The 144,179-nt window shown below is 43.1% G+C and overlaps 1 protein-coding gene across 1 annotated transcript; it reads left to right on the top strand.

Moving 5' to 3' along the window:
• The first annotated feature begins 37,427 nt into the window (after positions 1–37,427).
• Positions 37,428–113,944, top strand: LOC135405164 (splicing regulatory glutamine/lysine-rich protein 1-like). The gene is made up of 12 exons (XM_064639868.1): positions 37,428–37,812; positions 47,874–48,007; positions 55,407–55,522; positions 58,704–58,868; positions 59,830–60,008; positions 60,589–60,719; positions 62,089–62,203; positions 86,472–86,591; positions 89,227–89,784; positions 110,869–110,955; positions 111,677–111,812; positions 113,174–113,944. The coding sequence occupies exons 1-12, from the start codon at positions 37,547–37,549 to the stop codon at positions 113,324–113,326; spliced, it is 2,160 nt and encodes a 719-aa protein (XP_064495938.1). The 5' UTR covers positions 37,428–37,546; the 3' UTR covers positions 113,327–113,944.
• The last annotated feature ends 30,235 nt before the right edge of the window (positions 113,945–144,179 follow it).

The raw sequence follows: 144,179 nt of genomic DNA, 5'->3' as shown, positions 1-144,179 counted from the left end.
GTCCAGCTTCACAGGCTTAGGTGACATGATAAATCTCTGCAGTTCCTGCAAAGCAGATCTTAAAACATTAAACAATTCTACAGACAAACCTCTTTATGCAACTAGGGAGTCGATGAAGTGTGACTCTCTGTTTGATGACAATTTCACAGGACTTTTGGATCTTGGAATTCCTGCATTTCAATCTTCTGAGAGAGGAGCTTGTGCTTTTATCACATAAAGCGATTAACTGCCAGTCACAGATCTAATAGGCCAGTCAAGAGCTTACCTGAAGCAGACTGCGTCTGGATGCAAACAGCACCCTGGCAGTGCCAGTAGCCCACCACAGAGAGCTTATACTCTCTGGACAAATTCTAGGCCTTACCGGGGGCAGGTTGTCCTGTTCCAACCTGTCCCAGACTGCAGTCAATCATCTTTACCTCATGGAGTAGTCTTACAGGGACTCCTTGCCTCCATGGATAAAAGCTGCCTCACCTGTTAAAATCGGTACATTTATAGATATATGAATATCAACAAAGCAATAAAGCTAAGAAAGCATTTTAGCAAACTATTTAAGCAACTTAAACCTGTTATTTCAACAACGATGTTACCAGATTGTCTCAAGGATTGTATGCAATGGTGCAAGCCGGATTTTTGGGGTCTTATTGGAGGGTTCACAAAACCAGTGCTGTAATTCCTGGTTAGCAGTCAGAAGCAGGATTCCCATGATGCAGTGTTGAACCTGCTAGAGCAGTACCGCTGCTTTACAGAAGCTGTGATGGCATCCAGGCAAAGGGTCACTCTGTGGTTTCTCGGCTCCGCTGCCTTTCACTACAGCATTGATGCCACTTTCTTATCCGTCCTCTGTTTCAGTGTAGGACTTCCTTTGCAAATTCAGGTTCACACACATTCCTAGATGACACTAGATAAAAAGCATCTTAAAAACATAAACAGATTCCACAATCACATGCAAATTTTACAGACCCTTCATCAAACTGCTTCAGGAGAAATTCTTCCACAGGCTGCAGAGAGACATAGATGTTTACAAATTGTCGTTGGAACAAGATAAGTGCAAGTACAAACATTGCAGGCTTCGAAGCAATTCATGTAACAAAAGCAAAAACAATATAAGCTTTCAATTCTTAGCAATTAAGCTAACAATAAGCGAAGCTTAAAACAATGTAAAATAGAAAATAACAAAGAAACACAATAATTGCAATATATGTATACGTTTCTGTACCACCTTTTAGTGCAAATTGATTTCAATTGTGTCAGAAGGCCTTTACCTACACACTCTTGGTCTGGTGTATTGCGTTTGCAGTTGAGACGTGTCTACTCTTGCATAAAAGTTGTTCTCATGGCTTCTCAGTTTGAATTTTAGTGGTACAGTTTCCAGGGTTGTTTGCTGGAACAAACTGCCTGTGAACATTTAACTTCTGACACATTGGTAGTTTACATTCAATTTTTGCAGTATTCAAAGCATCACCTTATTACTTTGTGACATATATTGCACTGGCAGGTTTTAGTTTTTGGGTTCGCCGGGAATTTACACTGCTTCTGTCCTCCCTTCCCCCCTTTCGGTCTGATGGGGGGAACGGAGGGTCCTGTGTTAGACTGGGCTGGGATTCTAACCACAGACACCGCTCTTTTGTTCGCAACCGCTAAGGTGTTATGAGTTGCAGCTAGGAAATTATTTGCTTGTGCACTCTCTGCAGCTCCCGTTCCATCTGCAGAGGTGGCAGTAGCTCCTGTACTAAACCTAGATTTTGTTTGTCCCACAGTTGGACTCACTCTTTCTGTGCCGGTGGTTAACTTTGCTCCGGCACTCGCAGAGCAGTGCTGGCGCCTGCGACGGTCACATGATTTCTCCCTTCCTTTCCTATACGTTGGAATAGGCTGGGTACTGGCCACTCTGGCTCTCGGCTCTGCTCCGCTTGTTATGGGAGCAGGCATCTTTATTGTTACAACAACTATGAATTCATCGGGTGTCATTAAAATTCCTATACCACTTGCACTCACTACAGCTGCCTGCGTGCGGTTAGATGTTACGGGGGAGGGAGGTACCCTCCCCGCTTTTCTCGCAGCTCTCGGTCTTTTTGTTCTTTGCCGACCTCTGGTTGCGTCTACTACACTTGGGGCGATTCCCGAAACAGCAGAGGCAGAGCTGGGTCCCGCCACTCTTGCGAAATCTGTGGCCCCAGCTCTCTCTCGCGCTGCTACACTCAAGGGTCTCATAGCCTTCCCGGCACTCACATTTGCCGTCTCTGCCTGGACCATACCAATAGGAGCCAAAACCTCCTCATTGGTCGGAGTAACAACTGGGACTAGCTTTTCCTGTCCCCGCTTTTCTGTGCTCACTACAGTTTTAAGTTTCGGGATCGCTCCCTGCTCCAATCTCGCTCTCTCTGTCACATGCATTCTCACTGTATCACACACAGGTAACACTTTTTTCTTCACCGCGCCAGTCAGCTCTGTCGCCGTGGTAACGGCCATTCCAGAAACCTCCCCTGCTCTCTGAGCCGGGAGTTCCGTTGCCGCAGAAACGACTGTTCTTATACCGGTGTCACCGCCCACCGTATTAGTTTTCTGCTCTCTGTTCTGATATACTGCCCAAGCTATATCTAATAATTCATCGATGTCCCTTTCACTACCACCTGCCTTTTGCAATTTTCTTCTTATATCGTTTGTGGACTGTTCCACAAACAAGTATACCAGATTTTTCTTTCCCATATCTGACTCTAAATCAATATCAGTATATTTTCTGACAACATCTTTCAACCTGTTCAAAAAGTCTGTGGGCGACTCATTTGCTTTTTGCTTAGTTTCATACATTTTTACCCAACTCATATCTCTTGCACTTGGGGCATGCAACTCCGTTCTAACAGTTCTTATATCGTTATCACCACCGATAAAACCAGCTGCCTGAGCACCCATCCCTGATGCTGGGCTACTTGTTCTCAGAAACACCTCTACGTTTGGGGCCATCACCCCCCTTGGGGCCGACACCTTCCCTTCACTGCTACCGATACAGCTATCAACCTCAGTTGTTACTAGTTTCTCTGCTTTCAAGTTCACTTCTGCCTTTGTTATGGCAACTTTATCTACTCCGGCAAAGCTGCCAGCTGCTGCAGAGCTACAAACTGCTCCTCTGCTCGCTGGAACAGACAGGGAAGATCCCGCAGCCATTGCCTCTGTGGGGCCAGGAGTTTCTCCTGTTGTTATTCCTGGGCTAGCCAGCCCCGCAGCGTCTGCGTAACTCTCGCCCAGCTCCGCCGCGCTGCAAGCAGCTCCAGCAAAGGTCAATCTCATTTGCACCTCTGTGCACATTCCAACTAAACCGACAGGACTCGCTCCCGCTGGACCCGAGCTAACCTCTCCAGAGGTTTTAATTTGCCTAATCCCTCCCGGTGCAGCCTGATCCGCACCAGGGGGTCCACTGATGGCTCCTGCCTGCCCAATCAGAACCAGTCCAGGGGCTGCTCCTCCTGCAGCTCCAGCCTCTCCCGGGCTGCTTTCGCTCTCATTAGGTGACCCCTTCTCTCCCCTCAATCCAGGGCGTGTTAACAAAAACATAAACAACTCCGCGTACCTGATTTCATCCCATTTTTGCTCCGCATTGAGGAGCGAAATTAACTTCAGTACCGTATCTAGCTCAGAGGAACCGAATTCTGGCCAAGCCACTCCTTTCATCTGCCCAAATACCGGTCACACGCTTATAGATAGCTTGCACAGTTCCTCTTTCTTCAAAGTTGTTTCGACACCAGTTAAAGTTTTCCAATGCTTCAAAATCATTCTCAGGGGGGATTCCTTAGGGATCTCAACTTTTGAATCCACGCAACCCATGCTTGCAAAACAAAAGCAAACCACAATCACACACTGGGTTTCGAACTTACAACCTCTAGGTTACAATGCTGTTAGGTAACCTCTCAGCTATTTACCAAGTTACAAACTACAGAGCGCCACCGGCTCTCCCACAGCGTCAGAGCACCGGAGGGCGTCCCCTCCAAACCAAACAAGCCCTAGGCTATCTCGCTCTGACCTGGGATGGCGAACTACCCGTTCACCTCCTGAAAAGCGACTTTTCGTGACTATTTCGAGGGCCCAAGTCTTTAAGCAAACTTTTCAGGAACCTGTGTTCCCGATCTCCCAGAACACACAAAACTTTCCCCCAGCTGCTAACTAATCAAATAGGTACCGTTTCCTTATTCGCTCTTTTATCTCACCTCTATGCTCCGTGCTTCTCCGTGGGTTCTGTGGAGCTGGGCTTCTCAGACCGGGGCGGGAATTATCTCAGATAAAAGTCGACTCTCTGAGGAATATTCCTGTTGATGAAAGTTTCCAGTCTGAAAAAGTCGCGGTCCAGGTCCCCGTACGGGTTCCACCACTGTTGCCGGTGTATTTTGGTGCTGAAAAAATCTCCGGAGCAGTTAATTAGGGGTGAGATAAGAAAGGGTTTATTTGCCAAGGCTAAGATGTTATACGACGCGCGCAGGCCGTGCCTGAGAGGTTACATTTTATAATACCACCCATCCAATCCCAGATGTGTCCACCCTTTGGGCTTTCCTCTGGACCGCCCCGGGTCCACCTCTTTGAAATGAGTCTGGGGGCTTTTACTTCATCATTCTCATCATCCTCAGAGCACAAAGGGTACATAGTTACCTAATTTTTGACCGTATTCTGTGGTTTAGGCCCTGATATGCTGTTCTGTCAACTGTCTAGGCCTTGCCTTGACAAAAGACTAAACACTTCTGCTGTATTCAGAAGCAGGATTGATATGGGGAGCATAGAATGGGGTAAGAGGGTTAGGGAATGTATAAACAAGGCTACTGGAGAAAGGGAAAGGAAAAAGGGACAAGGGGGGGGAAGGTTGCTGCTTTTAAAACTTACTTATAAAAGAAAAATAAAAAACCATTAGGGGCTTAAGGCATCAGGAAGGCAAAAGAATGCATCTTTTAGATCCAACACTATGAACCAGATTAAATTGTCCTTTAACTTAGTTAGGAGTGTGTAAGGGTTAGCTACCACTGGGTGTAGTGTTTTTGTTATTGCATTCACAGCTCTTAAATCTTGAACCAGTCTATAAGTTCCATTTGGTTTCTTAACTGGCAGTATTGGTGTGTTATAATCTGATTCGCATTCTATTAATAACCCTAATTCTAGGAATTTTCTAATTATGGGTTCGATTCCTTTTCTATCTTCCAATCTCAGTGGATATTGCTTTCTCACCACTGGTCTTACTCCAGGTATAAGTTCAATAGCGATAGGTGTTGCCTGTTTTGATTTCCCAGGTATGTCAGTCGCCCATACCAATGGGTATGCCTCGCTCATAATCCGCTCGATATTATGACTTTCAGGTTTTGGTTCTATGCAACTGATTGTCAAACTTAAAGCCGCGATCAGTTGTTCTTCATTTTCCTGGAATTCAAGTTTGTCTTTGTTGAATTTTATTACAGCTCCTAAATTTTCTAGTAAATCCCTACCTAGTAGAGGCTTTGGAGAATTTGGTAAGTACAGAAACTGATGGATCCCCATTTGCTTTCCAATTTTGTATTTAATGGGTTTTAGGAAGTAAGCTTTTTCTGGTTGGTCTGTTGCTCCCACAACTTGTACGAACTCATCACTCTTTGGCACTAGTTGCTGATTTAAAACTGAAAATGTTGCTCCTGTGTCAATCAAAAAGTCTAATTCCTTTTCACCTTCCTCAGTCACTGCTCTGGTGTGCAATGGCAGTGTTTGCGAATCTTTCTCTTAGTTGGGGGCAGTCTCGCTTCCAATGGTCTATCTGCAAGCAATTGGAACATTGATTCGGTCCTATTCTGGTGGGCTGGGGCTTGAATCCCCCTCTCCCCCTCATAGGATAGCCACGACCTCTACCCCTGGCATTTGCATCTGGGAACTTTGTGTTTTGGGCTGCCACTGCTACTGCTACGACTCGAGCAATTCTTTTATCTTCTCTTTTTCTCTTCTTTTTCTCTGTTGTTGTATACCTCCCAGGCCTCATTCATCAATGTCTCTAAATCTCTGTTTGCTGGATGTTTAAGTTTTTGCAATTTCTTTCTAATGTCGGGAGTACACTGTCCCATTACTAACCCTAGCAGTTGTTGCCTTCCTTCTTCTGATGCCGGGTCTAGGGGTGTATATTGTCTCATGACAGTTCTGAGTCTGTCCAGAAATTCTAAGGGGGTCTCATCTTTTCCCTGTCTAACATAGAATCATAGAATCATAGAATCGATTGGGTTGGAAAAGACCTCCGAGATCATCGAGTCCAACCCTTGGTCCAAATCCAGTCCATTTACAAGATCATGGTACTCAGTGCCACGTCCAATCTGTGTTTAAAAATCTCCAGGGATGGTGAATCCACCACCTCTCTGGGCAGCCCATTCCAATACCTGATCACTCCCTCTGTAAAGAATTTTCTCCTGATATCCAACTTAAATTTCCCCTGGCGGAGCTTAAGCCCGTGCCCCCTTGTCCTATTGCTGAGTGCCTGAGAGAAGAGACCAACCCCCACCTGGCTAGAACTTCCCTTTAGGTAGTTATAGACGGTGATGAGGTCACCTCTGAGCCTCCTCTTCTCCAGGCTAAACAACCCCAGCTCCCTCAGCCTCTCCCCATAGGACTTATGCTCCAGTCCCTTCACCAGCCTTGTTGCTCTTCTCTGGACCCACTCCAGCACCTCAATATCCTTTCTGAACTGAGGGGCCCAGAACTGAACACAATACTCAAGGTGTGGCCTCACCAACGCAGAGTACAGGGGAAGGATCACTTCCCTGGTCCTACTGGCCACGCTATTTTTGATACAGGACAAGATCCCATTGGCCTTCTTGACCACCTGGGCACACTGCTGGCTCATGTTGAGTTTCCTGTCAATTAGTACCCCCAGGTCCCTTTCTGCCTGGCTGCTCTCCAGCCACTCTGTGCCCAGCCTGTAGCGCTGCATGGGGTTGTTGTGGCCAAAGTGCAGGACCCGGCACTTGGCTTTATTGAACTTCATCCCATTGGAATCAGCCCATCTCTCAAGTCTGTCCAGATCCCTCTGCAGAGCCCTCCTGCCTTCCAGCAGGTCGACACTCCCTCCCAAAAAACATCATACAGGGCTGCCCAGTTAATGGCTTTAGGTATTGCATTTCACAAACCTAATGCTATTAGCTTCCTGTATTGCACTAGCCGCTCATATTGAACTGGATTGTTCGGATCCCAATCTGGATTCCTGCTTGGAAATATTACATCTAACTCTTCGGGCAATAAGGCGGCATGATCTCTCCCTGTTCTTAATACAAGTTCCTTCTCTGTTTCTGTTAATTCTGATAACATTACCTCTATATCTTCCCAGTCAATGTCTTGGTTCTTTGCTAATAATTCGAACCTCCTAGCTACCCCCTCTGGATTTTTCCTAAAATTCTTTGCTTCTTCTCTCCAGCTGTTCAAATCACTTGTCTTAAATGGTACTTTTATTTGTCCCTGCTCTCCTGCAATGGGCATTATCTGTCGAAGGGGAGCTATTGTATAACTTCCCTCGACCCTCTCTTTTGCTTCTTTTTGTGCTACAGACCTGGTATAGTGTGGGTGACTAATCCCTTCTCCGGGGTCTTTCTCCTGGGCCTCGGTGTCCATTCTATTCTTTCTCTTTTCTTTTCTCTTTCCTTGTTTCTGTTCCTCGTCCTCGCTCCCCATTCCTGCCCAGTCATCTTCTGCCAACCCCCTGGCATGGTTTACGCAGTCCAGCCGCCTCTCTCTCTGGGTTTGGAGGAGGCGCTGTCGGCGCTCAACCTACCCGGGGCTGCACTCCTCGTCTTCCTCTGTTCCTCTAGTATCTCTTTTATCATCTATTTGGATTACTATGTTTAATCTTTGTGGGCTGTTTTCCTTTTCCCCCTGAGTTACAGTGTCACTATCTTCTTCACTGCACCTTATCTTGGGGAAATTACCCTTCCTTTCTTTGCCCCCGATGTCGGTGGGCTACTTTCGTCCTCGTAATTTTCAACTCTTGGTGTGCTACTTTCTACTCAACAGATGCCTGACCTCCGTGTGCTATCTTCATTTCTTGGTGTAGTGTTATCTCTATTTCTGCTGTCTTTTGATTTAAGTGGACTACTCTCTTCCCCGTGACCCTCCGGTCTTGTCGGGCTACTCTCTTCCTTATCGATCTCTGACCTGGGTGGACTGCCCTCCTCTCTGTAACTTCCTGACCCCTGTGGACTACTCAGTCCCTGCGAGCTACTTTCTCCTTGGCGGCTCTCTGATTTTGATGGGCTACTTTCCTCCCAACTGTTTTCTGATTTTTGAGGACTATACCCGGTCTTAAATCCCCCCAGTTCCAGTGAAATATCTCCTAATAGGCTAGTGTCTCTTTCACCCTCTCTCCGCTTTGGTGGCAGCACCCCGTATCCTGGGGCATATGGTTGATACTCCCATAGGCTTACTTCACTTTCTTTTTCACTGTCCCTTCTTTTTAGTTTAAGACACTGCTGTCCGATACTACAGGTGTCACAACAGCGCTCCTTTGGTCTCAGATTTTTCTTATCCTTTTCCAAAGCTAAGACCAAGGGATCCTGTGGTGCGACATTTACTCCACATTCCCTCTGCCATTCAGGCTTGTTCCTTAGCGTAAAAAACATATCGCAATAAATCACTTCATCCCACTTGCCTAGTCGACGAAGGAACAACATAAGCTGTAAAATAGTGTTGTAGTTTGTTGTCCCTTCAGGTGGCCACTTTCATCATCATCTAGTTTATACAAAGGCCACCACTGCGTGCAGTATTTTAAGAGTGTCTTTTTGCTTATGTTTCCTCCTGGGGTTCCTCCTAGATCTCTCCAATGCTTTAAGATGCATCCTAAGGGGATTTTCATATTTATGTCTTTACTTTGCTGGCTTCCCATTATTCTTATAGGGACTTAATTATGTGGCAATAGTAAGGTTTTATGGAAGGCGAGGGGGTTTACCAGGCTAGGGTGTCTTACCAGATTTTCTTATTATTCGAGCATCAGTAATATACCAGCTAACCCAGGGATCGTGTTTCCAGACCAGTGCCCAATTAAGGAAATCTTCTACTACTAGAGGGTCGTATCCTAACCTTCCACTTTCTTTTTCTAATTTTTCTATGAACTCACTTATGTGATACTCTATTATATCAAGCAATTCTTGTCTCTGGATTTGTGCTTCTATGTCTAGTCGGGCTAGACTTCCACCAATATGTTCTAACTGAGTAGTTTTCGGTATGTCAGTGAACTGTACTTTAAACTGCAACACCTTTCTTATTCTATTCCACCGCCTCAAGGTATTCCTTACTTTGTTCCAGCACTTCATGTACACAATTTCCAGTCACTTCGTCCGTTTCTGGTCTGCCTCCTCGCGGAGAACAGGAACCGCAGAGCGGGACTCCTCACTAGCTCCGCAGCGATGCCGCGTCTCAGTCACACTCATACACGCTTGCACGCTTGATATAAAAACTTTCCTACCTTCTGGTTTCTATCTGAGCAATCTACGTCACCAAGCAAGGTCGCGAGACGGCGCCGCAGACCGTGAAATATGGGTTTGCTGTTGGCTGTCCGATCTATGTTATCACAAAATCACAGGATGTCGCTGCAAACTATAAAACGCACTTCTTACAGAAAATGCAACCAAGATGTTACAAATACTTGTATATGAGTGTGGCGGCAATAGAATTTTACCCACTTGGTTTCTGCTAGATCTTGATTCGACCAGCAGCGTATACAATAGAAGCTAAGGGTCCGATTGAAAGCTATCTCTTGTGTTCCTCTTGGACCCAAAATATATTTTCCACAATTGTTACACAAGGCTCTAACATACAGTGAACAATAACAGAAAGGACAAATTTTAATCCTAGGATTTAGGCGCGCTGGGAAAAGCTTATTCACTTTTACAGAACTGAGATTGCAATCATTTCCCATGTAGGGCTGTAAGACATCTTACGAAATGCGCTATTTTACAAAAACATTTTACAAAGCAATATATAATTCCCTAGAAGACGAACAAACCACTACGAACAGTGATTAAAATGTCACTAATGATAGAACTCTTTCTGTACCTTTAAGTCTCAAATAGCATGTTATAGTTTCTTTTACTCACTAACATAAACCAGGGCAGTTCGCAAAAGAAACTCTCAATATATCATTCCTAACTGCTGCATTCCAGGAATTCTCTAATAGTACGAGGAGTTCCCTGGGTCCTAAAGTCCCTAGAAGCACTCCCAAAGCTTTGAGCAGTCCTGGAAAAGTTAAAAATTATCAAATCTCTGAGTCAAACACAGTCTTAAATGCATTACCAGACAATATCTTACACAAAACAGAAAGTGAACAAGGGAAATCAGAGTAAGGACGCTTACAAACAAGACACAAAAGTATAAAAGGTGAATACAGCATCACAAAGTAAAGACAATTTTACACTGCAGTGTCGGGACTCTAACCCGATCAGGGAATCCCCTTCTGGGGTTCTCCTGGCAGGACTTTAACCTGCTTCTTTCGGTACCTGGGACTCTAATCCAGTTGGGATTAATGCCAAGGCGTCCCCCGGCTTCCCTTCGGGCGGTAAGTCTTACCCCCGCAAATAAAGCGCTTTGACCTAAAATATAAAAGAACAAATACCTCTTAATTTGGAGCAGGAGGTTCTTGTCCACCGGCGCGCATAGAACCAAGGGTTCTGGGAGACTCTGCCGACGAAAATTCAGTTGGGGGCCCTGAGAGCGTCCCAGCCCCTTGGGTCTTGGCTCAGGAAGACCTTCTTCCTCTTGCCTGGCTCGCCAAAACTGATGCCAATTTGTGCCCCAAAGGAGGCGCGGAGAAACTGCTCAGAGACAGAATTTTCAGTCTATAAGCAGAAGGTATTTATTTACGGCCAGGTCGCAGCCAGGTTGCCCTGGACAAACTGCTCCACTCGAGAAACTTACAACTGAGTTTTTTATACACTTTTTGCCAATCAATTCCATCACATATTATGAATATTCATTATATTGCAACATCTACTTTTAATATTCATAACAGGCGGAGTTGAGGCGGAGTTAGAGGCATGGTCTTTAATTTGGGGAGAACTTCGGTGGTCGTTCCTGTCTTTCTTCATCATGAACTCAGTGTCCTTTCATCATCATCTTCATAAACTTTTGAACCTTCCCTAATTTGAGTGGTTTCCTTGTGCATTTGGCAGGGATTTTCAGTCTGGCAAGAGTACCTGATTTTTGGCTTGTCCCTTTTCTTATCTCCCTTTGTTTTTCTTCCATATGTCCTCTTTTGTGCGTGCTAGCATTTTTAGTTCTTTCTGTTCATGCTTATGTTCTGTTATGTGAGAGTGTCCTGTATTCTAGTGAATTTATTACCTCCGCTCTTTCTTAATACTAAGTTCTCTATGCCTTGCTTAAAGCCTGCATTTTGTGTTTAACTCTCTCTAATCCTTACATTGCTCTACTAAATTCGCTTTCCAGGTTTTACCTGGCTTCAGTTAGAAGCTCTTCCATAGATGGTACTGGCCCTCTTGGTGAGTCTGAGGCAACTCCAGGCAGTGGATCACACAGGACACGCAGAGTCAGGGCAAGCCAGGACCTTCCTGGGAGTTGCCATCTTCAACAAAAGCGTCAGCCGAAACCCAAAACTGATGGGACCAGAGGCAAGTGGAACCGGCAAAGGGAAAAAATCCCCAACAAAATGAGGAGCTGTCTCTCCACAACCACTCAGCAAACCCAGGGAAGAGCAAGTGCCAAGAGAAAATTGGAATTTGAGAGCTATCAACTACCCTTTTGTGTGCTTGGTTGTTGGCTGTGCCCACAGGGGCCAGCTGCAGCAGGCAGGGGGAAAAACTAGCAAGCAGCTCCCTCCCCCTCCTTTTTCAGTGGTGATGGGAAAATTCAAATGAGTTTTAAAACCCATGACAGCTCTGATGCAAATTAAGAAATTTCAATAGCAGAGAAGGGTGGTTAAGTCAAGGAGCAGTGTTAAAATTAAGAGCATCTTAGGAGTGCTTTAATGAGATATACAAGGGTTATGTGGTAAAGGAAGTGAAGTGCTACTTGAATGATTAACTAATGCCAAATGAACAAGTTTTGCCTTACAACTCGGGTTTGAAAGTAAACATCTAAAAAGAAAACTTTATCTCATAGAATCACAAAATGTCTTGGGCTGGTAGGGACCTTAAAGATGATCTAGTTTTAACCTCCCTGCTGTGGGGAGGGACAATTTCCACTAGACCAGGCTGCTTCAAGCCCCATCCAACCTCTTTTTGAACACTGACAACTATGCCAATTTATCACGAATGAGTGTTTTAAGGCCACTTAAAGAATCACTGGCAAAAGTATCAGTAAAAACAGGTTTAATATAAAAGCGGCAGCATGACAAAGTTTGTTGGCAATGTTCACTCTACTACTTACTAGATGGTTAAAGCACATCAAGAAAAAGCAAACAAAAATCCAAAATCAATCATTCCAAACTGAAATAAACCCAATACAGAAGACCCTCCTGTTGAGTCACAAGGTCCAGAGTAGCCCCATGCTAAACTGAGCCTAGACTTGACCAACAGTTTATGCCTAAAGGCCCAACAGCACTTAACTTAAGCTAAACAATTTAGCAAAGGATTCTTATAGAATTTACTATACCACAGCAATAACTCACTTACAGGTCTGTACAAGGTACATATCTGAAAAATTTCCCTCGAATTCACTGAAATACTAATTTCAGATGCCTTTGCATCTTCTCAGTGGGTGAAGGGTTGAGCTTTGAGGAGTGAGGGGTATCAGCCCAGGATCCATAGTCATTGTTCGGCGATCCTACAAGTATAGCAAACTTGAGAATTCTCTGACTCTGAGAGGCATCCCACTCAGAGGGAGATTGCTGGTAGAAGCCCGCTACAGTCCAGGAGAGTTCAAAGGGTATCACTTTAGGGCTGCAAGAGAGTGGGCTTTAGTCATAGGAATTTTCCATCCTGGCCACAATTCAAGCTGGTAACCAACCACAAAACCACAACTGAAATGCAAAGATTAAATTTATTTCATTCCCTCCCTAACTGGAGGATCCTGAAGCAACACCCGGGCAGAGACACACAAACAGGAATGAAGGCACCGTTAGGCTTAGTCCATGCTAGCGGGCAGAGGGCCTGCTGTTTGCACACATTTATTAAGGGCCTGTGTATGCATAGTTTTACCACCATGCTATGTTCTTCCATGAACTTTTTATGATCTCTGAGTTTTGATCTCTCTCCCAACAGGGAGCTCAAACATGTCCATGAGAACCTCCAAGTGTCTCAAAACACCTATGTTATCTCTACACGGAAATTCTACTTCTCAAAACAGACAGAGGATAAACAGCAGTAGGCATAATATATGGGGTTTCCCCCACTGTTATTCTCCAGGCCTTGACATTCCTAGCTGCAAGGTCACTTGAGTGAATCTACCATCCTCCTTGCCATTCTTCCACTTTTAACCCTTTCCTCCCAACAGTAACTTTTCTTTGAAAGTTTGATCACAAAAATATTATTCCACTTGTGTTGTTATTCAGGCAAGACAAATAAGTTTCCAAGGCTGTTCATTAAAAACAGGAGTTTGTTAGACAGCATGTTGATGTGACTGGGTTTTTTTTTTTTTTTGGTAGCGGGGGGAGCTACAGAGATAGCTTCTGTAGAAGCTGCTAAAAGTTCTCCCCCCATGGAGTTGAAGATGGTTGACTCCGGGGCAGACTTCCTGGTGCTGACCAGGAGGAGAGACAATTAGAAGTTTTAGTAATGCCTCTGTGATAACATATTTAAGAAAAAACTTGTTGGGCAGAAGAAGGGAAGAGCTGATCGAAGCTCCCGGGCTGCCCCGCCACCTCCCCCGCCATGGCGGGGGGGGGGGGGCAGTGGCAGGCCATCCCGGGCTTCTCGACACCTAGCCCGAAGCAGGCAGTGGCAGCCCCTGCGAAGGGGCGTGCAGCCCCGTGGGGGAGCCCTGCGAGCAGCCCAGGAGAGACACTGGTTGTATGCAGATTCTCAGTAAAGCTATAGGCAAAGCCTCAACCCATGACATAGACATTTCCTGACAAATTTTACCAATTTGCATTTTGAGAGTACCATTCATACGTTCGACTTTGCCACTCGTCTGAGGTCTGTAGAGAGTATGCAAGTCCCAAACAATTCCCAGGACGCGACAAACCTCTTTCACTACTGTTGCAATAAAGTGTGTCCCTCTATCTGATGATGTAATAGGGAGAGTTCAAAGGATACTGAAACTGAAACCATAACACTGTTGAAAGCTCAAAGAAACTGATATTTATTACGAAGAGGTGGCCAACAAACCTGAGAGAGAGAGAAAGAGGAAAATAAGCCTTCAGTACAACTCCCTAGTCACCCAGGTGTTGCTTATGAAGTTATCTTACCGACCCAGAATGCCTAAAATTACCCATAGCAAAAGCTGCATTCTCGGAGTCGGCAGGCTCACAAATTAGCAGGCGTCCCCACAAAAAGGCAACGTTGTCCTTTGATGTGAAGCTTGCTCTCCTCCAACAATGAGCTAACTGCTTTTTATACAATTAATTGATGACGTCTACCTAGGCAGGTGTGGCCAGCACTGCCCAGCTAGAGGCCCTCAGTCCCTCCCTTCGTTATGCAAGTAACATCTCTTCTGCGCATGCGTGGCTACTCTGGGATTTCCCTCGAGCATGCGCGTTATACCTCAGGAGCCTTACCTAATTGAGTCGGGGGGGTTTACTTCATCATTCTCCTCTTCAATTTCTCCTTCAAGTGCCCTTGGAAGACAATGAGCCAATCATAAAAAAGCAATTAAATATAGTTTATACAAGAAGCTCTCCTCAAGGATGAAGTTCCCGTTTATCAGTGCTTGTTTTCTCATAACTTGGCAGGAAAAAGATAAACTCTCACAGGTGGCTGGGCCAAACACAGACCAAAAGTATCAGTGTCTAATTAAGCCCTGATACAGATGACATTCCCAAAGGAACCCCAAAACTTGGAATTATATGGTTGAGCAAAGCTTTTACCACTTCCCTTGCTGTGTCAGTGCGACAGGGGTAAGCTTCAGGCCATCCACTGAAGGTGTCAACCAGTACTAGTACGTACTTGTATCCCTCCCTGGGTGGTAACTCAGCAAAATCTATTTGCCAATAATCTCCGGGAAGGTCCATGGCTTTTGTTATCCCTAGCACCACTCTCTTGCTTGTATCAGGATTATTTTGCCTGCAGATTTCACATTTACTTACAATGGATTGCATGACTTCAGCCATACCTGTCCCTATTACCACCTTCTTCAAATGTTTTAGAAGGTTTTCTGTTCCCCAGTGGGTAGCCTCATGTTCCCGCAGAGCTATCTCCCTAAGGAGTTGGGGTGTAACCACAGCCTGTCCTGTAGGTGTAACAGCCCATCCACTTTCTTCGATTTCAGCATTAAGAGACTTACTTAACTGGTGGTCTTTCTCACCATATTTTGGGGTAAACCCTGTCAGATCAATTTCCTTTTGTGGTATTACTGCTAGGATACCTTTTTCTGCAGCCCCTTTTGCCACCTGGTTGGCAAAATGATTTCCCAATTTGGGAGCTGTTTTCCCCTTTTGATGAGCTCTGCAACGCATTATAGACACTTCCTTGGTGTTGTGTGTTTACTAGTTCTTCCCCCCCCCCCAGAGTTGAAGATGATTAGTTCCAGAGTGGACTTCCTGATGCAGAACCAATCGAAAGTTTTAGTAACGCCTCTGCGAATGACATATTTAAGAAAGGTGGAAGAGAAGCTTGTGGCACAGAAGAAATTCCAGTGAGAGAAGAGCTGCCCACCATGGTGGGGGAGGGGCGGTGGCAGGTTAGCCGGGCCTCTGAGTATCTAGCTCGGAGCAAGCAGAGGAGCCCCTGCGAAGGGGCAGCCAGGGCCAGGACCAGGGTCAGGGCATGCGGCTCCACAGAGAGTGGCCTCACAGCCCCCTCAGGCCCACCCCGGCCACAGGCTAGGCCAGGGCGGCAGAAAGGCCTGGGCCCTGCTGCGGCGCTGCTGCACCCAGGATGGAACAAGTGGATGCATGAAATGAAGGAGGATTACTATCCTGCCGTGGGAGGTCTAAGAGAGAGTGAAGTCCTTCGGAAAATTTGTAACTCTGAGAGAGAGAGAAGCCATGATGGAGCAGGTTATTTTGGGTAGGACTTTGATGAAAACCATCAGGGTATAGAGACTAAGCCAAACCCCAGAATCTGCAGCCCGGGGGAGGGGTGGACCTGACTTGGAGGGGTCCCCCAAGAATTTATTCCCCTGGGAGGGACCCCATGGAGCAGGGGGGAGGACTTAGAGCTTTAGCTCCCCTGTAATCCATGGTGAAGATCATGGTGAGGCAGGTTGGCCCCCTGCAGCCCATGAAGGACCATTGGGGGGGCAGAGACTCCCCGCACCCCAATGAAGAGAGACTTTCAAGTGTGACAGATTTGAAAGAGAGTAAACAAGAGACTTCTCCTCCTGCACTGATGCAAGGGGGCCGAGGGGTGGTTAGAAAGTGTGTTTAAGACTGTTTATTTTATTACTCTTTAGTTTCTATCCTGTTAGTAATAAATTTTAATATTATCGTCATGTCAAGTCTGTCTTGCCTGTGTGACCTCTCCCAACTTTTAGCAATTTTGTGGGGGGTTGAAATCCAGCCAGAGTAAACCCACGACACTCAGGTTTCCAAATACTCTGCAGGAGTGTACGGATTTGGTCAGCATGTTTGATCCCACTGCTTTGGGCAGTTAGTAGCCCTCTTTCTTTCCAGATGGCTTCATGGGCATGTGCAACGCTGAATGCATATTTAGAATCAGTCCATATATTTACCTTCTTTCCTTTGCTCAGTTCTAGAACTCTTGTCAGTGCAATCAGCTCCGCTTTCTGGGATGATACATCCACTGGCAAGGCCTTCACCTCGATTACCTCGGCCTTGGTTGTCACTGCATACCCTGTCATTCGCTAACCATCCCGCATAAAACTGCTTCCATCCGCATACAGTTCCCAATCTGGATTTTCCGGAGGCACGTCTTTCAGGTCTGGTCTGCTGGAATAGGCCTCCTTAATGGTCTGCAAACAGTCATGCTCAAGCACACTGTCAGTCAATAGATGTTGTTTTCAGGGTAACACCCCCCCTACAAGCAACACATCTTGATACTTAAGCATTCTGCTAGGGGACAACCAGTGGCCCCCCTTTTCTTCAAGCACAGCTTGGACTGCATGGGGTACATACATGACAATGCGTTGCCCAAGGGTGAATTTTCGGGCCTCTTGGATCAGGATAACAGTTGCTGCTACAGCTTTCAAAAACCTGGGCCACCCTTGGCTAACACTGTCTGGTTGTTTGGAGAAGTAAGACATAGCCCTTCTCTGGTTTCCAAGGGACTGTGACAGTACCCCCAGAACAACATTCAGTTGCTCATATGTGAACAGCTCAAAAAGCTTAGTCAAGTCTGGTAGTCCTAATGCTGGAGCTGACATTAAAGAATGTTTCAGGTGTTTAAATGAGGCCCTGATTTCACCTGTCCATGCCACGACTCCTTCCTTAGCTGCTTTTAGTGCTCCATACAAGAGTTTGACTAGTAACCCATAGTTAGGCATCCACAGGTGACACCATCCTACCATTCCTAGGAAAGCCTGCATTTCTCGTATGGTGTGGGGCTCTGGAAGATGACAGATGGCTTCTTTCCAGTCTGTGCTGAGTCATCGATGTCCATGGTGGATCTATTTCCTTTGCAATCTGTGCCTTTTCTTTCGAGACCCTATACCCACTTAGTCCCAAAAAGACTTACAGTGAGCTGGATGCACTCGTCCCAATTTTTGGCAGTAATTAATATATTGTCTACATACTGCAGGACAACTCTTTCTGTCTGCGGCCTTCTCCAGTCCTCCAGTTCTTTCATCTGTTGATTTCAAAATATAGTCGGGCTGTTCTTGTAACCCTGGGGTAGAACTGCCCAGTAAACCACTCTAAATCATCTGTCATTTTGGTCAAAAGTGTGGTCAATGTGGTCCCCTTCTCGGTAGGGGGGTAGATCTCCATTTTCGGCCCCCATGCGGTGACTGCCAGAGCCCAACAGCACCCCCTGCTGGCCACCACAGAGCAACTACAGGCTCTGCTCCTCCAGTGATCCAACATCGCCCCCTCCTGATCGTGGTCAGAATTGCACCAAAAGGCAGAAAGTACTGAACTGTTTCCTTTTTGAAGGGGACTTTTGGGTACGGGATTATTGTTTAGTTGTTTTTGTGTTCTTTTGTTGTTCTGCCAATATACACATATCCTTTAATAAAGGGCTGTTATTTTTTTTTTCTTTCTCCATACTTCCTCAATGTGAGCCTCTTAATTTCAGATTTACAATTGCTTAGAGGAAGGAGCTTGATCTTCCTCATAACTCATCCTCCTTAGCAAAACACTTCAGTCTCATTAAACTGGGACACAGATGTTCTGGAGCCTCACCCTTCTCTAGTGCAGCCTGGATCAGTCTGCAGCAGATGGTGGGACTGTGTTTCCACCCCTGGGGCAATCGGCCCCAGGTGTACTGCACTCCCCTCCATGTGAAAGCAAACTGTGGCCTACACTGTGCTACTAAGGGAATGGAGACAAATGTATTAGCAATGTCAGTGGTGGCATCACTTTGCTGCCTTGAACTCCAGTTCATACTGAAGCTCCAGCATGTCTGGCACAGCGGCACTCAGGGATGGGGTAAGTTCATTCAAGCCACGATAGTCCACACTCAATCTCTATTCTCCATTGGGCTCACGCACAGGCCAAATGGGGCTGTCGAAGGGTGAGTGCGTCTTGCTGACCACTCCTTGGCTCTCCAGCTCATGAATCATCTTGTGGATGGGAATCAGAGAGTCTCAATTTGTTTGGTACTGCCGGCGATGCACTGTCGAGGTGGCAGTTGGTACTTGCTGTTCTTCTACCTTCAAGAGTCCTACAACAGAAGGGTTTTCTGACAGACCAGTCAAAGTGTTCAATTGTTTAATCTCTTCTGTCTCCATAGCAGCAATTCCAAAGGCCCATCGATGTCCTTTTGGATCGTTGAAGTACCTGTTCCTGAGATAGTGAATGCCCAGGATACATGGGTGTGAGATACTGGATCCAAATCTCACTGAATTATTGATATGGGTCGGAACCAACTCACTGTGAGTGTGTGTGTGTGGGGGGGAAGAACTGGGCCTAGACCTGCAGGTACATGGTAAGGCCTACCTTATCACATAAGGCCTGCTGAGAGCACATAGCCTGCAGCTAAGAGGGCCAGGCCCCTGAGAGCACATGGCAGAGCCGGAAGGCCTGCAGCCAACATGGCTGAGCCCATGCAAAGCACATGGCAGAGATGAAGGCCATGTAGCTGGGCTGTTGGTCAAGGCAGACCTGCCTGGTAGCCCGCCCACACCACTCCCCTGGAGCCTGTGGTTGGCTACAGCACACCTCGCTCTGGCCTGGAAGGCACTGACTAGATATCCTGCCTGGGAGGGAAAACTGAACTGTATAAATACATGAGACTCCATGTGAGCTCTCTCTTTTCTCCTGCTGCCTTCACCATGTGAATCGTTGAATCTTGTCGGTAACCATTTTTCCTTTCCTCTCTCTCCTTTTCTCTTTCTTCTCCCTTTCTTTACCCTTTTAATCTGTTTTCTTCTTTTACTCTTCCTTCTTTTGTGGGTAACTTAAAACCAATGAATTGTGTTTTACTAAAGCTGGTATATTGATTCTGTGGAATGGGTCTTTGTGCTGAGTGTTTTAGTGAAATATTTTTTCTTGGTTGTATTTTACTCTTGTAAAACCTTTTGCCAAAATATCGTATTTTTCTCACTAAATTAAAAGAATTTCTCTTAGAGAAGAGTATGTGACTCTTTCTCTGAATGCGAATTCAAGGTTATAACAAGGTTATAACAAACCAAAAGGCTTTTAAAAAGTAAAATGTAACCACTCCGGGCAACTTATGGTTTAAAATCTGGAGTGTAACAATGGGACATGTGGGCCAGTCACTATGGGGTGTTTCTGCCACTCTTTCCTGGTCAAGCTCTCTTCAGCTTCTAACACTGTCAACTCTTGAGAGCCTCCTGTCACCCCAGAAATGGAAATAGATTGTGGCCACATGTCCTGATGGCATTAAAGTGCATTGAGCGCCATTATCAACCAAAGCCTTGAATTCTTGTGGTGCTGATGTGCCAGGCCATTGGATCCGCACAGTCCAGCAGATCCTATTGTCCCTTTCTTTCCCCTGGATGGAGGCAGGGCCTCTTTAATCCTGGTCATCATCATAGCTGCTCCTACCTCCCTGTGAATATTGAAACAGAGCAAGGCCTGAAGAGTTAACTCAGAATGCATGCTCTGAGCAAAGAAATAAAGAACCAAGATTCAAGGACTAGCGGAAGATAACACTTTACCAAAGAATGCTGACACGCTGATGCAAAAGAACATAAAGTAAGAGCACAGGGAAATAGAGCACCAAAAATGCTAACACACACACATAAATAGACATAAGGAAGGAACATGGAGAGATAAGGGGAAAGAGAAGGGCCAGAGTCCAGAAAGCCCTGCCAAATACATGTTGGAGTCAGCAGAATTAAGGAAAGTTCAAAAGTTTACCTGAGGGAGAAGAGGAAAAAACCCCTGAGGCTGAAGTAACAGGAAGTACCACCAAGATTCTCCCCAAAATGATGACCCCGCCCCTAACTCCACCCTAACTCCGCTTGCTATGAATATTATAACTAGATGTTGCAATAATATGAATATGCATGTAAAGATGATGTAATGTCTTGCAAAAATTGTATAAATAGTCCAACTTTTCACTGATTGCTTTGGAGTTCCCCAACGTTGCCTGAAATAAATACCTCGCTTCTTAAAGACTAAAGATTGTCACTGAGCAGTTCCTTTGCACCTTTTGGGGCACAAAATTGGCATCAATATATATGGCGTGGGGGAACTTTATATGATAAAGAAGGATGCACGCTCTTCTGAGATGGAGAACAAAGAGACTTATTTGAATTCGGCGCTTCCCTTTATACCCTGATATCATGTGACCTTCTTAACCAATAGGGTTATCCATTTAGATGCATGCTCCTTTGGGCTTCTCTGCCCTGGTACGTCCCCCGTACCTTGGACACGCCTCCTACATCACCCCCCTCTCAATTATATAAGAAAGTCACAAAAATAGTGCAAAAACAACAGTGCAAACAATCAGAACAGTACATTGTAAACTACCAAAGCTTGCAATGACCCAGCACATCGCTTACTTGGCCTCTTATACCTCTATGGTACACCTTATAAAACTTTCTTACATTTCTAAAGGGTAGCTCAACTTGGAGAAATAACTTTATTAACCTAAAGGCCTTAGCCCAACTGTGCATAGGTTTATAACCTTTATTAATCTGAGGGTTTTGAATAACTGGGGAGTTCAACTTTATTTAAGAACTAGGCTAAGCTTAGCAAAACTAAATTCTCTTAAAGTGACCCTGTGGCAGAGGTAGTGTTATCTTGTGAGGTGTTTTGTGTTTTAATATTTGTCCAGTCAAACAACTCTCTTATTCATTCACCCGCTCATTCACTGATGGTCGTCCATCCATTCATCACACACACACATTCACAGATTTTTTACAGACTGCTTTTTACCACACTGGTTGTCCCTTAATGTAAACCTGAAACATAAACATAACTCCTTTATAACTTCTGCGTTACTCTGGTTCTTGCTGCTGTGGTTGTGTACTTAAGTAGGGTCTTACACACCTTGAAGGAATCCACTTAAGCTCTTTTCCTGCAGCCACACAGGCGTAGCCTCTCCCCCAGGTCATGAGATCTAGCGGTCCCATCCACTGTCCCGAAATCAAGTCTCTTACCATGACCGGTGGTTTGGGAGAGGCACAAGCCTGGGGCCTGTGTTGCTTTTCATACCTGCTTCTTTCCAGCACTGTCACAATTTTAAAAAATTGATAACATACATAGCTTTTTACAGATGTTCTTGCGGGCTACACAGATTCCCCCCTTTTTTTTGTTGTTTATCTAACGTGTTTCAGTGTGTGATGTGTCCTTTCAATAACTGCTTGTTCAGTTGGTGTGTGAGATACCTGTGACATGTGAAATTTCTCTATTTGATAGGAAGGAAAGCTGTTTTATTGTCAGTTTTTATTTGATTTGGGGTACTCAGGGTTGCTAAGCAACTAAGCCAGTGTGTTTTTACACTCTTGGTCTTTTTCTCCAGTGGGTACTGTGGCAGTTATGTATTTTGAATGTGTGTCTACAGTTACATGTACATACTTTAATGTGCCAAATTCGGAGATGTGTGTGATAACTGTTTGCCAGATCTCATTTGCCATTAACCCTCTGGGGTTAACGCCTTCCTGAGATGGCATGAGTGTGATTTTCTGACAGTCTGGGCATGCCATGATAATGTCTCGAGCTTGATTGAGTGTTATCTGGAATTGTCTCTTCAGAGAACGTGCGTTCTGATGGATAAATGAGTGAGACAATTTCGCGTGTTCTAAGACTCTAGGTATGGTGTTAAACATAGTAGCTTTATCAGCTTCCCGGTTCCCGTTAGCTATTGGCCCTGGCATATCAGTGTGACATCTTATGTGCATTATATAGAAATCAAATCTTCTATGATTGACAAGAACCCAAATAGTACGCATTTCAAATAACAAGTGGGGGTTGGAGACATCTCAAAGAAACAAGTTCTCGAGACGAGACACCAGCCCTGCAGCATAACAAGAGTCAGTTACAATATTAATAGGTTGATCAGAAAACTTCCTCAAGGCAATGCGAATGGCAGCCAGTTCCAGAACCTGTACAGAACTTTGGTTCATGGTCTGTGCCTCTCATTCCTATTGTCCTGTGTCAGGGTTTACCCAAGTCATTGCAGCTTTTCGTGTTTTTCCAGATGCATCTGTGAAGACCGTGAGGCCTTTCACTGGTTCATGTTTGCATCTGGTTGTGGCCTTTAAAGGTAAACTACCAATTTCTGCCCACAATCTGTGTTTAGGGAGATGGATTGAAATGTCACCGCTAAAGCTTGCTAAGGTAGCTTGGAATCCTGCGTCCTAAGCTAGCATCCAATCCAAGTTGTCCTTCATAGTTGGAATGCAGATGATGGCAGGATTCCTTCCGTCTAGTTCCTGCAGTCATCCTCTGCCTTTAATGACAAGCTTTGCAAACATATCATTAGCAGTCTACACAGTTTTAGGTGGTGTGTGGGGCAGAAACAGCCACTCCAGAATTTGCAGTGGGTCTTTCTCAGTCTGATCCCACTGAAACAAAACTGCAAATGGCTAGTACCTGCTGGGAACTAGGGCTAGGCAGATTTGCAGTTCAGGATTTCTCCATTGTCCTGTCTTGTCTGCTTTCTATTGCCTTGGCACAAATGTCTAACGCCTGCTTTGCCTCTGCTGTCAGAGACCTGTTAGACGTTAGGCTGGAGTCCCCCTTTAGCAGCTCAAATAGAGGGTATAGTCCCTCTGTGGTTATGCCTAAAATAGGCCTTAACCAGTTGATGGCCTCCAGGAGTTTTTGCAACTCGTGTAAAGTTAAAATGTTTTTTACCTCGAGCTTCAGTGGCTGTGGAGAAGTTTCTGGCTACATGATTTTCCATCCAAGGTAAGTCCAGGGTTGTGATGGTTGGATCTTCTCTGAAACAACCTGTACCCCAACATCTTGGACACTTTTGGTTAGAGCAGTAATAACAAATGGCAGTTCATTTCTTGTGGCCGTAGTTATTATTTGTCATCTACATGATGGTGTATGATAACTGATTTCTCGTTGGGCTGTTTTGCATCCCCTGAGGAAGGATAACCCAGCAGTAGCGTTGCATGGGCTGTGCATTGTTCAAGGCCGTGATGGAAAAGGTAAAGCTTGGCACATCCTCAGGGTGCAGGAAGATGGTAAAGAAACAGTTCTTTAAATCAATTACTACTAATGACCACTTTGCTGGAAGCATTGTAGGTGAGGGCAGTCCAAGCTGCGATGCTTCCGTAAGCTCTATGACTGCGTTTTTTACTGCTTTTAACATTTGCAGCATCCTCCACCCCTCACCTTTCTTGGGGGTACAGAATACAGGGGTATTTTTGGGGCTGGTTGTTGGCACATTGTGGCTTGCTTTAAGCTGCTTCCTCTCTTGCTCGGGAAAGCGGGTGGCAGAGAGGAGGATAGCGAGCAGCATGGCGGCAAGCAATGTGATGCTCATGGCATGGTCTCCGCCTTACCCACGGCACCCTTGGTACAACTCAGTCCATTCCCTGCTGTTTGGGTATTTGTGGGATGTTGCTGCTAAGGGTCTCCAAGGGCAATCCCTTTGAAAGTGGTCAGTGTCACCACATCTGACACAACTTGTCCTATGTCTAGCCTCTTCTTGTGCTCTTAGTTGGACACTCAGTGCTATTGCTAATGAGTCAGTCTGATGTGCCACTGAGCCAACCCCTTGACAGGCACAAACCAGTTCCGCAATGCTACAGCTCTCCCTTTTAGGAAGGGCTTGCAAAGCTCTCTTATAGTCTGTGTTCACCTTTTCTAAAGCCAATTGCCTATACAGCATCTCTCTGGCTTTATTGTACTCTACTTGCTTGTTTAAAGCAGATTGCAGCCAATCTAAGCATCGTGAATTTGGTTCAGTACAACCTTGTAACACTTTTGTGGGGGACAGATTGCTATCTTGGTTTGTAGTGAGAAGCTTTCTCATGGCTTTAAGGGTCTGTTTGGCTGTTACACTGTATATCTCTCTATGGTACTTAGATTGTGTATCTATTGAACTATAATTTTCATCCCCGGTTAACTGGTGTGCTGTGACTCCTGCTCGTGGATCATTAGCATACTCAGAGCAATTTTTTTGAAGGTCAGCTAACCAGACTGTATACTGGGTGTTATTAAGAACTAATTTCATTAGATTCTTCCAGTCATGTGGGGTGAAAAAATAGATGGAATTCAATGTCTCCAAATACTTGAAAGTATTGGTTAAGGACATGTCAGCATCTCTTACTGACTGCCTCAATTTCTCTGTAGCCTCATATGATAGAGGTTGAAATTGAGGGGGCTGACGTTGGCTAGTATTGATTGAGCATGCCTGAATATCTTTCAAGCCTCTCACTCGAAATGCCTCATCCTGACATTGTTCCCACTTGTTAGCTGACTTTCCCCTTTTTGCCTCCTCACTCCCTCTTGCTGGAACCATCCCTGGTCCCTCCTCGTCATCCCCCCATTCCTCCCCCCTTGTGGTCCCAGTAAACCCTGTTCCCTGTGGGGGGGTGGTGGATGGTGGAGGCGGCGAGGGGGCGGGGCTACCTCCCCCGTTGTGCCTATGGGTGGGGCGGGGTGGCATTGGGGCCAGAAGAGATTGGTCAGTTTCCGGTCCATGTGGCAGGCAAGATGGCGGTAGCCACACCGGGGCACGTGGTCAGCGGTCATCCGCAGTGCGGGAGGCAAATATGCTGGGTTACCCCCCCTTTTGCTGTAACAGGGCCCTCTGCGCTGGTCCCATGGGCTGGGATCCCGCATTACAGATCCCGTTCCCTCCCGGCGACCTGCGTCCCCTTGGCTCTCGGCTCTTGACCCAAAACTTAACTCACGAACGGCTCCTTTCCCTCCCCCCGCTGGACTTTGTGCATTTGTGTTCCTACGCCTAAAAGTTGGGTTGCTGCTAGCAGTGTGAGTGGGGGGTGGGGTGGTACTATGTTGCAAGTTTGGCAATTGCCTGTGTCCATGTTTTGGTTCAGAATATGGTAAGATTTTAGCAGTAAAGTTAATGTTTCAATGTCTCTGTGACGTTTATATGGAGACAAAGCTCCCTGTGTTTACCTTAGCTCCGAGGCTGCAGGGACACATGGAGGGAGTCTTTTGTCTGGTTGCTTCTACTCTTGGTTTCTGAATCGGCTGCCTCCCTGCGGTTTTCCTTCCTCTCGGCGTCTCTGCGGGGTCCGGCACGGGTCCCCAGGGCCCGGGCGCAGCGCCGAGGGGTCCCTCAGTGCGGCTGGCGGCTTCGGCGCGCCACTTCTCAGCGCAGGCAACAGCGGCTCCTTGGCGGTGGAGGGATCGGTGGTGGCGGCAGGGGTGGTCCTAGCGCGGCGACGGCGGGAAGCGGCGGGGGGTCCTAACGTGGCTCTGACTGAGGTGGCGCAGTCCCAGAGCCGCTCCGGCGGTGAAGCGGCAGCAAAGCGGTGAAAAGCGGCGGAGGTTCCCCTGGGGCCTGCAGTGCTCCTGGTGAGTCTTTCTGCGGCTTGGACGTGTTGTGCTGTTGTTAGAGGCAGGCAGGGACTGGCAGAAGGTAGCTCCGGGGTTCCCAGGGTTCGCTGGGCAGAGTGGGGGAGTCCGGGTGCCAGCTGCGTTTGGCATGGTTTCTGCAGGTCCCGCGCAGTTTTTAAGCGTGGCGCGGGGGGCCGGCAGGGGCGGCGGGCGTGGCGTGGGGTCCCTGCAGTAGCTGTTTTCATGCGCTCGGCTGAGCTGCGGCGGCGGGGGGGGGGGGCAGGGGGGTGGCCGGCAGCACGTGCGTGGCTCAGACGTTTCCCCATGGTTACTGACTGCAGCATGCACGGGGGGAAGGGCGACTGGGCGGCATGTGGGGTCCTGGGGTCCCCAGGGCATCCGGGGAGGCAGCACAGGGTGGCTTTGCTGCCTTTGCTCAGGTCTCCGTTGCTTTTTAGCTGTGGAGCGCCCGGCAGCAGCTCGTGAGGTATACACAAAGCAGCTCCGAGCCCCTCTTGGCGGGGGATGGGGGTTGCAGTGTTGATAACTCACTCAGCTTCACTGTTCGCTGCCCGCTCTCTTCGCTGCCCACCGTTCCGTTTCTCCTTTTTCTTTTCTTCTTTCTTTTTTCTTCTGTGCACTTTTCCTAATACTTTTTGAGCTCACTAAACTAATATTGCGTTTCTCAGACGCCACTGAGACAACGATTTACAGACGTCTAGGTTTTTTCGGTGAAAATTCCCGTCTCCAAACAATTGAGATGATATCCGGAATTACCAAGTTTTCTGCCTGATTCAGGAATGCTAAACTAACCTAATATAGGTTCAAAGTCCAGATTCAGGGCTCCAAATATGGTGTGGGGGAACTTTATATGATAAAGAAGGATGCACGCTCTTCTGAGATGGAGAACAAAGAGACTTATTTGAATTCGGCGCTTCCCTTTATACCCTGATATCATGTGACCTTCTTAACCAATAGGGTTATCCATTTAGATGCATGCTCCTTTGGGCTTCCCTGCCCCGGTACGTTCCCCTACAAATATATCTGGGAGGTACCTTCTAGTGGGTTAGACACGTCATGTTGGTAATCTCCTCTGTGAATTTCCAGAGATTCTCAGCCAGATTTTCCATGGATGAGACTTGGGTTTGGGATGGAGCATGGACAGTGTCCTCATATGCCTGCAACTTCCTTGCCATGGTGCTCACTGTTTCCTGTCCTTCAACCCATTGAAGCATGGCTAGGAAGTGGGCATACATCTGTGGTCCGAGTGGTGCAAGTTTTATACACATCTATGATGTACACCTGACATTTTCTGGACTTCTGGAGTCTGGTCTATTGTTGGAGAAGATTATCTCGAGCACAGCTAGTTCTCTGAGTCATTAGATCCCCTGTTTCATGGTATTCCAGGAGCCTTGCTGCAGCTGCAGATCTCTACAGAAGTATCTCTCCCTCACACTCACTAGGAGGAGTTTCCAGAGGCTGAGAGGTTCTTGCATCTTTACGAACCCCTGGTCAATAGCTGCATCTCGGGACAGAGCTCCTAGGTGTCTTACTTCAGAACTGTCCAGGATGGTGCCATCACCAGAGGTGTTCCAAATGCAGAGCAGCCAGGTCACTATGGGCTCATCTTGTCATCAAGTGAAGTCTTTTTGCAGATTATGCAGCACATTGAAGGTCAGGGACTCAGTGATGATTTCAGGCTCTGATTCCTCCACTGGTTGTGAAGGCCCTGGTTCCCCGTCCTCAGTTGGTGTACCAACTTAGTTTTAAACTTTTTCTTTTGCACAGGGGCAACTGCTGCTTGCTGTGGCTGCCCTTCTGGTTTGGCTGCAGCCTGGGTGGTCATGATGTCCGTTGGTTTTCCTGCTGCACTCTTTTCCTTCCCTTCTAACTGTAGGTGGTGTTGTACAGTTAAGACCATGGTATAATAAGCATTGGCCAGGGTCCAGCACATTGCAATGAGTTGATCCTCTCTGGAACTGACAGAGCGATTTTCCCTCAAGTACTCTGCTATCTTACTAGGGATCTGTGTTTGGTCAGGGGGGAGCTTCCAAACTATTGGGGTAGACTATTCCTTCCAAACTCGGCCTATCTCTTCCCACCCTCCCATCCAATCAGGATGATTCACGTCTGGAGCAGGCTGTTGGGTGGTGTCAGCAGCCCCCAGGGCAGGTTTTTGGGTAGTGCCCCCAGCCTCTGGGGCAGACTTCTGGGCAGCATCCCTAGTCTCTGGAGCAGATCTTGGGGTAGCTCTTGGGGTAGATCTTGGGATAGCTACCCAAGAAAAGCTCAGCTTGTCTCTAAATACATAGTGGACCGTAGTGAATAAATATGGCAGAAACATCAACAAGAATATGGTGCCTTTAACATCCAGAGGGAATTTAAACCCTTCAAAAACTGTTGTGGTGGGCCTGAAGGAGAAATGGGTGAAGGGTTAGGAAAAACGCTCCCCTGCATTTTTCACCCAAAATAGGTGCCATTATCAGTAAACCCCCAAGGACTATAGCTTAGGTTATGATAGCAATACAGCCCTGAACACACATTCCAAAGGAGACTTATAGGCATTGAATTTACCACCCCATGGATCCAATTTATGAAATGAATAACAGCCACAGTTGCCAGGTAACAAGCAACAACAGGAAATCACCTCAAGTTGCACCAGGGGAGGTATAGATTAGATATTAGGAAAAATTTCTTCACCGAAAGGGTGGGCAGCCATTGGAACAGGCTGCCCAGAGAAGTGGTGGAGCCACCATCCCTGAAAGTGTTCAGGGAACATGGAGATGTGGCACTTTAAAATATGGTTTAATGATAAACGCAGCAGTGTTGGGTTAACAGTTGGACTTGATGATCTTAGAGGTTGTAGTGGTTTGAACCAGGTTTTCCCCCTGAAGCTAAGAAAATGGTAAAACCCCAGGGGGTGGTAACCCCTGGAAGTTTTGAAGTTTTGTCCAATCTGCGCTCCTGCGAAATGTAAACATACCACAAGCAAACGGAAGAGAAGGTTAGTTGTAGTTGGTGTTGAAGAAGTGGCCATGTTGTAGGAGCCACGAGGAGAAACAGCAGCAAGCCCACTGGGGGCTGGGCTCCCCCAGCCCCTAGCAGGGGCTGCGGGGACCTGGAACAGCATAAAGCTGGGCTAGGTGCCTGCAGTTGAGAGCTAAAAAAGTTTTCTCCACTGTGAGTGAGCAGAGACAGCAGCGGCAGAAGCAGCGTCCAGAAGCGATGGCAGAGAGCCAAAAAGATAAGAACGCAGCAGAGGCGGTTTGCAACCAGGCAAGCAGACACAGAGATGTCTAATGAAGAGAGAGAGAGCCGAGAGAGCAGCAGGGAGAGAGGAAGCTGGGGTAAGAACTGGAATAAGACCCCATACCCCTCTGAGACCTCCGAGAAAGGAGGGAGATGGACTCCTATTAAGGAGAGGAGCCTTGGAGTGCTGCAGCACCAGAGAGAGTAAAGGAGCTAAGAAGCTCGGTTGTCCTGAGAGCTCAGCCAGGACAGTGTGTGGAGGTTGACCTTGGAGCCCTCCCTTGCCGCAAGCTACAAAGAAGCTCGCAGTCATCTTGAGGCAGGGCACAGAAGCTCTGCAAGGGGTTTGAGTCCCCTGAAGATACTAGACCGCCATGAAGACCCCCTGTGTTTCTTGGTATGACCGTGGTGGAACGACCTTTGTCTGGGGTGAACGTAGCCCACAGAAGACCCCTTTGCCTGCGTCGAGGGGCCGAGAGGGGCTTGGATACCCCCCTCGTGAGTGCTGGCAGAGATCCAGCTATCAGCTGCTGCATGTGAGGAGGACAGATGACTGCTGCCGTAGAGAAACTGCTCAGAGACTAGAAGGGATCTGTCCTTCTTCCCTCCTGGACTTTGGAGGGGAGAAGAGATCTGATCCATTGTAAATACTGATCTGTCATGGTAGAGATAGTTGAGATCGTGTATATAATGTATTATAATATTTATTTATTTGTACAGTCATTGTAATATATTCCCTTTCCCCATTTGAGTCTGGTGTGTTTTGTCTGGAAAACCCCATCTCACATTGGATTGAGATGTGACAGGGGGCTAGGACTAGGGAATTAAGATTTTGGGGATCTCAAACCATGACAGAGGTCCTTTCCAACCTTAACAGTTCTATGATTCTATGTTTGCAGATGTCTCATCCTGCTACGTGCAAGGAAAGTGATAAGTAAAGCTTTCAATACTGTCTCTCACAGTATCCTTCTGGACAAAATGTCCAGCACACAGCTGGATAAGCACATCATAAGGCATTTTACCTGGATTATAGATGTCCTAGATTCAACTGCTACCTCTGCAAGATTTTCATCTGTCATGGCTTGAGACCCTCAAAAATCCAATTTCCAAGTCCAAGTCCCCCTCCCATAATTTGTTTCAGTGTGAGGCTGGTGTTGTGTGGTGTGTGTGGTGTGTGCTGGAAGTGTGTGACTGAAACCACAGAGCAAGTAGGAGCCTGAATTTGCGTCTCTGTTATCTTGCAAAGGGCACAGCAAGAGGCAGGCAAAGTGAAAACTGAAAATAAGATGAAATACTTTATACTGATATATTCTTTGCTTTGGGGGAACACCCAGAGTAGTAGAGAGTGTGTGGCATTAATCTGGTCTTGTGAGATCCGTTTGTCCTAACTTTAGAATGAAAAAAATCAAAGAGAGGGAATAGGAAAACTTAAACGATGTTGTTCAACATGTTTTATAAAACAAAGGTGTTTAAAATATAAAAACAGTGAACCAGAAAGTGGGCTTGAGGATTACATAAGTCCCTTTGGAGAAAGGGCAAATAACTTGTGGAAGATAAGGCTTCTGTCCCCCCTCCAGGGCTGGCAAAGGATAAGGACAATTTATTGTCCTCATCCTCAAGACAGCAAAAGAGGGATAGAGAAAGGAGAAGAAGAGAAAAAACCAAACAAACAAACTTCTCTTTCCCCGTCTTTATCTCCCCTGAGCAGGTGAACATGCAACAAGATAAGAACAAGACCCGTCTTAAAGTTAATTTCTCTATGGGAAGTTTAAAACATATATTAAAACATATATTAAAACTTTAGGTCCGGACTGAGAAAATATTGATTTGATGATAGATGCTTTTAACTGAAACTGAAAAGGAGTTGGTATTAAAAGCAGCAAGGGCATAAGCCCAAACTTTGTTAAAGCCTGATAACCATTACCAACTTCTTCAGACGTACCAGGGGGTTTGCACTCCAGAGACTCCTGGTCTTAATGGAACTGGGAAAGGACAAACATAAAATAGAATTTTTGGGTGGACACTAGTGCATCATGTTCTATGTTAAGTTAGGAACTAAATGTTATCTATCTTTGAATGTTATAAAAGAAACTAGTCAACATCAGAAGGTACTGTTTATGAAACATTTTAAGTATGCACAAATCCCTTTATATGTTTCATACACCTATATCACTTTCAAGACAAGATTTATTAGAAAAATTGAATGCAAAAATTAAGTTAAAAATAGGGAGAATTAAAGTAAGAGAAAACAAACTAATCAAAATCTTAAGTCTTGCTTTAATTCAGCTACAAATACCAGAAGTGCCGTCATCAACCTTTAATCAAGTTTTACCCTGGAGTTTGGGCCGACGAGACCCGAGAAAGAGCTAAAACTAAGCAGTAAGGTTAAACCCAGAACAACCAGTAAGAAACAAACAATATCCTCTATCTCCACCTAGTAGTAGTAAACCCATATACACTTTTGACCAAACTAAAAATAAATATGTTTCTGTTCTAGACTTAAAAGATGCCTTTTTCTGCCTGCCTTTGGACCATAAAAGTCAAAAATTGTTCGCCTTTGAGTGGGAAAATCTGGACACAAGTCACCGATCCCAGCTCACCTGGGCCGTATTATCTCAAAGATTTAAAAATAGTCCACAGTCTTCAAAAATCAACTTGCAAAGATCTTAAAGAATGGACTGCACCGTCAGACAGCGAAGTCCTCTTGCATCATCATCATCATGGCTAGGCTTCGCGAACGAAGATTTGGGAAGGCTCTATCCACATTTGCTACAGGCACGCTGGTGGTTTATGAGGCCAATACGTGACAGACATATCCGATTGCAAAAGGCACAGCAGAAAGATTCCTTAGATGGTGTATTCTGCAATACACGGTTCTTTCTGCGTTGCCTTTTTTCCTCGAGGGTGATCCTGCGTGTGTTCTCAAAGGAGACAGCTGCATTATAGATGGTGTGTCTCCAGGCCTCCCGATTGGAGGCCAGAGTGGACCAGTTATGGTGATCAATATGGCCAAGGCTGAGATGTTGTTTCAGGGAGTCCTTGTATCTTTTCTTCGGGGCTCCTCTCATGCGGCAGCCAGTGGCAAGTTCACCGTAAAGCAAGATCTTAGGGAGGCGGTGGTCCTTCATCCTGGAGACGTGACCTGCCCAACGCAGCTGTGTTCTCATCAGCATGGCCTCAATACTTGTGATAGTTGCTTGCTCTAGAACAGATGTGTTGGTCACATAGTCTGACCAGTGGATGTTTAGAATTGTACGGAGGTAGCGTTGATGGAAGCGTTCTAAGAGACGCAGGTGGTGGCGGTAGATGACCCATGATTCAGATCCATATAAGAGAGTAGACAACACTATGGCTTTGTAAACACTGATCTTGGTGCTTTTCTTCAAGTGTTTATTACGCCATACTCTTTTATGGAGTTTTCCAAAAGCACTGTATGCCTTTGCTAATCTGTTGTCTATCTCTCCGTCAATCTTACCATCTGAGGAGATGAGGCTACCGAGGTAATTAAACTGTTGGACTGATTTGAGCTCTGATTGACCAATGGTGATGTGGGGATGATGGGGGACATCCTGAGGTGCAGGCTGATGGAGGACCTCTGTCTTCTTTAAGCTGACTTCCAGACCAAAGAGCTCAGCAGCATCTGCAAAGCAGGATGTTAAACGCTGCAGAGCTGCTTCTGTGTGGGCAACAAGGGCGGTGCCATCAGCATAAAGCAGCTCCCGGACAAGATGGTTTAAGGTCTTAGTGTGGGCCTTCAGTCGCCTTAGATTGAATAGACTTCCATCAGTACGGTATCGAATGTAGATACCGTCCTGATCATTGAGGTCTGCTGTGGCCCTTTGGAGCATCATGCTAAAGAAGATGGTGAATAGGGTAGGAGCGAGAACACAGCCTTGTTTCACACCATTCTTAATTAAAAAGGGCTCAGAAAGTGTGTTGCCATATCTGACTTGGCCATGCTGATCCTCATGAAGTGAGATGATCATTTTGAGGAATTTAGGGGGACAACCTAAACGTTCCAAAATCTGCCACAGACCTTTTCTGCTCACAGTGTCAAAAGCCTTGGTGAGGTCGACAAAGGTTACATAGAGACCTTTGTTCTGTTCCCTACACTTCTCTTGCAGTTGTCTGAGGACAAATACCATGTCTGTGGTGCTCCTGTTGGCTCTGAAACCACACTGACTTTCAGGAAGGATACCTTCTGCTATAGTGGGTATTAGTCTGTTCAAGAGTATTCTTGCCAGGATTTTGCCAGCAATGGAGAGCAGAGTAATACCACGATAGTTTGAGCAGTCAGATTTAATTCCTTTCTTCTTATACAAGGTGATGATGACTGCATCACGAAGGTCAGATGGTAGTTCGCCGAGTTCCCAACAGCGCACCGCGAACTCATGGAATTTGGTGTGGAGTGCAGGGCCCCCATGTTCCCAGATTTCAGGTGGAATTCCATCAATCCCAGCTGCCTTGCTGATTTTCACCTGCTGTATGGCCTGTAAGCTTATTAAACTTTCTGGGACTGAGAGGATACAAGGTATCCAAAAATAAAGCCCAGATTGTCAAGAAAGAAGTTACTTATCTAGGATATGAAATCTCAGGAGGACAACATCGACTAGGAACTGAGAGAAAAGAAGCCATCTGTAAAATACCTTTGCCCCAGACTCCGAAAGAGCTCTGCACATTTTTAGGAATGACTGGTTTGTGTAGACTTCGGATCTACAAATATGGACTGATAGTAAACAATTAGTGTGGACTGGAGAAGCTAAGCAATCTTTCCATCAACTTAAGAAGGAACTGATGCAAGCACCTGCACTAGGCCTTCCAGATGTGACTAAACCTTGTGCTTTTCTCACACGAAAGGCAAGAGATTGCACTGGGAGTCCTAATCCAACAGATAAGAACATATCGACGAACAGTGGCATACTTCTCTAAACAATTAGATGAAGTAAGCAAAGGATGGCCAGGATGCTTGAAGACAGTAACAACAGCAGTGCTAAACATACAAAAAGCACAAAAAGTTTACAATGACTGTTCTAATATCACATGTGGTTTCAGCAGTGCTAGAACGGAGAGTCACTGGCTCTTGCCCTCCAGATTTAACATCGACAATCCAGTCACCTTTTTGTCCAGTTCAACGACTACAGAGGAATCAGTGCATCATGGTTGCATAGAAACAATTGAAGCAACATATTCCAGTCGATCGGACTTAAAAGATACACCGCTGCCTGAGGCAAAAATGTGGTTCACGAACGGGAGCAGCTATGTGAAAAACGGAACCCGCAAAGCAAGATATACAATAACAACCACAGATCATATCATCGAAGCACAGACACTCTCTGCTGACACCTCTGCACAAAAGGCAGAGATAATTGCATTCACCAAAGCATTGCAATTAGGAAAAGAAAAAGACATTAATATATGGACAGACTCAAAATATGCTTTTGGTGTAGTAAATGCCCAGGAAGCAATATGGAAAGAAAAAGGGCAGCTCTCATCACAAGGAAAACAGATAAAGCACGCTGAAGAAATCTTTAAGCTCTGTTCAATTACCAAAAAGCTTGCTGTTATGCATTGCAGAGAACATCAAAAAGGTAATATGGACCAGGAAAAAGGCAATCGATTAGCAGATTGAGTGCGAAAAAGGCAGCAGAAAACGGCCAGGTAGGATTTGCATCCTTAATCCCAGATGGCAAAATCATGGAGGTAAGCTCTAATGTATCGTATTCAAACGAAAATTTAAAATTAATAAAAAATCAACAAAGTCAACTCAAAGGTAATATATACCACTTAAAAACAGGATAAGTAGCAATACCTGAAAAGGTACTATAGAAAATTGTACAGACAGAACATAACAAAACTCATTTGGGGACAAATGCACTGCATAAACAACACTACACAATAATCCTCACACAACCAATAAAATAGAAACAGGGACAATCAGCAAGGGTAACCTCCCAGGGCAACACTGGTGGATAGATTTTTCAGAACTACCTAAGAAAAAGAGGTACCAATACCTATTGGTCCTAAAAAGATACCTTCTCAAGTTGGCTAGAAGTTTTCCTGACCCGAAGCAATAAGACTCGAGAAGTTGTCAAAATACTACATTTTTATAACTAAAAGATAAGCAGCATTCTGCAAATTGATTGGCAATTACATACTCCATATCGACCACAAGCAAGTGGTCAAGTGGAGAAAATGAATCATTTGACAAAACAATAATTAAAAAATCTGTCAAGAAGTAAATCTGCATTAGTACCAAGCCTTACCTCTAGCCTTATTGTAAATAAGAGTCAAACTTAAGACTAAAGAAGGGCTAAGCCCTTTTGAAATGTTATACAGCAGACCCTATGAAAATTATTATCAAAGAGAAGACCTCATACATGCTGAGGAAGGATATATAGGGGACTATCTGATCACATTGAGTAAACAATTGTCAGAAACTAACAAACAAGTAATGAGTACTCGCTCAAGGAGAATAGACCAGCCCTTACATAACATTTCCCCTGAAGAGTGGGTGTATGTTAAAACTTTTTCAGGCCAACCACTAGATGAGAAGTGGAAAGGACCATACCAAGTGCTTCTGACAACCTACACAGCAATCAAAATCAAAGAACAACCCACCTGGATTCATTATTCATGAGTAAAGAAGTCACCTAGAGAAACATGGATGTCAGAACCTGTAGGACCAACAACCCTCCAGTTTACTCGACACTAACCATTGGAACTCTGATAAGTATAATAACTCTGGACTGTACAAAGGGTGATGCAAAAGAATTTGCATTAGTTAAAAGAAAAGAGGAGAATTGAAATAAAGACAAGACAAAATAAAGTAAAAATTTAACTATGTTATTAAATTTAGCTATGTTAGTGTGACTCTGCAAATTGTAACTGCTTGAAAAAAGGTTGCTGCCTAAACTGTGGGTAATTAAGATAAAGCTAACTTACATAAACAAAAGGACTGTCAGGAAAGCGAGAAAGACTTTTAGCACATTGTAACATTGTAACATAGTAACATTGCAAGAGAGACAGAAGGAGGGGTGGGGGGAACCTAAGCTGTTTGAAATGATAAAACTTTATGTAGCTACTCTATAATAGTAAGAATAGGAGTTAGGCAATCAAATGTCTGTTTAGATAAGGCAGACTTCATAAAGAGTGTATATGATAGATAATTTTTGAAACCCACTGTATAAAAAGTGTGTTTCTTTTCTCAGCGGACATGCACGGGGGGATGAAATCCCCTGGCATTTCCCCGGCCGTATTAAAAGTGTGCTTTATATATATTGTTTAAGGATTTCTTTGAATCACTATCCTTCTTCCCAAGCTTTGTTAACCTCCCCCTAGGTCTGAGATCATTGAAGCATGTCAAGCTCTAAACCTTAACAAGGCCATTCTACCAACAAGTAATTTATCTTTCTAACACCTGGACATCAAAACCATTAACAACCTACTCCATTATAACTCTTCCTGTTATAACGTAGTTAGGTAAGTTTTCAAGGGTTTACTCCCTAGGGTAATTTAGCTGCCTCTTACTGAACTTGGCTACCAAAAGAGCATGGGAAATCTATTTTTCCTTCCATTTCTTGTGGGCATGTTTTAATTTGCTAACAGAACATTCAGTGGATTCCATGCCAAATCAATTAATAGAGCTAAACATGACCTATTAAAGGTGGGGCTTTGTACCTAGACTCTTTGGTATTCCAGTTTTAAAAGAAGAAGCCTTTTGCTTTGCTAAAGGACAAGGAAACCAGTTAACAAGGTACTCCAGACCCTGTTCGTGCAAGAATTAGGCGCTCGCAGCTGCGCTTTCCCCACGAGTGATGGAACTATCTAACCCCCCTGCGTGTGGCGTCCGTGCCGTCGTGCTCGCTTTCCTCCGCTATGCAGCCTCCCCCTCGCAGGATCTGTGATCCAGTCCCCTAATAGCCTGGGGCGGGTAGCGCGTGTGTGAAGGGAGGCCGGGGGAGGGGGGTACGCGGTCCCGCCCTGGTAACGGCGGCCTGGCTGGCTCCTTGGGAAAGGGGAGGGAAGAGAAGGTTGGGGTTTTTTTCCCCTCCCCTCTTGCAGGGGGACCTGCAGAGCTCGGAGTCCCATTGGCGCGGAGCGAGGGTGCCTGTTCCTCCGTGAGCCCCAGTCGGCATGGGAGGAACGGCTGCCCGCCCAGAAACACCTCCAGGGAGCAGTCGAGTCCGCCGCTAGAGCGCCTGCATGCTAGGACGCTCTGGCAGGCGCCGCGCTCTTGCCTCTGTGGTCAGATCCCCCTCTCCAACTGTCTGGCACTGCTGCGAACGGAGCAGTCGTGCAGGCTCCGCCATGATGAGCAGCGGAGGGATCGGGGTGCCGCTAGGCTTCCCCTTGGGCCCCACGTCTGTCATCCAGGTCACGAACGTCTCCTCGGCAGTGACCAGTGAGCAGATGCGGACTCTCTTCGGCTTCCTGGGAAATATCGAGGAGCTGCGCCTCTATCCCCCGGAGTAAGCAGGGTCTGCGTCGGCCTCCAGAGCAATAGAGACTTGGGATGAGGAAGAGGCCTAGAGGGGTCAAGAGGATGGAGGGAAAGGAAGAGGCAGAAGGTCCTATGTAACATTTTGAGTGGACACCAGAGTCTCCCGCGCGAGGGTGGGGGGGAGGTATGTGTTTGTCACGTGGTCCCAGCCCTTTGTGTGGGGCAGGAGCGTTAGGGGAAAGGGGTTTCGCCCGGACCTAAGATGGCGGCCCCGGTCCGCGGGAGGGGAGCAGTTGCGGTATCTCTGGAGTGGCCTGTAGAAACATGGCGAGTTTTGTGTTCTCGTGGTGGCAGTCAGAGCCGCGGTCACCCGGTGACTGAGTCACAGCCTGACCAGAAGCGTGTTCGCAGGCTGCCCCGAAGCGCTTCCCAGGTGTAGGACTCGTTTCCCCTGTTTTCCTGAAAGCCTGTTTTCTGTGCCCTACCTTTTTCTTCGCTCGGACTCATCTCAAGTGGAGGAGGGGCGGGCGGGAATGCCCCAGGCCTGACCCCCGCCTGCCTGGCTGGCTGGCAGCCCGCGCCACTTGGGCGATGCGCGCCGGCGAGACTAGCTCTTTTTGTTCGAACGGCTCTTTTCTCCTGTGAGAAGGGGCCACTCGAACAGAAGTCGGCACAGCTGTTAACAGAGGAACGGTACCAGCCCTGTGCTTACAAATGCTTCCGATAGGACGTTTGCAGTAAATCAAAGTTAATAACGAACATTACATGTTTCTCTAAATTGTAGCTGTCCTCATTATGTCAGCTGCACACGAGGGATCCGCTTAAATTGGAGATAATATTGTTATTTTGCAAACCTCAATGTTTCTTCCAAGCAGATGGAACAAGGGAGGAAAATAAATATTTTTTTTCTTACCACATCTGTTGTATTAGGAAGTGAATGACAGATGTGCCCTTTCAAACCATTTTGGTTTTGGTTGGGTTTTTTTTAATGAAAATTAAATAGGAATAGCAGGAATGACAGAAAGGAGCAGGGGGAGTCATTCACATTCAGACTTCAATTTTAATGTGAAGAAGATGGGAATAAAATTTCATTTAAAAAAACCTTGCAAAGAAAGATGGTATTTGTCCATTTTAATCTGTTACTGGATTATACTTGGCTAGGTTTGAATGAGGAACGTTCAGAAAAATTAAGTGCGATATAATATGTATATAAAGTATGTGTAGTAGGCATCTGTTCATGTAAAGATAAAACAGCTTTACCAAGTTTTAAACACTCTTTAATAGACTTATGTATTTTTTGCACAGTTTTCTGGGTCTTTACTTTAGACTCGTTCCACAATACCCTTTATACACTTATAGAATGGCTTGGGTTGGAAGGGACCTTAAAGATCATCTAGTTCCAACCCCCCTGCCATGGGCAGGGACAACTTCCACTAGACTGGGTTGCTCAGGGTGTACTGGGTTGACCCTGGCCAGATGCCAGGTACCCACTAAAGCCACTCACTCTCCCTCTGCAACTGGACAGAGGAGTTAAGAGCTGGGAGAGGTCAGTTACTGATTACCTTCATGGGCAAAACAGACTCAAAGTGGAGATAGTACTTAAATTTATTACTAACAGGATAAGAGCCAAAGAGTGAGAAATAAAACAGTCTTAAAAACACCTTCCCCCCACCCCTCCTTCCATGTTCTCCCTCCTCCCCCCCAGCGGTGCAGGGGGATGGGGAATGGGGGTTACAGTCAGTTGTTGGTCAGTTGTTGTTTCTGCCGCTGCTCAGAGAGAGGAGTCCTTCCTCTGCTCTTGTAGGGTTCCTCCCAGGGGAGACAGTCCTTGATGGACCTCTCCAACATGAGTCCATCCCTCGGGCAGCAGTTCTTCCCAAACTGCTGTCCCGTGGGTCACTCCTCCATGGGGTGCAGTCCTTCACAAATGAGCTGTACCAGCGTGGGTCCCTCACAGGGGCCACAAGTCCTACCCAGGAAAAACCTGCTCCAGCGTGGGCTTCCCTCTCCACGGGCTGCAGGTCCCCAGCAGGACCCTGCTCCATCTTGGGCCTCCCACAGGATCACAGCCTCCTTCATGCATCCACCTGCTCCAGCAAGGGCTCCTCCATGGGCTGCAGGTGGGTCTCTGCATCCCAGTGGTCCTCCATGGGCTGCAAGAGGACAACCTGCTCCACCATGGTCTTCACCACGGGCTGCAGGGGCCTCAGCTCTGACACCTGGAGCACCTCCTCCCCCTCCTTCTGCACTGACCTTGGTGTCTACTTTGTTGTTACCATGTTCTCACTCTACTTTTCCCTGGCTGGAATTCTTTCTGCGCGACAATCTTCTTAAATATGTTATCACAGAGGCGTTACTATTACTTCTGATTGGCTTGGCCTTGGCCAGCATCAGGAAGCCAGTCCTGGAGCCGGCTGGCATTGGCTCCACGGGACAGGGGAAGCTTCTGGCAGCTTCTAACAGAAGCTACCCCTGTAGCACCCCCCCGCTACCAAAACCCAGCCGCAGAAACCCATTACACAGGACCACATCCAACCGGGTCTTGAACACTTCCAGGGATGTTTCCCTTTTTCCAGTCACCTGGGATTTCCCCTGACTGCCACAACTTTTCAAATATCATGAAGAGTGGCTTGGCAACTACATCAGCCAATTCCCTCAGACCTCTGGGATGTATCTCATCGGGTCCCATAGACATGTACATTAAGGTTCCTCAGGTGATCATGAACCTGAACTTTACTTAGACAGAATATATAGACATATATACATGTACATGTGTATATACACTTTATAAATCATAGACAATCTCCTTTTTCTATCTCAGCATTATGATCTTCTCAAATAAAAGTATAAATTTTCCTTCATCTCTTCCAAATCAGTCATGTTTGTCAGCCTTTACTTTTTCCCTTAATCTGCTGAAGTCTAATCCATAAAATCTGATTTGTCAGAGCAATCCAAGAGATTTTTAGAAGTGGTGAATTTGATCAGGTGATCATTTCAACTTTATAGGAAATTCATTTGAAAACAGTGTTCCACTATAATTAATTGTGCAGCACCCTACTGCTGACTTGAATAAAAAAAAAAAAGAGAAGGTTTATAATTTACTGGGGAGTGAGGATGATGTATCTGGCACCTATAGGCTCTTCAATGATTGTAGAACAAAGTATAGGGCTGTGCTATGAACTATCCTTATGAGAGAGGAGTTCCTTCTTATATGGTGGTAATTTAATATATTCCACCTATCTAATATATATTCAATGTTTACTACTCTGCTATTGGTTACTCATAAAAGGACTGATTGCACAAGGTATTTTGTAATTCATTTTTAGCTACTGTGCATACTCAGGGCTCTTTCATTTGAATCAGGGGTCGATTGATGGTCGTGATCTCCCCCTGACGGAATTACCTTTTACCCAGTCTGAGTTGATTTCAGTACAGTTGATGAGTTGGCTTTGTTAGTTTCTTCTTATCTTGGGCAAAGGTCCTTTTGGTCTCTAAATTTTGCATTCTTTGTGTCCATTATCAGTAACCTTCCCCTAGGTCTGCGACCCCCAAACCACGTCAAGCCCCAAACCCCAACAAGGCAATTCTACTGACAAGCAACCCATCCCAGACATCACTGTCATTAACATGTCCCTTGGTTTTATAGGGTGCAACAGAGAATTTCTTTAAAAAACTAGCAGGAAGTCTCAATTGTTGAATATAATTACTTACAGTTTACATTAAATAGAAAACATATTAATGTTAGATTAGTTCGCTTAAAGTTCTTGTAAGCATGCACAATGAGGAGAGGGAGAGAAACCACCTCAGTTTTTTAATGCATTAAATAAAATGCAGGTTCTGTAAGATGACTTTTCAGTATTCCTAGTGAACTTCCTGAACCTGGTGACTTTTCCCAGCAATTAATATCTTAAGACTGTGGTTTTAAAGTAGCAGTCAAGGTCCTTTATTTTGTATACTGAATTGATTTGGATAACTTTTATGAATGTTGAACTAAATCACACTATGCTCTTTGGTAGTTTGTCAATTCATGTTTTATCTTCATTCATCAAAGCCCTTCAGTTTCCTCAGTCACTGCTAATCAGACATCCCAATAAGAAGGATGGATGTCGTATCTGTCATGTTCCTAAAAGCCTAGTTCTCTGTGAGGAAGTGTCTCTCTCACATATTAGAAGTTTTCAATCTTTATGCAGATGGCAGTAAATGCTACTTTATTATTATTGTCATTTTCTGAAGAGACCTGTGTGAACTGTGAGTAGTCCACTTTCAGATTCAGCATTGAGGGCATTGGAAACTCTTGGTACTGAAGAAGTTGTTTCCATATGATCAACATCCTGATTTCAGCTATTTGTCAGTGAGTCTTCATTGACACTGAAAACAATATTTCTTTTTATTGAAAAACTATTAATGTGTATCATATTTTAGTGGGTTATAATGCTTGTTACTGGTGGCTGTTTGTATTTACCTATTTTCTTACAAGAAAATTTTAAATTTTACTTGATTGTACAACTATATACTGTTCTGCTCTCTGGAAGACTTTCCATTGAAACTTTAATCTAAAAATTGAAAGCACCTATTTGATGAATAACATCAGTAAACAAGTTATGTGGAGGTGGGAAGAGGGTTGGGTATTTTTTAATCCACTCATTTTACTCTTAAGTAATTTGTATTTGATTATCAAATCTTAAAGAGACTAGCTGAGTTTATATTTTATCATGCTGCAATTGTCTGCTGTATTGGTTTAAAATTGATGTCAAAAACTTTCCTAAGAAACTTTGACTTCATGAGATTTTTAATAATTTCCTTGTAAGACTTGTCTCTTATAGACTGCTGTAAATAGCTTTCAGTACTCAAAGACCCCTTTTATTCCATTTCATTACTATTGCCAAGCATTTTGGTCATCTCTTCTTCCCTGTCCCAAGCTTTAGTCTTGAGAAGAAGGATGTTCAGAGAATTTGTGCTTTTTGTCTTTCTTTTCCTAACTGCTCAGAAATGAAAGTAATTGATGTTTGTAAAATTCTTTCAGAAAATAGGATTTCTATGTTGTTGATTTTTTTAATTTACTTGTACGTATAGTATTTTTCCCTTTTACATCTTCAGGAAAATAGGAGGACAGAATTGCAGGTTTCTAAGTTTACCAAATGAGATCTGATTTCTTTCTGAAGCTAAAAACTTAAATATCATAAAATTAAAGATGTATATGAAAATTACTTGGAAAAGTATTGTTAGATAGAGTGAAACAGTTAACAAGAACAGACGATAATATTACAGTCACAGCCTGTGTAAGAGAATTCATGTACTAAGAGTTGTTACTACCTCAGGGCCTTGGTGTGGATTTGCCACTTGTGTGTAGAAGAAGGTGGCTTTAGTGGGGCTTCTCTGTCATCTTCGGTGATATTTTGTCATCAAAGTCTGAGGAAAAACTCCTGACATTTTTAATATCTGTGTATGGTCCTGATTTAGATAGAGATCTGAACTCTCATGTTGAGAATGGAAAATTGCTGTAATTGTTGAAGTGCTCCTCAGTTTGCCATTTGCAAAACCTTCAGTGCTTATTGATTTTTCTCAAGTAGGAATACACAGAGGCCATTAGGGAGGTAGGCATCCTGCAAGCCTGTGTGTGTAAAGATCTCTGAGAAGCCATGCTTGCATGGTGATGCCAGGAGCATGAGAGGTGTCCTAGTTCCAACCAGGACAGGGTTAATTTTTGCAGTAGCCAGGAGGTGGCATGGCCAGAACCTGGATGTTATTCTATACCACCTCACCTCATTGCCAGGGTTGAGGGGAAGGGAGTCTCCTCCTGGGAGAATGGGTTCTTTCTGGTTGAGTAAGCATGGCAGAGGGAGCAGTGGGGTAATGCTGGTTCCAAGCTGGAGGGAGTGTGGGGGACCAATAATGTTTCTTTTCTTGTTCCCTCTGTCATTAGTATTTCTTGTACCCTCTGTCATTAGTATTGTTGCTGTTACTTATCTCATTGCTGTTTCCAGTAAATTGTTCTTATCTCAAGTAAATTGTTCTTATCTCAACCTGTGATCTTTACCTTTTGTGCCTCCAATTCTCTCCAGCTGGCTCCAGGGGAGGGGGAGGGGGAAAGGGGGAAGGGGGTAGCAAGTGAGGGGCAGCATGGTTTGGAGAGTCTCACTGGGAGCACTAAACTGGGGAGTAGCATTCCTAAACCACAACAAGAGGGTATGCTGTGTTCCCTGCTTTGTAGAATATTCTCTGAAACTTTGGTCTCTGCTGCATTTATGTGGGTTTTGTTTTTTAATCAGCCCAAAGCTACTGAAACTTACAAAATATGTTGTCTGAGAAAGTATTAACTTGCTACCTTTCTGTTGGCTGTTTAGACTTTTGTGTGAAGATGAAAGCATGGCTTAATTTTCTCAGTTCTGAACAAAGCCAAGACCAGTCTTTATATATCACTTCCTGTTTGCAGTACAGTTGAGATCTGAAGCTGGTTAGCAGGGTGACAGGTCTTTTGCCTTGGGTATATACTTCCCTATACCAACTACTTAAACAGGTTAGAATTGTTTTTCAGCACACTAGGAGACCAGTGACATTTGTAATCAGATTCTTAGTCCCAGTCATGCTTTTGTGTTAGGTTTGTCACCCAGTTGAAGTTTATGTTTCAGAGAAGCCTTCAAAATTACATTTGTAGCAATAAGCCTTCAAATGCAACTGTAAGGGGATTTTTGATCAGTTAAATATTGAAAAGCTTTATAGAAATTGAATTTTTGCAGAATGAATTCTTTGAAAGCAGGGAGGCACAAAACACCATCAGGTGTTGAAAGCTCTGTTATAATACTGTTTGCTTCTGGATGTTCTGGAGTGGTCTTGGAAGCTAGTACACACAAGTGTTTCAGATATTGTTATATCCTGCAGTGACTGCAATATAGATAAGGCCTTTGAGATAAAATACATAGAGCCTTATTTAAATGTGATCTGCACAATTATTCCAGAACATCTTATTTTGACAGGTTATTAATTTATGTTGTTGTCTTCTCCACCATCACTACCCTGAGAAAATTTGGATCCTTAGAGGGATGTTTTGTAGCCTTTTATTTGATTTTTCACTGTAGCTTTCTGAATAGGTCATTCTTGTGTTTTTGTTTGGTTGTTGTTCTATTGAGATATTGATGTTACTGTCTCCCTACAAAGGAAAACAAAAATGGTAGAAACATCTGAATACCATTCAAATCTTTATTTCCCTTTTGAGTTTTCTTGCTTTCCTAAAGAAACTGTATTATAGTAACCTTAAATCAGAGATGTTGGACTTGCTTTTTTGCATCGGTGCTTTGTAACCCTAGGAAGAAGACTATGGCTCTACATCAATTCAGCCTCGAAAAGGACTGGCAGAAAAAAATTGAACAAAAGGAATTAAAACAGAATAGGACTTTTCTGTTTTAAGAAAGGCTTCTTAAAAGGCCTACTGGGGAAGTTTAGGAGGCCCACTTAGTAAAAGAAGAGGACTCAGTCACTGTGAAACTTTTTAGAATTTTACATCTTTTGGATCTTAATCATCTTCCTTGATGTAGATGCAGCATTGATGTGTTTATTAATTCCATACAACAACTTTGGGAGTACCTGCTTGGAATTTGAAGGACTGCAAGATTGATTGGGCTAAACTTTTTTCTTTATAGCTGTGGTTGTAATCCATCTGGTAGATGGGGTGCAACCAGGAGACCCTCCAGACAGATCTTCCTCTTAACTGTCCTCTACCTGATTCTCTGGGTCCAGGGCCTCATATCTGTTCTTTAAGGGCACCCAGGGAGGTGATGGGGGTCAGGAGAGGATTCTTTTACCTCTCTGGTCAGGGACCTGTTTCCATTCCCCCCCATCTACTTGGTTTGCTCCAACTGCCTGATGACAGGAGGGGCAGGGCTTCTCCGTCTCCTGCTGGACTTCTTTTGGGGTCGAAAGGGTATGACTCCACCAGTCAATTTCCCTTTCACTTTCCCTAATGCTTCTTAGCCTCTCTACCTCTTCCTTGAGTTCTGCCACCAGGCACAGCAAATCATTCACCTGCTTGCATCATACACAGACGCCACTCGCACTGTCCTCAGATACTAATGCCAGGCTCAAACACTCTGCAGAAACGGCTTTCACTTTTTGGAAACCATTACTGGCTTTAGTTGAGTTGTGGAAAAAAAAAAAAAAGAAAAAAAAAGCTCACCCGAGAGAACTGGGAGGTGGCTGTGCCCTTCCTGCTTGCCCTGCCAGTGCGAACTGCCTCGCTAACTGCTGTGCCATGTCCCTGTTTGCCTGCTCCTGTTGGCCGTGCTCTGGGTCACTGGCGCTCCTAGCAATCATTTAAATCCCTCGTGCCTGGGCTGGGTTCCACCCCTTAGTCAGCTGATTCACTTCCCAGGGCAGCTCCAGCAGATGATAAAAAAGATTTTTGTTACATTAGTGAACGAAGACCTAACAATTGAAAGAACTCTCAAGAACTGTTTTTATCTTAATATGATTTAACAAAATTTCTTTTGTGAAGGCCTAAGAAAGAGTATCAGTTAATATGGGCTAATATCCAAAAGACCCACTAAAAAATGCCTGGGCTTATTATCATAGAATACCCTGAGTTGGAAGGGACCCACAAGGATCATCAAAGTCCAACTCCCGGCCCTGCACAGGACACCCCAAGAATCACACCATGTGCCTGAGAGCATTGTTCAAGTGCTTCTTGAACTCAGACAGGCTTGGTGCTGTGACCACTTCCCTGGGGAGCCTGATCAAGTGCCCAACCACCCTCTGGGTGAAGAACCTTTTCCTAATATCCAACCTAAACCTCTCCAGACACAGCTTCATGCTGTTCCCTCGGGTTCTGTCACTGGTCACCACAGAGAAGAGATCAGTGTCTGCCTCTCCTCTTCCCCTTGTGAAGAAGTTGTAGACTGCAATGAGGTCTCCCCTCAGTCTCCTCCAGGCTGAACAGGCCAAGTGACCTCAGTCGCTCCTCATATGGCTTCCCCTCTAGACTCTTCACCATCTTCGTAGCCCTCCTTTGGACACTTTGTTTGACTTTCCTAAACAAGATTTATTTGGAGGATAAAAGATAAACTATAAATTATTTACTCTCCAAATATGTTGTGTAAAGGTGGTATTTACAATAGTAATGTAATTTTGTTTAGCAAGATTCATAAAGAAACTCAGCCTTGTTAATTTGGGATTTTGGCTTCTGTAAATTTCCATTAAAAAGGAGGAGGGGCTATACTATGCATTTTTAAGTGACAAGGTGTTACGACCCACCCCAGAAAGGGAGGAGTAACCCAGGTTCTTATTAATAAATCCCTTGGGGTGGATTAGAGTGAAATGACACTGAATAATTGGTGTTTGAAAACATATATATGTAGGGTTTATTTTAGAACAATTTTGTTTCAAAGGTAAACATGTATGTTGCCATTTTGGGTGTTATCATCTATATCTATCATCTATAGCAATAGGGTATAAAGATAACCTTTAGGGAAAATGCATAAGGAAAAGACAGGATAAGGGTAAGGGAGAGTAAGGGAAAGAAAAGATGAGAGTGGAAAAATGTATATAGTCACCGCCCATGGGGTCCAGCAATGAAACTTGGTAGTTGCAGCTTCCATGTCTGTTAGTTGAAGTGGTGGTCTTGTTCTGTTGGGGATGGGGGAGGGAAGCCCCCACACTCAAAGAAGTTATGAGTTATTATATCCATGGATAGTGTCACGGGCCATGCCACAAGACTCCAACGTGTCCTGGGCCAGGGCAGAATTCCTGTGAGGGGTATGGTAAAAGGGCTATCCCCCCCCCCCCTTTCAGGATTGGGAGGGGGATGGGCTTTGATGGACCAACAGCGGCCTCTTCCCAGCCTGCAAAAGTCCCCTGGCGATCCTAGTATGCGTAAATCATTAACCATTTCAGTCTCTGACACAAGGTAAAGTAGTAAATTTGTAAATTTTGTAAAAATTAGTAAATTTTTAAGTAGGCAAATTATTAAATTTCTATACTTGTTTTTTGTGTAACTTTTCCAGGAAATCTAAAGCTTTTTCAATTAAGAAATAATAGTTGAAAATATATGCATACATTTATTTAATATGGCTAATTGTTTTTTTCCCTTTTATCTTGCAGCAATGCACCTCTTACTTTTTCCTCCAAAGTATGTTATATTAAGTTTCGTGAAGCATCAAGTGTTGGTGTGGCCCAGCATCTAACAAACACAGTTTTTATTGACAGAGCTTTGATAGTTGTGCCCTGTGCAGAAGGTTAGTATTTTAGACATTCTTCTGTAATGGTCTTTGTCCTGTCTGCTAATTGTTTTAAGCTTTCTATGTAAGGAGGCAGTGCTCTGTTGTTATTTTATTTTATTTCTGTAAAAAAAAAGCCTTGAAACAAAATTGAAAATTGAATGAAGAAACCCAATTGTATAGATTAAATTAAAATCCAGCATTAGAAAAAAAATAGTTGATTTAAATTAGAATTCAATTTTCCACAGTTATTACATATTTTTTGGGAAAAGAAGGTAAAATAATACCCTTCAATATGGTTTGTGTTGGCAAGCTTATTCCCACACAAAGTTCTATCTGAAGTCAATGGAGCACTGAAAAGATAAAACAGTTTCCTGGCACTGTGATAACACTGCAGTTTAGATCTTAATGTGTCGCCCTTGGTATGGTGTTCTGGGTTTTGGTTTTTTTTTAAATACTAATTATTTTTCAATTTTTTTAGACCAAATCCCGATTTTATTTTGTAGATATGTGATATATTCATTTGACCATTTTTGATTCATTTAATCTTAAATATTTTGCATTTGTGGTGATAATTGCTGTTTGAATATAAATATTTACTTGCTAATTTAATAAAAAATATTTCAATTTCCCTTTCTTGTTCCTGTGGAAAATATTACTTTGTGTGCAATAAAAAGGCTTTCTTATGTATATTGGTACTCTTCTTTGATTTTAGATATCTTTAAAAATGCAGTCAACTGTACAGAATGGTTCTAGTGTTAAATATTTTTATAACTCTTAATAAAATAAAATGCTTGTTGAATGCTAAATTTCCAAGTGTTCCTTTAACTAGCTTTGAGGTCCTGCTTTTACATATGTTGAATACAAGGTATTTCTTATTGTTAGTATACTATGCCAGATTTGAATACAGTTCTATGAAGCATGGCTCTACTTACTGTAGGCAGCTCACTGGAGTTAGGCAGAGCCCCATTGACTTCATTGTGATCATTGTGGGAATTGAGCATCTGCCCATTTGGATCTGGATTTTTTTACCTCTTTCAAGTGGAAGCATTCCAGCTGGTGGAGTGAAGGTAACTTCACATGGTAGCTGTTTTACCATGAACAACAATATTTAGAATGATTGTTCCATAAACTGCAGCAAATCCAGAAATATCTCCTATTAACAGGACTTTTATAACTGCAAGAGTCAGGTTTTGTTTCAAAAAGTACTGTTGACTTCTTGGAGTTTGTTAACAGTGGTCCCAGAGTGCCATTTTTTGGCATGTTTGCTACATCATGATCTGGATAGTATGAGATTGGTGCTGCTGTAATGATAATCTGGGGTGTTCCTAGCGAACTCTGACAAGTCTCCAAAATTTCATAGACTTTAAGATGACCTACAGTATACCATCTATTCTTGTAGCCTTGTTAACATGGGCATATTAACAAGTCTTTTTGAAGCCTAGAGTTTTAGTTGCTTTTATGCTTTGTTTTGGGGGTTTTTGGTTTTATTTTGGGACTTGTTCTTAAGGATATTGCCGTATCCACTTGAAGCTTTGTAGAGGCTTTGGGTAGGCAAAATGTATCAGGACAGAGTCCTAATAATTGAAAAATTACCCTTCAGTAATTGACTGCAAATTCTTCAGGATCTTAGTTTTACGTTTCATTAAAAAGACCGTAACACTGGTTCAGTACTGTCAGAGAGGAAAGATTGCTGCCTAATGAATGAACAACACTTCCTGGTGTTTTTCTTGCAATGATATCACTGCCTAATGTGATATGGCAACAGGCAGGTAAAGCTACATTTTCCTGTGTCTCTTGATGGTAGACAATGAGTGGAAGGAGAATAAAATCAAAGTTCTGAGAAATCTTGTTCCAGCCCTGTTTGTAGCTGACTTATTAGGCATTTCTCAGAAAATGTATTACAGAAAAATTGTCACCATTCTAGACCATTCTGGAGATTTAGACATAATTAGGTGAACAAGTGATTGGGTTGTGAGGTCAAATTTTTTTTCAAATCATAATGCTGTCTCCATGTAACTTTCTAACAGAATCACTACTTTTAATTTGTAAAGATGTGAATTCATATAGGTTTAACTTTCTGAAAACTTTATTCTGTGGGATAAGCATGGCTTTCGAGACCATAGTGCAACATTTTTTATTCACTATGTATAGTTGTTAATGGAGTCAGTAGAGCGTATCATGGGCTTTAAAAGTAACGATGGCTATATATTCTACTGGAAGGTTAAATTATATCCATGGCCAACAGTGCCAGCAATAAAACCTTTCATGTGCTGAATCAAACATATAGGAGGGGTAAAATGCAACTATGAAAACTTGGTTTTAAAAAACAATAAAATCTGAAATTTGGAGTGTATTTAAACAGTGCTAAATTAAAAGTACAAGGAAGGAATCACTGCACAATGAAAACAATGTTATTTTTGTGACATTTAATAAACAATTTAACAAAAATATAATTGTAAATGAATTAACATTATCACATTGTCAAAATACAACTTTCTTTTGTGTGTATCATTAGGTTTTTCTTTAAACAGTATACTTAGAGAACACAAAGGTTGAAAGATAAACAGAGATACCACCCTAATAATTCTAAATTTTATGTCCACATTGTCTAGTAGATGGATTTTGACTATTAATTTGGTTTTGTATGTTTTCTCTGTGTGATATTTGTGCATTATTAGATGACTAGACTGGCCAAGGCAGACCTGTTACACTTGCCTGAGTTAGGCATTGTTTGCCATGCCACTAAACCTGACGCCAAGTGAAATCTTCATGGGGGAAATGAGATCGAAGTCTGGCCTGCTGAAGATGGACGCCCTGTCTCTGTTTTTATTTTGCTTTCTTTCCTTTGTTTATTTTATTTTTATTTTTTGCTTTTTGTTTTGTTCTGTTAAATCTCTTACTCTTGTACTTGTGAACTGGTAATTCAGTTCTGAAAAAATGTTTTGTAAAGGGTTCACAGTGTTTCATTTTGAAGTTGACCTGAAGCTGCTTGTGGATGGTATACACAGAATTTAGGATATGATTAAATTTTATGCTGTGAATGATGGATAAATTTGGGTTGGAATACATTTAAACATCTAAATTCAACAGATGAGCACATTGTTTCAGACTGGAATAGGGAAAAATATATCAGTTTTAAGATGCGTTCTTTCCTATGTTATGCTTTGTGAGCTTATCTTGGAAGAGGAAAGTTGAAACTTTCTGGAGAAATTAACTTTACAAAGTAAAATCTTGATTTTTCTCTGCTATTTTTCTTCTCAGCAGAGTACTTTTAGGTTGCATGATCTGTTTAAAAGAAGGCTTTCTATTTATATCTAATATGAAGAGTTTAAAATAATTATTTCTGATATTGAACTTTCATGAGTGCTGAATGTCATGAAATATTTGTTTGCTTCTGATGAAACCTTCCTCCAGTGAGGTCAGTGGCAGTAAGATTTCATCCTTTTGTTTTTGTAATTTTTATAAAAACCTGTTTACCACTCATAAGTACAAATGCAGCCTGAGATTTTGGTTGGAATGTATTGTGAGGCACATTGTCTTTCAACACTGTTATTCATGGGAAGATTGAAAAGTTTTGTGTGTGTATATGTATGTCTGTATTGCACTTTTACATGCTCGTTATTTCAGTGGTCTTTATTTCAAGAAGAGTTTAAAAAAAAGTATCTCACAATCTCAGAAGCCCTGGCAGTCCATGCTGGAGTGGTTGCGAAGGTTCTCATCCCTAAATGATGTTTGTTCTTGTGAAACGGAAGCCCTGAAAGAGAAGTTCTGGACCAGGTGGTGTGTCTAGTCCTCAGACGTTGCTCTTCCCAGCCAGCTGCATTGGCTTCACTCTTGTAATGCACTGGGCTGTGAAATGCAGCTGGGAAGAGCTTTGTGATCTCTGTTGGATTTAGCTGTGCCAGTTGAGGTAATTACCAGTAACCTCTTTAATCTCTGCTGCTAAATCCAATAAGAATCATGAATTGAATCACACATTTTATTTATAAGTGTGCATTTTCCATTGATTTAAAATAGTAGAAAAATAACAACTCCTTTACTTTTCTTTCAAGTAGATGTGAGAAGAAAGTATTTTAAAAAGAAACATACTTTGGTATTTTTGAAGCAGTTTTGAGGGGAAGGGAGGATTAACCATGTAGTTTCAGTATAAAGAGTAAGAAATTAATTTCTGCGCACATGGAGAGCGATAAAAATACTGTGATTAGTACCTGCTTAACACAGGTAGTTCTGTTCAGCATTTAGCAAAATGGATTCTGGTATGGACTAGGTTGACTAGGACTCCTAAACACTTAGGAAATCTGTATATTTCTGAAGAAGCATAAGGTATCTCTAGTTAATACAGAGCTAATCTACGTTTGCTTCCAGATTCCGTTGCATAAGTGAAGAATAAATTAATAAATAAATAATGAACGTAGAATCTGTAATTTACTAAACACTCATAAGCTTCAAAGAAATATTTCTAAGGATGTGGTATATATGTGGCATATTTATTTTGTCTGTTTCCCTTATTAGAAAATAAATATCTTTGCCTCATTTCCATTCAGCTTTTAAATACCATGAGTTTAAAAGCCAAAACAGTTATTCTTAAACTAAAGCGTCCTAATTTGTTATGTCATTACCCTCATATTTTGTTGTATTTTTCTGGGCTTGTATCTCTTTTATAAATAAATAAATGGAGATAACACTCCAAAACTTAAAGGCTGTAACTCGTGAGGTTATTTGGCCTTACATATTAATTTGTTTTTCAAAACTGTCTAAAGAACAGGGAAGTAAATTTGCAAGGTATTTCAGGTTTGTTTTTTTTTTTCCCCACAACAGTTTATTTTCTATAGAATTGTTAAAAAGTATGACCTGATCTTAAAACCTTAAAATCTAGAAGGGGGATCTTTTGAAAAGACAGCATCTCTGAAAATACAGGCCAATTTTCAGGGCTTTGTCTATAGAAATAGACCCTTCTTCATTTTTGAATAAAATAATTAAACAGATCTTTGCGTCACGGAACTGACCAACGAGATTTTGTATTTAAAATTAAACGTTACATTGTTGAGGGACCAAAGTATTCTGGAAATAATGCTGCTAACATGTATGTTATTCATTTTTTGAACTATAATAGTTTATTTAACTGAAATTGTTCAATTGATTCCTTCAGAAATGTTTGAGCAAATGAATAATTCCAATTATTTCAGTAAGATGACTCATATGCTTAAAGTTTAGAATTGTATTTAAGTACCTTTCTGAACTTCACTCCCTGTCTGTTTAGTTATATGCATAACTCAGTTCCTATTTAAAAGGACTAAATGTCTTAAGCATCTCTTAGGTTTATCTGGTTAAGTGTGTATTGAATTGGCTGTATGTAAGTGCGTACTTAAGTTAGGCATATGCTTATGTACACTATTGACCAAGGATCTAAATTAGGATGCAGATGTACCCACTTTAGGTGCTATTTCTGCCACTGAATTTACTTGAACCATGTCTTGATCCTGTAGAAACCTATATGAGTATCCAGTTAATTGCAAGATGCTGGCTCAGCAATCATTTGAACTTTATATTTGGAAGCCTGTTAGTTAGCTACATAGTAGGCACAATATGAGGCAAGGTACCTGATTCTCATGAGCAGTCTGGCAAATCAGATACACCTCTCATTGCATGTCTGACTTCAAAATGAGACCTGTAAAGAGTGCTCAACATTATGATGATGACTCAGATTTATGCATGTTTTTATAAAAGCCCTGGAAGACATAATTCTTAAGTGTTAATAATTTTCCTATTTTTCTTCTTTATATAGCAAAACAAAGTGGTTTGTTACATCTTAAGGAGCAAGGTGCCTCAAAACTTAACATAAATAAAATAAATCTAAATAGAAGGTGTAAGAAAAAAAAGAGTACTGTTATTTTATCTTTTCTATTCCATTCATGCTACATATAAATTAATTTTCATTTATATTTGTTTTGTCCTTTGGTCCTCTCCAACTCTAACCGAGTCCTTGCTGCAGATCTGTAGAACAGGTTTTCAACTTTTGTCTTTTTTTTTTTTTAAGTAGTATCATTCACTCATATAGCTAAAATTGCAATGTTTTTAAAATAGTATTATATTTTGGGTTTTTATAACACTATTTGTATTAGTTTTTAAATCCTGACGTTAGGGGTTTTATAGTTAAAATATATACAGTTTGAACCAAAGCAGTAAAAGCCACTGGCACAGTATTTGTATATACCTTGACTTTTAAAACATTGTTTAAATAAAAGCATTTACCTTATTAAAGTACATGGGGTAATAACCAAAGGGCTCAGTTGGATAGCATATATAGTTACTCCAGTAATTTTGAATAAATCATAGATACCTAGCATAATTAGAACTTTCTTTCTGTACTTTTTCAGTTCAATATTTAATGTTTGTACCAGTTTAAATCCCTTTGCATTTCAAATTTAAAACATACATTTAATTGCATTTGTAATTAACTGTTACATCTTTTGATTTTTGAAGATTTTTTATTATTTATTTAGCAGTCTAATTGTAACTGACTGAATGAAACCTGTGTTTAGTACAGATTAGATGTTGCTTAAACTTTAGCATGACAGGGAAAATATAATATGGTTGACATAGTAGGAAATACATATTATAGGAAAATATAGCTTGCTTAGCTGATCAGTTATGATTTTCTTCAATTTCATTAAATTTAAAGCTAATTTATCAAATTTTCAGATAAACTGAGGTGACCTAGAATGTAAGACAGTACGAATCTGAATTTTTCTGCCCTCCCTTTCTCCACTCCCAACTTCACTTGTAGTATGTCTTGTGTGGAGTCACAGTAGCTTTTATTTTATTTTTATTTATTTTTACATCAAAAGTAGGTAACATCAGAGGGTGAAAAAGCGCGCTAATTTCAGTTAGCACATACTTTGTTCCTTTTTTTTTTAAACTGATTTGGTTATTTGCCATTTTTGGGGATTAAACTTTAAAAAATGTTCTTCTTTTCTGTATCTAATGTTCTGTGTGCTATTAGTGATGCAGCCAACACGAACGGTTGTCATGTGTAAAACAACTTTCGATCACCATGAAAACACCGCCCTGGGAAAGCGTCCATGCTTGATATCGTTTGGTTCATGAACATTAAGTTTCCAGTACAGGTGACCCATAGCTCCAAGTGTTAAATAATTGTGTACATTATTCAATTTTTAAAATAATAATCCATTAATAAGATTGCTAGTCTTTGAAGTTTTGCTCACTTTTGTTTTTCCTAGTAGAGCAGGGTAAAAGGAAAAACTTAAATTTGTATTTGTTTCTTTGTAAGGATCTGGTACATAGATTCATTCTTATTTATTTTTTTAAATGCAAGGGTAATTGTAAAATCATAGAAAGAGTAACATCTATGTAGTGTTCCAACTCTGTGTAACGCTTTCATTTGCTTCTTCAGGTAAAATCCCAGATGAAGCCAAAGCCCTTTCTCTATTGGCGCCTGCTCCTACTATGGCAAGCCTGATGCCTGGTGCAGGGTTGCTTCCTATACCTACACCAACCCCTTTGACTACAGTAAGTAAAATTCAGTCCCTATTTGATTTCTGGTTTTACTTTATACTCGGTAGCCTTTCTGTGTTCAGAGAACAAGAACTATCTGATCTGTGGACATTGTCCTCTTATATGCTCAATCAGTGAGGATTTAGCTGTGGTGCCTCTTTTGAGGGTAGATCACAAGATGTCCATGCACTACCTTTCCTGGGTGTTTCTTTCAGATTCTTGTTATGCAAAATAGTGGGTAAATACTGGGTTTGATTTTGTTCATTTTAATTGTCCCTTCCCTACACCCATTAATTTGTTCCACTGGCAATGCTATCCACCTCCTAATAAACTGTTAAAACATCATAGTTGAATTGACAGAATTCTTCATAATATTAAAATGCTACAATAGGATGCTTTTCCTTGATATCTCTATGACATGGTTTTTGACTGTTAGCCTAACAATGTTTTCACTGCAAAAAGCATAGGAGCTAACTGCTGCTGCTTCTGCTCAATTTTGCCTCTGTAAGCCTTTCTTGACATCAGCAAGCTGCTGTGCCCTAATCCGTGAGAATTCTGGAAATAGTAAATCCTACATCAAAAAATTGGGCTTAATGTCACTAACTCCATGTTATTTGAAGATGAAAGTCCTCAGTCTTCCAAACATATTGCAGTAACGTGTGTATTGATGTTACTGGTACCATCCTGGATTTTTGACTCAAGGGCGTCCTGCAGATTCTCAAACCTTTCTGTACTTAAATGATTCCTCATCTGTCTCCATGACCAGAAACATTATTCCCACTCTCATATTCTTAGCTGATACTGATCAACATCCTAAAAGAAATGAATATATTAGTCTTCCTTCTTTCCTTCCTTCCATAAAAACATTGCTTTAATCAAGTTTGATTTCTTCTGCATTATTTTAAAAACCTGCACAAACATCAGTATCTTTTGAAGCTTGTGCTCCAAGAGCTGTTTTAAAGAGTGCAACTTTTATAATGAAACAATGTACCCAAAATCACCAGTTAGAGGTTTAGACTAATTCTGTTTATGGTTCATAACTGTCATTGTATGAGAGACATTGGATGACTTTGAAAATAATTTTTAGTTTACAAGAATGTTGGCTTTTTTTGTCTTAAAATATATGATACTGCTTTCATTGATATGTGAAGTAATAGTTTAGGCATTTCATTAAAAAAATGTGCTTACTCATGTTTCCACTGCATAATTGCTGCTAATGAACCATAAATAATCATGGAATAATTTAGATTAGAAAAGACCTTTAAGATCATTGAGTTCAACTGTAATCCTAACACTGCCAAGTCCACCACTAAACCATGTCCTGAAGTGCCATATCTACATGTCTTTTAAATACCTCCACAAATGGTGACTCAACCACTTCCCTGGGCAGTCTGTTCCAATGCTTGACAACCATTTGGTGAAGAAATTTTTCCTAATATCCAATCTAAACCTCCCCTGGTGCAACTTGAGGCCATTTCCTCTCATCCTATCACTTGTTACTTGAGAGAAGGGACTGACACCCTCCTTGCTACAACCTCCTTTCAAGTAGTTGTAGAGAAAGATTAGGGCTCCCCTGAGCCTCCTTTTCTTCAAGCTAAACAACCCCAGCTCCCTCAGCCACTCCTCATAAGACTTGTGCTCCAGACCTTTCACCAGCTTTATTGCTCTATGGATGTACTCCAGCATCTCAGTGTCTTGTAGTGAGGGACCCAAAACTGAACACAGTATTTGAAGTGTGGCCTCACCAGTGCCAAGTACAGGGGGACAATCACTTCCCTAGTCCTGCTGGCCACACTATTTCTGATACAAGCCAGGATGGCATTGGCATTCTTGGCCACCTGGGCACACTGCTGGCTCACGTTCAGCTGTCTGTCAACCAGCACCCCCAGGTCCTTTTCTGCCAGGCAGCTTTCCAGCCACTCTTTCCCAAGCCTGTAGTGTTGCATGGGGTTGTTGTGACCCAATTGTAGAACCTGGTATTTAGCCTTGTTGAATCTCATACAATTGGCCTCAGCCCATTGATCCAGCCTGTCCAGATCCCTCTGTAGAGCCTTCCTGCCCTCAAGCAGATCAACACTCCCACCCATCTTGGTGTTATCTGCAAACTTGCTGAGGGTGCACTTCATCCCCTCATCCAGAGCATTGATAAAGATATTAAACAGGACTGGTGTATGTATTGGGTCTGGCTGAGCTAGAGTTCATTTCCCCATAGCAGCCCTCACAGTGCTGTGCTTTGCATTGGTAGCTAGAAAGGTGTTGATAACACACCGGTGTTTTGGCTACTGCTGAGCACAGCATCACCGCTGTAACATTCCTTCCTCAATCAAGGGCAAGATCCTGGGAGGGGACACAAGTAGACCAGCTGACCTGAACTGACCAAAAGGATATTCCATACCATATGACATCAGCTCAGATATAAAAGCTAAGGCAAGGAGCAGGAAGGCAGGCATTCATTGTCTCCAATGGCTGCCTGCTGAGGAACTGTTATGCATGCTGAAGCCCTGCTTCTTGGAAGTGGCCGACCATCACTGCTCATGGGAAGTAGAGAATAAACCGTGTTATCTTTTTGCTTTGCTTTTGCTTTAATAAACTGCCTTATCCCAACCCACGAGTTGTTTTCCATCTTACTCTCTCCCCTGTCTGGCTGGGAAGGGGAGTGATAGAGCGGCTGGGTGGGTACCTGGTGCCCAACCAAGGTCAACCCACCACAGTGTAATAGTGGTGTTTAGAGACATTTGTTTCTAAATTAACCATCTAAGGTAAATTCACTTTGTTTTTATATACATATTTAATAAATATTCTGTGAATTTTAGAATATCAAAGAGGAAGTCAAGCTGTATAACCCTCTGTTCAATAACAAAAAGATGATTTCAAGTAAAGAGAGTAGTTTTGTTACATAAAAAAAACTATTGGTGGCTTTGTTTGCTGGAAAGGCAGTTGCTTTTTTGGGTGGAGAAAATAAAATTCAAACCAGGAACTCAGCCGACCAATTTAGTAGTCATTTTTAAGTGATTTTTTATAATATTCCCCAGGAGAAATTTCAATTCCCCATTCTGGGACCTTACAGTTTAAAATCTTACCTATATTAATTAGATTTATTTTTACAGAAATGCACAAGTCAGGCAAGTATTTAAAAGGTGAAGTGTCTCCTTCCAATGCTTGGTTGCAAAACACATCCTATTTTTATATTTCCCAGCTTGGTGTTTCACTTGGCACTTTGGGGGCTATACCAGCAGCAGCATTGGACCCTAACATTACAACACTGGGAGAAATACCACAACCACCTATTATGGGGAATGTTGACCCATCCAAAATTGATGAAATTAGAAGAACAGTCTATGTTGGAAACTTGAATTCACAGGTAGCTTTTTTGGTTTTTGTTGGCAATAATAATGGAAGCAGAATTGGAATTTGTGAATTAAAATCTTGCATTTTAAGAGTTTTCATTAGTTGATGCCAATAGAAATTTAAACAAAAATACTCTTTTTGGTTACTAGAGATATTTCAAATTCTTCGATGTCCTTTTGCCAATCAGATAAGACCAGACTGTGGAATTCATTCTAGCAGGAAACCATAGAAATCACGCTGTAGCTGAATTCAAGAAACATACTTATGATTGTGTGTGTTGATCAAATGTCCAGCTGGGTTATATTAGCTGAACAATGCCCCAGAATTTGTGAGAGCATGGTAGCTGTCCCCCACAACACTGTGCAGTTGCTTAAGTACACTAAGAAGAAATGATTTGACCTAGTTGAAGTTGCAAAATTAGCATAAATACATTAAAGTTGCTCTGACAGGAAAGTTAGGTCTGTCAGGAATATGTTTTTTTTCAGCAATTGATTGAATGAATTGAAAAACAATTTGCTTTTGACTGATGGAAATAGAAGTATTTAATTTTCGGGTTTTTTGACTGCCAAAGTAGCTACTAGAGTATAAAAGTACGCAATGAAATAAAACAAGCTTGAAACTAGTAGAAAAACAGATAAAAGTGAAGTCTTGTAATATTGTTTGGATTTTTTTTAATTGATCAGTTATTTCAAATAAGTTGTATGAAAAGTGAAAAATCCTGTACAAGTACTTTTTTAACCTAGATGTAGGACTTCAGGGCTCATGGTTGCACTATTTTAAATTGTAGTATATTTTTTAGATTAATGGAAGAAAAAAATACCTTTCTTAAAATGTAACATTACCAAATTCATGTTACCTGTGTAATAATGATGAGATATCTTTCCAAAATTTGTAGCGCTTAAATCATCTGATATGTTGGATAAGTGGTTTTCATTATATATTTTACTTCAGCTGAGTTCTTTGACTCTTTCTAGACTACAACAGCAGATCAGCTGCTTGAATTTTTTAAGCAAGTTGGAGAAGTCAAATTTGTGCGAATGGCAGGTGATGAGACACAACCAACACGATTTGCTTTTGTGGAATTTGCAGACCAAAATTCTGTACCTCGAGCTCTTGCCTTTAATGGAGTTATGTTTGGAGACAGGCCACTGAAGTAAGAAATTAATTATCTATATGAATTTGAATGAGAGATTTCTTACTATCTTTATACATTTATGACTCTGATGTGAAGGAAACTGCTGTGATTAATATCTTTTCAATATAAGGGCCTATTGTTAGTAAACTAGAACGCTTTTATGAACTCAAATTTCAAGTTTGGATATAACTTTTTCCAAGAAGAATATGGATGGCATTGAGTAAAATCTAATCTTGAATTAGTGAAAGCCATAACAGTGAGAGAATATGCAAAGTCCTTTGTACTAATTAAGCTTTATATATGATGTGTATGTAATTAGTAGGCATTGATGTAGAAATTTGATCTGAAATAGATTTCTAGACTTCTACTAAAAATAACACAGAAATATTGTGCTGCAATTATTTAAAAGTCGTAAGATTTGAAAGCAATAAAAGAGATTTCAGATACTTATTAAAGATGAGTGTTAGGAAAAATCTGTAGTTTTGCTGAACTTTGAAGTTTTTAGTCATACATGGAAGTTGAGGTGTTTTCTTATTTGTTTTTCATTTTTCCTTTTCAAGAGTTTGGAAGTTCAAGGTTTTATTTTTTCTTAATTTAGAATAAATCACTCCAATAATGCAATAGTGAAGCCTCCTGAAATGACACCACAAGCTGCTGCCAAGGAACTGGAAGAAGTGATGAAGAGAGTAAGGGAAGCCCAGTCTTTCATATCTGCTGCTATTGAGCCAGGTAGGTATATTATGTTCATTACCTAACAGACATGTTCTGTGTGTACCTTGACACATGCTTTTAAGAGAGCTTTAAAACATGAGAAAAGGGTACTCAAAGGTGAGCAACATGTGTGGGGGAAAACAAAAGAAAATAATGTTGGTGCTTTTAAAGTTCAAAGTACTTACAAACTTAAAAAAATGCATTATATTTTGGTTTTTTTCTCTTCTAGCACCCATTAATGCCATAGTTCCATGATCAGAGGGAGCTAGTGTGCTGCTGAAAGCAGCAGTATTATGCTTTTTTTTGACAGGTTGATTTTGCCACTGTGCTATGCTCTTTTTCATACTGCCTCAAGACTGTGTGTATCCTCATAGCAAATGGGATTAGAGAATGAATCTGGGATAAAACTTAACATATTGTAACAGACTTTTTTCACTCAGATTGGTTCCCTGATCCCTGTTAACACTGAAATGTCAGGTCAAGGAGGAAGGTGTCAGTGGCTCAAGTGGTTAGACAGACATTTAAATGCTGATTTATACTGACTTTAACTGATTGCAAACCCACAATATAAAAAATTCTCAACTTGTTAAACTTGCAGTTGAAATCCTCCTTTTTCTTTTCATCAGCAAGATTTTGTCATTCTTCTTACTAAGAAACCCAGACATTGACTTACGTAGGTGAGATAGTAGAGGATCTTGAGCTTTTATTTTTTTTAGGGGGAAGGGAATAGAGTATTTTCTGTCTTTTTTGAGGGTTGGGAGAAAAATAGTTCTAACATTTCCTCAGTGTTAAGCAGCAGAAAAATAATCTTTTAGAGTCTGAACCATAGTCTGCAGAGATCACTGGTAAGTTTTCTGTTGACTTCTTGGCCTTTGGATCAAACTTTTTACTCCCTGCTCTCCTTTCTTTCCTCCCCCAAAACAGTGTTTGAGGAATAGAACTTCAATATTTGTACAGTCATTGGAATATTTAAAAGTATAAAAAGTACTAATTATTATTTACATTTTATGCTTGTTTTGAAAACTCTGCCCTCTAAATTTACTCTGCTTTTCTGAGGTTATTAAAAAGAAAGTAGTTATTAAATAATATACTCGAGAACGTGTTGTAATATTGTGCATTGTGGCAGCAACATAAATCCCATTCCTAAAAGAGCTAGCTGCTGTTTATAGTTATCTGGTTTATGTGTACTGCTGCAGGATGGCTGCACTCAGTGAGTATGTGCAATGGTTTTCATGGATGTTTCTTAAGGATATTTGCAAAGAAGGAAGATGTGCAAAGCATAGGCCCTTTGCACTATATGTGTGGTACATTCCACTTGCGCCAGATTGTTAACTGGGATCTTTAAATGTTCTGAACTTACACTTCAACGTGTTTTTTTCCTCTCAAGAGTCTAGAAAGAGCAGTGAAAGAAAAGGCGGTCGATCTCGTTCCCATTCTCGTTCAGAATCCTGGTCTAGCTCAAAATCCCGATCTAGAAGGAAAAGATCACACTCAAAACACAGGTAGGTATATTTATTATTTTGGACTAAGAATTCATACTGTGGTTTTTTTGAGGGGTGGTGCTTACTGAGATTTCTTACTGAGTTATGAGACAAGTGTCCCTGTAGAGAAAATTAGTAACTTAAACTGACCAGATCAGAGTAACTAGGAACTTTGTCTCTGAACAGATACTCTTTCATGCTGCATGTTTTCAGGTAAAACACACTAGAAGGTACTTTTTGTGTCATATAGCATAATAATTTTTATGGTTTCATGGTACGTTTTGTGCCATGTAGCATAATTTTATTTTGTAACCTTTGTATTTTAAAAAGAAATACCTATCTGTGTTTTGTGGATGGAACAATTAGTTTACTGTTAATACCCTGAACAGACAGGCTGGCTGATTTTGCTAGTAGAAAGCTGTCCTGAACTTCTAAATATCTAGTTAACAAATGCTGTATTTTTATGTACTGTACTGTAAATATAAAGCTGTTTTTTTTAAAAGCCAGAAGAAAAAGGCTTTAGAGGCAGTTTTTAATTCTTCAGAGGTTGTTTGCTTTGCTAATTTGTTGTGAAACAGGCTTTGAAATATAGGAGAAATAAAATTACTATATCATCCTTAAAGTTTACCCATTAAGAAATGGTACAATGACAGGAATGTCTTTTGATCATTTACACAATCAATCTAAAGATATTTGACTCCATTAAGTGTCAAGAAAAAAAAAACCAAAAAGAAAATAAACTTAGTGTATTCGATAGTTTACACTTTAAAAAGGTGAGTGTTTTCAGTGTTGCAGCAACATCACTATTGCATTCTTTCATCTATTGTTTTTTAACACAGCAACTAGAATTCTTTTACATACAGAAAAGCTGGCCAGAGGGAATATACTACATCAGCTATACTACCAAGCATGATCTAAGTGTGCAGGCTTCAGTTTTCATTGAATCATAGAATGGTTTGGGTTGGAAGGGACCTTAAAGATCATCTAGTTCCAACCCACCTGCCATGGGCAGGGACACCTTCCACGAGACCAAGTTGCTCAGAGCCCCATCCAGCCTGGCCTTGAACACTTCCAGGGATGGGGCATCCACAACTTCTCTAGGCAACCTGTTCCAGTGCCTCACTACACTCACAGTAAAGAATTTCTCCCTAATACCTAATTCGAATCTACCCTCTTTCAGCTTGAAGCCATTCCCCCTTGTCCTATTACTGCATGCCCTTGTAAAAAATCCCTCTCCAGCCTTCTTGTAGGCCCCTTTTAGGTACTGGAAGGCTGCAATAAGGTCACCCTGGAGCCTTCTCTTCTTCAGGCTGAACAACCCTGCCCCAACTCGCTCAGCCTGTCTTCATATGAGAGGTGCTCCAGCCCTCTGATCACCTTCATGGCCCTCCTCTGGACTCGCTCCAACAGGTCTATGTCTTTCTTATGTTGGGGACCCCAGAACTGTACACAGTACTCCAAGTGGGGTCTCACAAGAGCAGAGTGGAGGGGAAGAATCACCTCCCTCGACCTGCTGGTCACGCTTCTTTTGATGCAGCCTTTGATGCAGATTATTTTTTATATGGTTGGCTTTCTGGGTTGCAAGCGCACATTGCCGAGACATGAAGCTTCTTGTCCACCAACACCCCCAAGTCCTTTTCTGCAGGGCTACTCTCAATCCATTCTCCACTCAGCCTGTACTTGTGCTCTGGATTGCCCCAAGCCAGGTGCAGGACCTTGCATTTAGCCTTGTTAAGCTTCATGTCATTTGCACAGGCCCACCTCTCAAGCTGTCAAGATCCCTCTGGATGGCATCCCTTCCCTCCAGCATGTTGACTGCACCACATGGCTTAGTGATGTCATCAGACTTGCTGAGAGTGCACTTAATCCCACTGTCCATATCACCAACAAAGATATAAAACAGTACTGGTCCCAATACCAACCCCTGAGGAACACCACACTTCACTGCTCTCCACTTGGACATCGAGCTGTTGACTGCAACTCTGAGTGCAACCATCCAGCCAATTTCTTATCCACCAAGTGGTCCATCTGTCTGTTGCGGGTGGAGTGGGAGCTTCAGACAAAGTTTATTAGAGAAGCCCTCCCGTTGAGTCATGAGGTGCAGAAAGGACCCCCTTGCTTTCTGAACTCCTTTTCAGAGAGGAGCTTGGGTGTGGCTGAATCCAGTCTTAGCCCCAGACTTTGTCAACAGTTTAAGCTTAAGGAATTATAGAGGTGTGATTGAACCTTTGTACAACTTGACCCACAGGATTAAGGATGGCAAACCAGATATATTTATATAAAAATGAATGATTTATTATGATAAATGATTAGACAAAAAGATCTTAATCAGAATTCTTAACTACAGAGTATAGAAGCTAAAACTACTAGTATAGTATAGTGTACTATATCAAAGCAATGATGTTAAAGCAATTATATTAAAGCTAGCAAAAAACCCCAGTTATTAGGTAGAGATTGATGTTACTCACCCATACCATACCCAATGACTGTAGGCAAATCTCTTTCACTCAGCCTCAAGGAGTGACCTTGAGGGGTGTCCCCATCCAAGGGAGGAATCTCCACACACGCTCCAAGAAGGGGTATGTTAGAAGAACCTGCCATTTAAAAGTGGGACTGGACTTTTACAGTATAAAGTGATTGACTGTCAGTCATGTGTACCCAGGCCAGCTGTGTCAGCTTATTATTTTTTAGATAAGGATACTTTACCATATCTGCCACACCTTTACCTTACTATCAGGATGTTTAACTTTGGGGTTGATTAGTCAGACTGGTTTTAGCATAATTCAACACCAAAGCAGCATGACACACCATCTCAGTCCACCACTGATAGCTTTGCAAAATAGGGCATTGTTTTACTGCATTCCAGGCAGAGCATCCTGCTACATTGTCAAATCCAACTTTCCCTTTTAGAGACAGGGATGTCATGCAGGCCAATGTCAAGGGACAGTGTCAAATGCTTTGCACAAGTCCAGGTTGATGACATCAGTTCCTCTTCCTTCATCCACCACTGCTGTAACCCCATCAATAAAAGGCCACCAAATTTGTCAGGCACAATCTGCTCTTACTGAAGCCATGTTGGCTGTCAGCAATCACCTTATTTTCCACGTGCCTGTGTTTTGTAATAGTGTTACACAGTATATGTTGTATAATGACATCAAAACATTAGGTACCTTTTTAATGCAAGAATCATTTGTTCAATTCTTTATTGCTTGTTTCTCTTCTCTGAGGACATAACTGAAAAACAGTCTTTGTTTTGTGTAATGCTGCAGTAATCAGTACTATTTTGTATTGACGCAAATCAAATTGATTTTTAGAATATAAATTTGGATTTTTTTTTTCTTGCAGAAAACCTCTGCTTTAAACCATTGTTGGTAGTTACATATATATTTATATTATATATATACATATTTAAATGATTTTACCACTGTTACTGTCAGTTTTGAGAATATGCTGTTTTGTGATTTAACCCCAGCCAGGAACTAAGTACCATGTAGTCACTCACTTCCCCTTGCTCCTCCCTGGTGGGATGGGGAGGAGAATCAGAAAAAGATAAAGCTCATGGGCTGAGATAAAAACAGTTTTCAGTAATAGAAAAAAAAGTAAAATGTACTACTAATAATAACAAAATCAACAATAATTAAAAAATGTAATGACAAGGAGAGGGAGAGAAAGGAGTTGAACCCAAGAAAAACAAGTGATGCACAATAAAATTGCTCACCTGCTGACCAATGTCCAGCCTGTCCCTAAGCAGTGATTGGTGGTTCATGGCCAACTCTCCCCAGTTTATATACTGAGCATGATGTTCCATGGTATGGAATACCCCTTTGACCAGTTCAGGTCAGCTGTCCCAGCTATGCTCCCCCACGGTTTATTGTACACCTCCTCACTAGCAGAGCATGACACACTGAGAAGGCCTTGACTTAGGGTAAGCACTACTTAGCAACAACCGAAACATCAGTGGGTTATCAACATTAGTCTCATACTGAATCCAAAACACAGCACTGTACCAGCTACTAAGAAGAAAATTAACTTTGTCCCATCTGAAACCAGGACTGTATCCAGCCCTTATTCCACACCATTTATATCATGCCAGGTCCCACACTTTCTAACATACCACCACCTTTCCTGCCTTTTGATAGATATACACACAGATATTGTTCCCTTAGTCTATGGACCATGTCTATAAAAGTCCATCGAGTTAATTTTGTTCATGACCTTGGGTTCCATCTGTCTTTCAGGGCAGGAAAGATGGTGTGTGGTGGTGTCACATGTAAAAGCCAGTTCAGATTACATCACTGCTGCACTTTTCCAGTTTCATCAAAGTTCATTCTTCATTAATGTGGTGATCAAAGGGGAGTCAGATTCACATCCCCAAATCTGGAGTGGTGGAGATGAGCGTTGAGAGATGCGTAGTGTGGTGATGAGCATATACCCATCATGGAAGTGATAATACACAGTACTATATAGCAATTAGCATAATACAATTTTATTGATCAGCTATTCTCACCCAAAATCAAATCCCCTTGAGGCACACACTGGACTTCCTCATCCTCCTGCATTACCCAACAAGTGCACCCGGGTCCTTGAGCAAAAGCAATCCCATGAATGGGTTTGCCTTTGCCTGAGGCAGGAATAACCCAGACTATTTTCCCCAGCATATTTTTAATGTGCACTACAGAAACGTTGTCCTCTTCTATAGTATATCAAGGTTTTGATTGGGCAGGGCCAGCCCAATTGGCAGATCCCTCAGTGTTAACTAACCAGGTGGCTTTTGCTAAATATGTATCCCAATGTTTGGAAGTCCCACCATCCATTGCTCTCAGTGTATTCCTTAACAGTCTGTTGTATCATTTAATTTTTTATAGGCTGGTGCATGATTGGGAATGTGATATACCCACTTAATGCCATGTTCTTTGGCCCAAGTGTTTATGAGATTGTTCAAGAAATGAGTCCCATTGTCTGCCTCAATTCTTCCTCGGGTGCAAGTCTCCATAAGACTTGCTTTTCAAGGCCCAGGATAGTATTCTGAGTAGTGGCAAGGAGCATGAAATATGTTTCTAGCCATTAGGTGGTTTCTTCAACCATTGTAATCACATGGTTCTTGCGTTCACGGGTTTGGGGGAATGAGATATAGTCAATCTGCCAGGCCTCCTCATATTTATATTTCAGCCATCGTCCTCCATACCAGAGAGGCTTTAACCACTTGGCTTGCTTAAATACAAGGTATGTTTCACATTCATGGATAACCTGGGTGATAGTGTCCATGGTTAGGTCCACCCCTCAGTCATGAGCCCATCTATCTGTCTCATCTCTTCCTCGATGGCCTGAGGTGTCATGGGCCCACAAAGCTACTTCACTTTTAGCAGCTTGATTCACCTGTTTATTATTCTGAGGTACTTCATTGGTCCTACTCTTGGGTACATGAGCATCTACATGATGTACCTTCACAACCAGGTTCTCCACCTGGACAGCAATATCTTGCCACAATGCAGCAGCCCAGATGGGATTATCTCTGCACTGACATTTACTCTGCTTCCATTGCTGCAACCACCCCCCAGGACATTTGCCACCATCCATGAGTCAGTGTAAAGTGTTGGCCATTTCTCTCATTCGGCAATGTCTAAGGCCAACTGGATGGCTTTCACCTCAGCAAACTGACTCGATTCACCTTCTCCTTCAGCAGTTTCTGTGACTTGTCATAGGGGACTCCATGCAGCCGCTTTCCATCTCCGATGCTTTCCTATAATACGACAGGACCCATCAGTAAACAAGGAATATTGCTTCTCACTTTCTGGTAATTTATTATACAGTGGGGCCTCCTCCTCTGGTGACATTCCAAAATCTTTGCCTTCTGACCAGTCCATGATCATTTCCAAGATTCCTGTACAGCTGGAGTTTCCTATTTGAGCTCGTTGTGTGATCAGTACAACCCACTTACTCCATGTAGCATCAGTTGCATGATATGTAGAAGAGACCCTCCCTTTGAACATCCAGCCCAACACGGGTAACCAGGGTGCCAGGAGGAGCTGTGCTTCAGTACCTATCACCTCCAAAGCAGCTTGAACCCTTCATAAATGGCCAGCATCTCCTTTTCAGTTGGAGTATAGCAGGCTTCAGATCCTCTGTATCCCCAATTCCAAAACCCTAGGGTTTGACCTTGAGTCTCCCCTGGTGCTTTCTGCCAGAGGCTCCAGGTAGGGCCATTCTCCCTGGCTGCAGTGTAGAGCACATTTTTTACATCTTGCCCTGTCCAGACTGGCCCAATGGCCGCTGCGTGAACTACCTCCTTTTTAACTTTTTCAAAGTCTTTTCATTGCTCAGGGCCCTATTTGAAATCATTCTTCTGGATAGACATGGCTTACAATCAGGCTGTAATTTGGAATGTATATTCTACAAAAACCCACAAGTCCTAAGAGAGTTTGTTGTTTTTTTCTTGTTAGTTGGTGGAGACGTTGCTGTTATGTTGTTGATCATGTTCATTGGGATCCATCCTGTGTTTTGATTCCTAAAAACTGGGTCTCCTTATCAGGTCCTTTGACCTTCCTTTATTTTATGGCAAAATCAGTTTTCAGAAGGATTTGGACTATTCCCTTTCTCAAAAAGTTCTTCTGTTTCATTGCTCCACGTGTGATGATGTCATCTATGTATTGCAGGTGTTCTGGAGCTTCCCCCTGTTCCAGTGCAGTCTGGATCAGTCCATGGCAGGTGGTAGGGCTGTGTTTCCACCCCTGTGACAGTCAATTCCAGGTGTACTGGACGTCCCTCCACATGAAAGCAAACTGTGGGCTGCTCTCTGCCACCAAAGCGATTGAGAAAAACACATTAATGATATCAATTGTGGCACCACTTGGCTGCCTTTGATTCCAATTTCTATTGAAGTTCCAACATGTTCGGTACAGTGGCAATCAGCAGCTGTATGACTTCATTCAGGCCACGATAGTCTACTGTCAGCCTCCATTCTCCATTAGACTTTTGCACTGGCCATTTGGGGCTACTAAAAGGTGAGTGGGTTCTGCTGATCACTCCTTGGCTCTCCAGTTGACAAATCAGCTTATGGATGGGAAACAGGGAGTCTTGGTTGGTGCACCTTTGTGGTAGCAATCAACACCTCGACCTTCATCAACCCCACAATGGAAGGGTCCTCCAAGAGACCGGGCAAGGAAGACAGCTGTTTAATTTCCTCTGTCTCCAAGGCAGTTCCCTTTCCTGAAGTAGTCTATGCCAAGGATGCTGCATGGAGCCTCTGGGCCAGTCAGGTTTTGCCACTCATTCCCAGTCAGGCTGATTTCAGCCTCCAATACAGTCAGCTGTTGGGATCCCTTTGTCACTCCAGAAATACAAATGGGTTCTGCCCCTTCATAACTTGATGGCATTAGAGTACACTGTGCACCAGTATCTACTAGAGCCTTATATGCCTGTGTGTCTGATGTGCCAGGCCATCTGATCCACACAGTCCAGTAAACTTGCTTGTCCCTTTCCCCCACCCAGCTGGAGGCAGGGTCTGTCTAGTCCTGGTCATAGGATCCTCAACGTACTTCTTGCAGAGACAGATTAGAATTCCTTTCCATAGGATCATGAGTAAAATTAGCTCTTCTGCTCTGCCTGGGGACCTGCCCAAAGAATAACTATAAGAAGCACAGAAAAGACTTTACCACCACCATGAACTCAGCACTGGATTTTGTCCTTGATGATGGGGGGGAGTCTCCGTTGAGTCGTTCTCCAGTCTGGTCTTTTGTCTCTGTGGCGTGAGTAGAGTTCTTGCAGCGTGTGTCTGCCCCGTGGTGCGTCCTGGGTCCAGCCCAGCTGGTCGCAGTGCTGAGCAGGCAGTGCCAGGGCACGGCTTGTGTGCAGGCAGCAGCCTGTGTGTCTGCGGCATGTGTGGACACCGGTGTGTGTGCCTGCTGTACATGCCAGGCAGTGTGTGTTTGGGGGCAGGGTTTCCCACCTTAGTCTATGCGGCATGGCCCCAACCTCTTCCCCGCTCTGTGTGTTTACAATCTCCCCGGAATGTGGGGGAATTCCCGCTGCGCTGCCACTCTGCAAGTGTGGGGAAGTCCCACAGCTGCTCTGCAAGTGTGGCGACTGCGGTGTGTCCCCGCGATGCGTGTAGGGGGCAGGATTTCCCACCTTCAATTTCCCTGCAGCGTGCCCTCTGATCTCACAGCATGTCTTCGATCTCTACCCCCTGGGCACATCTCTGGCACTTGCTTATATAGGGTCAGGGGTGCCATGCCTTATGGCAGGTGGTAGCTATGCAGCAACAGCACATCCAACACGCACTGTGCGCAGGTGCTGCCATCCCCCTGGCTCGCGGCCATTTGAACAGTCAAAACAATTTGCTTCTTGCAGTTCGGGCAATGGCAGAGCATGTACTGCTTCTGTCAGTTCTTTACACCCCATTTGTGATTGTTTTTCCCTGCAATTCCCACACTTGTGCCTGTAGGGTTGAGGTTGATTTTCCGTCTTTTTTCCTCATGTCCTCCCCACGGTCCCTCAGGTAAAACCACAGGGTGCCCCATGGTGTGTACCTTCTATATCCCCCCTCTTGGAGCAAAAGGATGCCTACTGTTAATAGCTGAGGCACTGGTCTGTACATGTGGGGAGTAGCACATATCATCTCTGAATTTCTGGAACTCCCGGGACGGTTTTCAGACAGTTTCTCCACAGTCAAGATGAGGGTGGAAGAGTTATCGTCTTTCTATTCCCGGAGTTGGTGAGCCACTTGATCCACTTTTGGTGGTGCTTCTTCTCTCCAGCTCTTTGTTGCCAATGGTTTAGTATATGATGATGTTGCGCTTCCTGAAATTTTCCTCCACATGGGTCATGTGCATTAGACTTTGTCTGGATCTGTGGATAACTGCATGTTGTTCAAGTCATAATAAATCATCTCTAGCATGACTAATTCCCTCAGGTACTGGATACTTCTCTCCACTGTGGTTCATTTGCCTGGGTGACATATAGCATTTTCCTTGAAGGGATACCTTTCCTTCACATTTGACAGGAGTTGCCTCCAGAGGCTTGGGATTTGTGTCTGTCTTCCAATCACCTTGTCAATGCCTTTTTCCCTAGAAAGCGATCTCAGCTGCTTGGCTTCCCTACCCTCTAATTCCAAACTCCTAGCCCTGTTATCCCAGAATTGGAGCAGCCAGGTAGTAATGTGCTCACCTGGATGACGGCTGAAATCTTTGTATCTTCCACAGCTCACTTAGGGATAGGGATCGAGGGGTTACCTCTTGTTTTGACTCTTCCTCCTGTTCTTGTGGTGGCCCTGGCTTCATCCTCCTTTATTAAATGAGCTGACTTTTGTGTCCATTTCTTCCTGTGTATAGGGACAACTGATACCACCATGGGTTGTCACGGGTTTGGAGTAGCCACAGATAGTTGCATAACCCTTACCTTAACTAGATCTGAATCTGAATCACGTTCAGTATTCCTAGAAATAGGACCAAGACCAGCAATAGGCTGGTTCCAACATCCCAAAATTTTCAAATGCTGCTGTGGTTAGCCAAGAAGAGAAAGGGAAGATGTCTCCACATGTCTCTCCCATAGGTTGGTTCTCCAAGGAGAAAAGGCAAAAGGTGTATTTATTAATAGTTCCCATTACATGGCTCCTGGTGGTGATGGCAGTGCTGAGTACACATACCAGATTAGTTTAATTGCCAGGGATTCTATCATATCACAAGCTAGTATTACAAAGGACAACAAAATGAGAACCTTAGCCCAAAACAACAAGCACATGCTGCAAGTAAGGTGTTATATAACACAACTCTGAAAGCATGTGCAACAACTCTGAGAGCAAATAAATCAACATTGTGACCAGCAACTATTAAACCAATTGTGGTGGGTTGACCTTGGCTGGACGCCAGGTGCCCCCCCTTCCCAGAGGGACAGGGGAGAGAGTTAGGTGGGGGAAAAAAAAGAAAACAACTCATGAGTTAAGACAGTTTATTTAAAGCAAAAAGAGCAAAGTGAAACTTGCGTGCGCAGAAGCGAAGGACAGCAGGTTTTATTCTCTACTTCCCATGACCAGCGATGGTCGACCACTCCCGAGAAGCAGGGCTTCGATACACGTGATGGTTTCTCAGCAGGCAGCCATTAGACAATGAATGCCCGCCCTCCTGCTCTGTGCCTTAGCTTTTATATCTGAGCTGATGTCTTATGATATGGAATATCCCTTTGGTCAGTTTGGGTCAGCTGGCCTACTTGTGTCCCCTCCCAGGATCTTGCCCTCAACTGAGGAAGGAATGTTACAGTGGTGATGCTGTGCTCAGCAGCAGCCAAAACACCAGTGTGTTAACACCCTTCTAGCTGCCAATGCAAAGTACAGCACTGTGAGGGCTGTTATGGGGAAATGAACTCCAGCTCAGCCAGACCCAATACGCCAATACACTGAATTCTTATAACAAATTTGTTTTAACACACGTGGTTTGATTGGATCTGTCATTATCTCAACTCTTTGTGGCCTATGTTGGGTGCCAAAAAAGGACTGTTGTGGTTTACCCCAGCTGTCAACCAAGTACCATGCAGCTACTTGCTTACTTCCCCCTCTCCCCAGTGGGACAAGGAGAAGAATCAGAAAAAGGTAAAACTCATTGGCTAAGAACAGTTTAATAATTGAAAAAAAATTAAAATATAACACTAACATTGTAATGAAAAGGAGAGGGAGAGGATTAAAATTCAAGAAAAACAAGTGATGCACAATACAGTTGCTTACCACTCGCTGACTGATGCGCAGCCAGTCCCTGAGCAGTGATCAGCGGCTCTCAGCCGACTCCCCCCAGTTTATATACTAGTGTATTAGGGAGGATTCGAGCATACTGAAATCTTGAAACCATGACACCATTGGAAGCTCAACAAAACTGAAATTTATTACCAAGAGGTGGCCAACAAAATGAACAAACCCAAAAGGGAGGAAGGAGGAAAGAAATAAGCCCCCAGCACGACCTCCCCAGTTACCCAGCTGTTGCCCATAAAGTTATCTTACTGACCTAGCATGCCTATAATTACCAATAGCAGAAGCTGCATTCTTGGAGAGTCAGTAAGTTCACAAATTGGCAGGCATCCCTGCCAAAAGGCAACGTTGTCCTTGATGTGAAGCTAGCTCCCCCCAAGAAAGTACTATCTGTTTTTATACAATTAACTGAGTGACCTCAACCTAGGCAGGTGTGGTCATCACCGCCCAGCCAGAGGCCCTCCGTCCCACCCCCTTGGTTATGTAAGTGCATCTCTTCTGCGCACACGTGGCTTTCCCTGCGCCTGTGTACTGCACTCAGGGGGGTCTTTTCCAAATGAGTCGGGGTGTCCTTCATCACTATAGTCTTCAATTTCTCCTTCAAGCGACCTTGGAGAACGATTAGCCAATCACAGAACACCAAATAAATATAGTTTATACAAAAACTCCCTTCAAGGACAAAGTTCCCATTTTATCAGTGCTTGTTTTCTCATAACTTGGCAGGGAAAGAACAAAACTTTCACAGGTGGCTGGGCCGAACACAGACCAAAAGTATCAGCGTAATTAACCCCTGATACAACTAGGCATGACATTCTATGATGTGGAATATTCCTTTGGCTAGTTTGGGTCAGCTGTCCTGGCTACGCTCCGTCCCAGCTTTTTGTGCACCTGCTTGCTGGCAGACCATGAGACACTGAAAAGTCCTTGACTTAGGGTAAGCACTACTTAGTAACAACCGAAACATCACTGGGTTATCAACGTTAGTCTCATACTAAATCCAAAACACAGCACTGTACCAGCTACTGAGAAGAAAATTATCCTAGCTAAAACCAGGATATGCTGAAAAAAGAGTAGTCTGATCTGGTGAGGCAACTTAATCCCTAAGAATAAACTGTCCTTACCACTTTCCATTTTTATTGTTTTATAAAACCCCTAAACCCTTTCATCTCTATGCTATAAAATTTTTTCAAGACCTTATTTGGGCTAAATTGTAATTATTATCTCTGTAATTAGTTTGTATTTCTACAGTGATAGATGGAGCAAAGCTGTAGGTAAAAAATAATATCCTTTCCTCTTGGTATATATTACTTTGTGTCTTGATCTGCAGAAGACAGGTGCAGATGGTATTTTTTTGTATCTCCCTTATCTTCAGGATTAATTGAGTAAAATACATGAATTTCTGCCTTTGGTAAGTTTAACTTCATCGTACCTTAATCTTTCAGGCAAAATATCCAATGATGTGTTCTTTTGAAACTTTAATCTCCAAATTCAGCTTTTTATTTTTGTTTTCCTAGGGAATATGATCTTCCACATGTAGGGAATACTTTGTGGAAAAAAAGAGTATAGTAATTTTCAAAAGTCCTGTTGTCTTTATCAAATCTGAGACTATATAATAATGTTTATAATTTAATTGGGTTTCTATTGGAGTATCTGCACATTATTTGCGTTCCTTATTTATTGTGTAGTGAATGCTCATTCCTTTTCTTGAGAACTCTTTAATTCAAATCCATGCTAACATATCCTTTCAACTGAAAAGATAACTTGAGTAAATGCTGAACCACAGACAGTGGGGTTCTTATTTATTTATTTTTTTAAGGTCAATTAAATTTTAAGGCTGGAGAACAGAGAGGCCGATGTGTACTGGGCCTGGCTGAGATGGAGTTCATTTCCCCATAGCAGCCCTCACAGTGCTGTACTTTGCATTGGTAGCTGGAAGGGTGTTGATAACACACCAATGTTTTGGCTACTGCTGAGCACAGCATCAGTACTGTAACATTCCTTCCCCAATCAAGGGCAAGATTCTGGGAGGGGACACAAGTAGGCCAGCTGACCCAAACTGACCAAAGGGATATTCCATACCATATGACATGAGCTCAGACATAAAAGCTAAGAAAAGGAGGAGGAAGGGGTGGGCATTCGTTGTTTCTAATGGCTGCCTGCTAAGAAACCACTATGCGTTGTTGAAGCCCTGCTTCCCAGGACATGGCTGGCCATCGCTGCTGATGGGAAGTAGTGAATAAATCTTGTTATTTTTCCCTTCGTTTTTGCACGCACAAGCTTTTGCTTTAGTACACTGCCTTATCCCAACCCACGAGCTGTTTTCCATCTTATTCTCTCTCCCCTTTTCCGCCTGGGAAGGGTAGTGATAGAGAGGTTGGGTGGGCACCTAGCGTATAGCCAAGGTCAACCCACTACAGCCAGTTAAAGCCATCTTTCTTCATTGACCAAGACTGAAATAAGTGACTGGGCCTGGAAAAGAAGGAAAATTTAGCTAATTATTTTTAAAAGCTGCTAGAAATTGTCGGTAGTAGATTTTATGCACTAGATTTACTATAATGACAGCTATCCTAATATGATATGAATTTATATTTTCCAGAATATTCATGGAAATTATTATGAAACATAGAATCATAGAATGGCCTAGGTTGGAAGGGACCTTAAAGATCATCTAGTTCCAACCCCTCTGCCATGGGCAGGGACATCTTTCACTAGACCAGGTTGCTCAGAGTTCCATCCAGCCTGGCCTTGAACACTTCCAGGGATGGGGCATCCACAACTTCTCTGGGCAACCTGTTCCAGTGCCTCACCACCCTCACAGTAAAGAATTTTCTCCTAATATCCAATCAAAACCTACTCTCAGTTTAAAACCACTCCCCCTTGTCCTATCACTACATGCTCCTGTAAAAAGTCCTTCTTTATCTTTCTTGTAGGCTCCCTTCAGGTACTGGAAGGCCACGATTCAGTCACCCCTAAGCCATCTCTTCTTCAGGCTGAACAATCCCAATTCTTTCAGCCTTTCCTCATAGGAGGGGTGCTCCATCCCTCTGATTAACTTGGGGGCCCTCCTCTGGACTCACTCCAACATGACAATGTCCTTCCTGTGCTGGGGACCTCAGAGCTGGATGCAGTATTCCAGATGGGGTCTCAGCAAAGCAGAGTAGAGGGGCAGAATCACCTCCCCTGACCTGCTGGCCACGCTTCTTTTGATGCAGCCCAAGATATGATTGGGTTTCTGGGCTGCAAATCACAGAATCATAGAATCAGCTGGGTTGGAAGGGACCTTTGAGATCATCAAGTCCAACCCTTGATCCACTACCGCTGCGGTTACTAGACCATGGCACTAAGTGCCACATCCAGTCTCTTTTTAAAAATCTCCAGGGACGGAGAATCCACTACTTCCCTGGGCAGCCCATTCCAATGTCTGACCAGCCTCTCTGTAAAGAAATTCTTTCTAATATCTAACCTAAACCTCCCCTAGCACAACTTGAGACCATGTCCTCTTGTCTTGCTGACAGTTGCCTGGGAAAAGAGACCAACCCCCACCTGGCTACAACCTCCTTTCAGGTAGTTGTAGAGAGTGATGAGGTCTCCCCTGAGCCTCCTCCAGGCTGAACAGCCCCAGCTCCCTCAGCCTCTCCTCATAGGACTTGTGCTTGAGTCCCTTCACTAGCCTAGTTGCCCTCCTCTGGACCTGCTCCAGCACCTCAATATCCTTCCTGAACTGAGGGACCCAGAACTGGACACAGTACTCCAGGTGTGGCCTCACCAGCACTGAGTACAGGGGAAGAATCACTTCCTTGGACCTGCTGGCCACACTGTTCCTGATACAGGCCAGGATGCCATTGGCCTTCTTGGGTCACCTGGGCACACTGCTGGCTCATGTTCAGCTTCTTGTCAATCCAAACTCCCAGGTCCCTCTCTGCCTGGCTGCTCTCCAGCCACTCTGTGCCCAGCCTGTAGCGCTGCATGGGGTTGTTGTGGCCAAAGTGCAGGACCCGGCACTTGGCCTTGTTGAACTTCATCCTGTTGGAATCAGCCCAACTCTCCAACCTATCCAGGTCCCTCTGCAGAGCCCTCCTGGCTTCCACCTGATTGACGCTCCCCCCTAGCTTAGTGTCATCTGCAAATTTGCTGATGGTGGACTCAATCCCCTCATCTAAATCATCAGTAAAGATATTAAACAGAACTGGGCCCAACACTGATCCCTGGGGGATATCACTAGTGACTGGCTGCCAACTGGATGCAGCACCGTTCACCACCACTCTCTGGGCCTGGCCCTCCAGCCAGTTCCTAACCCAGCACAGGGTGCCCCTGTCCAAGCCATGGGCTGCCAGCTTTTTCAGGAGAATGATGTGGGAGACGGTGTCAAAGGCCTTGCTAAAGTCCAGGTAGACACATCCACAGCCTTCCCCTCATCCACCAGGCGGGTCACCTGATCATAAAAGGAGATCAGGTTGGTCAGACAGGACCTGCCCTTCCTAAACCCGTGCTGGCTGGGTCTGATCCCTTGTCCATCCTGTAGGTGCTGTGTGATTGCACTCAGGATGATCTGCTCCATAACCTTGCCAGGCACTGAGGTCAGGCTGACGGGCCTCTAGTTTCCCGGGTCCTCCTTCCAGTCCTTTTTGTGGATTGGCATGACATTTGCCAACTTCCAATCATCTGGGACCTCCCCAGTGAGCCAAGACTGTTGGTAGATGATGGAGAGAGGCTTGGCGAGCTCTTCTGCCAGCTCCCTCATCACCCTGGGATGGATCCCATCTGGTCCCATAGACTTGTGGGGATCCAAGCAGCTCAGTAGGTCACTAACTGTTTCCTTCTGGATTACAGGGGGGCTGTTCAGATTCTTGTCTCTTTCTGCAAGCTCCAGAAGCCAGCTGTCCTCAGGACAACCTGTCTTACTGTTGAAAACTGAGACAAAGAACGTGTTAAATACCTCAGCCTTTTCCTCATCTCTCCAGTAAAGAGTGGAGGTTTTCCTTGCCCCTCCTTTTGTTATTGATGTATCTGTAGAAGGACTTTTTGTTATCCTTCACAGAGGTGGAGAGATTCAGTTCAAGTTGTGCCTTTGTCCCTCTAATTTTCTTTCTACACGACCTAACTATATTCCTAAATTCTTCTTGAGTAGTCAGCCCTTTTTTTCATAATCGGTAGGCTCTCTTCTTTACCCTGATTTCTTTCAAAATCTCCCTGTTCAGCCAGACCGGTCGTCTTCCCCGCCGGCTCGCCTTTTGGCACACTGGGACAGCCTGCTCCTGTGCTTTCAAAACTTGCTTCTTGAAGTACATCCATCCCTCCTGGACCCCTTTGTTTTTCAAGGGTTGTTTCCCAGGGTACACTCTGAACTAGTCTTCTGAATAGGCTGAAATCTGCCCTCCGGAAGTCCAATGTAGAGGTTTCATTGATGGCCCTCCTTGCATCCCTGAGTATTGAAACTCTTATTATTTCATGATCACTGTTTCCCAGACATCCACCGACCACCACATCTCCCTCTCTGTGAACAGGAGGTCAAGCGGGGCTCCATCCCTGGTAGGCTCATTTACCAGCTGGAGCAGGAAATTATCCTCTATACACTCTAGGAATCTCCTAGACTGCCTCTTCTCCGCTGTGTGGAGTTCCCAGCAGACATCCGGCAGGTTAAAGTCACCCACGAGAACAAGGGCTGGCAATTTTGAGACATCTGCTAGCTGCTTGTAGAATAATTCATCACCCTCATCATCCTGATTGGGTGGTCTGTAACAGACTCCCACCAGGATATCGGCCTTGTTGGCCTTCCCTCTGATTCTGATCCACAGGCACTCAACCTTATTGTTACTGACTTCAACTTCTACAGAGTCAAGAGACTCTCTAACATATAGAGCTACCCCTCCACCTCTCCTACCCTGCCTGTCCCTTCTGAAGAGCCTGTAACCACCCATGGCAGCACTCCAGTCATGCGAGTCATCCCACCACGTTTCCGTGATAGCGACTACATCATAGCTTTCCTGCTGCACAATGGCTTCCAGCTCCTCTTGTTTGTTATCCACACTGCATGCATTGGTGTACATGCACTTCAGCTGGGCTGCTGATTTGGCTCTTAACTTGGGCTGTCCACCCTTGGGCTCCTTTCTGGAGAGCCCCGTTTCAACCCCTTCCCCCTTCAAACCTAGTTTAAAGCCCTCCTTATCAGCCCTGCCAACTTATGGGCTAGAGTCCTTTTGCCCTTGCTAGATAGATGAAGCCCATCTGGTTTGAAGAGACTAGGTATGATGGAATTTGGCCCATGGTCAAAAAACCCAAAGTTCTGCCAGTGGCACCAATCCCTTAGCCACCTATTGATAAGATGAGTCTTCCTACTCCTCATTCATCCCTGCTACTGCAGGAACTGAGGCGAACAGCACCTGTGCTCCTGTCCCATCAACTAGTCGACCCAGCGCCTTGAAGTCCTTTTTAATTGCCTTGGTACTTCTCCCATTAATGTCATCACTGCCTGCCTGGATTACCAACAGTGGATAATAATCTGAGGGCCGAATTAGCTGAGGGAGTCTCCTACTAATATCCTTCACCCAGGCCCCAGGAAGGCAACAGACTTCCCTGTGGGATGGGTCCGGTCGACATATAGGGCCCTCGGTTCCCCTCAGAAGGGAGTCACCAACTACAACTACCCTTCTTTTTTTGTTTGTTGCTGTAGTTGTAACCCGTCTGGTAGACGGGGGGTGAACAGGAGACCTTCCAGCCAGATCTTCCTCTTGTCTGTCCTCTGCCTGGTTCTCTGAGTCCAGGGCCTCATATCTGTTCTCTAAGGGCACCCGAGGGGATGGTGGGGGTTGGGAGGGGATTCTTTTACCTCTCCGGTGAGGGACCCGTTTCCATTCCCCCCCATCCACCAGGTTTGCTCCAACTGCCTTATGGCAGGAGGGGCAGGGCTTCACTGTCTCCTTCTGTACTTCTTTTGGGGTCAAAAGGGTGCAACTCCACCAGTCAATTTCCCTTTCACTGTCCCTAATACTTCTTAGTCTCTCTACCTCTTCCTTGAGCTCTGCCACCAGGCACAGCAAGTCATTCACCTGCTCGCATCGCACACAGACCCCACTCACACTGTCCTCTGGTGCTAACACCAGGCTCAGACACTGTGCAGCCAGAGGCTTGAACAGCTGCATCCGTCTTGGTGTCCCTCTTAAGGGGGTCCGTCTGTGTGGACACACCCTTCATCTTAACAGCAACAGCTTTTGCTTTTTTGGAAACCATTTCTGGCTTAAGCTGAGTTATGACAAAAAAAAAAGAAAAAAAAAAGAAAAAAAGGCTTTTTCAAGAGAGCTGGGAGGTGGCTGTGCCCCTCTTGCTTGCCCTGCCTGCGCGAACTGCCTTGCTAACTGCTGTGCCACATTCCTGTTTGCCTGCTCCTGTTCGCCGCGCTCTGGGTCACTGGCGCTCCCGGCAATGGTTTAAATCCCTCTTGGCAGTGCTGGGTGCCGTCCCCTTATCAGCTGATTTGCCTCACCTGAGAGGTGTTCATTGCCAGCTCATTTCTAGCCTCTTATCCACCAGTACCCACAAGTCCTGCTTGTCAGGGCTGCTCTCAGTCTGTTCATCCCTCAACCTGTATTGATACCGGGGGTTGCCCTGACCCACGTGCAGCACCTCGCACTTGGTCTTGTTAAACCGCATGAGATTCCCGTGAGCCCACTTCTCCAGCTTGTCCGGGTCTCTGGATGGCATCCCATCCCTTCAGGCATGTCAACTGCACCACTCAGCTTGGTGTTGCCTGCAAACTTGCTGAGGGTGCACTTGCTCCCTTCATCTATGTAATTAATGAAGATAGTAATCAGTATTGGTACCAATATGGACCCCTGAGTGGCACCACTTGTCATTGATGTCCATCAGGGCTCTGAGCCGTTGACCACTACCCTCTGGATGCAACTGTCCAACCACTTTCTTATCCATCTAACAGTCCACTCATCAAATCCATCTCTGTCCAATTTAGAGAGAAGGATATTGTGAGGAACCCTGTCAAAGTCTTTACAGAATTCCAGATAAATGGCATCTGTAGCCCTTCCCTTCTCCACTCCATCATAGAAAACCACTAGGTTTGTGAGGCAGGACTTGCCCCTGGTGAAGCCATGTTGGCTGTCCCAAATCACGTCCCTGTACTCTGTGTGCCTCAGCAGAGCTTCTACGAGGATCTGTTCCATGATCTTCCCAGGCACAGAGGTGAGGCTGACAGGTGGGTAGTTCCCAGGGTCCTCCTTTCTATCCTTTGTAAAGATGGACACCATGTTTCCTCTTTTCTAGTCACCTGGGACTTCCCCTGACTGCCAGGATTTTTCAAATACCATGGAGAGTGGCTTGGCAACTACATCAGCCAATTCCCTCAGGCCTCTGGGATACATCTCATCGGGTCCCATAGACTTATGGACATTCAGGTTCCTCAGGTAATCATGAACCTGATCTTTACATACAGTGGGAGGGACTTTTCTCCCCCAGTCCCCATCCTGCTGTCCATCCATTCGAGAGGTGTGGGAAGAGAGGTTGCCATTGAAGACTGAGGTAAAAATGTTGTTAAGTACCTCAGCCTTCTCCTCATATGTTGTTACCAGTTTACCAGTGTTGTTTATCAGGGGCATACACCTTCTTTGACCTTCCTTTTCTGATTAATGTACCTGTAGAAGCCCTTCCTGTTCTTCTTTGCATCCCTTGCCAGGTTCAGTTCCAACTTTGCCTTTGCCTTCCTCACTCCCTGCACAACTGAACTTGATCTCTATACTCTTCCCAGGTTACCTGTCCTTGTTTCTACTGCCTGTGCGTTTGCTTCTTGCCTTTTAGTTTGACCAGCAGTTCCCTACTCAGCCATGCCAGTCTCTTGCCTTCCTTAACTGATTTCTTGCTCCTGGGGATTGCCAGCTCTTGCACTCTATAGACAGCTTCCTTAAAGATCTGTCAGCTCTGTTCCACTCCCTTGTCCCCAAGGGCAGTCTCCCAGGGGATCCCACTGACTCTCTCCCTGAAGAGCTGGAAGTTTGCTTTCCTGAAGTTCAGGGGCCTAACTTTACTCCTTACCTGACCCATATTCCTCAGGACTGCAAACTCCACCAATGCATGACACTGCAGCCCGGGCTGCCTCCAATCTTGATGTCCCCAATTATCTTGCTTGCGCTGGTGACCATCAGATCCAGTACCATACCCCCTCTGGTAGGGCTTTCTATTACCTGGCACAAGAAGTTATGCTGCATGCACTCCAGGAGTCTCCTGGATTGCCTGCAGCTCTCTGTGCTACTTTCCCAGGATATGTTAGTGTTGTGGTTTGAGTCCCCCAAAAATCCAATTTCCAAACTCCCCACAATTTGTTTCAATGTGAGAGAGAGTTTTCAGACATAACACAACTACTAGCATGGGGAAATTATATTAGAATTTATTACTAACACAATAAATACTATAATACATGTACATGCAACAATCCTATCTCTCCTATGGTAAAGCAATATATTTACATAGATCAAATCCCTCCTTTCCCTCCAATAAAAAGTCCAGAAGGAAAGAAGAAGATCACTTTCAGGGCAGCACAATCTCTTCTCTTCCAAGCAGCAGTTTCACTTTGTTGTAGCTGGAAAATCTCTCTCTCTCTCTTCATTACAATGCAGGGGTTTTTTCTCACCCCTCTCGGCCCTTCAGCTCCAGCCGAAGGTCTCTCCCGTGGGCTGCAAAGCAGGGACAAAACTCACCTTACCACGGTCATATCACAGGGTGCAAGGCATCCCGTGAAAGTCCCTTCCTTGGGGGGTCAAGTTCCCCTGAGTCAGAACATTTAGGGGCTCTCAGCTCAGTTTTTGCCCCAAGCATTCTAACAGAGCTCCTTTGCTCCGTCTCTGCTGCAAGCGTGGCAGGGGAGGCCACTTCCCCCGCATTCCTTGGTCTGACCGTCCTGGTCCAGCTCACAGGATGTCTCTGAGTTCTTAGCTCCTCTCTCTTTCTCTCTAGCTGCTGCATTTCAGAACTCCCTTCAAATGGAAGCCCACCCCTCCTTCCAAAGGAGGGTCTAAAGGGTTTTGGGGAGTAATTCAGTCTTACCCCAAAACAGTCTCTACTGAGTTTTCTTTGCTCTGTTGCTGGCTCTCTCTCTCTCTCCGTCGGACATCTCTGTCTCTCAGCCTGGCTGTGTGCCATGTTGCTTCTTGCCGGTTATCTTCTCTTGCTCTGTGGAATTTCTCTGTATAGTCCTCTGGCTAGAAGCCAGTCTTAGCTCCGGCCATTCCGTGCTGCCTCCACCGCCGCTCCAACGTCTTTCTGCCGCCCACTCACAGTGGAGGAACTCCTAGCCTTTGGCCTCAGCACCTGGTCCAGTTTTAACACTGCACCGGGCCCCCCACAGCCCGGCTGGAGGCTGGAGGCCTTGGCCCCCAGCGGGGCTCACTGGCCCCTCTCTCTAACACGTGGTGTCTCAAGTCATGGCTGCCTCTCCTCCGGCTATGTATCAGGTCTCCTTTTCCGGTCTGTTGTAATATGTTAATTTCACAGGGGCAAACCTGATTGGCTCAACACCAAGAACACTACCACAGTTGGGGTGGTTGAAATTCCCCAGCAGGACAAGAGCCTGTGAGCGTGATGCCTCCTGTATCTGGAGCAAGACAGCTTTGTCAGTGGGCTCCCCTCGATCAGGTGGCCTGTAGTTAGACACCAACTGCAAGGTTCCCTTTGTTGCCTCAGTCTCTGATTCTTACCCACAGGCTTTCAACCTGCTCATAGCTGTTCTTCACAGACAGCGCTTCACACTCAATTAACCTCCTGATGTAGAGGGCAACCCCTCTGCCTCTCCTTCCTCCCCTGTTTCTTCTGAACAGCCTGTAGCCATCAATAGTCGCATTCCAGTCATGGGATTCGTCCCACCAAGTTTCAGTAATTGCAGCAAGGTCATAGCTTTCCAGCAGCACAGTGGTTTCTAATGCCTCCTGTTTGTTGCCCATGCTGTGTGCATTGGTGTAAAGGCACCTCAGCTGGGCTGTTGGCCGTGTCACCTTCCTAGAGGAACACCCCTTAATTCCTTTGAGATAATTTCCTGGTGTTTCCTTGCTGGCTTGTATTAGCTTAGGAGTCCATGGCTTGTCCCCATAAGACTGTGAATGTGTTCCAGTGTGGCCAGCTGTAGCGGGTTGACCCTGGCTGGATGCCAGGTACCCACTCAAGCTACTCTCTCACTTCCCTCTGCGACTGAACAGAGGAGAGAGAAAAAAAACAACTAAGGATTCATGAGTTGAGATAACAGCTGGGAGAGGTCAGCTACTGATTACCTTCACGGGCAAAACAGACTCAAAGTAGGGATAGTACTTAAATTTATTACTAACAGGATAAGAGCCAAAGAGTGAGAAATAAAACAGTCTTAAAAACACCTTCCTCCCACCCCTCCTTCCTTCCATGTTCTCCCTTCTCCCCCCCAGCGGTGTAGGGGGACAGGAAATGGGGGTTACGGTCAGTTGTTGTTTCTGCTGCTGCTCAGAGAGAGAAGTCCTTCCCCTGCTCCTGTGGGGTCCCTCCCACAGGAGACAGTCCTTGATGGACCTCTTCGGCGTGAGTCCATTCCTAGGGCAACAGTTCTTCCCAAACTGCTGTCCTGTGGGTCACTTCTCCATGGGGTGCAGTCCTTCATAAATGAGCTGTACCAGCGTGGGTCCCCCACAGGGGCCACAAGTCCTACCCCAGAAAAACCTGCTCCAGTGTGGGCTTCCCTCTCCACAGGCTGCAGGTCGCCAGCAGGACCCTGCTCCATCTTGGGCCTCCCACAGGATCACAGCCTCCTTCATGCATCCACCTGCTCCAGCATGGGCTCCTCCATGGGCTGCAGGTGGATCTCTGCACCCTGATGGTCATCCATGGGCTGCAGGGGGACAGCCTGCTCCACCATGGTCTTCACCACAGGCTGCAGGGGCCTCAGCTCTGGTGCCTGGAGCACCCCCTCCCCCTCCTTCTGCACTGACCTTGGTGTCTACCTTGTTGTTCCCATGTTCTCAGTCCGCTCTTCCCTGGCTGGAATTCTTTTCTGTGCAATACCTTTCTGTTCTAAAATATGTTATCACAGAGGCTTTACTATTACTTCTGATTGGCTTGGCCTTGGCCAGTGGCAGGAATCCTGTCCTGGAGCCAGCTGGCATTGGCTCCACCAGACAGGGGAAGCTTTTAGCAGCTTCTAACAAAAGCCACCCTTGTAGCCCACCCCTGCAGCCCACCCCTGCTACCAAAACCCAGCCACAGAAACCCACTACACCAGCACACTTCAGAGTCAGTGGGGTGTAGATGCATTTCAGCTGGGCTATTGATTTCACCCCCAACCCTGGCATGCCACCCCTTCATTCATCTCTGCTGAGCCTGTTCTTATCCCCTTCCCCCTTGAAACCTAGATTAAAGCCCTCTCAATCAGCCCTGGCAACTCACAGGCTAGAATCCTTTTCCCTCTTTTAGACAGGCAAACCCCATCTGTCTTCAGCAGGCTTGGTGCTGTATAAACCACCCCATGATCGAAAAAGCCAAAATTCCACCGATGGCACCAGTCTTTAAGCCATGTGTTGACGAGGTGGGTTGTCCTCTTCCTTTTGGCATTCTTTGCTGCTACCAAAGGAATCAAGGAAAACACCACCTGTGCTCCTGTCCCTTCAACCAGTCGCCCCAGTTCTTTGAGGTCCTTTTTGATTGCCCTAGGACTTATCAGCCTCATTGCTGCCGACCTGGACAACCAGCAGTGGGTAATAATCAGAGCGCTTAATCAGTCCAGGGAGTCTTCTGGTAATATCCCTTACCCAGGCCCCAGGGAGGCAGCAGACTTCCTTGTGGGATGGGTCCAATTGGCATACTGGGCCCTCGGTTCCCCTCAGAAGGGAGTAGCCCACTACAATTACCCTTTTCTTTTTTAACACCTGTAGTTGTGGGTTACTGACTTGTTCTGGGCAACCCTCCAGATAGACCTTCACCTCCATTATCATTTGCCTGACCCTTGAGTTCCAGAGCCTCATACCTATTCTGTAAGGGCACTTGGGAAGGTGAGGGAGGCCAGGAGGAGATTCTCCTATGACCCCAAGCAGGGACCTGTTTCCATTCCCCCCCATTTTTTAGGTCTCCTCCTTCTGCCTGATGGCAAGAGGGTTGGGGCTCCTCTGACTCTTGCCAAGCTTCCATCTGCTGCATTTCTCTCAGGGATGGAAGGGTGTGACTCCACCAGTCTGTTTTTCTCACACTCCCTGACACTCCTCAGCCTCTCCACTAACTCTTTAAGCTCTGCCACCAGGCTGAGCAGATCATCCACCTGGTCACACCGCACACAGGTGTCGTCTCTGTTGTCTTCTGATATTACTGTCAGGAGTACATGAGTATTGCTTAAATGGTGCATTGTTTCAAAGGAGAGCATGTGCACCTGGTGAAGCTTAAAGTATCCATTTTTACGAAAATGTTGGTAGGCAGTATATTACTGAGGTGTAACTCTATAGAATTTTATGTAGTGAGGCAAGATTTAGCAGGGGGGTTATTTCCTTCTTGGTTGATCTAGTTTTGATGAAGTTTCAATATTAAAGTATTTTTCTTCTGGCATTATTCATATAGAAGTAGATCTGGCAACAGGTCACTCTCAAGACATAAGGACAGACGCAGATCCAGAAGTCCCCTGAAAAAACGGTCTAGATCTAGGGAAAGGTGGAAATCAAGAAGTCGGTCTTATTCTCGGTGAGTTTCATTCCTCAGAAATTAAACTGTTCCTCTTAGCACATGGTACAAAGTTTTTGAAAAAATCTAACAAACCTTTTAGGTAATGGCAAAGAATGGAATCTCTAAATGCTTTAACCTGTCCCCAGGCTTTGTTCATGGAACAAAAGAATAGAAAGTAATTTTTTTGTGCTGAGTGTACTGGTTTTGGCTGAGATATAGTTAATTTTCTTCATAGTAGTTCATATGATGTCTACAGGGCTTAAACCACAACAATGAGGTACCTAAACTTTGATAGCAAAGTCTAGTCTACATTTATACCAACATCAAGCTGATTGAAATTAGGTAACTTTAATTGCCCAACTTGAACCAATGAATTAGTTATGTTCTGTGTAGCCTGTGCTACAAAAAAAGTGGATAATGCTTCTTCAGCTTTGTCAACAGTTATAGTTTGGATTCATGCTGAACTTGATCCTGCATTCTGAGAACATGTATAAAGTTTTTGTGCACGGGATTTTATTTTTGCCTTTGGCTATTTCATATTGGCCATACACTGCTGTAGGCACAGATGCATATGTCTGTTATGTGACATATTTACATTTCAGCATCTAATACACCTATATTTTACTTAGTCTATTAATTTTTAAGTCTGGTTGTCTAATTATTTAACTGTGAAATTCCATAAAAATAATTCCTTTATCTCCTTGGATGATAATTTAATTTTCTGAGGGGTAAAATAGTGAATATTCACAAAACAAAAGTTCCTGTAAAAGTCACTTCATGAATAGAAGCCTTGGTACTTTTCTGTTTCATCTCTTTAATTCCCCTGACTCATTTAAAGGGAACTTCATACTTAGGTTGTGCAGTTGTCTCTTGTTTTCTGAGGAGAAAAGTTTTGTGGGAAAGAGAATTGCAGATCTGTGGACCTCAGTGGGAACAGGTGGTAGGCTACATAACTGGGCTTCATTGATGGATCCTTTTGACTCCGTTGCTGTTTTCTGGAGCTTCTTGAGATATCTACTCACTGGAAGGGGCAAATCCAATGAAATCTATGTGATAAATAACTGGAAAGTGCTTCTTGGGTCATTTTGAAACCCCTTGCTATTGCAGGGATTGTGTGCTGATTCATGTTCATGATCATACATTCCTTCTGTGAGACATCTAAAAAGGTATTTGCCAAAACCTGATGGGAACCAAAGTCTTCAGGTCACAGACCATGAAACAAACCTACTATTTATTAGCCAGACACTTGTACTAGTGAAGAAAGGTGGGGGCTGTGTGTATATATATCCTAGAGGCAGGTCTAGGAGTCATGTGTCTCCTTTGTTAGAAAGATGATTCAGAGTCTCATGCTTCCAAATAATCCTTTATCAAAATGTAATCTTCCAGCCAAAGCTGTGATCTAAATGTGTGTTGTTTTAGGCACCATAATGTAAGAAAGATATAAACGTATTTGAAAGTGTCCAAAGGAAGGCTACAAAGATGATGAAGAGTCTAGAGGGAAAACCATATGAGTGGTTGAGGTCACTTGGTTTGTTCAGCCTGGAGAAAAGGAGACTGAGGGGAGACTTCGTCACAGTCTACAGCTTGCTCACAAAGCGGAGGGGCAGGCACCAATCTTTTTTCTCTGGTGACCAGTGACAGGACCTGAGGGAACAGCATGAAGTTGTGTTAGGGGAGATTTAGGTTGGATATTAGGAAAAGGTTCTTCATCCAGAAGGTGGTTGGGCACTTGATCAGGCTCCCCAGGGAGTTCAAGAAACATTTGGACAATGCTCTCAGGCACATGGTATGATTCTTAGGGTTGTCTTGTGCAGGGCCAGGAGTTGGACTTTGATGATCCTTGTGGGTCCCTTCCAACTCAAGATATTCTATGATTCTATGATTAATAAATTTTTATTTGGCTTGACTACTAGAACATCTAGTGGAATTTTTCTCACTGTTTTTATGAACATGTATCATTCTCCCTATCCCAAAGCAGCTGACTTGTTCTGTTACCTTGCTTCTGTTTTTATGGCCTTTTCAATAATTTTCAAATTCCTCATGACATTACAGATAATTGAATTGTCTTGGTTGAATTTTGACCTTACATCTACCTTTTGAGGGAATGTGGTGAAATTTTATCCCTGTTTTTTTGTTTCTGTGTATTAACTGATGTTGGATTTCCAAGCAGTTACAAGATATTTATGTGAGAGAACATCATAGAATAAAGACTTCAGTCAACTGTCATTATTCACATGGGGGTGGTTAATCTGCAGTCCATTTTACATGGAGACATATTTAGTAAAGAATGAATTTACAAATTGTAAAGTTTGTCTTACTCCTGACAAAATGTAGAAGATTTGTGTATGAATGGTAACGTAGCTTTGAGATGAAAAGACATATTCTTTCAAAGTGTAAAAATATCACTTTGAAGATTACAGTTTGATTTGATTTTTGCCCCCTCTTCCCCAATTTGATTTCCAAATTGTTCCTATCTGTATAGCCTCTCCCTCATGGTAAACAGGGGTGACAAATGAAAATTTGTAATAATTACTATTTTTCAACAGAAACACCTATTTTCTCTTGAAAAATTAATGTATGCTGAAGAGTTAGTTGTAATTTTTATTGGAAAGTTCAAATATTAATTAATGAATTCATGTTTGGCTTTTCACAGGGACAAGAAAAGAGACAAAGAAAAGGTCAAGGAAAAAGAGAAGGCCGAAGAAAAGGAGAGAGACCGAGACAAAGAGAAGGAGAGAAACTGGGACAGAGACAAAGAAAGGGAAAGAGAGCGAGATAAAGAAAGAAACAGGGATAAGGACAAGGAGAAGGACCAGGAGAGAGAGAAAGAGCGGCATAAAGATCGAGAGAGAGTCAGAGACAAGGATAGGGATAGAGACAGGGATAAGGATGTGGACAAAGATAGGGACAGGGACAAGGACAGGGAAAAAGACAAAGATAATGAGAAGGAAAAAGACAGAGAAGAGGTAGACCAGAACAAGGAAAAAGATGACGTTATTAAAGAGAGGGAGAAGGACAGAGATAAGATTAAGGACAAGGAGGGAGATAAGGACAGAAGGGAAAAAGAGAAGGACAGAGACAAAGAAAAGGAGAAAGATGAGAAGGAGCGAGAAAGAGAAAAAGAGAGAGATGATAAAAAGAAGAAAGAGAAGAGATCCAGAACACCCCCAAGAAGCTATAGCTCTTCAAGAAGATCTCGTAGCTCCAGCAGGTTTGTTTGGAATTTTTCAATGCTTTTTCGGACTTGTCAGTACAGTGATGCACCATGTAAAATGCACATCCTAATTTTTATGTATCAATATCACCATGTCACTTACTAAGTCAATTTGTATTCATTCTATTTTTTAGATTTCCCTATAAAATAAGATCTATTACTAAGAGCTCTATATGATGCGTGATAGAAAATAGTTTCTTGTTGGGCAACTGGTACTTGCCTTTCATATAACTGTATAGTGTAGTCCTTGAGGACAGTAAGTAGATGGTTCTTATGCCATTTCTCTCTGTTGGAGCTGTCCAAAAGTTATGATACAGGAAAATTAAACATCATCTTTGTCCTGTTGAAAGTTTGAGTCACCGGTACCTAGTTTCTTGGTTACTTACATACTGTGCAGTGTTGGTCTGTAAAGCAATTTGTTGGGTTTATGAACAGTTGAGTGGTAGTATTTGCCACTTGGCCACCTTAAGGATGGTGAGCAATGAATTTTCTTGTCTGGATGGCTGAACAGAAGGAAGCAAGCATGTCACTTGGCTGGCTAACCATTCAGAAAATAAATGTATGTATCTCAGTTGGAAGATAAGTATACCTTGTTTAGCTGGTTAAATGTCCAGATACAAGTAAAAATTAACCTTTCTTAACCATGCTGATAGTAAACAAGAAAGCAGTCAAGGTTAATCTAGCTGTTGCTTTTGCCTCTGAGGGAGGGTAAACTGGATGGAAGTCTGGGTAAATTCAATCCAGCAAAAGAAGACTCTGAGATTAATTATAAGCTCTGTAAGTAGACTAACTCAGGCAAATTCTAAAAGCATAGCAGCTAACTTAAGTTCAGAAGCTTTGGTGGAAAAAGTCCTTTCCAAATACCTCAGCAATTATGGAGTTCAATAATATCATGTGTCAAATTCAGATAGCAAATTTTATCTGTTACCTTGAGAGAACAAAATGCTGGATGAATTGGGAAAAGTTCTACGTATTATAATTGCTTCCCTGGAAAAAAGCAAAATTTTCATAACCCTCATAATTCAGGAGTTCATGGTTCATATAATGCAGAAAAGGCTGTAATGGTTTCTGAACGTTCTGTTTGGGTTATATGAAATATCCATGTTGTTCTGGAGGTTTATGGGCAAAATATTGTGGCTTCTTTAAGCATATACAGCTTCCTGTTATAATGCATTGTTAACATTATTTCATGGGTTGAATATTTGCACAGAGTAGAGGTAATTCTGTAAGCTTTGAAAACAACAATTTCTGCATGTATGCCTCAGGAGTCTTGAATTAGATAAGTACTGGATTGACCTTGGCTGAATGCCCTCTCCTCAACTGGACAGGGGAGATAAAATAAGATGGAAAACAACTCGTATGTCGAGATAAGGCAGTTTACTAAAGCAAAAGCGAAAGTTTGCACATGCACAAGCAAAGAGAAAAAAAAGGTTTATTCTCTACTTCCCATCAGCAAGCGATGTCCAGCCACTTTCCGGTAAGCAGGGCTTCAGCACACGTAGTGGCTACTCTGGATGGCAAACATTGTAAATAATGAATGCCCCCCTTTCCTCCCCCTTTTCTTAGCTTTTATATCTGAGCTGATGTTATTGGTATGGAATATCCCTTTGATCAATTTGGGTCAGCTGGCATAGTTGTGTCCCCTCTGTTGTGGTTTAGGAATGGTATTCCCCAATTTAGTGTTCCCACTGAAACACTCCAAACCATATGCCACTCACTCACTCCCCCCTCCCCCTTCCCCCTGCAGCAGGCTGGAAGAGGAGAATTGGAGGCACAAAAGGTAAAGATCACAGGTTGAGATAAGAAAAATTTACTGGAAACAGCAATGAAATAAGAAACGAACAGTAACAGCAACAATACTAATAACAATGTGCAAGAAAGAGGAAAATGATTCACGTGCGATTGCTCATTACACGAAGCCTGGTAAATACATGAACCACCACGATGCTACCCCAACAACAAGAGGTGGTATAGAATAACCGCCCCTCCTGGCTACTGCAAAAATTACCCCTGTCCTGGCCAGAACCAGGACATTATCCACCCATTATTCTATGCCATCTACGTCATGCCCAGATGCTACACCTTCCAACTGTATACAAACACATAAATATATATATATACAAACACAGGTATCATTTCCATAGTTAATGGCTGTCCCTCCAAGATGTCTATTGAGGTCATTTAGTACATTACTGTGGGTTCTCTCTGTCCTAGATGTCTTCCAGGGCAGGAGGGCTGCTGTGCTGTCAGCTGGTTGCAAGCTGCATCAGGACCTCACAACTGGTGTATCTGGAACAGTCCATATTCATTGCCCATGGTAGTTATGGCATACAGTGGCAGCGTGTGGTGGGGGGAAACAGTTTTCCCCCTGAAGTTATAAAATGGTAAAACCCCAGGGAGTGGTGACCCTTGAAGTTTTGAGGTTTTACCCAATGAGCACTTCTGCAAAATAAACATATCACAAGCAGAACGGAAGAGGCTCTTTTGCCTCACGGATGGTAAGAACATATGTCTCTATCTGCTCCTGCTCTGTGTTATATGTGAAGTTCACTAACTGCCACCATGCCTGATGTTCTTTTTCAAATTTGCTTGTGGTGTTTTGTCTGGATATGATCTCTCTTATTTTCTGAGGTAAAATTCCTGATGTTCCTTCTCTTATAATTCCTGCCGATACAGATTGTATCCATTGCTGAGTTTGGATACACTGTATTGCTACTGAAAATTTTTTTTGTAATTTTCCAAAGACATTAGTCACAACCTGAAAATCTTTAGATGTATGTTCAGTTAACAAGATCATCAAATCTGTAGTAAGAGATTGTGTTTCAGCTATAGTCATTAATGATGATCTTAGTGGTACCTCCAGTTTTCCTAAATCAGAGGTTACAGTGCTGAGCTTATTAATTAACATTTCCTGATCTACTGAATTTAATACTCCTAGCCCTGATCCAAACCATCCCATTAGATCTCTCTGGGCTCTTTCATGATGGGATCTAGTTTTTAACCAAGCATTCCATCCTTTAAGACTTTGGGGAATGAAGGGTTGGCAATCCTCTTTTATAGAGGATATATTTGTTTGTATTTTTACTTGGACCTTTTTTAGAGAATATGTAGGGTCCAAGAATAACTTCTGCTCATTAGATTGCCTAATTACATAAGGTCCTACAAGGGAAAGATTATGATTTCTTTTTGTACATTCTGAGGGTGTATGTGATGAAGGAGCAGGAGTCTGTGATGTTGCTGTTGTTGTGGTGTCTATTATAAATTTCTTTGATAGTGCTTTGTCTCCTTTCAGAGTAGCCCAAAGACCTATTACAGAAACTGGTGTATCTATGGTAAAGTTGTGCCAGCATTGATTGGACATACAGACGGACTTACTAATCAGGTTTCCTTTTATAGATTCTCTTACAGTGATTTGTGTCTGGGATTTTTGTTTCTCATTGTCAGGTATGTTAATTCCTCTACATCCTGTCTGTGTTTTCCCACTTATTCCCGTTAAGGTACTAAGCCCATTTCTTTTTTCCCAATTAAAATATGGTCTTTTTGTGCATGACCACAGTGGCCAGGTTTAAATTAGAAATGTTTTTTCCAGACATACTAGAATATCCAATATAAGCTTTAGACCATGGCCAGTCTAAGGTAATGGCTTGAGACAGAGTTATTATACTTATCAGAGTTCCAGCGGCTAGTGTCGAGTAAACTTGAGGGTGATTGGTCTTACAGGTTTTTGACGTCCATGTTTCTCGAGGTGCCTTCTTCACTCATGAATAATGAATCCAGGTGGACTGTTCTTTAATTTTGACTGCTGTGGAGTTTGTCAGAAGCACCTGGTATGGTCTTTTCTACTTCTCTTCTAGTGGTTGGCCTGAAAAAGTTTTAACATACACCCACTCCCCAGGGGAAATGTTATGTAAGGGCTGGTCTATACCTCTTGAGCGAGTACTCATTACTTGTTTGTTAATTTTTGACAATTGTTTACTTAATGAGATCAGGTATTCCCGTACATATCTTTCCCCAACTTGTATGAGATCTTTTCCTTGATAATAATTCTCATAGGGTCTTCCATATAACATTTCAAAAGGGCTCAACCCTTCTTTAGTCTTAGGTTTGACCTTTATTCGCAAAAAGGCCAGAGGTAAAGCTTGGTACCAATGTAGGTTTACTTCTTGACAGATTTTTGTCAATTGTTGTTTTATCAAATGATTCATTTTCTCCACCTGACCACTTGCCTGTGGTCGATACGGAGTGTGTAATTGCCAATTGATTTGCAGAATGCTGCTAATAATGCTAGCTACAAAATGTGGTCCTCTGTCCGAGCAGATGATGTCAGGTACTCCAAACCTGGGGATAATGTCGTTAAGTAGTACCTTGACAACTTCTCGAGCCTTATTGTTTCGGGTCGGGAAAGCTTCTGGCCTATTTGAGAAAGTATCTGTCAAAACCAACAGGTATCTGTAACCTCCTTTCCTAGGCAACTCAGAGAAATCTATCTGCCAGTGTTGCCCTGGGAGATTACCTTTGCCAATTGTCCCTATCTCGATTTTATTGGTTGTGTGAGGATTATTTTGAAGGCAAGTCTTGCATTGTTTAGTAACCTGGATTATTGTAGTGTATAAATTTCGTCCTATAATTTGTTTCCTTAGGTATTTGTGTAGTGCATCTGCCCCCCAATGAGTTTTGTTATGTTCTGCCTGTACAACTTTCCATAGTACCCTTTCAGGTACCACTATTTCTCCTATTTTTAAGTAGTACATGTTACCTTTCCATTGAGCTCGTTGATCTTTTATTAATATTTGAATATGATACATTAGGGCTTACCTCTATGATTTTGCCATCAGGAACTAGGGAGGCAAGTTCTACCTGGCCGTTTTCTGCTACCTTTTTCGCCTCTCGATCTGTCAATCGATTGCCTTTTTCTTGGTCTGTATTTCTTTTTTGATGTCCTCTATAATGCATAATAGCAAGTTTTTTTCGGTAACTGGACAGCTTCAAGTAATTTTAAGATTTCTTTTGCGTGCTTTTTCCCCTGTGGTTGTTGAACTTGATAAGATTGTTGCTGGATTTATGATGTTAGTGGTGATGATTTCAACATCATGTTGTTCTGCTAGAGTGGCTTGGTATTTGAGAAACCTGGAGGGCGAGAGCCAGTGATTGCCTTTCTGTTCGAGCACTGCTGAAACCGCATGTGACACTAGAACAGTCATTTTCTGTCCCATTGTGAACTTTCGGGCTTCTTGTATGTTCAGTACTACTGCAGCTACGACCCTCAGACATTCTGGCCATCCTTTGCTCACTTCATCTAATTGTTTAGAGAAGTATGCCACTGCTCAGCAATATTGTCCGACCTGCTGGGCTAGGACCCCTAGTGCAATTCCCTGCCTTTCATGCGAAAAGAGCAAAAAGGCTTAGTTACATCTGGGAGGCCCAGTGCAGGTGCTTGCATCAGTTCTTTCTTAAGCTGATGGAAGGCTTGCTTAGCTTCTCCAGTCCATGCTAATTGTTGATCCCCATCTTGTAGAATCTGGTATAGAGGTTTGAGTATTAGTCCATATTTGTAGATCCAAAGCTTACACTGGCCAGTCATCCCCAAAAATGTGTGGAGCTCTTTCGGAGTCTGGGGCAAAGGTATTATACAGATGGCTTCTTTTCATTCTGGCCTAAGTCGACGTTGTCCTCCTGAGATTTCATATCTTAGATAAGCAACTTCTTTCTTGACAATCTGGGCTTTATTTTTAGATGCTTTATACCCTTTCAGCCCCAGAAAGTTTAATAAGCTCACAGTCCAGCTTTCACATTCCTCCTGTGTCTTGGTGGCAATTAATAAGTCATCTACATACTGCAAGAGGACTCCGCTGTCTGAAGGTGCAGTCCATTCTTCAAGATCTTTGGCAAGCTAGTCCCCAAAAATTGTTGGACTATTTTTATATCCTTGTGGAAGAACAGTCCATGTGAGTTGTGATCGTCTTCCTGTATCCGGGTTTTCTCATTCAAAATCAAAAAAAATTTTTTTTTGACTTTTAGGGTCCAAAGGCAAGCAGAGAAAGGCATCTTTTAGATCTAAAACAGAAAACCAGACATATTCATTTTTTAGTTTAGTTAGAAGTGTATATGGGTTGGCTACCACTGGGTGGAGTTCTTCAACAAGTTTATTAATAGCCCTGAGGTCTTGAACTAGCTGATAGTTTTTGCCATCTGGTTTACCGACTGGCAAAATAGGTGTGTTAAATTCTGATTTACATTCAATTAGTAAACCAAATTTGATAAAATTGTCAATTATTTCTTTAATTCCTTTTCTATCTTCTAGTTTGAGAGGATATTGTTTAATTCTTACCAGCTGTGTCCCAGGTTTTAGGTTTACTGCTATAGGTTGAGCATGTCTAGCCCTTCCTGGGGTCCCGTCAGTCCAAACCCCAGGGTAGATTTGGTCATAGATTGCTGGTGGTACTGCTCCCGATATCCGTGGCTGGATTAGAGCAAGACTTAAAATTTCGATTAATTCATTTTCTTTTACTTTAATTTGCATATCTCCATTGTTGAACCTAATTTCTGCATTCAATTTTTTTAATAGATCCCTTCCCAAAAGTGATTTAGGTGCATGAGGCATATAAAGGAATTTATGTATACCTAAAGTCTTACCTAATTTAAAACTTAGTAGTTTCATAAAAGATAGTTTTTCAACTTGACCAGTGGCTCCTACCACATTCAAAGATACATCATCTATAATGTTTAATTCCTGATTTAACATAGAGAATGTTGCTCTAGTATCTGCTAAAAATTCTATTTTATGCTTATTTTTCCCCAGTTCTACTATAACCAAGGGGTCCCTGGGGCAAACTCCTTGGTCTCCGTTAATCTTGGTCTAATTCTGCCATTAAAATAGGTTTTTGCTTCCTTTGAGGGCATTGAGGGCATTCTCTTTTCCAGTGTCCATTTTGTTTACAAATTGCACATTGGTTTGGTCTCAACTTTTGATGGTCACTCTTTCCAGGGTGCCGTCCAGGTTTCCCGGAGCGATGGTCTCTTTTATCCAGGGCGGCAATGGTTGCCTTTGTGATAGTTTTACCTAATTTCTGTCTTTCTGCCCCTTCCCTGCTGGTTTCCTATTTCTAGCTTTTGCTTTGGCCTGCTTCTAGTCGTGCCCTTTGCACAATAACAAAGACGCAAACTCAAGCTTCACTCACTTCGTGGTTATCTGCAAATTTCATACACTTTCAACACACCATACACACAGCATCAGCTTTGAAGCAGGAAAGTTCTGTCAGCCCTGTTAGCTTGTTCAAGTATCTCCTGTCCGGTAGCAATCCTCAGTCTGGCAATGAAAAAACTCCTTTCTCAGGTGTTCACAAAATAACCACACTCCACGCTTATTGATACAAGGTAGCAATCTCACAATCTAGATATTAATAAAAAGAGAACTGCCTTTATTTTTTTTGCCTTATTTTACTTGCAGATTTCATTACTCTCTCTTAGATACTGTATAAAAAAACCATATCTAAATTTAACCACTCTAATGCTAAAATCTCCTAATGCCAATCTTGCCCTTAATTTCAGGTTAACACACCAAAATTGCCAACATTTAACACAGATTACAAGTATGAGGTGAACAACTTTTACAAATTGAGCAAAGATACGGGTTTGCACTTTCAGAGGTTGTCAGCCCTGGAGTTTGTGGCATCTGCAAGCGGCCAGCAAACTTCCTGGCTTAATTCCTGCAAACAATGAGTGTTAAGGTCCTGCCTAAAACCATAAAACCACAAAACCACTATCTCCCGTAAACACATGAAGGTAGTCCTTTTGCCATGGTTAGGAGAAAAACAGTAACAAATATAAAAACAAAACAAATATAATTTCCCAATATTTGCTTACTTAACATACAACAGTAATTTTATGACATAAGAGACAATACTCACAGACAAAAGCAAACAATACAATTCAGCAAACACATGGAATACAGACAGATGGTTTAAAACAAACCCAGATATATTACCAAACTTATAATAATCGCAATTCCAAAACCAAGTCCAAAATCTAGCCACAATGGTAAACCCAAAAACATCTGTACCTTTTTCCAAATCCTCTTAGACTGAGGAATTTGGTATAGCTTCGGTGAGATTTTAACTCACAATCAAAAACCTATGCCACTCTCTAATGGGACTGTTAACCCATAGTCAGAAGGATGCAGCCCTTTGCCCAAAATTCCTCTTAGCTCGAGGAATTTGGTATAGCTTTGGTGAGAATTTTAACTCACGATCAAAGCCTATGCATCCTTCCGGTAGGACTCAAACCTACTATGAAAAGGGTGTTGCTCTTGTTAGCTGCTAGCAAGCTTAGAGCCCTAAAAACCAGTGTACGACTTACGGTTTCCTTCCCAAAACCCTAGGGAAAAATAAAAGAGTGCTTTAAAATTTGTATACCTGCGCACAGGATCTTCATCTACTCCCGTGATGATCCAGCGGAGCCCAGGGAGCCTCACCAGAGTAACGTCCCAGGGCACGCAGAGGGTCCCCGGTTCCAGAGGGTCCTCACCGGCGAGCAGAAATCTGGTCCCGCCTGGGGTGCCAAATTGATTCAAAGAAACCTTTGAACAATCTGAAAAGCACTTTTATTACGGCCGGGGAATGCAAAGGGGCAGGTGTTTTCCCCAGTGCACTCCACTGAGCAAAGGAATACCATAGCTTTTTATACAGTTTGAAAGTAGCAAGTTTAAAATTATCTATACACACACTCTTTTTGCAGTCTGCCTTATCTAAATAGACACTTAGTTTTACCTCCTATTCTTACCATTATAGAGTAGTTACATAAAGTTTTATCATTTCAAACAGTTTCAGGTTCCCCACCCCCTCTATGTGCTCAAAAGCCTTCCCTATTCTCTAAGCTATTTTATCTTAATTGCCCACAGTTTGGGCAGAAACTTTTAAGCAGTTTTACATTTTGCAAAGTCACACTTGCATAGCTAAATAGCTAAATTTTATTTCATTTTCTATTTCAATGTTGTAGAGCCACGAGGAAGGGGCTCGGAGCCCCTTGGGGCCTCTGGGCCCCCCCAGCCCCCGGCTGGGGGCTGCAGGGACTTGGAGCAGTGTTAGACTGGGCTAAGTACCTGTAGTTAGAAAACTGGGGGATGCTTCTCCACCGTCAGCAGCAGCAGTGGCAGAACTACACTGACCAGAGAAACGGTGGCAGAGCGCCAGAAGAGATAAGACCAAGCAACGACAGGCATGCAGAACTCCTGGAAGGAGAGAGAGAGAGAGAGCCAGCAGCAGAGAGAGAATTAGGCTCTACAGAGAGAAAGAGAAAGTTGGGGTAAGAACTGAACCAAAAGACCCCAAACTCCTTGGAGACCCCTCCTAGAAGGGAGGTGTGAAGTGCAGTTGCACTGCAGAGAGGAGCTGAAAAGCTCAGGCGTCCTGGAAAGCTGGACCAGGACGGCCAAAGGAATGCGGAGGGGGGTGACCTTGGCCCCTCCTCACTGCTGCTGCCAAGCTAAGCTAGCAGCCTGAGATCAGAGCACAGAAGCTCTGATAGAGCTCTTGAGGAAAAGGCCTTCAACTGAAAGCTGCCTGAGATGTTCTGACTCAGGGGTGAATCCCCTGAGGAAGGGACCTTCATGGGGATCTTACACCCCATGATATGACCGTGGTGAAGCGAGTTTTGTCCCTGCTACGCAGCCCACGGAAGAGAAGACCCTCGCTTGGAGACGACGGGCCGAGGGGCTTAGATACCCCCTTGTGTGTACTGGCAGAGATCCAACTATAGCTGCTGCATGAGAAGAGGATAGATGCCTGCTACCTTAGAGACACTGCTGCTCTGAGACGAGAAAGGATCTTTTCCTTCTTCCCTCCTGGACTTTTATTTGGAAGGGAGAAGAGATTTGATCCCTTGTAAATACTATTCTGTCATGGTTAGAGATAGTTAAGATTGTATATAATGTATTGTAGTATTTATTTGTACAGTCATTGTAATATATATTCCCTTTTCCCCATTTTGAGTCTCGTGTGGTGTCTGGAAAACCCATCTCACATTGGGTTGAGATGTGGGAGGGGACTTGGACTAGGGAATTGGATTCTGGGGTTCTCAAACCATGACACAGTGTCATTCAGCAACCAGTATTATACAATTCAACATCACTGTTCTCACCCAAAAATCAAATCCCCTTGAGGTACACATCGTGTTTCCCCATCCCTCTGCATTACCCACCAAGTGTCCCCAGGTCCTTGAGCAAGAACAATCCCACAGATGGGTTTGCCTTTGCTTAAGGCAGGACTGATCCAAACTGTCTTCCCTAACATATCCCTCATATGCACCACAGGGACTTTATCCTCTTCTATGGTATGTGCAGGTTTTGATTGGGCAGGGCCAGCTCAATTGGTAGAACCTCTAGTGTTAACTAACCAGGTGGCCTCTGCTAAATGTAAATCCCAATGTTTAAAGATTCCATCGCCCATTGCTTTCAGTGTGGTTTTTAACAGTCCATTGTACCATTCAATTTTCACAGAGGCTGGTGCATGATAGGGAATATGATACACCCACTCAATACCATGCTCTCTGGCCCGGATGTCTATGAGGCTATTTTTGAAATGAGTTCTGTTGTCCAACTCAATTCTTTCTGGGGTGCCATGTCACCACAGGACTTGCTTTTCAAGGCCACAGATGGTGTTCTGGGCAGTGACATGAGGCCCAGGGTATGTCTCCAGCCATCCAGTGGTTGTTCCCACCATTGTCAGCATGTAGTGCTTGCCTTGGTGGGTCTGCAGGAGTGTGATGTAATTGATCTGCCAGGCCTCTCCATATTTATATTTCGACCATCGCCCACCACACCACAGAGGCTTTACCCACTTGGCCTGCTTGATCGCAGCACGTTTCACAGTTCTGGATAACCTGGGAGATAGTGCCCATGGTTGAGTCCACCCCTCGATCCTGAGCCCATCTGTATGTTGCATCTCTTCCCTGATAACCTGAGGCATCATGGGCCCACTGAACCAGAAATAATTCACCCTTATGTTGCCAGTGCAGATCCACCTGAGACACTTTAATCTTGGCAGCCCAATGCACCTGTCCATTGTTGTGATGTTCTTCAGTAGCCCGACTCTTGGATACGTGTGAATCTACATGATGTAATTTTACATCCAACTTCTCTACCTTGGCAGTGATGCCTTGCCACAATTCAGCAGCCCAGATGGGTTTACATCTGCACTGCCAATTGGTCTTTTTTCATTGTTCTAGCCAACCCCACAGAGCATTTGCTACCATCCACGAGTCAGTGTAGAGGTAGAATGCTGGCCGTTTCATTCAGCAATATCTAAAGCCAGCTGGATGGCTTTCAGCTCTGCAATCTGATTTGATACATCTTGTCCCTCAATAGCTTCTGCACCTCACTGCGTAGGACTCCATTCATCACCTTCCATTTTCAATGTATCCCTATGATATGGCAGGAACCGTCAGTGGAGAGAATGAACTGATTTGGTCTTGTACTTCCTCTTTTGGACAGGGGCAACTTCTTCTGGCTTGGGTTGCCCTTCTAGCTTAACTACAACCTGAGTGACCATGGTGTCTGTTATTTTGTTTCCTTTCCTTTCCTACCAAAAGTGCTGTACCATACCGAGCAGTGTTTGGTAGGCAGTGGCCAGGGCCCAGCATGTCGCAGTAAGCTGCCCCTCTCTGGAGCTGCCACAGCATTTTTCCTTCACAGATCTTATCACTTTAACAGGGTCTTGAAGTTGTTCAGGGGTGAACTTCCAGACCATTAGAGGAGAAAAATTCTCCAAAAACTGGCCCATGTCCTCCCACATTTCATGCCAGTCAAGGTTATCCACCCCTGGGGCAGGCCTCTGGAAAACTTCCCTAGAAATCTTGGTCGTCTCCAAACACGAGGTAGACCATACTGAGAAAACCTGGTAGACTGTACTGGTTTAAAGGTAAACTGGCAGGATAAATGAACCCAACTCAAAAGAGATTATAAGTCAGAGTTACAATTTAATAAAAATAATACAATAAATACAATTATATGGACACTTGGTTTTAACCCACAAAATCCAGATGTATAACCCAGCACCCTGGGGCATGAACAGAATGGTGTTCGTTGGCCCCCGTGCTGAGCCCCACGTGGTCCCCCTGAGTCCAAAGTAAAAGGAAAGGAAAACCTGTTGGTGAGAGTGCTGGTCACACTCTGGTCAAGGGTGGTGATCGCAGTCTGGTCGAGAGTGGTGGTTGCAGTCCAGTCAAGGTTCTGGTCCTCCTCTGGATCCGACGAGTGGGGCCAGAAGTCCCAAGACCCCAAGATTATATACACTCAGGTTCGAGTGGGAATGCCCATTACCTCCCCCAGGGTGGGGAGTTCCACAATGGGTGATTGTGAGTCGTGAGATATTTTTGGAATCCTTGGTGGTCCATTAGCAGACATGACCCCTCAGGCTGGGTGTGGAGGTGCTAATGACTCCCTGGAGGGGAGTTATCACACCTGAATCATTGGTGTGAGGATAGGAACATCCTCCTATCTCACAGGCTTTTTAACACCCAGCTTATAGCCTGAGGGGTCAGGTGTGCTATGGACAGCTGCTGCAAATGGTGTATTGCTAACAGTTCCTGCGAAATGACATAGAGGGTGTAGAATACACAGTTTGGGTTACACCCACACAGTGATGAACTGGTTCCAGCTGCTCTAACTAGGACACAGACACGGCAACAAGATTATGCTATCCCTAGCATCTAGAGGGAATTCAACCTTTTCAAAAGCTTTTGTAGCAGACCTGAAGGAGAAAGGGGCCAAAGGCTGGGAAAAATCACCCCTCAGAAAGAATTGAATCAGACAGTGGGACTCATTTCAACAATAGCCTAGTCACCACCTGGGCTAAAGAGTACGGTATTGAGTCGATATATCATATCCCCTATCATGCACCAGACACTGAAGCTTGAATGGTGTAATGGACTGTTGATAACCACATTGGGTGGGGGGACTTTCAAGCATTGGGATCAGCACATAGTGAAGGCCACCTGATTAGTCAACACTAGAGGCTCTGTCAACCGAGCCAGCCCTGCCCAATCAGAGCCCCTTCAAACCATAGATGGAGTCCGGCAGGGCCAGCTCAGTTGACAGAGCCTCTTGTGTTGACTAATCAGGTGGCCTTCACTATGTGCTGATCCCAATGCTTGAAAGTCCCCCCACCCAATGCCTTCAAAGTGCACCTCAGTGCACCTGAGAGGTATGTTAGGAAAAACAGTTTGGATTAGTCCAGCCTCAAGCAAAGGCAAATGCATCTGTGAAATTGTTTTTTCTCAAAGGACCAGGTTGCACTTGGTGGGTAATGCAGAAAGATGGGGAAACACGATGTATCCATCAAGGGGACCTAATTTTTAGGTAAAACTGTAACATTGTACCTATATGTGTACATATATATATATATGTATGTACAGAGTTGGAATGTGTGTATATCTGTATGTTTATAGTTTAAAGGTGTAAATCCAGGCACGACGTGAATGGTATAGAATAAGGAGTGGATAATGTTATGGTTACAAGCCAGGGAAGAGAGTTATAGCAATGAATATTCATACCATTACGTCATCTGAAGGAGGCCGCCCCCCCTTCCAGGGTAGAGAATAGAGAGGAGGGGGGGTTTTGCCGCAGGTAAATGATGTTTCTGGGGTGTCAGCTGCACCTGGAAGCCATGCTTTCCTGAGCGGGACAGCAGAAAAGCCGTGTTGGGAACCGGAAGTGTGCCATCTTGCCTCAGTTGCCAAAGCGGTGTGGACTGTCCCCAAAAAACCCATGGCAAAACTTTGTCTCTTCTGCCACCTGCCGATTTTCCTCCTCCCGTTTCTCCCCTGGAGCGCTAGTATGGAGTTGCGGTACAGAAGCGGACAGCTCCAAGGTACAACTGAGCCAGTCAGGAGCTTCTCCGTTTTGCTCACTGCTCACCCGGTGTGGGACGGCTCCACCCCTCCCCCACTCCGCTTCCCTCGCTGCTCTCCTGGTGCAGGACAGCTGCACCCCTTGCTGTTCCAAAGCCAGGGAACAAAGAGACTTCAAACTGGAACCACCACTGCAGTTAAGACCTGAAGGAGGTGGTTGGTGGGGGAAAAACCCTATGTCATTTTGTTTCGCCTTTGTCCCCAGGGGGCCACGTGGGTGGTGGATTTCCCTCTTTCTGGGTAAACCATTTCCTCTATATCTTTGCAGTTACTGCTATTTCCTTTTAGTAAAATGTGGTGGTTTGGAAAACAGGAATTTCAAAAAGCTAATTTTAAAAGGTTTGCTACAATTTGTTCTAATGTGAGAGAGAAGAAGTTTTCAGACACGCACAACTTAGTATAGTTGTGCGTGTCTCCCTGGGGGGGAGACTCCTCTCGGCACTTACATGACTGTATGTTGCAGCTGCCTCTCCAAAGGGCCATGGCTCATTAGCCTGGCCTGCTCCAACCCAGGGGGTCTTCCTGATCTTTTGGGGTCCCCCTCGGTCACTAACTTCAGGGGGCTTCAGTCAGTAGCTGTGCTGCTCCTGGCCCCCCGGCCCCATGCCACACATGGCACTTCTTCTTCTAGCTATGCAGTTAAAAATTAACCTCTTCTCTTCCACTTCTGTGAGCATGTAATTTCCACAGGGTGCATGAGCTTTCAGTTGGTCCAGTATTAAAAACAATACCCCCTGGGGAAAGGCCTTTTTTCAAACCACCAGTGTCATATTTTCACTTTTAACCTGCACGCATTTTTTTTGTCCCTCTATAAAAGGGGGAGAGAAGTCATCTTATTGGAGTTCCCACCTTCCAATATTTGTCTTTAAACAAAGACATGTTTGAACTGTGTGTTTCCTGGGTAACCTGGAACCAGTTTGTTGAGTATCCATCCTAGGAGACATTAAAAACCTGACTGGACATGGCCCTGATTAACTGTTGTACCATGAATCCTCTTTTGGGAGGGTGGGGATCTGGACTAGGTGGTCTCTGGAGGGCTCTTTCAACCTCAATAATTCTGTTATTCTGAAAATTATTTTTCAATAGGTTGGGGTATCAAGTCCCAGTTAGTTTGTATTTAAGGGTGTATGTTTACTTTGGTGATTGACTGCCTAGTTTAATTTCTTTGCAAACCATTCAGGAGAAGATTATTGAACAACCTGGCATCTCAGCTGTCTGGATTTACACTGCAGCATTGAGTTGGAACCATTTTTGAAAATGCAGATCCTTTTTCTGAAGAGTGTAAAATATTGAAAAAAAAGTCTTCTAGTCTTTATTTTGGAGAAGGGGTGGAGGTGGAATGGAATATGCAATACCTTCTAAGAACTAGGTGGCAATTCACCTTGCTTTACTGACAGACAACATGCAAGTGCTAGTAATCAGATGGTAATTTTTGATTCCTAGATGAAGGAAGAGAATCACAGAACCACAGAATATGCCGAGTTGGAAGGGAACCACAAGGATCATCAAGTCCAACTCCTAGCCCTGCACAGGACCATCCCCAAGAGTCCCACCATGTGCCCGAGAATATTGTTCAAACTCTTCTTGAACTCTAGCAGGCCTGGTGCTGTGACCACTTCTCTGGGGAGTCTGTTCCAGTGCCCAACCACCCTCTGGGTGAAGAACCTTTTCTTAATAGCCAACCTAAACCTCCCTTGACACAACTTAAGGCCATTCCCTCAGATTCTATCACTGGTCACCTCAGAGAAGAGAGCAGTGTTTGCTCCTCCTCTTCCTCTAACGAGGGAGTTTTAGACTGCAATGAGGTCTCCCCTCAGTCTCCTCTTCTCCAGGCCGAACAGACCAAGTGACCTCAGCCGCTCCTCATATGGCTTCCCCTCAAGGCCCTTCACCATCTTCATTGCCTTAATATCTTTCTTATATTGCAGTGACCAAAATTGCACACAATATTCAAGGCGAGGCCGCACCAGTGAAGAAGTAGAGCAGGACAATCACCTCCCTCGACCGGCTGGCGATGCTTTGCCTGATGCACCCCAGGACATGGTTGGCCCTCCTGGCTGCCAGGGCACATTTCTGACTCATATTCAACTTGCCATTGACCAGAATCCCCAGGTGCCTTTTTGCAGCACTGCTGAGACACAGATCAGTGGAAGAGGCTCCTTGTCCAAGAGACATCTACAGGCTAGCAAAGGAGATAGGTAGATACTTTGTCCAAAGAAAAGACTTCTTGATGGCTGAAGTGATATCTTCCTTCATAACCCAGTAATGGCCCAACCTGAAGGTGGTAATATCAAGTCCAATCAGCCTTACCCATTAAATATTGTTCGTCTGGGATTTTTTTTTTTTTTTTTTTACCTAAAGAAGGCAGAGAGATCCCATATATTCCACTGGCAATTTCTGCTGGCATTATCAAGTCTCAGATTCCATTGGGGTCAAAACCAAAATTTGTTCCTTAATTAGGATCAAACAATTTGAAGAAGCTGAAAGCTAGCTACGTCTCTCTGGTCATAGAATCATGGAATGGTTTGGGTTGGAAGGGACCTTGAACATCATCTAGTTCAAAATCCTCTGCCATGGGCAGGGACACCTTCCACTAGACCAGGTTGATCAGGGCCCCATCCAACTCCGCCTTGAACACTTCCAGGGATGGGGCAGCTACAACTTCTCTGGGCAACCTGTTCCAGTGCCTCATCACCCTCGCAGTAAAGAATTTCTTCCTAATATCTAATTTAAACCTACCCTCTTTCAGTTTAAAGCCATTCCCTCTTGTCTTATCCTTACATGCTCTTGTAAATAGTAGGCCCTCTTTATATACTGGAAGGCTGCTATAAGGTCTCCTCAGAGCCTTCTCTTCTCCAGGCTGATCAGGCCCAACTCTCTCAGCCTGTCTTCAGCCCTCTGATCATCTTCTTAGCCCACCTCTGGACTCGCTCCAACAGATCCATGTTCTTATGTTGGGGGCCCCAGAGCTGAATGCTGTACTCCAGATGAGGTCTCACTGTTAAGGAAACCTTCCTGTCTGACCATTCAGGAGGTACTCTGTCAGTCACACTCCCACCACCAGAGACTTTAACTGCTGGGACTGAAGCCCCTTTGCAGCAGGTGGTTACAGTGAGCCAATTGGTGTCCCACTTGACTCCCTACACAGAATCACAGAATTGTTAGGGTTGTAAGGGACCTCTGGAGATTTATCTAGTCCAACCCCATGCCAAGGCAGGGTCACCTAGAGCAAGTTACACAGGAATGTGTCCAGGTGGAGGTTTAATTTCTCCAGAGAGGGAGAATCCATGACCTCCCTGGGCAGCCTGTTCCAGTGCTCTGCCACCCTCAATGTAAAGAAGTTCTTCCTCATGTTGAGTTAGAACTTCTTGTGTTTTAGTTTATGGCCATTGCTCCTTGTCCTGTCGCTGGGCACCACTGAAAAGAGTCTGGCACCATCCTCGTGACACCCGCTTTTGAGATATCTATATGCATTAATGAGATCGTCTCTCAGTCTTCTCTAGACTAAACAGGCCCAGGTCCTGCAGTCTCTCCTCGTAAGAGAGATGCTCTAGACCCCTCATGATCTCTGTGGGCCTCTGCTGGACCCTCTCCAGTAGCTCCTTGTCTTTCTTGTACTGAGGAGCCCAGAACTGGACACAGTACTCCAGATGTGGCTTCACCAAGGCCTAGTAGAGGGGGAGGATCACCTCCCTCGACCTGCTGGCCACACTCTTCCCCATGTATCCCAGGATACCATTGGCCCTCCTGGCTGCAAGGGCACACTGCTGGCTCATAGTTACCTTGTCATCCACCGACTCCCAGGTCTTTCTCAGCAGAACTGCTCTCTGGTAGGTCAACCCCCAACCTGTACTGGTACTCGAGGTTATACCTCCCCAGGTGCAGGACCCTACACTTGCCCTTGTTGAACCTAATTAGGTTTCTCTCTGCCCAACTCTCAAAGTTCCACTGAATGGCAGTACAGCCTTCAGGTGTATCAGCCACTCCCCCCCAGTTTTGTGTCATCAGCAAACTTGCTGAGGGTACATTCTACCTCTTTATCCAGGTCATTGATAAACAAGTTTGTTGTATTTTTATACACTCCACTCACACCCACTCAGACCAGGTTTCCTTACCAGTTCAACTCCAGGTTTCCTATAGCAGTGTCTCAGACATCTGGTTCCTTAAAGCAATTTATTCATGGCACAGTAACACAGAAACAGTTTGAGCTGATGCCTCCAAAGAGGGACCCCAAACGACTGAATCTCTTGGGCTTTTATACCCTTCTAGTCTATCTGTGTGATAGTCTGAGGTCTTCCCACTGAGTCCTTGGCTCCTGCTGTGTCTCTGAGTGTCTGGTCACCTGGCTGGTGCTATGGGTCCCCTTGCCCTTTGTTGTGCAAAGTGTCAGAGCCATTTCATGGCCTCTTCCTGGGGTTCCCGCTATTTCCCACCACCTAGAGCTCAATCTGCAGCTTGCAAAGCAGCTGCACTCTGAGCTACCTGCACTAAATGTATTCCTCAACATTCATGAGAGCTGAGTAGAGAGGGAGTTAGTCCACACTACCACCATTCTTCCAAGTACTACTAGTTGGAGACAGGTGTTAAGAAATATCTCTGTCTCAAAGCTTCTGTCTGCCTCAGAATTAAAAAGTTCTAGCAGTGCTAAACCTGATGTTGGTCTAAGACAAATCTTGGAGCAATTTCTAGTGAACTTTATTTAAAGCAACAGGAAGTTGGCTCCAGTCATGAGCCTGTGGAATTTTTCCTTTGAGACAAGAATGTTAGTTCTGTGTATGATTTAGAGTCACAGGATCAGTATCAAAGTTTTCAAACTACTTTTCCTTAAATTCTTTTCTTTAAATTCTGCTGTATTAGTATTCCTTAAGAATGTTAATAAAAACAGGCACACAAAAATCTTTTAGTAGACAAATGTCACATAGAGGTAGGAATGTTATCAGACACAGCTGTAGTTCTTCAACTTGATATATGAAAAGCAGAAACTGAAAATTAGATTTCATGAATAAACATTTTCTAGTTGGAACCCAGTTACTAGGACGCTTACTTGATTGCTCACAGATATGTATACAAGAAAACAAAATAAAGGGGATGTGCTCAATGTAGACCAATTGGGAACAGTATCAGAATAGTCCCCAATTTAAAAAAAATTCCAATGTCCCCATTTGAAAAAAGGTAATGATAAATGTGATGATGTTCCAAATGAGGTGCATGTTAACCAGTTAACCAGCTGATCAATGACTGTAGGGTTCTTTTCCATGATTTTGAGACCACTTTATATTTTTGTTTACCAAAGATTGAACCAAACTTAAAAGCTTGCTGAACAAAATAGTTATGAACTTTTGTCCCATGCAGCTTCAGGAGATCAGTCTAGATGATACTGTCAGAGTATGAATCCAAATAGTGATACTAGGTATATCTTAATATATCCTTCTGTAATTTATCTAATAACTGTTGTTTTCTTGGCCTTTCTAAATATTAAAGAAAATCAGTGTGAATTGCAAAAGCTTGTATGCATAAGTGTATCTTTTGTGGTGTATCTTAAAATGCCTTGTCAATTAGTTTTTAACTTCCCTGCTTTCTTTGATGGTTCTTCCTGTCTGCTTTTCCTGCTCTTAGAAGAGGTGACAGGAGTCATCTTTGACAGATGGGTTCTATGTTTATGTTGAATTAAGCTTTTACTTGCTCAAGTTTTACTTTATTTTAACATGTGCTTCAGTATGTTTGCAAACAGTTATTTAATGTTCCATTCTATTCAAGATAAGACTCCGTAACGACAAGTTCAGCAAATTTCATACATCTGTTTAAATCAGCTGTTTTGTAAACTACTAAGAGCTCTTCAGTGATGCAAAGATTTGCTGAGTATGAACTGCTAGAAAAACAATAGATATTAACTTTTTCATTTTGATTTTGACAACAGCTTGAGATTCATTTTGCACTGCTTGCTACTAAACCAATACAAATGTTAGCTTATGTATTCAGGAATTAAATTTCAGTCATGCTGAACTGAAATTCCAGTGATCTTAAGCTTGCAATGGTTATTTTTGAAGTTTGTATTGCTCAAGTTTATGCCTTTGTCTTAATATGGCTTTTCATTCAATTGGATTATTTTCCTGACTGAAGAAAATCTTAATACAGGATTAGTGAATTCAGTGTGTTTCCATTGTTATCACATACAAGTACAAGTATGTGAGGATGTCTCAGTTTAATGAGACTGAAGTGTTTTGCTAAGGAGGATGAGTTATGAGGAAGACCAAACTCCTCCCTCTAAGCACTTGTAAATCCGAAATTAAGAGGCTCCAATTGAGTAAGTGTGGAGAAAGAAAATATAACAGCCCTTTATTAAAGGATATATGTGTATTAGCAGAACAACAAAAGAACACAAAAACAACTAAACAATAATCCTGTACCCAAAAGTCCCCTTCTAAAAACGAAACAGTTCAGTACTTTCCGCCTTTTGGCACAATTCTAACCACAATTGGGAGGGGGCGCTGTTGGCTCTGGAGGTGCAGAGCCTGCAGTTGCTTGGTGTTGGTCAGCAGGGGGCGCTGTTGGGCCCTGGTGCACGGGAGAAGCTGAAAATGGAGATCTCCCCCCACATCAAGAAGGGGAAGGGGAAAAGGGGAAAAAGGGGTTCTTCCTGTGAACTCATGCTGTCGGCAGCTGACTCCGGCCAGGACTCCCCCAAAGATTCCTTCGCAGAAGGGTCAAGCCTCTCTGATGAAATCTGAGCAAGTCCAGGCTGAGGGCAGAACAGGGTGCAGGATAACAGAGGCGAACCAGGGCCAGAAGCTGCCAGATGACCTGGCTGAAAACCAAGTGAACCCGGAGCCTTTCCACACACACATACCCTGCCTGAGTCAGGGCAAAAGTGCTGTGCCTGCTGTTTCCGAGGAGAGAAAAAAAACCAACTCCCCACCCCTCCCCACAGTCTTCGGAGGGCCATCAGCTTGGAATGTGGGTCTGCTGGCTAGTTCTTTTGTGTGGGTTAATCATCTAAGGCAAACTGAAACATATGAATTTTTTTTGCTTTGTACAGTTCATATATTTTTGGTCACATATAATGTTAAATTCAGGGATATTTACTTAGTTGTGTCAGATAATTTTAAGAGCTTTCTGGTTTTATGCAGTTCCTGAGTTTATTATTTTCCTTTGATGATCTGGAATTTCTTGGTCCTCCAGAGAAAGGCGTAAAAGGAAGAGTAGAAGTCTCTCCAAGTCTCCTAAAACAACAAAAAAAAAGTCTTCACAAACTCCTTCTCCCACAAGGTCAGTTTGACATAAACATTAAAGTTAATGGGCAATAAAGGAGGAAAAAGTTATAGTATTTCTGTTAAATTGAAATGTGATACAGAGATCAGTGTTATGTAAGGAGCTAACTCAATTTCTGTTTCTTCTTGGTGTTTTTTTGGGGTTTTTTTGTTATGGAAGAATCTCTAGTAATAACTTTCTAAGGAAAAGATCTTTTTTTCAATAAGCAGAACACTCAAAGGTGGATGCAGATACATATATTGAAAACAATTTAGGAAGTATTTTCATTGATATACTGGCCAACCCTGGCCTTTTCATTAGTCATCTCAGATAATTTCACTTGGTCAGTATGATTCAGTTCTAATTTAAAACCGACCAAAAAGCCCTTTATGGATTTGATCCTTTGTATGCTTTCAACTGGAGAGTTTTAAATCTGCTAGCGATGCAAATTTGCTTCAAATCAATAAAAACCCTTCATTGGATACAGATTAATTTGGTTTCCTCTTTTCAAATACCATGTATACTGAACACATGCATTCTTTAGCTGCCTTCCTTTGTCTTTATGAAGAGGTTTTTCTGTTTGAAAGTGACTAAACCTTTCTGAAAGAAAGCAAACCAGGATACCAACTTTCGTATTTATTGTGCAATCTACTGTACAGTACAGTTAAGAGTATGCATTGGTAGTACATTTGTTGGTGTTGGATCAAATTCTGATTTGAGTAAAAATTTTCTTAAACAGAAACAAGAAAGAAAAAAAAAGAGAAAAAGAGAAAAATAATGAAAGAAGAGAAAGGGAATACTCCACCTCCAAGAAAAAAATTAGTAAAGAAAAAGAGGGAAAGGAGAAATCTGATAAAAGCACCACTACTTTGAAGGTAAGCTATGTGACCAAGTGATAAGTAGAGTGCTGCAAATGGAACAATTACTGGAATTTCCTCCCTATTTATCTTTCTTTTCCTCACCCTTCTTTTCCCCCTGTTTTGCTTATCAAAGTATTGCCACTTGGTAGAGCTTGTGTGAATAGGTTACTGAAACACTTTGTTTTGGTTTCTCTTTTCTGTTCTGTGCCATATGTTAGGAGTTCGTTGGCTGCCTATCTGTATGAGCAGGCATAAAGGAGATTGTACAACTAAGCATCAGGGTTCAGGGTTAGTTTGCCTGTGTCCTGGTTTAACCCTGGCCAACAACTAAGCACCATACAGCTGCTTGCTTGCTCACTCCTCCCTGATGGGATGAGGGAGAAAATCAGAAGACTAAAAGGGAGAAAACTTGTGGGTTGAGATAAAGGCAGTTTATTAGGTAAAGCAAATTCCAGACATGCAAACAAAGCACACCAAGGAATTCATTCACCACTTTCCATCAGCAGGTAGGTGTTCAGCCATCCCCAGGACAGCAGGGCTCCATCATGCATAGTGGTTACTTGGAAGACAAACACCACTGCTAAGAATGTCCCCCTTTCCTCCTCCTTCCCCTAGCTTTTAATTCCTATGAATAAAATTAACTCTATCCCAGGCAAAACCAGCACAGATTGTCAATCTGAAAAGATTTTTAATAAACTTTCACTCTGCAGTTCAGCCTCTCCCTGTTTGCTTTGGTCCTGGACTGCATATCTGACTCTGCAGGAGTAAAGTTGAAGATTTGAGGAAAGAGTAGAAAAAATAGAAAATGGTGTGATTAAGAAAACAAACATCTTCAAATGTTTAATCTTAGAATTTGAAAAGCAGCATACTTCTAAAGAGTAGTTTGTGGTACTCAGAATTATTCAACTGCTATAAACCAGCTGATTTAGGTGACTGTCCACATGCTTAAGTAACTGAAGAACTCTCTTAAAATTTATCAGTTACCTGACAAAAAATATAAAAGAAAAATTGTAATTCTGTTTTATTTAAAAAATATGTTGAAGTCCTAATTTCTGGAGCTGTTTCTCATAGGTGCCATGATGCTGCTTGTTCTGTATTACCTGAATATTGATCATAAAGACAGATGACTTTATCGCAATGATTTCTTGGATGACAGGTTGAGTGCCTAACTTCAGCCAATCAAAAAGGAAAGCTTTTTTTAAATTAAAAATTATTTGATTTAAAAATTTTTTAAAAAAGCTGACACCTCTATTCTGAACATGGCTGAAACAAAGTGTGTAAAGATTGAGACAATCAAAATACCAGTAGTTGGTTGGAAGTCATATCCTGTAATGCTAAGAGAGTGATTTTTTTTAAAATAATTTTATCTTTTGTAGGACAAAGATCACACTGAAGAGGATCTGAATTCAGAAACTGACAAGGAAGTAGGCAATAGAGATACAGAAAGGACTGATGAAATCAAACTACAACAGAATGGGAACTGTCAACCAAATGACGAAAACCTCTCAGTTAAAATGGAAGAGTTTTAAAGCAAAGAATGGACGTCTGACTCAACTAAGGGATGAAATCTGAAGCTTTTTATTTTCCAGAATGAAGAAGAAAATGTCAAAGTAATCAACCTGAACATGGTGATAGTACTAGTAGCTCTCCCAATTGTAGTGATAGCTTTGTCGACTTCTTGCTGTAAAGCAAGAGAGCACGAACCAGTAGTTATACCATGAAAAGGCAGATGCCATCAGAACTATTCATGTCTGAAAACCCATGAAGTCTCCAAGATGGCTGTACTTATTTGTAAAATGATTTATGTTAAGTTTTGCCATAAACTGTTACAAATAAGTGGAAACTGAAAAATGTAAACCTGTACTATCAAAAAAAAAAAAGCTGAATATATGCATTGAAGATTGTTTAAAATACTGCTTGTTGATGAATTTTGTATTGGTTTACTTCTCTGGTTAAAAAGTCCACAAAAACTTCAATGTGTACTGTTTGATGTGCTTGGAAATGGTGCATAAATATACACACTTTCTTTAGTTGTTATCCTGGGTTACGCAAAAATTCTGGTATTCACCTTTTTCCACCTTTTCTCTTTCTCCCAAATGTGCCTACTAATTTGGACTATGATGGGAACTTGAGATAAGGCTGGTACTATTATCCTAGGAGAAGAATGTATCCACAAGTGTGAAAGACTGGAATGCTGATGACTCAGACATTCCAGGTGCAAGGTGATGATGTGCAAAGTAACCACCCAGGTGCTGAGGGCCTGCAAACCTGCCACTTCAGGCTACAAACTGGGTGTTGTTTCTTTGTCCTTACACAAATGACTCAGCTGTGATAACTCCCCTCTGGGGTAGCATCAAGACAATTCACACATAGCCTGAAGATATTAATTTCTGCTGGTAGACCATAATGGATCCATCTGTGCTGACATAACAGGCAATTGTAACATCTTAGAAGGTGTCAAAGACTCCTGAAATCCAGTATTACATCATCCAGTGTAGAACTCCCTGCCCCAGGGGAGGTACTGGGGGCATTCCCACCTAGCCTAAGCCAAATAAGACCACACTCAGACTTCACTCAACATGGTGTTTTTTTCCCTCACCACCTGGGACTTTCCTTACCACCCCAGGGCTTCCACCACCTCCTCAACAGATCTGGACTGTGACCACCACTTCAACAGGACTCCAACCACCACTTTGACCAATGAACTTTGAAATTGCAACAACCAAGTCTCGCCACTGGATCCAATGGGTGTCTTGTGGGTCCTTCCAGTCTCCTGGGGGGTCCGCAGCCCTGCTCTGACTGCCTGTACCAGCACCGCAGCCTCACTCCAGCGCTGACTCTCCAACTGTTCCTGCCAGGTTTTCTGGGTGTGGGGGAGGTGAATCATGTGGAAGGGTGGCCATCTTGTCTCTGTCCTGTGGCCACGTGTGATTTTTTTCTGGGTGGGGAAGGCTGTCCACCATCTTGATTTGGTCTGGTGGGTAGGGCTTGGGAAGTTTCTCCTCATCGGTTGGTTTAACCCAGTTCTATCAGTACTGTTATTAGCATTCTTTTGGTAAAGAGTTATTTTTTTCACTTACATCTCGGCATACTTGATCTCTCTTTCTGTGTTGGAGAAACCAGGGGTATTGAATCTGAGGGAGGAGATGTCTGTCTGAGGTCTCCGCCCCTCCAAATTGTCTCAAACCAAGACAGTTGTAAATGAAAATTATTTTTAAACAAACACACTTTTATGGTTCTTATGTTAAATGCCCACTGACTAGTTTGTTTTTCATTTGCTTACTGCTTGAGATTCTTGGGGTTTATTTTAAAAAAAAATCTTACTGTTATCCTTAAAATGAACGTTTCTTTTAAAGTACTTGAACAATGCATGATACTTTTGTGTTCCAAAAAGGAACATTGCCATGTTATAGATATTAGGTTAGCTTATTGGGTTATTTTGGGGTTGTTATGCTTTTTTGTTTGTTTTTGTCCATCCAGAAGTGACCACATCTGTATGATATTAGAACTTACAGCTTTGTTTTGAGATGTACTGCAGTGTATCTGTTCAGCTGAAAATACTACAGGTGCCATTATGAAAATAATTTTTTTTATTTGTTTGTTTAAAAAATATGGGAGGGGGAGCAGAAGCTTTAGTGCCTTCTTGAAATAATGTGTTATTTTCTAGAAGTGTTTGTGCTATTACTCATTTTCATCTAAATCTTACATTATCTCTTGGTATTTGCCATCACAATACTGTAGACAAGAACACAAGTTATTTGTCAGAACTTGTTAAAATACTAAAACTCAATTTTTACTTTTTTTTTATTTTTAGAAGAGATTTATAGGTGAAAGCAAAGATGCATTTGGGGAACCACTACTGTACAAAAGCAGTAGCTGAATACAAAGCGTTTTCTGATCACCTGTATCAAAGACAGCCCTTTAGACATTTAATTTACACTTGGATGGCCTTAATTGTTACCTCTCCATCATCATCTCTGATGCCTGATTGGTGATATAAAAGGAATCGTATGCAAAGCTGAGGGGATAAATAATTAAGAAAAAAAGTTCTAATTTACAGAGGAGTTATATGGTAGATATTCCGTTTTCATTCTTTAAAGACAAAGCATGTAAGAAGAGAATGACAAAGCAGATATTTTTGTCAAGCTAAAACATGACTTGTGTAACTAATTTAATCAGTTTCATCAGCGTAAGGTTTCTTAACTCATACCTTAAAAATTTATACCTAAAATCAAGTAGATTATTTTTAAAACAATACAATTAAATTACTTAATTGCCTTATCTCATGGGAAGTTATATCTTTCAGTTAAAAGCAATTAATATCATATTAGCGATTTGCTTTCAATTTGGTTTTATTTTCCTTTGCATAGGTAATTCTTACTACAAAAAAAAGGCATATTACAGGGAATGAAAAATAACCCAATTTGACTGTAAGCTGCTTAATCCCTTTTTTTTATAGGATTCTATCTTCATGAGACTGTGTACGTTTAAGACTATAGAAAATGCTTTACCATGTAAAGTATAGACACTCATTTTTGAGATGTTTAAGCTACTTGCTGTTGACTGGTAAGCAGCTTATTCTGATAAAAGAATGAAAAATCTGTATGCTTGTAGAAAGACTGTGAAGGATTGTTTCTTGCTACAACAGCTGTTTTATTTATGATGTGTGAGTAGCATAGAGCAAAGAAATTCTTTGTATACTTGTTATCCTTGGTACCATTTCACTAATAAAATTAAATAAAATTTAGAGGGAAGTTTATGTTCTTACATACTTTCAGTTGATCTGGTCTTAGGCAGCTTCTTTGATTTGAAATGGGGATACAAATGTAAATATACATGTATTATTTATAATATCTTTGAAAATCTAAGTTTCTCATTTGGGAGAAATTAGAATTCTTGCAACATATCACATTTCAGGTGAGATTAGTTTGATTTCCTGAGTTTTGTTATTCTGAAATTGCATAGCTCTATTATATAGCAGTTACAGAATATGTTTCCCAAATCTTCGTTCGCGAAGCCTAGCCATGATGACAGAATATGTAAAGGATTTTGTACAGTTAGCTAAGAAACATGCCTTTGGAAATTAATAGTTAAGGATGGAAGCCTTAATAGCTAATGTATCACATGTGTAAGTCAATATGCAGCACACTGTTATATTGTATGTAAATTAATGGTTCCCTTACAAAAAGTTTTGAGTTTTATGGGTTGTTTTTTTTAATAAAAAAGGCAAACAAAAGCAAATCCACCAAGCACATAAATTCCCTCCCCAAGTCATATTTTCTTACAAATGCTGTATTTTCTGATTTTGCTTTATAAATACTATGCAGATTTCGTAAGTTGTTAAATCTATTGGTATTGGGTGACTTAGTTTCCCTCTTCCTAAAAAGCCACCACTAGAGAAGAATTCTGTAAAATGCCTATCTCTGCAGAGGGTAGCTAATTTTTAAACCAGTAGCATAGCACAGTAATGAAGTTCCTGCTTGCTCCACCAGGATTGTGTGCATCATCCATTAAATGTGTACATCTTCCACTGAAAGTTCATTGCCTTCATCATTAATAAATTTGCATGCTGCCCTGCCAGATCGGGTTATTTGCTTTTGCACTTTTATAAATGAGACGAAATTGAGTGGAGGTTTTGAGAACAGTGTAGTTCATGCTAGTTGTATTGTTTCAAATGTAATTTTATTTGAATCAGCCTTTATTTGAAAATGCCATGATTCATAATTGCTCAGAAAACTGATGATATGGTGCCATTTTGCTAAGATTATTGTAAAGAACTTATGTGGAAGCTTCCATTAGTGACCACAGTTATTTCACAATGGTGTTTCCAGAAAGCAGATAGGATTTTATTTTGGATTTTAAGAGGAAGGTAGCAGAAGACAATTGCTGGTGGATGAAGCAGGATTCCAAGCTCAAAATAGAGGTGGCTATGGCTTAGATAAATTCATCGAAGTAAATGGCAAACCCAGATGTGAAGGATGAATTTCTGTTTGCAAACACTGTTAGTAGTATGGTGTTAAAAAATCTTGGTTTTCAGATTTCAGATTTAGAAGTAAGAGGGGAAAAAAGCACCTAAGTTGTAAACTAGAAACATCCAAACAATGCCTGAGAAATTGATGAGACATGAGTTATGCCTACTCAGTAGTTGCCTGTTAATTTTTTTGATTGCAATTTCAGATAGATACATCTGAAGTATCTTTAAATTATCTGGCTAGCAATGGCAACCTACATACAGCTTGGACTCTGAAATGAGCTGACCATTTGAATGCATTTACTTTGCTGCTAAGAAGGTAAACTGTAGTCTGAAGCATGCTTGTATTGCTTGCTAGTGTTCTCCAGCTCAGGTACATCTAAGGCAATACCTGAAATTAATTTGAAACTGCAAATCTCTTTGTTACATGGTGGCTTATCTGTGTTGACCTTAGCTTGAACTGGTATTTTGTAATAGTTTTCAGATTTAGGGATTTCTGTGATTTTTCTTTTGGTCCGAGGAAGACATAATAAGTAAAGACTACTTTATATGATAAAAATTCTTTTATACTGCATACTTATCCTTATTACTGTGACTGGTTATTTTTTCATTCATGTGTATGAAAATTGTAAGCAGTAATGTCATAGTGATGCCTGTATCTTCTACTTTTAGGTCTGAAGAATGCATCACGGTCTTATGTTAGCTTCTAAAGAATTTTTTGTTGTTAGTTTGAAAATTGCATTATACTGGTAAACCAAATAGTTTTAAAGATGTGAATTCTGATCAACAAAGTATTGCAAAATGGGGCATATTATGGGTCCCATCTGCCACTTGGTGATACTTTGTTTTATAGCAATGGATTACGGCCTTTGGTGTTGTCATAATTTTAAAAGTGAGAATTGGACTTAGTGAAACAAATGCTGGGATTTGTAAATATGAAAAATAATGTAAATCAGTAGGTGCTCACTTCAGAGACACATAGCTTTCTCACCAAAGAACGGAGTGTGGACTATTGAAATTTGTAGATATTGTTAGTATTATTACCTAATGAGAATCTAAAACTTAATTTTGTTTGTTATTATGTAAACAGGAAAAAAGTTTTCAACCTGTATCTTAGGTTTATTTTTATATGTTAAAAAGTGGAATTAAAATAATATTGGAAACTAAAAGCACTGTATAAAAGGGATTTTTTTTTAATTATAAGAGAAATATACTTTCAATTGTGTTTAAAATTAAACTCCTAAAAATGTCTCTGCATGAGGTATTTATTTTTATTTCAAATTCAAGAATGCTTCATTTGTGGGTAAGTCCTATTGCAGGATCTGAGCATGTTAGTATGGGGTCTTCTGCTGTACTGTCTTCAATATAAAACAGCTTAATAAACGTGTCTGACAATATGTGGAGGCAGTTACTTTCCCCCTAGTTTGAAGAGGCACAACTCTAACTTCAATTCTGTATTTAAGTAAATACTACAGTTGAGAAGCTATCTATGAACCTGAGTTTTCACGATGTTTTCTGAAACCATGAATTCTTACTACCCAAGAGGAAAAAAATTATCATGGTGGTTTTATGTCTGTTGAGCTTAATACAGGAGGACACTGACAGCAAAAATAAATTTGAAGCTGTTAATATATTTTCTTCTGGAAAGTTTATGCTTACAGTTGTTTTTTTATTAATTGCATTTTTTTCAATTCATTTTTCATTTCATGTCTAGGCTTCGCAAACGAAGATTTAGGAAGGACTTTACCCACATTTGCTACAAGCGCGCTGGTGACTAAAGAGGCCAACGTGAAATAGACAAGTCTGGTTGCAAAAGGCACAGCAGAAAGACTCCTTGGATGGTATCGGCAAGACACGATTCTTTCTGCGTTGTCTTTTCTCCTCAAGAGTGATCCTGCGTGCGTTCTCAAAAGACACAGCAGCGTTATAGATGGTGTGTCTCCAGACCTCCTGATTGGAGGCCAGAGTAGAGCAGTTATGTTGATCAATATGGCCAAGGCTGAGATGTTGTTTCAGGGAGTCCTTGTATCTTTTCTTCGGGGCTCCTCTCTTGTGGCAGCCAGTGGCAAGTTCACCATAAAGCATGATCTTAGGGAGGTGGTAGTCCTCCATCCTGGAGATGTGTCCTGCCCAGCGCAACTGTGTTCTCAGCAACATGGCCTCAATACTTGTGACTGCTGCTTGTTCTAGAACAGATGTATTAGTCACATAATCTGACCAGTGGATGTTTAGGATTGTACAAAGACAGCAGGGATGGAAGCGTTCTAGGAGACGCAGGTGGTGGCGGTAGATGACCCATGATTCGGATCCATATAAAAGAGTAGACAACACAATGGCTCTGTAAGCACTGATCTTTGTCCTTTTCTTCAAGTGTTTATTTCACCAAACTCTTTTATGGAGTTTTCCGAAAGCTCTATATGCCTTTGCTAACCTGTTGTCTATCTCTCTGTCGATCTTACCATCGGAGGAGATGATGCTACCTAGGTAATTAAACTGCTGGACTGATCTGAGCTCTGATTGGCCAATGGTGAATATGGGGATGATGGAAGACTTCCTGAGGTGCAGGTTGAAAAAAGACTTCTGTCTTCTTTAAGCTGACTTCCAGCCCAAAAAGCTCAGCAGCCTCAGCAAAGCAGGATGTTAAACGCTGCAGAGATACTTCTGTGTGGGCGACGAGGGCGGCAGCGTCAGCATAAAGCAGCTCCTGGACAAGATGATTTAAGCTCTTGGTGTGGGCCTTCAGTCGCCTTAGGTTGAATAGGCTTCCATCAGTACGATATCGAATGTAGATACCATCTTGATCATTGAGGTCTGCCGTGGCCCTTTGGAGCATCATGCTGAAAAACCTTGTGAATAGGTGTGATGTAAGAACGCAGCCTTGTTTCGCACCATTCATTGTTAGAAAGGGCTCAGAAAGTGAATCACCATGTCTGACTTGGCCGTGCTGATCCTCATGGAGTGAGATGATCATTTTAAGGTACTTGGGGGGACATCCTAAACGTTCCAAAATCTGCCACAGACCTTTTCTGCTCACAGTATCAAAAGCCTTGGTGAGGTTGACAAAGGTTACATAGAGTCCTTTGTTCTGTTCCCTACACTTCTCTTGCAGTTGTCTTAGAACAAATACCATGTCTGTGGTACTCCTGTTAACTCTGAAACAACATTGGCTTTCAGGTAGAATTCCTTCTGCTATACGGGTATTAGTCTGTTCAAAAGTATTCTTGCCAGGATTTTGTCAGCAATGGAGAGCAGAGTAATACCACGGTAATTTGAGCAATCTGATTTAATTCCTTTCTTCCTATACAAAGTGATGATGACTGCATCTCGAAGGTCTGATGGTAATTCGCCTAGTTCCCAACAGCGCACCACAAACTCGTGAAATTTAGCATGGAGTGCTTGGTCCCTGTGCTTCCAGACTTCAGGTGGAATTCCATCAACCCCAGCTGCCTTTCCAGTTTTCACCTGCTGTATGGCCTTAAGAGTTTCTCCCATAGTAGGGGCAATGTCCAATTCATTCTTCACCAGTTGCTGTGTGATGGACTGAATTGCTGAGTCTTGCACTACACGGTTGGTACTGAAAAGAGTCTGAAAGTGTTCAGACCGATGATTCAGAATGCAGATTTTATCTGTGAGAAGCATTTGACCATCTGAGCTGAGTAGAGGGCTTTGGACCTGGTATGTAAGTCCATATGCTGTTTTCAAGGCCTCATAGAATCCTCTGTAATCTCCCGTATCTGCGCATAATTGAATTTTTCCTGCTAGATTGATCCACCACTTGTTCTGGATGTCACGAAGTTTCTGTTGGAGCTTGCTGCATGCAAGATGAATGACCTGTTGGCAGATTTTCGAGTTTAGGGACAATAGAGTTTTTAATCATGAAGCCAGCTCCTGAAAGATGCCTTTCGGTTCTGGGCTTACCTGACCAAAAGAGTGTGTAACCAGCACCATGTTCTCTAAGGCTGCCTTCCTCGTGGAGACGAACTTCACTGAGAGCAACAATGTCGATGTTGAGACGTCACAGTTCATGAGCAATTAGGGCAGAACGACGCTCAGGACATCCACTATCCACAGTATCAAGCACGGTTCTGATGTTCCAGCATGCTAATGTCAATCAGGGTCGTGGGTTTGAGCTCCAAGTTGGGCAAAAATTTTTTCAATTATTCTAGTGCTAAATAATGACTCACTAAAGTGGTGATTGAAGATTGACTAAAAAAGTGACAGTCTTTTGAAATTATTTTTTTGTGTACATGGCTTGTCTGTCTACTTATTTTAAGAAAACAGGCAGACATGAGTGTTAGTATTAGACCTTTCTTAATTGTGCTGCTTCAGTTTCAGACTTGGGAAGACTCTGCTTCTCTTCTGTTTTTCTCTCTATAATTCTTTTTTTTTTTAATAGAACCTAAAAAAACCCCTTTAATTTAAAAGTAATATTTTTAAGGGTTGTTTAAAATCGCTGGATTTAGAAGTTCAAAGCAAATGTGTTGGTCCACATGAAATATCATCTCACCTCACCTCATCATGGCTAGGCTTTGCGAACAAAGATTTAGGAAGGCTCTATCCACATTTCTTACAAGCACGCTGGTGGCTAATGAGGCCAATACGAGATAGACATATCTGATTGCAAAAGGCACAGCAGAAAGACTCCTTAGGTGGTATATTCCGCAAGGCATGATTCTTTCTGCATTGTCTTTTCTCCTCGAGAGTGATCCTGCGTGCGTTCTCAAAGGAAACAGCAGCGTTATAGATGGTGTGTCTCCAGACCTCCTGATTGGAGGCCAGAGTAGACCAGTTATGTTGATCAATATGGCCGAGGCTGAGATGTTGTTTCAGGGAGTCCTTGTATCTTTTCTTCGGGGCTCCTCTCTTGCGGCAACCGGTGGCAAGTTCACCATAAAGCAAGATCTTCGGGAGGCGGTGGTCCTTCATCCTGGAGACATGCCCTGCCCAGTGCAGCTGAGTTCTCAGCAACATGACCTCAATATTTGTGACTGCTGTTTGTTCTAGAACAGATGTATTAGTCACATAATCTGACCAGTGGATGGCAGCAATGATGGAAGCATTCTAAGAGACGCAGGTGGTGGCGGTAGATTGTTGATGGAAGGGAATGGACAGAGTGCTCCAGGATCAATGTGATCAGGCAAATGTCGGGTTTATTAGGAGAAAGACAGATTATATAGTGCTCATGACGCTTAGTTTCTTGTTCACACTACATTGGTTACATAGGGAAAACATATTGTGGTGTACAGCACTAATTAGATAACTGCAGGTGTCCATAGAACTTGTTTTCTTGCCAAAAGAACTCCTCCTTCACCTTGGCACAAGGCCTGGAGCCATATTAGTGGCGCAGCATTTTTTATTATCTGCACCCAGCCATACCAAGGTGAAACACACAGAAATGCAAGGGAAATTGTTCACACAATTTTATCCTGTAACAGTAAATGACCCACGATTCGGATCCATATAAGACAGTAGACAGCACAATGACTTTGTAAACACTGATCTTGGTACTTTTCTTCAAGTGTTTATTATGCCATACTCTTTTATGGAGTTTTCCAAAAGCACTATATGCCTTTGCTAACCTGTTGTCTATCTCCCCATCAATCTTACCATCCGAGGCGATGATGGGTAATTAAAGTACTGGACTGATTTGAGCTCTGATTGGCCAATGGTGAATATGGGGATGATGGAAGACTTCCTGAGGTGCAGGTTGAAAAAAGACTTCTGTCTTCTTTAAGCTGACTTCCAACCCAAAGAGCTCAGCAGCGTCTGCAAAGCAGGATGTTAAACACTGCAGAGCTGCTTCTGTGTGGGCAACAAGGGCGGTGTCATCGGCATAAAGCAGCTCCCGGACAAGATGGTTTAAGGTCTTGGTGTGGGCCTTCAGTCACCTTAGGTTGAAAAGGCTTCCATCAGTACGGTATTGAATGTAGATACCATCCTGATCATCCAGGTCTGCTGTGGCCCTTTGGAGCATCATGCTGAAAAAGATTGTGAATAGGGTTGGAGCAAGAACGCAGCCTTGTTTCACACCATTCATTGTTAGAAAGGGCTCAGAAAGTGAATCACCATGTCTGACTTGGCCGTGCTGATCCTCATGGAGTGAGATGATCATTTTAAGGTACTTGGGGGGACATCCTAAACGTTCCAAAATCTGCCACAGACCTTTTCTGCTCACAGTATCGAAAGCCTTGGTGAGGTCGACAAAGGTTACATAGATACCTTTGTTCTGTTCCCTACACTTCTCTTGCAGTTGTCTGAGAACAAATACCATGTCTGTGGTACTCCTGTTGGCTCTGAAACCGCACTGACTTTCGGGTAGAATTCCTTCTGCTATAGTGGGTATTAGTCTGTTCAAAAGTATTCTTGCCAGGATTTTGCCAGCAATGGAGAGCAGAGTAATACCACGGTAATTTGAGCAATCTGATTTAATTCCTTTCTTCCTATACAAAGTGATGATGACTGCATCTCGAAGGTCTGATGGTAGTTCGCCTAGTTCCCAACAGCACACCACAAAGTCATGAAATTTGGCATGGAGTGCATTGCCCCCATGTTTCCAGACTTCGGGTGGAATTCCATCAACCCCAGCTGCCTTGCTGATTTTCACCTGCTGTATGGCCTTGAGGGTTTCTCCTAAAGTGGGGGCAGTATCCAATTTGTACTTCACCGGTTGTTGTGTGATGGACTGAATTGCTGAGTCTTGGACTACACGGTTGGTACTGAAAAGAGTCTGAAAGTGTTCAGACCATCGATTCAGAATGGAGGTTTTATCTCTTAGAAGTGTTTGACCATCAGCGCTGAGTAGAGGGCTTTGGACCTGGTATGTAGGCCCGTGTGCTGTTTTCAGGGCCTCATAGAATCCTTTGGCTCTCTCTCTTGGACAACTCTGTGTCTTCCTTGGCTGCATGCTGTCTCTGCTGCTTCTCTCTTATCTCTTGGCTCTCTCCCCCTGTCCTCTCTACGCTGCTGCCTCTGCCACTGCTCCGGTGGAGGAGAAAATCTTCCAGCTTCTCAGTTACAGATACTTAGTCCAGTCTAACACTGTTCTAAGTCCCTGTAGCCCCCCAGCCGGGGGCTGGAGGGGGCCCAGCCCCCAGTGGGCTCCTGCCCTTTCTCCTCGTGGCTTTCGCAACATGGCCACCTCTCCAACAACAACTACAACTACAACTCTTCTTTTCCGGTCTGGGTGATATGTTTATATTTTGCAGAAGCGCTTATTGGCTCAACCTCAAGGGAAACCACCCCCTGGGGGTTTACCATTTTATAACTTCAGGGGGAAAACTTTTTTCCCCCGCCACAATGTGTTTTGTAATCTATTTTTCCTCAACCCTTTGGAGGATTGCATCTTTGTATACATTTGATGTAAGGTAGGGTGGTGTGGGAATCAGTTAAGCCAGCAGCACCAGCATTCAGTTAATTAGGGTCAAAAAGGAGTGTTTTGGCCTTGACTGATGTTTTTGATAAAGAGAGTGCTGTGTTCTCAAAGTGAAAACCACTTTGAACAGTCTTCATGATAGCGTGTGTTTTTCTCTCGTGGCTGAACACAGCCACCACATGATGCAAGGTGAATGTGTGGGATCAAGGCACTGGTTTAAGACGATCCTGGGAATTCTGGTTAACTAAAAGACGAACACCAGGTGCTCTTTACAAAGGAACCATAATAAAAAGGGAACGCCAAAAAGATCAGCAGACAAATTCTGAAATCAAACTCTGTGTGGTGGCAGCCTCATTTCTTTCGGTGCCAATAGGGTGGCTTTAGGGGTTACAATTTCCCATTCCTGAATGTCTATTGTGTGATAATCAAAAGAAGTGTTTACCCATAAATTTCTCCACGAGATGTTTTGTGGGATTGGATTCCTATTAATGGAACTTCTTTTGGGTACTGCAAAGGAAAATGGGAAAACTGCTCATGCCACGGTAAGTGACCCAGCATTGTCAAGTTAATGGGTGGGATAAATCCACCTGGAACTGATGTGATGAATTGCCCCTGAGGAATCCAGGGCCTTCCAGGCCATAGGACCTCGTTGATGTTGTAATATCACGGGTACCTGGCCTATTTTTGGAAGGTCTGTCATTACAGACTGCCCCAGACTTTTATCACAGAGAATTGCTTTCCAGCTTCATTTTATTGGGGTGACTTTGTCACTTGGATTTGGGTAAAAAGCCCTAGTTTTGGGGGTTCTTCATTCTCCCCATCTGTTGTTTAGGTGATAAACTGCCTGAGACAGGTCAGACAACCAGTGTGCCTGTTTCAATCACATTGGCTCATGGGAAATATGGTGCATGAAAGGTCCACCGTATTTCTTCTTCTCTTGTGCAATTTTGTATGTCTTCTGATGTAAAATGGCTACCATTGTGACTTTGAATTTCTTTTGGAGTAGGAAGATGATCAAATCAATTGTTTAACACTCCCACGGTATTAATACTAGTAACTTTGCTTACAGCTGTTGCCATGACTAATCCTGATACTACCTCAGCTCCCACCAAAGTATATTTCTTCTCCATACTGGGTCTCAGTGGTCCTATGTAATCAATTTGCCATGTTTTCCACAGTAGTCTGTCAGTTTTAATATGCAGCAAGTCTGCTTGAGCTACATGATTTCTCATCAACATGAGCTGGCATTCTAGGCACTTGCTAATGAGTCATTTGCACATTCTCTGGGACACCAGCCACCCACGAGCCCTACATTCATGGTAAAGTACCTCTCACCCTTGATGCCCTCCTCTGATGTGGGCCCATTCAGCTAGCCTTTCCCATCCATCATCATCTATTTTCCCATCTATTTCATCTGACTCTGCTATATCTATTTTATTTACATGGGCTAGTTGGTCAGTGTATGCATTCCATTTACTGGCTGGGTCATTTCCCTTTCTATGTGCCTTTACCCATCCCAGGGTGTGGTGGGTTGACCTTGGCTGGATGCCAGGTGCCCACCCAGCCACTCTATCACTCCCTTTCCCAGCTGGACAGGGGAGAGAGTAAGGTGGAAAACAACTCGTGGGTTGGGATAAGGCAGTTTATTTAAAGCAAAAGCAAAGCAAAAGCTTGCATGCACAAAAGTAAAGCGAAAGATAGCATGGTTTATTCTCTACTTCCCATCAGCAGCGATGGTCAGCCACTTCCAAGAAGCAGGACTTCAGCACGCATAACAGTTCCTCAGCAGGCAGCCATTGGAGACAATGAATGCCCACCTGCCTGCTCCTTGCCTTAGCTTTTATATCTGAGCTTACATCATATGGTCTGGAATATCCCTTTGGTTAGTTTGGGTCAGTTGGCCTACTTGTGTCCCAGAATCTTGTCCTCAGTTGAGGAAGGAATGTTACAGTGTTGGTGCTGTGCTCAGCAGTAGCCAAAACACTGGTGTGTTCTCAACACCCTTCTAGCTGCCAATGCAAAGCACAGCACTGTGAGGGCTACTGTGGGGAAATGAACTCCAGCTCAGCCAGACCCAATACACAGGGCTAAAGGCCTTTTCCATCCAATTTCTAATAACTCTTGCCAATCCTCTTTCTGCCATACACTTATGTTACTCACTTTCCAATTATTTCTTTCCCAGAACATTATCCAATCAGTGGCTCCCTTATACACTGATGTAGGAAGCGTGTCCAAGGTACGGGGGATGTACTGGGGCAGAGAAAGCCAAGTAGATAACCCTATTGGTTAAGAAGGTCACATGATATCAGGGTATAAAGGAAAGCGCCGATTTCAAATAAATCTCTTTGTCCTCCATCTCAGAAGAGCGTGTTCATCCTTCTTTATTATATAAAGGTATAACGACACGTGGTTCCTACACACTGACCATGAGTCGCAATAAATAGCCTCTGCTACTGTCTTCCCCTGTAATCATTATGTCATCTATATATTGATAGACAGTTATTTCTGGGGGTAGTCTAATACTTTCCAGCTCCCTAGCTAAAGCACAATGAGCCAATGCGGGTGAGTGCTTGTATTCTTGGGGGAGTCTACTGAAGGTATACTGTTGCCCATTCCCAGTAAATGCAAATTGATTCTGTTCTTCCTCATCTAAAGGAACCATAAAGAACATGGCTTTAACATCCAGTACAGCCATCCATTTGTGACCCTTGCTTTGTATCTCATTATTCAGTGTGGCTATATTCTGAACTGCAGCTGCTAGCAGTGCTGTATTGGCATTTAATTTTCGATAGTCTACTCTTAGTCTGGTTTCTGGCAGGCCACAAAGGCAAATTATAAGGCAAATGTGTTTTGTGCATGATTCCCCTGGGTTTTAAATTCCTGATTACCTCTGAGATGCCTGACTTTGCAGCATTAGAGATGGGGTATTGTCTATGGTTTACTACAGCAGAGACTAGTAATTTAATTAATTTCTTCAGAAAATAGACTTCTGTCAGATTGATGTCTCTGGTTTTGTGAGGCTGGTAATCATTAATATCATAGCCAAAACTCCACATTTTTCCTTGATGTCACCATCGTTTTCATTTTAGAATGTCTAACCCCAATATACTCTGACCAAAAGGCCCTGTCACAGCAGTTATTTTAGTTGATTGCCACATCCAGACTCTTCTTAAATACCTCCAGGGATGGTGACTACCACCTCCCTGGGCAGCCCATTCCAATGCCCAATCACTCTCTCTGTAAAGAACTTTCTAATGTCTAACCCAAACCTCCCCGGTGCAGCTTAAGACTGTGTCCTCTTGTTCTACTGCTTATGACCTGGGAGAAGAGACTGATACCCATCTGGCTACGACCTCCTTTCAGGTAGTTGTAGAGAGTGATGAGGTCTCCCCTGAGCCTCCTCTTCTCCAGGCTGAACAACCCCAGCTCCCTTAGCCACTCCTCATCGGACTTGTGCTCCAGTCCCTTCACCATCCTTGTTGCCCTTCTTTGGACATGCTCCAGCACCTCAATATCCTTCCTGAACTGAGGGGCCCAGAACTGGACACAGTACTCCAGGTGTGGCCTCAACAGTGCTGAGTACAGGGGAAGAATCACTTCCCTGGTCCTGCTGGCCACACTGTTCCTGATCCAGGCCAGGATGCCATTGTGCTTCTTGGCCACCTGGGCACACTGCTGGCTCATGTTCAGCTTCCTGTCAATCAGAACCCCCCAGGTCCCTTTCTGCTTGGCCACTCTTTTCCTTATTTAACTGATAGTGCAATTCTTTCACCAAATCTTCTAAAGATCTTATTATTTCACCTTCAGATTTCTGAGTAACTAATCACTCCTTTTGTGCTACTATAACAGCAGCACCCAAAACGGTACATACAACTGCCTTTCCTTTGCCAGGTTTTAGTTTACGTTCTTCTGTCAGGATTGTAATCCGTTCCACCACTGCTTGTGGGTCATGTCAATTGTTATGTGCTCAGGTCATACTGTGAGGAGAAGTTTTTTCATAGCTTTTTAATTTCATCACGAGGGGGCACTAATTCGTTCTGAATCAGTCATTAACCCACTGAGGGTTAATGCCTTTCTCCCCATTAACACTCCGAGGATCAGCTTGACTTTTTCCTGGGGCAGATTAGAGTGCAATGACACTGAATGACTGGTGTGTATATATACATATGTATATACATATATATGGCAGGTTTATTTTAAAACAATTTGGTTGTAATAGAAAGGAGGTATGTAGCCATTTTGGTTATTATCTATAGAAATATAACAATAGAGCTCTACTCTGTGCTGGTGTGGCTTCACCTTGAATATTGTGTGGAGTTTTGGGCACTATAATATAAGAAACATATTAAGCTATTGGATAGTATCCAAAGGAGGGTGACAAAGATGGTGAAGGGCCTTGAAGGGAAGCCATATGAGGAGTGGTTGAGGTCACTTGGTCTGTTCAGCCTTGAGAAGACTGAGGGGAGACCTCATAACAGTCTACAACTTCCTCATGAGGGGAAGAGGAGGGGCAGGCACTGATCCCTTCTCTCTGATGACCCAAGGGAACAGCATGAAGCTGTTTCAGGGGAGGTTTAGGCTAGATATTGGAAAAAGGTTCTTCACCCAGTTGGTGGTCAGGCACTGGAACAGGCTCCTCAGGTGCCCAAAATTGTTTTGCATCACAGCTAAGGGTAGCTTCCCAAGCAAGTGGGCCATGAGGTTTAGTCAGTCATAGGCACAGTTCCAATTTGTGGTAATTTTACCATAACAGGTTGTCTTGGTTGCAATGCTGTCAGATGTTTCCCTTTAATAGAAGGTGGAGCATCTGATTCAGGTTTTGCAAAGAATGCTCAGCTTACAGGGTTCCGGGTGGGCCCATACTGATTATTTAGTTGGTGAAGTACTCTGGAAAGTCGAGCATACCACTTAGAATATCTCTGCTCTGTCTCTTTAAATGCAGTCAGGAAAGGTCTCTTTGGTCCGTTAGGGCCAGTTTGAAATAGGTTACAATAAGTACCATGGTCTACAAAACCCCATTCTGTGATAATAGGATCATGGGGGCATACTCATCCCAGTCTAGGCCCCTTTTAGGTACTGGAAGGCTGAAATAAGCTCACCCTGGAGCCTTTTCTTCTCCAGTGGCTTTCTGGGCTGCGAGTGCACATTGCTGAGACATGTCAAGCTTCTTGCCCACCGACACCCCCAAGTCCTTCTCCCCAGGGCTACTCTTAATCCATTTTCCAAGTTGCAAATTGTGCATACAATTTTTTTTCTAAGATAAAGGGCCGAGTTTAATTTTAAAGTTCACCCCGTACACCAAGGGCTTGTGATAGACTTTTTTTTCTTTCACCTTCATTTCTGTTCCCTCCTAAGTGAAATAATTTGTTCGCAAAATCTTTATTAAGTGAAATAGTGTTTTGAAATCGTGAGGGGCAAACACCTGGCACAGGCCCCCCCCAAAATCTGCATCTATTCCCCCTGGCCACATAAAAAGACTTTTTAAAGTAAGGGATGACCTGCCGATTAGCAAAGCTGCTTTTTTGTGACTCAAAGGGCTACATGTAGCAGTCGGCAGCTGCGCAGTCTCTGTATCTCTCAGCATTACCTCTGTATTGCTAGTTGTGCTGGCGAGCAGTTCACAACCCCCTGTGAGAAATAAAAACCCAGAGTCGGGTGATTTCCAAATAGAATTTATTATATGATAAAAGCAAATTCAGCACTGGGTGATCAGGGAGGGGTTTTAACAACTCCCAACGCCTGTCACACCCAAAGAAGACAGTTGTTCTACATTTATTTCCAGCTAATTCATGAATATTCATTAACATAAGCATAAACATTACACATTGTTAAGTCAGACATTCAACAGATGTTTTCTTAACAAGAATATTATCTATAAGTATCCATAATATATTGTCAAGTTGGACATTCAGCAGATGTTTGCTTGTTATCTATACAAAGTTATAAATTTTTAAGAAAGGTGCTATTATCTAGCTAACTAAACAAATTTCCTTCACTATAAATCTTACACAAGGTAAAAGGGAGGTAACTTGTTTTATGTCTTTATAGGGGCCCAATTAAGTTTTACGATTTGTTTTTCTTTTCTCTCTCCAGGTCATATTGACCTTACACTGTTTTTCTTTTTAATTAGCCCGAATCATTCTCTCAGTTTATCACAATCCCTCCTCTCTTTCTATAAAATTATTGATTCGAGTTTTTTTGCTCTAATCTAGACAATATTAATTTGACATTTTCTTCATCCTGGGAAGGTGGAGTTCTGGTGACTAATAGTACTTTGGCACTTTGAGCAGTCTTTGGATCTATCGACATTGTTGATATTTGCATTCCTTGTACAAGAGAAACTATTAATTTAATGAAGCAAGGGATTAGACATGGTAAAAATATTATACTGGCCAATGCGCATAATAAAAAGAATCCTACTTTCTTCCACCAAGCTGTTCCTAACAAGTTATCCCACCATTGGCTGTTGAGCATGGAGTTCCATTTCTGTACGGGTATGTGAGTCAGTTTTCTGATATCCTTTGCGATATCCATAACTGCCTGTCTATTATCATCAATTTGTAAACACCAATCTGAGGTGTTGAATTTACCACACACACCCCCTTCTTCAGCTAACGGATAATCTAAGGCAAGCCTATTCTGGTACACAGCTGCTCGAGTTTTTGATTGCTGACTTGTGATTAGATCCAGAGTTTGAATTGTCTTATTGGCTACTATTTCCATGACTGCCTGAAGGCGTATAATTCTATTTAGCATGTATATGGGGGTTTGATAACCCCAGGTCCCATCTTGGGCCCAAGTAGCTGGTCCGTAAGTAGCAATGATCCGCTCAGGAGGCCATTCATCATCGTACCACTTTTGGGTTCCTCCAATGTCATCCCTTTTTTCTCGTCGTATGGTTCCATAATCATCATACAAGGGTACACCTAAATTCATACCCTTTTCGGAGGGCAGTAAGAAGAACCCCGGTTGGATTATACCCAGTGTACAGACTCCTCTCCAGTCTTTAGGGAGCTGTGTATATGCTCACTTTCCACATATCCAAAATAATCCTTCTGGGGCTACCCATTCTAAATTGGTACTACCTGCTTGGTCCCAATATATTTTCAATTCTTTTATGCTTTCAAAAGGATTTTTTTAATTTGTTTTATTACACCACCAGCTTTGAGCTTCATGCCATGTACAACCTGCAGTCATATTGTTAGTCCAATATCCTAATGGTTCTTTTGGCCACCAAAATTCTCCTGTGGTATTTATAATTTTCACTGATAGGCATGGGGACTCTCCTACTTTAGTTCTATATGTTTCCCTATCTCTTCGTTCAATGCATTCTTGTCCGACTACGTCAGAAATTAAAATCCAACCTTGGGGCCTAGATTCTGGGAGTGATTCCCTTTTAAAATTTCCCATGGAGTGAGGCCAGTCCCTTTCCAGGGCCACTCTCTGTCATCAAAGGTCCACTACAAATCCAGCACTTAGATAAATCTAAGGTTTGAATAATATGTTCCATTAGATCAATATATAGGTTAGTTCCATAACCTGGGAGTTGCCAATCTTCTCCTAGTTTGTCTTTTAATTTCTGGTATAAGTCACCTGTGTTGGAAGGCTTTCCTTGTGTGGTTCCTTTTAATGTAGTTTGCACCCTCTGTTTTATTATTTCCTCCCTTTTCAAGTCCTGCATTCCACCCCCGTCAGAAATGTCCCAATGAAACAAATCCATTCCTCTCCCTTAGGACAACTAAGTCCCAACCTGGTTCCCCCTTTTCCTAAATTTTTTGCTACCCATAGTTGCCGAGAACCCATGTTGCAAGTGTTCAGTTGTCTAGAGTCATTGCAGACTTTGTTGACAAATGAGTGGCAGCTTAAGCTTTGAATCATACGGCCTTTATATTGTGTAATTTGGTAGCATTTTGTACATTTGTCGGACAGGACATGAGCCCAAAAGCAGCAAAGTATCCAAAAGGGTCCAGCATAACTTAAACCCTCACGGCCCATGCCCAAACAGGGTTGCAGCCCGTGGCTGGCTGTCAGTGGCAGTCTCAGAGGTTAACCTTGTCTTGCCCCTTTTAGATCTTCTAATTTAATTAAGACCCAGTTTTTCCGTTTCCAGGTAAAGGTTCTGTCAGCAAAATTACTATTCCCACTAATTAATCAATATATATAGAAATTGTTAGCCATTGTGACATTCTTTACATGGGGTCTATAAAGTTAAAGTCATCTAGTGGACAGTCAATTTGGGCCGCTTCCCAAGCATATTTCTTTGCACAGTGTCTTAATGCTGCATACCAGTCTGTTTCAAATATTTCCCAATTTACTGGTAATAACAATTCCCACCCACAGAACAGCTTATTTATCTGTACTGACTCTAATTGGGGTTGATCTCCTTGCGTGTTACGACACTTAGGGCAATGTATATGTCGGTTAAAGGCCACACAGGACCATATACGGTGACAGTGCCTACACTGACGCTCTACCCAACCATCGTGTTGAGACCATGGATGTTTTATACAGTGTATGCGATCTGGTGGTGGCGGTTCAGGAATTAGGGAATCTTCTTTCTCAAGGTCACAAGCTAACACAAGGATTGGGTTAATTAGATGATTAGTAATATATACACCTGCTCCTCCACTCCGCCAGGGGATGACTACCTCTTTCCATGAAACAAACTGCTTTCTCTTAAGAATTTGTCCTGGGGATAATTGAAACCAGGATCTCAGGCTAGGTTTTACGCTGAAACTTTCAGGACATACCTGTCGGGCTCTTAAGTCTCTTTGTTCTGGGGATAACTCATTCCAGTCCTCGATATGTCTTCTCCATTCAGGTGATGAATTCATAAAGGTCTTTTCTGGAGTTTGAGTCATAGGTCCCCAGGCGTTGACGACACAGTCCACTCCTTCAGGGGTGGTGGAGCAACAGGTCCTTTCACTCTGGTCGCGTGTGTCCATCCTCGTTCTGCTGTATGGACTCCAGTCTCTGTCATGAGCAGTATCTGGAAGGGACCTTCCCAAAATGGGGTTAAAGAAGTTTCTTTCCATCTCTTTATTAAGGCCCAATCCCCAGGGTTTATTTTATGTATCTTGAAATCTAATGGTGCTGTTTGGGCTAAGGCTCCTCGTTCTCTTATTTCTGTTAACCTTTTTGCAAGTGTTTGTATGTACGGTCTTAATTTGGTGTCAATATTGTTATAGTCACCTACTGCATCTTTTAGCCAGATATAAGGCATTCCATAAAGCATTTCATATGGTAATAGACCGAGGTCTGCCCTGGGCTGGATTTGGATACGCAGTAAGGCCAGGGGTAAACATTTAACCCATGACATCTGGGTTTCAATCATAAATTTAGTTAGGACTTGCTTCAGAGTCTGGTTCATTTGCTTGACGCTCCCTGAACTTTGGGGGTGCCAGGGAGTATGGTGTTTCCACGTGATTCCTAACACAATTGTTATTTCTTTAAGTATTTTTGAGGTGAAATGAGTTCCTCTGTCTGAATCTATACTATATACCATTCCATATCTGGGAATTATATTTTCAAGTAATACTTTGATTACAAAATTTGTTGTAGCCCTTCCAGTAGGTATTGCTTTTACCCAGTGGGTTAGATGATCGGTTATTACTAATAGATATTTCCATCTATCACAGGTGGGAGTTCTGTGAAATTCACCTGTATTCGCTCGAAGGGTCGGTATGCAATATTCCGTCCCCCTACAGGGGTATTTCTCATAACCTTATTTACTTTTTGACATGTCAAGCAGTGGCTGGTAACTTGCTTAGCGATTTCGAAAATTCCTATGCACCCATAACATTGTAAAAACTGATCACATAGAGCTCGTGTTCCCCAGTGAGTAGTTTGATGTAACTTCATTAATATTGCTCATGCTATCGGTTTAGAAACTATTTTTCTCCCATCTGTTAAGATCCATGCCCCCCCTTCTTGCTTCTTTGCACCTATTCATTTTAGTTCTTTCTCTTCCCTCTCTGAAAATACTGATATTTCTAAGTTTTCAGGCTGTTGTAAGTTTAATATATGTAACTTAGTTATTTCCCCCTTTTCAACTGCATCTTTGGCCACTTCATCTGCTAAGTTATTTCCTCAGATTATGAATGATATTCCCTTTTGGTGTCCTTTTACATGGACTACTGCTATCTCTAGGGGTTTCCTTAAAGCTTCTAATACTTGATTTATCAACTCTTCATGTATTAGTGATTTACCTCTCGTGCTTATTAACCCTCTTTCTTTCCAAATTTTCCCAAATGTGTGTACGACTCCATAAACATATTTTGAATCAGTGAAAATCGTTCCCTTTTTTCCTTTTAATAATTCAAGAGCCCGGTAGAGGGCATACAACTCACATGCTTGTGCTGACCAGGCCGAACTAAGCTTTCCTGATTCTGCAATTGTCATGTTATTCCCATCAATTACTGCATATCCAGAAATTATCTTCCCATCTTTGTATCGGTAGGAGCCATCAACTAAATATTTTTCTCCTTTTTCTAATTCCACCTCTTCTAAATCTTCTCTGACTTTGGTTTGTAATTGTATTAGTTCTGAACAGTCATGCTCTAATATTTGAGTCAGTTCACTTGGCTCCCCATATAAGAATTGTGCCGGGTTTTGATTGTTAGTTACTAGGAGTTCTAATTCTGGACTATGGATTAATATAGCTTCATATTTTAAAATGCAGGCATCTGTTAACCATTTTTCCACTTTTTGATTCAGTAGTGCTCATATAGCGTGGGGGGTGTAAACTGTAATTTTTCCTCCAAAGGTGATTTTACGGCTTTCTTCCACTAAAATAGCAGTGGCTGCGACAGCTTGCAGACACACTGGCCAACTTCTGCTGACTGGGTCTAGTAATTTTGACAGATACGCTACTGGTTTCCGGTGTCCCCCTTTTTCTTGTGTTAACATTCCATAAGCAATTCCTTGTTCTACATTTACAAACAACTGAAAGGGTTGCTTCAGTTCAGGGAGTGTTAGAACTGGAGCTCTGGTTAGAGCTCTTTTAATTTCTTCTAGCTTTTCACTATCTTTGTCATTCCACTTCACTTCTTGGGTAAGCTTTTCATATAAAAACTTTACTAATCCACTATAACCCTCAATCCACAATCTGCAGTATCCTAATAATCCCGGTAACCTTCTTATATCCCTTTTAGTTTTTGGGGGAGTTAGGGCCAATATTCCTCTCACTCTTTCAGCATCTAGTCTTTTAGTTCCCTTATCTAGCCAGTGACCTAAATATTTTACCTTTTGTTCTACAAATTGTAACTTCTTCTTGGAAACTTTTAATCCTTTTTCTCCCAGGAAGTTTAAGAGTTTTATTGTGATTTCTCTGACTGCCTCTTCACTTTCCCCAGTGATTAATAAATCATCTACATATTGTATAACCTCTATTCCCAGAGGTTTAGAGAATTCTAATAGTAGTTTTTCTAGGGCCTGTCCAAACAGGTTTGGAGATTCTGTGAACCCCTGAGGAAGAACTGTCCATCTTAATTGTTGTTTCCTCCGTGTTTGTGGATCTTCCCATTCGAAGCCAGATATTTCTGCTTTCTTCGTCTAGTGGGCAGGCCCAGAAGGCATCTTTTAAGTCGATCACACTATACCATATGTAGTTAGGCGGAATATGACTCAAAAGGGTGTATGGGTTTGGAATTACAGGGAATTGGGCAATTGTTCTTTTATTTACTTCCCTTAAGTCTTGGACTAGCCTAAAGGTACCATCCTCCTTTTTTGACTGGAAGTATAGGGGTGTTATAAGGGGACATACAGACTTCTAAAGTTCCATTTGTCAGTAATTTGTCTATAATGGGTTTCAGTTTTGCTCTTCCTTCTTGAGAAATAGGATATTGTTTTATTTGTATTGGGTGATTGGGATCAATGATTTCTATTTTTATGGGGTCTATCTTTAATTTTCCCACTTGGTCTTCTGAGGCCCACACGCTGGGGTTAATCTTTTCCTCATCTTCCTCTTTTAGAGTCATTATTTTAACTCTCATTTCTCCTTCTTCTGGCACAACTCCTATTCCCAGGGAAACCTGTAGGTCTCTCCCTAAAAGATTACAACCTGCTCAGGTACTAAAAGTAAATCTCCCACTGTAATTTTGGTTTCTCCCTCAATTTGAACTTGTTTTATTATAGGCACTGGGAATCCCTCTCCCTTTGCCCCAATTACTCTAATTGTGTCTTTACTGGCTCTACAACCCTGAGGAATTTTGATAATACACGATTTATCTGCACCCGTATCTACAAGAAATTCATATTCTTCGTCCTGGGGGCCTAATCTCAATTTTATCAAGGGCTTCTTATGATGTTTTTCTCCCAGGAAATAAAGCCCCTGACTTCCCTAATCCCTTTTGGCTTCTTCAAACAGTTTTGCGTCCTTTTGTCTCTTGGGGCAGTTTCTCTTTAGATGACCTTTTTCCCCACAATAATAACATGCAAACTCTTGGCCCCTTGGGACAGTTCATTGGGGTTTGTCTGTATTCAGACCCCCCTTTTTCCTTTCTCCCTTAAAACTCTTCCTCTCATCTGATTTTACACCTTTATGTGATTCTCGGATGGCAGCTACTAACACTTTTGCCTTTGTTTTTGCTTTCTCATCATCTCTTCGCACATAAACTTTTTGTGCTTCTCTCAGTAAATCTTCAAGCCCCCGGTGCTGCCAATTGTCTAATTTTTCTAATTTTTTTCGGATATCGTTCCAGGAATTAGTTACAAAGTGGACCTTTAGTACCACTTGTCCAGTTGTAGTTTCTGGGTCGATTCCTGAGTATTGCTGTAAGTCTTTTCTTAATCTCTCTAGCCATGCACTCGGGGTTTCATCTTTTTCCTGCTGACTTTTAAATGCCTTTGTGACATTCTACCCACGAGGCACAGCTTCTTTAATTCCTCTTATTATTAAGGTGCGATAATCTGCCATGTGTTGTTGGTCTGCGGCAGAATTAGAGTCCCAATTGGGAGGATTAATGGGCATTTTATTGTCCCCGGGGAGGCGCAATTGGTTCTCCCTGTCCCATATCCTTATCCCTGCCATCCATATCATCTGTCTCTCTTCTGGGTTGAATAGTATTCCCAGAATGGATTGCATTTCTCCCCAAGTAAATGTATTTGGTCCTAAGAATTGATCTAGTTGTTCAGCTACCCCTAAGGGGTCTTCTAATAACCTCCCCATCTCTTTCTTAAATGCCAAAACTTCAATTGAACTTAGGGGAGCATTTACAAACCCAATTCCCCCTTGTGCTCCCCCCAAAGGCACTTCTCTAAGTGGGTATAATTCTTGTGTCGAGTGCACCCCTTCATTTTCCTCTCTAGAGCTGTCTTGTTCTACTAAAAGGGTTCTAACTTCCCTTGGGGTGGTTCGTCTCTTCTTCTGGGTCTTATGTTTTTCAGGACTCTCACTCTTATGATTTTACAGGGTAGTGGAGTCTGCGGTTAAAGGAGTTTGTACAGGGGGAGAATAATTCACAGGCGCTGTGGGAACAGCAGCCGAGGGGGGCTGTAAAGAAGGTGATGGAAGGGGCTGTGAAGGGGGTTGTAAAAGGGGTTGGGAAGAAAGGGTCTGTGGAGGGGGTTGTAAAAGGGGTTGATGAGGGGGTGGATTATAGGGTGGAGGTAAATTGTCTAATGGCTCCCATTTGGTTTCTGTTAATTTCTTTTCGGCTTGCTTTTCTTTCGTTAACTTATAAACTTTAGTAGGTTCTGGCCAAACCTCCTCTTTCCAGCAAGTAGGATATTCACTCTCTTCAGAGTTTATCGGCTCCTTGCTGTTTACATAACTGTTGAGGGCTTGGCATATCCAACCCTCAAATGATCCATACACAGGCCAAGAGATATCATCACCCCTTATTTTTTCTTTAGTCCACTCAATCATGCAGTACTGAATCATTTTTGATTTTTCCTTATTTTTAGTACTCTCTCTCTTTTCCCAGTTTAAGATCATTACCCCAAGAGGACTGTCCAGGGGTATATCTGGCAATGCCTGCCTGCTCCTTTCCTTCCTGAGGCAACTTAATTTACTAATTCCCTGCCCCATAGTCCTGAGGTCCCTTCTAAAGTTTTCCTGCCTTCCTACCAACCCTCTGGGATCCCTTCTAGGATTTTTCACCAACTCAGTGGTCCCTTCTGAAAAACTCCCACCAACCCCAGAGGTCCACTCATCAATTCAATCGCTTCGTCCCTTCACCTGCTGTTTCCCTCATGGGAAGACAGAACCGCGGTTAGAAGGACTCCACTCTCGTGTCGCAGCTATGCTGCATCTCATCCACTCATTCACTCCGACCTCTTTATCCGCCCCCCCGAAGCGATACTCACAGTCCGTTGTTCTCACTCGGGTCTTCATGCACAAGAATTATGGGCTTTTTGCTGCAGCACTCCAGGCGCTTTTTAATTCCTTGCTTTTATCATATGCATGCGTTACCCTTGGTCCTTGTTGAAATATTAGGCCTGTGAATAGACCGCTGAAAAACAGCGGGCGAGCTCCTATCCCAGGCACTAAATATCTCCCAGAACACAAAGGGTATCACGTCGGGCAAAGTCACCAAGTTTGTGAGAAATAGAAACCCAGAGTTGGGTGATTTCCAATTAGAATTTATTATATGATAAAAGCAAATTCAGCGCTGGGTGATCAGGGAGGGGTTTTAACAACTCCCAACGCCTGTCACACCCAAAGAAGACAGTTGTTCTACATTTATTTCCAGCTAATTCATGAATATTCATTAACATAAGCATAAACATTACACATTGTTAAGTCAGACATTCAACAGATGTTTTCTTAACAAGAATATTATCTATAAGTATCCATAATATATTGTCAAGTTGGACATTCAGCAGATGTTTGCTTGTTATCTATACAAAGTTATAAATTTTTAAGAAAGGTGCTATTATCTAGCTAACTAAACAAATTTCCTTCACTATAAATCTTACACAAGGTAAAAGGGAGGTAACTTGTTTTATGTCTTTATAGGGGCCCAATTAAGTTTTACGATTTTTCTTTTCTCTCTCCAGGTCATATTGACCTTACACTGTTTTTCTTTTTAATTAGCCTGAATCATTCTCTCAGTTCATCACACCCCCAACTGAAACGCCCGCAGCACGAAATTGAGCGCTGCCAGTGTCGATAGTACAGTTAATACATACACCGCCCGCCTCAGCACTGGCAATCCTCGCCAGCAGTCTCGGCTTGGGCAGGCACGCGTCCCCTGCCCTCTCCCAGACCATCCTCTCCTCCTCGGGTCGGAGCAGCAGCGGCAGCCATGCCAGCCGTGCACCCCTCGCTGCGGAATCTAAAACCTCCCGTCCCTCTGTCAGCCGTCCCGTCCAGCTGCTCTGGAGCCGCCACAGCCTGACTGGGGCCCCCGGGGAGCTTTCTCCTCTTCCTCCTCCGCCACCAGGTTGCCTCCAGCGCAGGAGTGGACCCGTCTCCATCGGCAGCTGCGTTCCACCCCCCACGCAGATCCCGATCAGACGAAAACAGATGTGGAAAAACTTTTAAAGCTACTGTTCCCTGCGAGCCCTGCCCCCCCTCCCCTCCACTCGCGCCCATGTGTTCTGCAAGTTAGGAGCCTTTTCCTTATCTGTAAATTTTGGGTCCTCCTAGGAGTCCTCTGACCGAGAAACCGGTGCTGCGGCAGCAAAGCGATGTTTGAGGGGACTGGGCGGTTGAATTTGTCGCGCCGCGGGGTCGGCGAATGGCGGCGGCTGTGACAGTAGCAGTGGCGGTGCCTCTGAAGGCGTCAGCAGCTGCGATGCGGAAGATGGTGGCCGTGGCAGGGCATGAGGCGGGGGCGGCACAACAGACTTCAGCTCGTGCTGCGACAGCGGCTCGGAATCACCTGTTGTTTCTGCGCGGTCTTCTCCTGATCTGGCATGAGCCTGCAAAGCCTCAAAAACTGCTCTCCATGATGTTAATAGAGAGGTTGCTTTTTTATCGCCTTGCATGGCACTGTCCCATAGTTTGTAACTGATTTCGTCCCAGACTCTCGGGTCATATATTGAAATAGTATTTAATGTGGGAATAGCTTTTGATGCCCACAAAAGGAGACTTTCTTCTTCTACCGTTTTCCCATGTTTTTTAAGGATTTTAGCAAAGGCTTGTGAGACTGCCTTATGTTGTTCTATTAAGGGAGTTTCCATTTCATTCTCGGCTGCTTAGCTTACTCCTGTGAAGGTAATTGAGAGCTCTTTTCCGTCGCTTCCTTTCAGCGAATTTTCCTGTGTTCAGTCAAGCTGTCTTGCTGGAGAAACAGCTAGTTTCGTTCTAGCCCCACTATGGAGGACATTAGGACACGGACCCAGTGGGGGAGAAACTGAAACAAGTGTATTGGGGGATCACAGCTCCTTTTATAACCAAACACAAACAGAAAAACATTCCTTATAAGGCAAAAAGTGTAACTGCAGCATCCGATTCGCTGCTAGCTGTCACCTAGGGAGATGGCACTTTTTGGTGCTTCAAACTCACTTCTGTAATGAGTTGTTCCGTTTTTTTCCAGGCTTTAATTCCCACACTCCTCCACGAGTGGGATCAGGGAGACAATCAGAAGGGTAAATGTGAGAAAACTCGTGGGTTGAGATAAAGACAGTTTAATAGGGAAAGCAAAAGCTGCACACAAAGTCAAAGCAAAACAAAGAATTAATTCACTGCTTCTGGGTCGATTAGTTAATGGGACAGGAGCACAGGTGGTGTTCGCCTCAGTTCCTGCAGTTGCAGGGATGAATGAGGAGAGGACTAGGAAAACCCATCTTACCAATAGGTGGCTAAAGGATTGGTGCCACTGGTGGAATTTTGGTTTTTTTGACTATGGGGCAAATTCCATGGTACCTAGTCTCCTCAAATCAGATGGGCTTCATCTATCTAGCAAGGACAAAAGGATTATAGCCCATAAGTTGGCAGGGCTGATCAGGAGGGCTTTAAACTAGGTTTGAAGGGGGAAGGGATTGAAACCGGGCTCTCCAGAAAGGAGCCTAAGGGTGGAAAGCCTGAGTTAAGAGTGAAATCAGCAACCCAGCTGAAGTGCATGTACACCAATGCACGCAGCATGGGTAACAAACGAGGAGCTGGAAGCCATCGTGCAGCAGGAAAGCTATGATGTAGTTGCCATCACGGAAACATGGTGGGATGACTCACATGACTGGAGTGCTGCCATGGGTGGCTACAAGCTCTTCATGAGGGACAGGCAAGGTAGGAGAGGTGGAGGTGTGGCTCTATATGTTAGAGAGTCTCTTGACTCTGTAGAAGTTGAAGTCAGTAACAATAAGGTTGAGTGCCTGTGGATCAGAATCAGAGGGAAGGACAACAAGGCTGATATCCTGGTGGGAGTCTGTTACAGACCACCCAACCAGGATGATGAGAGTGATGAATTATTCTACAAGCAGCTGGCAGATGTCTCAAAATCACCAGCCCTTGTTCTCGTGGACAACTTTAACCTGCTGGATGTCTGCTGGGAACTCCACACAGCAGAGATTCTAGGAGATTCCTAGAGTGTATAGAGGATAATTTCCTGCTCCAGCTGGTAAATGAACCTACCAGGGGTGGGGCCACACTAGACCTTCTGTTCACAAACAGAGAGGGACTGGTGGGAGATGTAGTGGTCTGGCCTGGATGTGGTATATATGAAAGATAGTCACTTCACAAATCAGAAACCTGTGTTGCTGGAGAGAGATTAGTCAGGATGATTACTATAAAGTCTTTTCCTTGGATAAAGAGATCAGGCTCTCCTCTCAGATTTCAAATGTCTCTGCTCAGTATATAAAGTGGGAGGAAGAAGGAGGAAAGGGGGGATGTTTGGCGTAATGGTGTTTGTCTTCCCAAGTCACCATTACGTGTGATGGGGCCCTGCTCTCCTGGAGGTGGCTGAACACCTGATGCCCATGGGAAGGGTTGAATGAATTCCTTGTTTTGCTTTGCTTGTATGAGCGGTTTTTGCTTTCCCTATTAAACTGTCTTTATCTCAACCCATGAGTTTTCTGGCTTTTACCTTTCCAATTCTCTCCCTGATCCTGCTGGTGGGGGAGTGAGCAAGTGGCTGGGAAGGACTGGATGGCTGGCTGGGGTTAAACCATGACACATGTCTACACATCTTTTAAATACCTCCAGAAATGATGATTTAAACACTTCCCTCGTCAGTCTGTTTCAATTCTTGATAACCCCTTCAGTAAAGAAATTTTTCCTAATATCCAGTCTAAATCTCCCCTGGTTCAACTTGAGGCCATTTCCTCTTGTCCTATCCTTCTTACTAGGGAAAAGTGACTGATACCTCACTACAGCCTCCATAAGGTCTCCCCTGAGCCTCCTTTTCTCCAGACTAAACATCCCCAACTCCCTCAGCCACTCCTCATTAGACTTGTGCTCCAGACCCTTCACCAGCTCTGTTGCCCTTCTCTGGTCTCACTTCAGCTCCTCAGTGTCCTTCTTGCAGTGAGGGGCCCAAAACTGAACATAGGATTTGAGGTGCCTCCCCAGTGCCGAGTACAGGGGGACAATCACTTCCCTGGTCCTGCTGGCCACACTATTGCTGATCCAAGCCAGGTACCATTGGCCTTCTTGTCCACCTAGGCACATGTTGGCTCATGTTTAGCTGGCTGTCGACCAGCACCCCCAGGTCCTTTTCTTCTGCTCAACTTTCCACCATTCTGCCCCCAATGTGTAGCGCTGCAGGGGGTTGTTGTGACCCAAGTACACAACCTGGCACTTTTAGCCTTGTTAAATCTCATTCAACTGGCCCATCGATCCAGCCTGTCTAGATCCCTCTGCAGAGCCTTCCTACCCTCCAGCAGATCAAGACTCCCACCCAACTTGGTGTCATCTGCAAACTTACTGAGGGTGCATTTGATCCCCTCATCCAGATCATCAATAAAGATATTAAACAGAACTGGCCCCAATACTGAGCCCTGGGGATCCACACTGGTGACCGACTGCCAGCTGGATGAAGCACCATTCCTCACCACTCTCTGGGCCTGGCCATCCAGACAGTTCTTAATCCAGCAAAAAGTGCACCTCTCCAAACCATGGGCTGCAACTTTTCTAGGAGAATGCTGTGGGAGATGG

Source organism: Pseudopipra pipra, chromosome W (assembly GCF_036250125.1).
Source record: "Pseudopipra pipra isolate bDixPip1 chromosome W, bDixPip1.hap1, whole genome shotgun sequence".
Lineage (NCBI taxonomy): Eukaryota > Metazoa > Chordata > Aves > Passeriformes > Pipridae > Pseudopipra > Pseudopipra pipra.
This window is presented reverse-complemented; position numbering and strand designations above follow the sequence as displayed.

Bases quoted from the DNA above. Each gene is read 5' to 3' on its own strand.
- LOC135405164 (XM_064639868.1), top strand. From the start codon at position 37,547: ATGCTAGGACGCTCTGGCAGGCGCCGCGCTCTTGCCTCTGTGGTCAGA. The intron at 60,009-60,588 runs GTAAGAAATTAA...TTCTTAATTTAG, and splicing joins TTTGGAGACAGGCCACTGAA to AATAAATCACTCCAATAATG. The intron at 60,720-62,088 runs GTAGGTATATTA...TTTCCTCTCAAG, and splicing joins ATCTGCTGCTATTGAGCCAG to AGTCTAGAAAGAGCAGTGAA.